Below are 124,748 nucleotides of genomic sequence, written 5' to 3' on the forward strand. Positions count from 1 at the left end.
TGTCAATCTTGTCCTGAAAGAATGTTGCAAAGTCAGTAGCAGTGAGAGAGGCAGATGGGGGAGGAGGAGGAGGGTTCAGAAGTGAAGAAAAGATAGCATGAAGCTTACGTGGGTCAGCAGCAGATTGTTCAAGCTTGGCTTTGTAAAAAGATGTTTTTGCAGCAGTCACGTCGGATGAGAACCTGGACAGCAGATCGTGGTAGGAGTGGAGATCAACAACGAGCTTAGATTTCCTCCACTTTCTCTCAGCTGCCCTTAATTCTCTTCTGTTGCTACGTAATGCATCTGAAAGCCAAGGAGCAGGGTGAGAAGGTTTTCCTCGTTTGAGGGTAAGAGGACAGAGCTGATCGAGGGATGTTGAAAGAGAAGAGAGTAGAGTATTAGGAGTTCAGTGGAAGGGTAGCAAGCATGTCAGGGTTAGGTAGTGAAGTTAGGATGTTGGAGATCAGCAAGGAGGAAGATAGAGAGTGAAGATTAGGGCGTGTTTTAAGGGTGTAAGTGTGGTTGGAAGTAGAAAGAGTTGGGAGATAGAGAGAGAGACATATAACAGTTAGTAAATTGTAATGTACATCATTATAATAAAATTGTTTATTACTGCTACTAAATGGAATTTAACTATTAACTTAAGTAAACATAAAAAGGCTGCTGGCACAGCTGGTAATGTGGGTGCCACACAGCAACAAGTTCCTCAGCACCTAGATTCAAACCTTGCTTTCAGTCACTGATCAGCATGTTCTCCCCAAAACTGCATTTGTTTCCTCTGATGTTCTCCTAACTCCCAAAAACATGCAGAATTGTGCAGGCTGTAGTTGGCTGATTTAAATTACCATTACGAGTGAGAACCAACATAAATGGGTTGGTGTTTAATTCCATTCGATAGATTAGCACCCTGTCCAGGGTGTATTACTGTCTTGCACCTAGTGTTTTTGGTGCTCCTGGACCTGCTGTGACCCTGCCCAGTGTTTCCCAGTGGAACCAGACCTGCCACAACTTTGACCAGGATAAAATAGTTGATGAAAATGAAGTGAAATCAAATGAAAGGAAAAAGAAGACCAGTCTGGGCATCACAGTCTGGTCTGACCACCTGTAATTCAAGCACAATACAATATAATTAAAGACTAATAAGTGTAGTTCAATACCACAGTTTTTTAATATTAGTCGTTATTTTTGCATAAACAGTCTATAGACTGTAAATTCTGTGCAAATTGTAATTAATTTAACAATTTTGACTGTAAAACATGCATTATAACACCTTCTGCAATGTAATAAAATGCAGTAATGGAAAAGTGTGAAGAATTTAATAAGTTAGTTTTGTTGCTGCAAAATATCTTGTGGAGTTTAATATTCAGAGACCTTAGTGCACAGTGTGCATAAAGCTAAATGAATAAAATCAGCTTAAAGCTTGCAACAGATGATAATTTCCCAGATATTAGTTATTAACAACATGCTGGCACTTCCAAGATTAAATATAAAATTCTTTAAATGTCAAAATGCCAGTAACACTATAATTGCTATAATACTATAATACTATGCTATAATACTATAATAGCCAGTGATTTACATTGCTTTCCCGATAGTACGTGTGTGGAATTAAACAAGACATGTTAGAAGGGAGCTGTATGTCATCTAGTTGTAGTTCTTCTCTAATGGTCAAAGCCATAACATTACTAGAAAAGCATTGAGCACCAATATAGGAGACAGGAGATATAGAAGACAGCTTTGCATTCACATGTACAGAAAAAATCTAATAACTGTAAGTAAACAGATTTTATCTAAAAACAATGAAAAACTTTCAGGTCTAAAGTACAACATTAAATTATTATTAGAAAGGTTAATCCCGATCAGGATTACCCCAAACAGGGCAGTCGTTTGTGGCCGGCCAGTAGCACAGCTGTCAGCTGTGGTGGACCAGCATAATAGACCACTGCGCCGTCCAAGCGCCTATTTTTTTTCTATCTTTTTAATTCTTAATAAGGTCTTCATCTCTGTTGTAGGAAAAAAAAAATGTATTTGAATTGTTTGTTCCCCCCATTTATGTAAAAATTTCAAGCAGCAATATTTCTTATTATTAGTCTGGGCAAACAGAATGCCAATCTGTTACCCGTATGTTTGTGTTGACATGATAATCATTTAACCACTATTTACTATTCAACCACTAATCACTGTTTAACCATTATTCACAACACTGGAAAAACATAACACTTTGATTTGAAACATCACACTCATTTCTATCCAAAATCAAGCAAGCTAATATATTCATGTTTAGCAGGCCTGGTATGTTTCAAAGCTATTATACACAAAAAAATAAAAAGAGCATCAGTTGAATATACTAAACTTGTTTGCATGTTGTATAGATAATTTTAATGGTTAACAATCACACTGGCGCCCAGGTGGCGCGGCGGGATATTCCGCTAGCACACCAGCACCGAGTTTCTGAACTCCTCGGTTTGAAACTTGATGTTGCCACCGGTCGGCTGGGCGCCATCTGGCGGGCATAATTAGCAGTGCCTGCAGCAGATACTAATTGGCCACCGTATCTGCAGGGTGGGGGCAGGACTATGTGTGGGTGGGGGCAGGACTATGTGTGGGTGGGTGGGACTTCATTCGTGTAATACTGTGGAAGGACCCTGATTGGCGGAAGAGACGCCCGTGCAGAATGCCGGTGTCGGAAGAGGCGTGTACAGCGACATGCTCTCCTTGGACACAATGTGGTATCTCTCAGCAGCGGAACACAAAATTGAGTGCGCTAAATCGGGAAGAAAATGGGGGGAAAAAAAACCAATTACATTGACTTGGTTACTTTAATGAACCCCAAGATCTTATCAGTGAACACTGAATAAGAATATTTTTTTTACTATACGTACTAAAATTTCTATAATGAAAAAAAATCCACATTCAGTTTTTACGTGGTGCAACAAGAAGTGCTAAATAGAACAAGACAAAAGTGCCCAAAGCTATTTTGGAATTTCTTATGAACAAAACCTCAGTGGATTTGCATGCACGAATAAACACAAGCTGACGTGGAGGGCAAGCCGCTGACATGCAGAGTGATGAGGAGATTAGGAAAATGCTCATTTTAAAATTATGATTGTGTTTTTCTGTCTTGACACTGAATATTTACTTATGTCAAAACAATAGCAAACACTTGGGATACACAATGAAAAAAACATCTACACAGTATTCATGACAGCGCCGATCAAATTCACTTCAAACACTGTCTCCACTTTCTAATCTGGGTTTGTCTGAGATCTTTATATGTGTAAATAATTTCACTTTTACAGATAACTCATGCATGAAAGCATTACATTATTACTTATTATTTTTTAACTAGAATACATAAATAATGAAACAGTAATGCATCAGCGCTTGATACTGTGTATAAAATAATGTGTTAATCTGTAAGACATTTTACAATGAGGAATCAATACACAGCTTTAATCAATACACTGTGCACATATGCAGAACTAAATATAGCCAGCCAGTGTTCAGCAGTGCTTAGTGGTGTTGAGACTCCACAGTGCCTACAGTGTGTCCAATCAGTAAATCTGAACTGATGCCCCACTGTGTTTAACCCAGTCACCTACAGAGCATGCCGGCTGTGAGAAATCGAGCTCTTCATGCTCAGGCTCAGTGTAGAGTTCTGGAAAACATCAGAGAACACCCCAGAGCTCTAGCAAGAAATAAGAAGGAAGCTAGACGCCATGTGGCTTAAAGGCTGTATGAAATAACTTCAATCCGAGCCCACCCTTAGCACCCCAGAGTAAGAATAGGATGTATCATCAATCATAATACTGCTCTAGTGCTGAGTTATTGCCCCTGGAAATAGGGTTAAGAGTAATCTCATCAACTCTGCAATCGGTCATCGCTTGTAAGATGTCAGCCAGTCCTTTTCCTATGCTTTGGCTCCCTGTTGCTAATGGTCTGGGTACAAGTGTGAGATTTATTGTGTTTAGGTTTAAATCTTTAGATTTATGCATGGAATGAAATATTTTAGGAGCAGTTTAGTAATTCTGTAATGCCCCAGTGGGCTAAAAACTGGGTTAAACTCTTATGATATTTAATTTTAACTAATGAATTTTTAGATAATGAATTTCAACTAAAACAAAAATGGCAGTAACTGTACAGTACATTTGGTAACCAAAAGTATGTGGACACCTCGCCTGCATTTTAAATTGAGCTGCTTTAGCCATATTTCTCTTAATAACAGGTGTATAAACAGGTCCATACAGACATGATTTGACAATGTCCAGTGGCTTGCACAGATACCCATATGCACTGGAACTTGAGTGAGTATAGAAAAATAATACATATGAAATAAATACAAAGCAACACATGTACAAACCCATCTCCGGAAAAGTTGTGATTTGTTAGTTATCTTGAACTAACTAACTTTAACAGACAAAAGTAGAAAGAAAAGATTTCCAGTGTTTTCACTGATTAACGTACTACTATTTTTTAAATATTAACACATTTAGAATTTGATACTCCAAAAAAGTTGTGACGGGGGCATGTTTAGCACTGTGTTTCATCTCCTTTTCTATTAATGGGACTTTTTAATTGTTTGAGACCTAAGGTAACTTGCATTATTCTCCTGTCTATCACTGATTAAATATCTGGTACTAAATGTATTATTTGAACAGTACATTACTGTCAAGGACATTCTCAACTTAAAATAATCCAAAGATTGCCAGATTTCTAACAGCTTAGCATCCACATCCAGACTTTGTTTACAGAAGGTTCAAACAGCAACTTAAAGGCACTATGATCTGCGCTATGGTGGTGCAGCGGTAAAACACCAGTGCAGAAAGATCTCCAGCTTCTGCTATCAGCCGGCCGGGCGCTTACACGGACTGTATCTGTGAGGGGCAGGACAATGGCTAAACAGGTTTTCCTCATTAGTGCTGTACTTATGGCCTCTGCTGGCTGATCACTGGTGTCTGCGCAATGAGACAGGGGATAATGGAGATCAGTGCATGACTCTCTGTGCATGAAACAGATCCCCATATGAACCCCACATTGAAATTGGAGGGAAAATGTATAGACAGAAAATACAAAAATTACTGATAACACGCCCCCTCCGACACAAGTGCAGTAGCCAACTGCATTTTTTCACCTGCACGAGGCGAGTTCACATGCAAATTAGCCCTGTGCACGGAGAGACACACCCTGATCAGCATTATTCCTCTACTCTGTGCAGATGCCATCAATCAGCCAGCAGAGGTCATAACTGGATGAACAACAGCCAAATGTTTATATAGCCGCCCAGCCCAGCTGGATGGCAGAGCTGAGATTCAATACAATGTATTCGAAATCCCAGCTAACGTATTTTACTGCTGCACCACCTGAGCGGCCTCTGATAACACTTCTAAGGGCTTGATTATTCAGTACCTGGATAAAGTTCATAGCGTTATTGGAAACCCTGCTTCCATACAGGCTCTCCGTGCGTATGTGTGTATATATGTGTCTCCTAGGCTTACCTACCTCTTACCACATAGGGGCACATATACAGTGGCTGATCAGACTCCTTACCCAGAGAGGGTTAACACCAAGACAAATCTGACAAATCAGTTGACACAGACACATCAATAACTCACGGGGTGAATTTATTTATGCATTAACATTAAGAAATAACAAAATCTAATACATCTCTGAAAGAAGTACTCTCTATTCCTGACTACAGATGTCCTTCCTCCCCATAGCATGATTGGCACAAGAGTACAATTAATCACTTTCTGGATTTAGCAGGACTGGTTCCTGGATATAATTTTGCTTCACCCTGGCAATAAGTCTCCAGCAGCGGCAATCAGCAGTCACACCTCAGCAGCGGTGACTTTAAAAATACAAGTAAGGGTGATCTTAGAATAATTTATGAGTTATATTAATGTATAAAACAATATGTGTTTTATATCTAATAAACAATATGAACTCTTGATAACCATATTATGAAAACTGAAGGTTTACTGATTTAAATATGTTGTGTGGCTGCACATGCATTGTTGCTTTTAGGTTCAGCAGCCCTACCTACCCTGCTTAAAACATCTTTAGTAAGATTCAAACCTGGATCATAGCAATAGTGGGCTAGCATAATAGACCGTTGCACCACCCAATCACCCCCGACCCCAATGTACCCAGTATTCTGTAAAGTGGCCAGTTAAATAAATACATTTTTGCTGTACATATGTAAGCAAAGACTCAAAATCATCAAAAGTCCAACAGTGTTATGTGTTTCTATGTAAGATCTCCTTTTAAGCAGCTTTGTGAAATATTAAAAATCCTTGGCAAATTATAACTGAAGTCCTCATTAGTATAGGAACTGTCATTTATGCAACATTGCAGTGCAGCTGAAGGAGCTTGGAGGAGACAGTAACTGTAATGACACTACTCAGTATACATGAGTTGCGTCACACGGGTTGATGGAGAGAGAAAAAAGTAGCGACATCCTTTCCACCAAAGTTATACTTTCTTAGACGCTCAGGCATTGGCACAGTGGCTCGATGGGAAACACTGTCAGCTCACAGCAAGAAGGTCCTGGGTTCTATTCCCAGGTGGAGCAGTCTGGGTCCTTCTGTGTGCAGTTTGCATGTTCTCCCCTGTCCATGTGGGTTTTTCCCGGGAGCTCCAGTTTCCTCCCACAGTCCCAAGACATGCAGTCAGGTTAACTGGAGATACTAAAATTCCCCCTGGATATGTTTGTGTGTGTCCGCCCTGTGATGGACTGGCGCCCTATCGAGGGTGTTACTGTGTGCCTTACGCCCATTGAAAGCTGGGATAGACTCCAGCACCCCCTTGCAACCCTGACTAGGATAACTGGTTTAGAAAGTGAGAGAGATTCCCAGGCATAAAAGGTTGTTTAAATCAAAATGATCCTTGCTGCCACCTACTGTCTGTTTCAGTTACCTTCAGGTACCCCAAAACTATCTCGTAAGTGGGTTAGCTAAGATAAATTACCCCAGGTGTTAGTGACTACATTGTAAGGCCACAGCATGGACTATGCCCTGTCCAGAGTGCATTTCCGCCTTGCACCTAGTGTTTGTAGAAAATGCTCTGGACTCACCATGATCGTCATCAGAATGAAGCAGTTACTGAAAATGAGTATATGTATCAGTATAAATCTAGTAGATGATAGATTACCCTGTAGGGATTTTGTTTGGAGATTCTGCGGTGTGTTTCTTATACAGCCCCTTGCTGTAGTTTAATGTCTGTAGCCAGAGCAGCCTGGCAGCGGCGTCTATTTTATTCAGAGGTCTGAGTATGGATGGTGTGATTAAATGGCTGTTAGTGCTGAAAAGATTTCAGCTGGAGGTGGGGTGGATGAGGGAGAATGATGATGATAGCTTTGGCAAGGTGTGTTCTTTTACACTCTTTTTCACAGGAACAGCATGCAGGGACTTAAACAGCCCTTTATCTCTCTATGCCATTTAAAGATGGTTAATGGATAAACAAGTGTTTTGGATGGGTATGGGGGCAATTACCATTTTTTTTTAAATAATAAGCTTAGAGTTACTTGAATGGCTGAATAATTCCAACAGCTGTGTTAATGACAGAGTCACACTGATAAATATTACACAGTTACATTTTCTTAACAATAATCAGTGGGTAGCACTGTCGCCTCACAGCAAGAAGGTCCTGGGTTCGATCCCCAGGCGGGGTGGTCCGGGTCCTTTCCGTGTGGAGTTTGCATGTCCCCGTGTCTGCGTGGGTTTCCTTCGGGAGCTCCGGTTTCCTCCCACAGTCCAAAAACATGCAGTCAGATTAATTGGAGACACTTCCCTATAGGTAAATGGGTGTGTGTATGTGTGTGTCTGCCCTGTGATTGGCTGGCGGCCCGTCCAGGGTGTTACTGTGTGCTAATTACTGTGGGATAGGCTCCAGCACCCCCTCGCAACCCTAATTGGATAAGCGGTTAAGACAGTGAGTGAGTAATAATATTGGGTAGAAAGGCGCCCAGGTGGCGCAGCAGGATATTCTGCTAGCACACCAGTGCCGAGATTCTGAACTACTCGGTTCAAAACTCGGCGTTGCCACCGGTCGGCTGGGCGCCATCTAGCGGTCATAATTGGCAGTGCCTGCAGGAGACACGTTTCAGCTATGGTGGGATGCCCGGCCTATGTGGGTGGGGTCCTCAAAACGCTGTGTAAGGACCCTGATTAGCAGATAGAGAGGTGCCTGTGCAGAATGCATGGGTGAAAAAGGGTTCCGCCAAGGGCTGGACACGAGTCGGAGGAGGCGTGAGCAGCAATATACTCACCTCGACTGCAGTCAGGGATCCCCCAGCAGCGGAAGACAAATTGACTATGCTAAATTGGGAGAAAATGGGAGAAAATGCATAAAAACAAATAGAAAATAAATAAATATATAATAATATTGGGTAGGTCTGCACAATGGTGCAATGGATAGTACTGCCAGGGTTCTTTTCTGTGTGGAGTTTGCATGTTCTCCCTGTGTCCGTATGGGTGTCCTCTGAGTGCTCTGGTTTCCTCCCACAAGTTCAAAGACAGGCAGGCCAAAGACATGGAGCCACTAAAATTGCCCATTGCCTGTGTATGATAGACTGCTGACCTGTCCAGAGTGTTCCCTGCCTTTCACCCAGTAAATCGGACCCACTGCAACCCTGACCAATATAAAGCTGTGGTAAAACAATAAATGAGAGAATAAATATTGGGTATTTCTCTCTGTTTGGTTAAGAGCGTAATTTTCTAGAGGTTATTTGCTTCTTGTAAGCCACAAATCTTCTTAGGCATCGTTCCAAATCACACACTAGTGTACTAAGTAATTGAGCGTAAACAGTAAATAGTAACGACGCTATTTACTTGGAAGCACAATATAGTGTGCATAATTAGAACATGGCAGAATGATGGCCGGTGTGAGCAAGCAGTGTTAGAAACAGGAGTAGAAATAAAGGTAACATTTACTAGATAAATGTAATTATTGGATTCCTCAAATTAAACTAGGTTAGCCATTTAAAAACTTCAGGATTAATAAAGTATCTATCTATCTATCTATCTATCTCTCTCTCTATCTATCTATCTATCTATCTATCTATCTATCTATCTATCTATCTATCTATCTATCTATCCATCCATCCATCCATCCATCCATCCATCCATCCATCCATCCATCCATCCATCCATCCATCCATCCATCCATCCATCTATCTATCTATCTACCTACCTATGTCAAATTTACTGCTGCAGACTGCCACTTCTGATCTAGGAGAACTGCAACTGTCTTACACTCCCTTCGACACGTGTGCAGTACTGACTGCTTCTTCTCACCTGCTTGAGGCGAGTTCATATGACAATGATTATCATCTATAGAGAATTACACACTGATCGTCCCGTCTCATTGTGCTGGCGTCATCAATCAGCCAACAGAGGCCGCAATTGCAGCAGTTATGAGGAACCCTTTCCAACAATCTCACCTGCGAATGACCCAATCATTGTCTGTTTGGGGCCCGGTTTGCTGGTAGCAAAGCTGAGATTTAAACTCCCTTGGCAATCATCCGTGCTATATACATATAGCATGTCTAAACTCAAAATTTTGGGTGCCCTAAACTCTAAATCTTTGAAACTCGACACCCTTCATTGAGAAATTTGTACCCTTAAACTCAACGTTTCCCTGTGTGTGTGCTTGGCTTGAGCGATGCGGTAAACGTCATTAAAGTGGAAAAACCGTTAAATTCACTCTGAAAGTGTCCACATGTATCTGTGTTTAGCTGTATATATTCCTCCTGTTTCACTTTTAAACTTGTGTTATAGCTCAGGGTGCTGAGAAATTGTGAGAATCAGCTTTTTCGAGAGAGTCTAAAACGCTTATCGTTAAAAAAAGCTTAATGTGACTTAATGTATTAAAAGAACGACACAGAAACACTAAACCTCTCTTAATTAATACTGCTTAAAAAATTCTCTTCGCTAATGAGATTCATCACTCATTGTTTTAGTACAATAAGTCATGTTAAGCTTTGTGCACTGCCACACTCCATAGGAAATAACGGCACAGCCAACGCAAAAGCTAGTTTGCCGCTTCTCATGTGAGGTAAAGTTTTGTCGGGTTTTTTTTGTTAATTTTTAACTGTTTTTATATTATATTTGTGTTATTTTTAGTGTATAAGTGTCAAAAACTCAATTATTTTACATTAGCCTAAAATATATGCAGTTCCACAGGACCATGAAACACATTAACAGATTTCCCACACATCCTCATGGGAAAAAATACCTTGAAACGCCTTGAAACTCGACGCCACTCTCAGAACCAATTACATTTACATTTTCACTATTTAGCAGACGCCTTTATTCAAAGCGACTTACAGTACTTACAGTATACAGTCTGAGCAATTGAGGGTTCAGGGCCTTGCTCAAGGGCCCAGCAGCAGCAATATACTAGTCCAGTACCTTAACAGCTAGGCTACAACTGCCAATTAACGTCAAGTTTCAAGGTACCACTGTACAAATAGACTATAAAAACATTGGTGTAAATTAAATTTAAAAATAAACAATTTATCATGGTTATGTTTGGTCATATGCAATATTGATACTCTTTTTCTTTTCACATGTCGTTTCTTTCTGATGTCCCTTATTCAGTCTTCAGAGACTATCTAAAGCTTTTTCAGTGGAACATGTGGTCCCTTTTATCACTTGTTTGTGAATGCACTGCCAGCTTACTGTTTCTCAAAAGGATTTTCTAAAATCTGCTTTCCGCAGTCAAGTGCTTTCCAAATAAGCAACGTAATACGGTGGAGCAAACAAACTCTGTTTGAGAGACAAGAGCTTTAGAGACCTTTACAAACAAAACCCTTGTTTTGCATGCTGGAAATAATGCCAAAGCAGGGTTAATGGGCAGGAGCTAAACTAATGTGTTTATACCTAGAAACCATTGGACCCTTGAACCATTAGCACAACCCAAAATAAACCAAAAGCACAGAGCGACTCCACCGAAGGGTCCATTTGATGCAGTCCATTCGGTTCTACTCAGAATCTACAATCTCAACAACATCAATCTCATCAACAACAACCATTAAGAAAATCAAAAGAACGACCACTTAAACAGCCGTGTGCATTCTCTGTGTTTACTTTGGAGCAGTGAAGTATCGTGATAGCGTTAGGGATGGTAAATGGATTATTTTTCACTCTGTTTCCACCCAGGAGCATCACATTTCTCACATGCAAGCAGTATCTATCTCAGCTCCACATGTGCTGGAGACCAGATCAAGCAAAAAGGTCCAGACAGTTTATTATTCAGCGAGTAAGATGCCAAAATAAAGGTGTAAATGAGAATACATGTTTGAATGATTTAAGAGCTTTTAAATATTGCACATCCCGAGCACAGCACACTGTGGGATGGCAACGTTTTCCACTGTGTAGAGCCTGGCCTAGATTTTTTTTTTAATAAAATGCTGATGTTTTTTTCAGCTTACCTGTCTGAGAACCCCTGGCTTTGTTTATGAACTGTCTGTCTGGTAAGTCTCTCTGTAATGTTTTATACAGTTTTCAGTGCTGCTGAGAGGCTCTTCATTGGGCTAGTCATTTCAAAAGCATCACATTTTCAGAGGCTTTTAGAGCAAGATACCAACCAACAAACCACTCGAGGCACAAACAATCCTTGAAAACTGCACCTCTGATGCACACACAGTCATCTTACTGATTGCTTAATCCAATTATTTTATTTATGATACTAAAAATTAAACATATTAGAAGAGGTTTATGAATTGAAAGTCAGTGGTAGCCTAGTGGATAGAGCTTTGGACTATTAATCAAGTCAAGTCAAATTTATCTGTATAGTGCTTTTTACAATAGACGTTGTCTCAAAGCAACTTTACAGAATCCAGGACCAACAGACCAAAAACCCCTGTTGAGCAAGCCAAGGGCAACAGTGGCGAGGAAAAACTCCCTTAAAAGTACAGGAAGAAACCTTGAGAGGAACCAGACTCAGCATGGACCTCCATCCTCCTTGGGTAGCCTGGAAAATTATTTGAATAAATAGGATTTACAAATCACAAAATTGAATTGAATTAAAAGTTATAACTAGCAAAAAATAATAATAATAATGTAAACAATTGGAGTTCATTATTCAGTCCAGTCTGTAATAAAGCCCGTAGTAAGTTCTAGACATTTTTGGTGCAAACATGCCAGGGTCCTGTCATATCTAGCAGGAGCATCATTGTTGACACAGCAGTCTTGACTTGCAGTCTTCAACCTCGGGTGGGTAGACAGGTTTTCATCAGTACCACCTCAGGGTAAACAACAGAAAATGTAGCTAAAATGTGAAATCAGTAGGGATGCATCAATACCATTTTTTCCCAACCGAGTACGAGTACAAGTACATGTATTTTTTTACTCGCCGATACCGATACCGATACCTATTTAGAATGATGCAATCTGGAGCATTATGGAATAGTGTAGTTTTTAGTGTAAAATAGTGCAGTGGAACAGTTGCTTGGGTTGCCATCACTAATTGTAAAAAAAACAAAAAAACACCACACAGACATCATTGAGAAAGCTTCTGACAAGCTAACGTAAACGTTCATTAATAAACGCACGTAATTAACGTTGTGCACATCATACATGCGATGCGATTCTGCTGATTGAAATATTTACTTTAAAAGGATAATACATTCTATCAGCACATACATTTGTGGTTCACCTCGGTAAATCGTAAACGACTCTGAGTCGGCTCCCGCTCTGTGGTAATAACCAGTATAATTAAGCCTGAGCTTTATAATGTAAGCGAGTCACACAGAATGTTCTGTAGTAGTTGGTGTTTATTTACAACCGCATCATTTATTATAACAGTAAACACGGAGAGATGACTGAGAAAAGAAGCTTAAAATGAGTCGACTCCTGAATCACTTGTATCGACACTGTGAACAGAGTATTGAACACACACACGTCCTATAACAGCGGTCGCTGCTTTTGTAACCGGTTATCTTCGCTGTTAGCTCTATTTTGAAGGGTTTTTTTTTTTCAAACGGAACTAAATAACATTAAACGTGCGTGTGAGCGTGGTCAGTGAGAATAATTCAATCTGTCTCCCGTGGGTGAAAAATGAATTGCTTTAGTTTTAGAAGTAAAAAAATCTCGTAATGTCGCGCCCCCCGGTCAGGCACTCGCGCGCCCCACAGGTTAAAAATCCCTGCGTTAACGCAGCAACGTGCACTAGGTACAAGGTATCGGAAGTTTAGTATCGGAGCCTCGTTTGCGAGTACGAGTACGAGTTAATGAGTGCGGTATCGGGCTAATACCCGATACTAATGCATCTCTAGAAATCAGTGTTGGTTTGAATATCAGCTTGTTTTTCCTGTGTCTGTGTGGGTTTCCTTCAGGTGCTCCAGTTTTCTCCCACAGTCCAAATGCATGCAGTCAGACCAACTGGAACGACTAAAAATAAGTGTCTGCCCTGCAATGCAGCGGTCCCCAACCTTTTTTGCACCACGGACCGGTTTCATATAAGATATAATTTCACAGACCAGCAAGGGCAGGGGGATTTAAAATAGAATAACTGTACTACTCACAAATGAGCTTTTGTCACTGCAACGAGACGCTGCTCCCACCTAGGGGTGATTGGAGACAATAACAACCGTAAAAAAGTAGTGTTTTCATTGCTGATGTAGCGATCTCTATTATTTATTCTTTCTGTGCGGCCCGGTAATAGCCCGGTGGTTGGGGACCACTGCTGTAATGGACTGGCAACCTGTCTGGAGTGTTTCCTGCATTTCGCCCAATGAATCAGACCCACCACAAACCTGACCTGGATACAGCGGTGGTAAAACAGACAATGAAGAATAAATTATGTAGGTACCACAGCTATCGAGACCCATACTTAATCAACCAGTTTAACACATTTAAAGGTCTATGACGAGACGCAGCAAATGTGTACATGTTTGGACAATATTATGTGTAGAAAACTTGACCTGCTTTTGTTGAGGAAAAGTTGAAATCCACATTTAAAGCTGTTCTGCAAAAAAGAGTGGGCTAAAATGTCTTTACAGCAATGTGGAACAACTACAATCAAATTATAGAAAGTGTTTAGTTGTAACCATTGCTGCTAAAGGTGGTGCAACTGGTAATTAAGTAAAGGGGGCAATTACTTTTCCCAAGAGCGCTGGATACCTTTGTTCCTTATATGAATAAAATTATGTTTTACAAAATTGCTTGCTTTTTATACTCAAGATCCCTTGATGTAATTTCATGTTTTGTTAAAGAACCTAAAATTACTCAGTGTGATGTATATGCAATAACAGAGGCGATCATAAAAGGCTATTACATATTCACAGCAGCTATAACAGCCTGCACTCATCTGGGAAGACTTTCGACAACAATTTGGAGGGAATCTGTGGCCATTTGGTCAATCTAGCATCTGTGAAGTCAAACACTAATGTTAAACAAGTAGGCTTGGCTGGAAATCGATATTCCAATTGATACCCAGGGTTTTAAATGAGGTTTTTCAACACCAAACATTTTTATGGAACCTACTTTGTTAACAGATGCACAGCCATGCTGGAACAAAATATAGGCATATCCAAAATGATATGGAAACATAGCATTTAAGTAATTAGTAATCAGCTGATGTGGCTAAAACACCTGAACTCAGTCAACATACTGTAGACTCATATTGTTTATATCAATCCTGTAAAGTTTCCTAGGACAACATGATTTATGTCCAAAAACTAAAGAGATAGCATAGCAAGGACCACACCTCTCAGGGCCCCTCAGAGCTGACATGAGACATGCAATTGATCTTGTTATTCTGTTTAGCTGTATTTAGTACAGGGCAGCATGGAAGGAAGGTAGCACTGTTGCCTCACAGCAAGGTCCTGGGTTCGATTCCCAGGTGGCACAGTCTGGGTCCTTTCTGTGTGGAGTTTGCATGTTCTCCGCATGCTTTGGTTTCCTTCCACAGTCCAAAGAAATGCAGTCGTCAAGTTAATTGTAGATACCAAAGTTTCCTAAGTGTGTGTGTGTGTGTGTGTGTGTGTGTGTGTGTGTGTGTGTGTGTGTGTGATGGACTGGCAACCTGTACAGGGTGTTTCCTATTTTTCGCACAGAGAATTGGACCCACCGTGACCGTAAATAGGATAAAGCAGTGGTAAAACAGACAATAAATGAATACATGTATTTAGTACAGTGGCACAGATGTTCATCCTAATGGGTCCTGGATTTTATTCTTGCTTCTTCATGTCTTTCCTCCTGGTGTCCTAGTCTTTCCAACTTCCAATAACATGAATTAAGTGTACTCGCTGCTCTAGGTGTAGGTAACTAAGTAAAAGTGTGAATGTTATTTCCTGCTTCGGATTGACACCCTGGTCCAGGTTTATTTCCAGCCTTCTGCCCATTATTTTTAGCTGTTGCCAGATTTATCACAACCCTGACCAGTATAAAGTGGTTAAGAAGAAATGAATGAATGAATGGAAGAATGAATGAATGAGGTACTCAGTACCTGGAAACTTGTAACTATGTACTGAAAGTACTGCACATTAAAGCCAATATTTTCCTTCAAAATGCAAATCTAAATTCTTGACACAGTTAATGTTCACAATCCAGAGTTATCTGATATCTTCATAAATGTTTTAATCTCATTATCATTAACCTGCCTAAAAGCCTAAAGAATAGCTCCATTGAAAGCAGAGCAAACCACACCCACGGTCCAGCGCTGACCTTCGCATATTAAAATTCCCTGATCCTCCTGTGCATCTGTAAAGATTTGATTAAGTAGTAAACACGGAAAAGCTTTTCAGCATCCACTCTTGATGTAGTACAGTAAATGTACTCAATAATTAATAATGTGTAGATGGAGTATGAATTAAGCATACAGCATACAAAGCATTTTTATTTCTTCAGTTAACTTGATGGTGGAATATCTTAGAACTTTCACACGGCACTTTCCAGGAGAATTATTGACTTAGCCCATGTATACATGAATGTGTGATCGTGTAATTTGCTTCCGTTAAAAGATGAAATACTGGATGAGTCATTTACTTTTCCTCAGCCATCTGTTTTTCCTCTCAGAGGCGCCTACCTGACAGCAAGTGTTAAAGAAAAAAATGACTAAACAAAATGTGTTTCTGAAAACAGATGTTCAGGGTAATTTATACTGGAAATAAACATCACAAGCTTTAGTTTTTGGCTATCTTTGGGCCATGACTTATTTTTATCTTTTACATTTGCTGGTTATTTGAGCAGTTGTTTTATGGCACTTAAATCAAGGTACCAATAAGACCCATTTTGAAAGCACATTTCTTGTAATTGCAGCTTGAACCTTATTTCTAATTACATGTTCTACACCAGGGTGCACATACTTTTGTGGCTTGAGATCTACTATTTCAGTCGTTGACAGGTCATCGCGATCTACTTTTTAAAAAGGTTGGCCTCCGAGTTTCTGAACTCCTTGGTTCGAAACTTGGTGTTGCCACCGGTCGGCTAGGCGCCATCCGGCGGGCATAATTGGCAGTGCCTGCAGCAGATACTAATTGGCCACCGTATCTGCAGGGTGGGGGCCGGACTATGTGTGGGTGGGTGGGTATTCATTCGCTGTGTAAGGACCCTGACTGGCGGAAGAGATGCCAGTGCAGAATGCAGGGGCGAGAAGAGGAGGGCTGTACACGTGTCAGAAGAGGAGTGTACAGTGACGTGCTCTCCTTGGATGCAATCTGGTATCTCTCAGCAGCGGAAGGCAAAAACTGAGTGTGAATAATGTAGCTCTTTAAAATGTGCTTCAGTTGCCTATATTGATATTCAGCATGGCAACAGGGCAAGCATGGGTCCAGTGTCACAAACACTGGGTGCAAGACAAAAATACACCCTGGACAGGGAGCGTCAAACCATTGCAAAGCATCACACACTCATTTATCCATTTACTCACACATACAGGTGCAATTTAGAGCAGCAACTACACCTACTGGCACATTTTTAAACCCGAAGAAAAGCTACGCAGACATGGGGAGTACATGCCCCACCCTCAATTGCTTAGACTGTGTACTGTACGTCGCTTTGGATAAAAGTGTCTGCTATATGCTGAAAATGTAAATGTAATATAGTGCCTGACTCCTACTACACCTGTTTATTCTGTCTTTACATCACTGTTTGCTTGGTGTTTGCTCTCAAGCTTCACTCTTGCTCACATGGTGTTTGCTCTGGTGACCCAACGTGTTTAGAAAATGCTGATGCGCATAGAGTATAAAAGTCGCCAATGCTCTTTTGACCCAATAACTGCAGAGTTCCAAATCTCTACCGGCAAACTTCAGGACAAAAACCAGGCGCTTTATGGTTTGTGTTTTCATGGCCAAGCAGTTGCATGCAGGCCAAGTGTCGGATGGAGTGGTGTAAAGTACGTCACCACTGGACTCTAGAGCAGTGGGAATGTGTTCTATGGAGTGACTAATCACGTTTCACTATTTAGCAGTCTGACGGACGAGTCTGTATTTGGCAAATGCCAGGAGAACCATGGTTCAAATTATGGGGCAGACCCTCCTAATTAATCCTTGGACCCCTTCTCCCCACATAAAAGAGGTAAAACAACAGTCGGAGGGTGTTAATTTGCTAAACTGTAATTTAGACAAAACTTAGAAACTAGCTAATGCTTGCATTTATCAATATGCAGTTGGCACAATCTAATTCAAGACAAGAAATGGTATGGTCCACTTTAGGTTAGGGATGCCCAAAAGCGTACTCCTCCAGGCATTAATATATATCGGCAATATCTCTATTTAGCTATTTGTCTGTCTGTCTGGTCTGAGAATGACTGGTACAATCTTTAAGTACCAGCCCAGTTTTTTCTCTGATGGACTATGGTGCCACCAAGTGATCGAAAATGTACATTGAATACCTTGAAATTAGATCAGCAGCATTTGGATGGTCAGGCCTGTTAGGTCTAGTTTAGCTGGAGTTAATAAAGACATAGTTCATAATTTCGGTCATGTGATAGTAACATGTCTGGCTTAATTTACATGAAATTTGCAGGTCATTAATTTGTAGACTCACTTAAAGTTAGATAGCCATACATGAGTGCTTTATGTCATTCCAGGCAGCATTTAGCTCCAACACTTATTTGCTTACTTACTGAAACATTAGACTGAAAAGCATTATACTATGGGGATTTTTTTCTTGGAGAGAATTATGAACAGCTTCAAATGTTAGTCAATTTTGGCACCTTCACGTCTCTGCTATGACCCACAAAGACCCACAGCATACCTCCACTTCAACAAAAGAATGGGTTTGAACACCAGAAGAGAATCAAAGTTTTGGAATAGCCCAGCCAGAGCCCACCCCAGCCATTATTGGGCATTGTAGGGCAGTTGTAGCCTAGCGATTAAGGTACTGGACTAGTAATTAAAAGGTTGCTGGTTCAAGCCCCACCACTGCCAGGTTGCTACTGTTTGGCCCTTACCCCTCAACTGCTCAGAATGTATAGTCACACTACTGTATGTCGCTTTGGATAAAAGCATCTGCTAAATGCCAAAAATGTAACAGAGGTATATTAAGACTTTTTATATCCACTCTCTTTCTATAGTAATGCAGGTGTTCATAAAGAAACTACATGCACTTTAACATGTTTTAATGTCTTTTTGGTTGATGACATTGCTGGGGATTCGACCCCTAGATCTCAGCAGTAGTGTGGGGTACTGTAAATTCTCTCAGTAGATAATAAAGATGTTTGTTATGCAATGTGCACACATACACCGATGAGGCATAACATAACCACCTCCTTATTTCTACACTCACTGTCCATTTTATTAGCTCCACTTACCATATAGAAGCACTTTGTAGTTCTACAATTACTGACTGTAGTCCATCTATTTCTCTACATAACTTTTTTAGCCTGCTTTCACCCTGTTCTATAAATGGTCAGCCCCCCCCCCCACCATAGTTTAAAAACTTTATTAGCATTGCTGTGTTTTATCCACTCATACCAGAACAACACAGTGTCACTACAATGCTGAGAATGATCCACCACCCAAATAATACCTGCTCTGTGGTGTTCCTGAAAGAGTCCCGACTACTGAAGAACAGCATGAAAGAGGACTAACAAAGCATGCAAAGAAACAGATGGACTACAGTCAGTAATTGTAGAACTACAAAGTGCTTCTATATGTTATGGCTTATCGGTGTGTATTCATATATAAATGAAATGAGCCATCCATGAGGTTCCAATCATCTTTCTTGTTTCTTTTATGTATTGTTTTAGTTTAGAGGCACAAAGTTAAACTTTATTATCTTGGCAACCAACAGAGGCTATACACAAGAACTTGCAATGGATGCCCTTATTCAAGAACAGACACTAGCAAGAAAGTAAGAAAATATGAATTTTATTGTTCCCCAGTAAGTATGACATGAAGTGCACAGAGGAAAATGAGAAAAAAAGCTGACCAACAACATATACATGACATTTAAAGCATAAAAGAATTGCTGTGTATGTAAAAAAGAGAAAGTAAGACAAAGGTTATAGATGGTCTCCCAAATTCTAAAATGCTCCCAAAGCCAATTGAGCCAAACAAAACCCCCAAATACTAGACAGTAATAATGTAGTTGGTTAAGGTTATTGAATTTGTGAAATATTGATAAATATATTTAACTTTTAACCCTTAAACTTGAAAGATTGGGAAATTTCCTGGTGTTTTTCACCACTTAATAGAAACGAAGCCCCTGAGATTGTTAACTCCAATAGTAAATCCTTACCCAAGCTAGAAAATGTGGTAAGTTAGATATGTAACAATTCTATAGAGTAAAAAATAGAAGGAAAAATAAGATTTGAAACTTTACAGGCAGTAAAGTCAGAAGAGTTTGGTGCAGTCTCCAGTGAACTCTGCACTCACTCATTCATTCACACACCACTCGTGACAAGGTGTTCTATTTTCACTCGTCCATTTTTAAGTTCTCTCTCGCTCGCTCTCAGCCATGACTCATTCTTTTCACGTACGCACATCTGGTTGCGTTCACGCGTTTGCACACTCGTTCGCACTCTTTCACTCTCTCTCACTCGCTCGCTGTAATCATACTGGTGCGGCTATGGTCGGACGCGGTGTAGTCTCAGGCCCTCTGGTGGCCGTTCTTCAGTAACGTGGGCTTAGAGAACCACTCAGCCAGGGTTGGAGGTGACCAGAGCCTGCTGAAGACGGTCTCGAGCGGCGGCGTAACGTTGTACGATCTGCTTCACGTGTTCCTTTTCCTCACGCTCCAGGATGCGCAGAAAATTCTGCAGCTCGGGCATAGAGAAGGCATCCCACTGTGGAAAAAGACAATAAGTGTCAATGATAAACATTTCATTATTTGTGTATGTGTGGTAGAATTTTGTGCTCAGGACGTTCCCACGTTTTTTAATGTGACACTTTGTAGAACAATACTTGACAAAACATTGTATCTACAAATCTCAAAAGAAATACAATTAATTAATAAAAATGGTGCCAAATCTGGTCCCACTGTGGTTTACAAGCTATAAGGCCTCAACAAGAGGGTGTTTCTGTACACATTTATTTCTTTTTTTATGTAACTTTTAAAATTAGTTAATATTTTCATAATAAAGTCATGACCCAGGGTGTGAGAAACCCTGGACTACACCGAGTCCTTGTAAAGGACTGGTGTTTTGTCCAAGGTGTGTTACTGCACTGTGTCTAATGATTCAGGGAAAACCAGACCCACCACAACCCTGTCCTGTTTAAACCGGTCTCTCATGCTTACAATTTTAGTGATTTAGTTGATAGCAATCAAAGCCAATGTTAGATAAAATCCAGCAAACAGACCAGTTCCTAGCAACCCTGCTATTCCACTGCAAACAAACCAGCCTGCTGGTTTATAGGATACAATTTATATTTATTAATTTTTTTTAGGATTTTAATGTCATCTTTTAAACACTTTGGTTACATTCATGACAGGACAGGTAATTACTGGTTACACAAGATTCATCAGTTTAAGTCTTTTAATGTCAAACAGTCATGGACAATTTTGTATCTCCAATTCACCTCACTTGTATGTGTTTGGACTGTGGGAGGAAACCAGAGCAGACACAGGGAGAACATGCAAACTCCACACAGAAAGGACCTGGACTGCTCCACCTAGGAATCGAACTCAGGACATTCCTGCCGTGAGGCGACAGGGCTCATATCTGTAAAGATCAGTGGTCTCTAAAAAGTCATTATTTTATATTGTGTAATGAATTCAGGAGTAGTTTATAATTCACAAATCCTGTTTTTAAGTTCAGGGTTCATTTGAATAGTGTAATCACATTTAGGACTCACATTGACTTCCCCCGTCTCATTCTCCTTCAGTACCAGGCTCAGCACCTTCTCGTTGGGACCAGCACAGAGGCGCAGGTACAGTGGACACTCGTCATCAGGCAGTTTTCGCAGGTACACTATGAAAGCGAGATCACAGATGAGATCACAGATTACCAAGTCATCAATCACCTTAACATCCAGAAGTGGTATGGCTCAATAAGTAAACACATGCACAAAATCTACTGTAGCATGCAATTAAGCACAGTTTGGTATTTAGCAAATAATAACCACGTGTATTGAGGTACTTCAGTACTGAGGTCAATTATTTATATTAATGTATAAAACCTTTTTCCAAGATGAAACACAGTTCACATATTGTAGAAAAAGTAATGTGGAGCATCCATTCCTGTTTGTCACCATGACGATACACTGTACCGACCAACATACACCGACCAGTCATAACATTAAAACCACCTCCTTGTTTTTACACTCACTGTAAATTTTACCAGCTCCACTTACCATATAGAAGCACTTTGTAGTTCTACAATTACTGACTGTAGTCCATCAGTTTCTCTGCATGCTTTGTTAGCCCCCTTTTATGTTGTTCTTCAATGGTCAGGACCCCCACAGGACCACTACAGAGTAGGTATTATTTGGGTGGTGGATCATTCTCAGCACTGCAGTGACACTGACATGGTGATGGTGTGTTAGTGTGTGTTGAGCTGGTATGAGTGGATCAGACACAGCAATGCTGCTGGAGTTTTTAAACACCTCACCGTCACTGCTGGACTGAGAAAAGTCCACCAACCAAAAATATATCCAGATAACAGCGCCCCATGGGCAGCGTCCTGTGACCACTGATGAAGGTCTAGAAGATGCCCAACTCAAACAGCAGCAATACATGAGCGATCGTCTCTGACTTTACATCTATAAGGTGGACTAACTAGGTAGGAGTGTCTAATAGAGTGGACAGTGAGTGGACATGGTTTAAAAAAATAAATTAAAAAAATAAAAAACACTCCAACAGCGCTGCTGTGTCTGATCCACTCATACCAGCACAACACACACTAACACACCACCACCATGTCAGTGTCACTGCAGTGCTCAGAATGATCCACCACCCAAATAATACCTACTCTGTAGTGGTCCTGTGGGGGCCCTGACCACTGAAGAACAGGGTGAAAGCAGGTAAAAAGGTATGTAGAGAAACAGATGGACTACAGTCAGTAATTGTAGAACTACAAAGTGCTTCTATATGGTAAGTGGAGCTGATAAAACGGACAATAAGTGTAGAAACAAGGAGGTGGTTTTAATGTTATGGCTGATCGGTGTATAACTACAACCTGAGCCAAAGCAAAACCCTGCAAAAACGAGTTACGCTATTGGTTGGACACATAAAAACATGGACACACCTTGGTCGTGGCGCTCGGTGCGCTCAAACAGTGCAAACTTGGCAGGATTGTCGATGACTGTAAACTTCTTCAGCAAGGCCTGGATCACTTCCTGGGCACGGGTTCGGGAGCTAATATGCAGATGTTTGGCCGTGTCCTTGGGAAGGTAAAAGGACGTGCGCCTTTTCACTGCACCTCCTCTTTTTCCATTGGCTGTTTCCTTGGACACAGTACCCTTGCGTGTAGGTGGGACAGAGACGGGTCGTACCAGCTTCAGGTGAACCTTGATGAAACCAGTGTAGGTGCCATCTTTGTTCTGTGTAGAACATAAATGTATAAGAATTATAAGACCATCCAGCAGCAACAATAAGTAAATAAATATTTATTTTGTGTTTTGTGCTTCTTACCAATGACATGAAGAGGTTGCTGTTTATCTGAGCATTATACTCCTTTATCTTCTGCTGAATCTCTGTGACTGACAGCTCTGGTTTCTTCGCCTCAGTGACTTCATCCTGACAGAAATAAAGGCAATACAATCACCGTTTCTGTTTATAATTTACTGCAGATGGTTGAACAAGTCCATTATTTTTTTATAAACAAGTCAAGGTTCATTGGAAGCGGATTACACGCTCATTTTTACTAGAAATATAATCAGTTACATTCGACTTCCTTCAAGCAAAGGAAGTCCAGATGAGGGTGGCGTGAGAGTCACACGATGAGTCACATGTGTCACAATTGTGTAAATAATAAATATATAATTTTTTGAATACATCGTAATGCACTGTGCATCAACCTTTTTATGCAAGTAAAGCTTGTGTTGTTTTAGTAGCATCAAACCTGTAAATTTATTCTACATTTAAAAAATATATTTAAATACTATATTTCTTTCTTTCGGCTGATCCCATATGTTTAGGGTCACCAGATGCCCCTCTGACGTATACCTCCTTACTTTTATCCAGGCTTGGGACCAGCATTTAGAGTGCACCTCTCAATGGCCAGAGTGTAATAGCACACCTCAGATTTGAACTTCAGATCTCAGCAGTAGTGGGCTAGAACTGAGTTGGGCTTAGTTGCAACAAAACGAGTTCAAAAATACATGAAGCACTAAATATAGAAGTGTATTATGTTCGATTGTATTTACACTGGGTGTGGAAACTAAGAATTTGGTCAAAAATTAAATTAGAGAAGTTCAATTTCATTTACAAAACAGGGATAATTCTCAGACTGTAAGTCATAACTAAAATGCACTAAGTTACTGCTTAGCCATTTATATTCTCAGCAATGTATTTGTAGAGTAGGTTTGTTTAATTCTTAATGCCATGTAGGGTGCTATAGCTATTATCATGGCTAGCTAATATTGTCTTTAAACGTCAAAGTGGTGGGTCGTCTTTTGGGGTATATAGCTCTATCCGTTTTTATGGTAGATAAGATAAGAGATAAGATAAGATAATTCTTCATTAGTCCCACAGTCGGGAAATTCGCAGTGTTGCAGCAGCAAAGTACTCACTCAGTACAAAAAAAATAGACAAAAACAGTACAAATGTATAACAATATAGACCATTATCAATAAGAAAAGTAAAAAAAACTCTGGAAAAAAATGTACAAATAATTGCACACTAACTCTAAAACTGCACATGGTAAAAATGAAGAATGCTGCACATTGTTGTGATTAGTTTAAAGTGTGTGTACGTGATCTGTCTAACAGCAGCAGGAAGGAAGGACCTGCGTTACCGCTTCTTCACACATTTGGGGTGAAGCAGCCTGTCGCTGAAGGAGCTGCCCAGTGCTGCCAGAGTCTCATGCATGAGGTGGGAGTCATTCTCCAGCATGGATGCCAGCTTGGCTAACATCCTCCTGTCTCCCACCACCTGAACTGGGTCTAAGGGGCTTCCCAGGACAGAGCCGGCCCTCTTAATGAGTAGGGTGGATCTTGTAGAGTTTCCCATGCTTTTGTATGCTTTAATAATTGTTCTAAGATCGGATGTCGAGTAGGGGCATTGTTGGAGTGGGGACGTTACGGCTTGCTTTGCTGTCAAGTCTGCTTGTAAGGTAGGTAACATGATAAACCAGCAAAAAGCCAAATGGATTTTGGGAACTACCATCTAATACACTGATGTAATTAGACTTGTGTGGCTGTAAGTGTCAAATTTAACCGTATACACCAGTCCCTGAATCTTTAAGTCTCTTTTTAATACATTTGAAATGCGTAATTATGACTTTTGTACTGCAATTACTGAATATGAACACTTATCTAAACCACAACACACTATTAATACAAAAAGCCCTTTAGTCTCTCCCACATGTTCTCAAACACACCACATATGAACTTGTATTTCTCATGAACTACCCTGTTATAAAAACCATAGGTTTCATTATTGGTCAAGATAAAACTGGAACTCCCCAAACTACCACTAGATACTGACTGTGACCAAACAAAAATCTCATTTCAGACAGCCTTTCTGATACTTGGCTATTACAAGGTAATATTATATGCATTATTTTTAAGCCCCATATTCGTTCTCTTCTTGTAAAGCTTTAGAAAACATGTACTATTCTGTGTTTTACTTGGAATGAAGTAAAACAAGCCCACTTGTTAGCAAAGTTGCATCAGACCCTCAGCACTTCCTCCTGAATTCAAAAGGTCACAATGATATCACTGTCAGCCAATTGCATACCGCATACTCTGGTACATCCTACTTTTACTAAGAACAACAGTATGTGGATTGTTGCAGCTGTCTGTCATGCTCTGGCTTTTGAGTCAGAGCAAAAATAGTCACATCCTCCCCCACCTTCCCCCATGGAAAGAAAGATTCCCCTGTGCGCCTTGTTCACATGTGGGTGTCAGATGGTGTAACACTTCTTTTCGTTGTTCTTGTTGGTGTATTAGTATATTTTCCTTCACTGAAAACATGACACTTCTTTCCAGTTGCTGCTTATTATATGTACATCAAAACATTTAAAACACGCTTAAATATGTTTTCAGTGTAAAATTCTTACTCTGCTGGGATTTACAATGAAAAACAATTAAAACATCTGCTCTCAAAAAAAGAGTGAGAGATTAAACACACTCATGATACTGCTCACCCATTTAAAACCTCAGTTAGAAAAAACAAAAGACCTATTCATCTTAAATAGACAGCATGTATCCCTAAGACCTTAACTAATGACATGGCAAAATGAGGACCAACCCTCCTGACCAACTGTTTACACCCTCCAATGCCCCCCTGTTCATTCATTAACCTCACACTGCTTACAGTTATTAGATCAGTCATAAAGCTTAATTACTTGCTGAGTTTGCAGAAATGGGAAAGAAAGGGGGCTGTTTAACAGTCAGATTAGATCATGATCAAAGAGACTGAGCTATGTGGACCAGGGGTCTTAAGCGAGCGTAGATAAATGCAACAAGCCAAAATTGGCAGCTTTATTTTCTCACCCAGGTTTCTTGGACAGGAAACGGGGAGGGGGGGTTAGTGTGTCATGCATGACAAAGTAACCAGGCTTAACAACCATGCAAGTGAATCAACTCCCTTCTTCCTCCCCCGAAACACGCCTGCAGGCCTTCCTGCTTACTCTGGTGTATCCTGTTCACATTATAAGGATGTTTACTAGTTACATATAGGGCTGTACAATATGATCTGATTGTATTCAAGCCCTCTTCATCATAAATTTTGCAATACATATTGTTTATAGTAAAAATTGCATTGCACTTGACTTAATCATCCAGCATGGATTCCAAAATTTACCATGACTACAGGCTGCACTAGTAAATCAACTACAGAAAAAGACTTCAGCTGTACAGGTGTACTCAACTTGTCTGGCAGCCAAATGGCTCAAATCCAATGTTGCACCAAATCTAAAGAAATTTAAGGTATGTGTATGTATAATTTTCCAGTGATAGTCACACTGCACTTGCAACACAATCTAATGGCTTGAATTGTTTCAGCAGGAAACAGAAGCGTCTATAATCCATGACTGGCGAGGCACATAAGACATATTTGCTAAGGTACACATTGTGCCAGTGAGAAAACTCCATCATTATTATTTTTATTAAGTGAGGCTAATGCTAACCATATTATTCAGCTCATAACACTTTCATTAACTAAACCCCCAAGCACCAATCCTCTAAATACAAAACTTGTGAAGGCCTACTAGTTCAACCTCTGCTTGTTTTAATAATGAATCTGGTTAACAGTAGACAAAAATAGGCAATGCAAGTAAAAATGAAAAATGATGAGATCGTTAGATCATGAAACAGTTCCAAAAAATCAAATGTCAGCACATTAAATTTTTTTGAGAACCACAGGTTTTTCCTTCACTCTTTTCTCTTGAGACAGATCAACACTCCATTGCAAGCCCTTGGGCCCAGTCATAGCCAATCATGTCTATATGTAGACACCGAACTGGCTAATTGCACCGCTGGGGATTCGACCCTGGATCCCAGTGATAGTGAGCTAGTGGAATGTACCACTGCACCACCTGAGTGCAGTATTTCAATTCTTTTTGTTGTAAATATGACATTCATCAGTGCTTGGGGGATTTTTCTTGATATGGCATGTTACATAGGTTTTCTTATAGGGGGGGGGGGGAGAATATAATATCTATGTACATTTGATACAGACACCATGATGTCACTGATCCAGTTTTCCTGGCTGATGTCTCCAGGTCATGGGGGGATAATGCATTTTTTTTGGCAATATAATAATGACACTATATTATAAATAGATAAACCTGACTGTAAGCTGTAAGAGTCCCATAGTACAACAGAAGAATTTATTATGTCCATAATGTTAGAAAGAAAAACATGCATTTAACTGGTAGCCTAGTGGGTAGAGCTTTGGGCTATCAATTGAAAGGTTGAGAGTTCGATTCACAGCTCTGCCATGCAGTAACTGTTGGGCCCTTGAGCAAGGTCCTTAACCCTGTCTACTCCAAGGGAGCTGTACAAAGGCTGGTCCTGCACTCTGACCCCAGCTTCCAAACAAGCTGGGATATACAGAAAATGAGTTATTGTACTGTACACATGAATATGTATATATGACAAATAATGGCATTCTTCTTGTTCTTCTTCTATAATATTCATGTACATTTGTACATGAATTTTCCTGTCTGATGGTTGTAGATCAAAGGGGGATAATGCATTTTTATTAAAGTTCTGGCATTATAATAAAATGACAGTATATTAAGAATAGACAAACGTGATTATAAGAGTGCAACAGTAAAACAGTTTTTCTTCTTATGTTTATAATGTTGGAAAGGAAAAACATGCATCTGACATGCAACAGGCAGCCTAGTGGGTAGAGCTCTGGGCTATCAATCGAAAGGCTGAGAGTTTAAATCCCAGCTCTACCATGCAGCCAGTCTTATTATGCAGGGAGAACTCAAACTAAGAGGTCTATAATATCCATGTACATTTGATACAAACACTATGATGTCACTGAACCAACAGTGGGGTGAACAACACACTGTTGGGCCCTTGAGCAAGGTCCTTAACCCTGTCTCTAGGAGAGCTGTTCAATGGCTGACCCAAACAAGCTGGGATATACAGAAAGAGTGTTATTGTATTGTGCACATGAATATGTATATGACAGATAAAGGCATTCTATTCATTATATTCAAACCCACGAGTGATGCAAACTTTTGGAATTAATTATAATCTATACGTGCAAGCAATAATAATATGGATAAGGAATAATGTATCTAATATTTGAAGCAAATCCTGGACAGAGCAAGAACAACAGATGTGTACTGACATTACTGCACAGATGTTTCTCACCTTCTTTTTGGTGGGTTTGCGAAAGAAGGAGGTTCGGGCGGTGAAGTACTGCTCGAATTCAGGGTCGGACTCTTCCTCACTGCAGTAACCGCTGCTGGTGGAACTGCCCCATGTCTTTTCAAAAGCTGGAGTTTGATCTGTACAGCTCACTGCGCTCATCTTTACACCGTCTGATCTATCAGTCTATCTCCAAACAACTCACTTCTGTACAGGACAGGATTCACTCCTCACACACGCGCTCTCTCAAACTTCAAAAGTCTCACCAACAAGTTCAAACCAGCAAAGTTCTCTACACAAACGAGTCTATAGTGCGACTACAGTACAGTTTATTGAACTTTAATAAGCATTAACCTATAAGCGTCTCTGTGTAAGTGTATAACCGGGTTTAAAAGTGAAGTATAAGACCACGTTTCTCTCTCTCTCTCTCTCTCTCTCTCTTTCTCTCTCTCCTCGGAACGGAAATGCTCCACCCTGCCGTTACGATTAGAAAATATACAACCCGCGCTAAAGCGAGCCGTGATTGGCTGTAAACAGGAAGTTCCAACTCGACGATGACGTTATTTCTACCAACGCGCCATTTTCCACAGGCTGAAACACAATCCGCCTCTGCTGGACACTTAGTGCCCTACATAGGGAGAGTCCGTGGGAGGAAACAAGTACTGTATTTAGTCATTTCACATTTGTTGCTGTTTAATTCACTTTCATTCTGTATATCTGCTTCTATATATGGTTGATTCTTCAATTGGGGGCTTTTTTCACCGTCTTAACTTAATAATAAAAATAACATTAGTTCAAATTTTTTTTTTATTGTGTCAAAATAACATTTACATGCTTTAAAGTAAAGACTTAATAGTGGCTACAACCAGGGCCGGCGCTAGGGGGGGGCTGAGGTGGGCATTGCCCCCCCAAATTGTGTCTTTGCCCCCCCAAGCACAATGCAAGCAACCGGCTATTTTTAAAATTATCTCTGAACCAATCACAAAAATGCATTTTGTTTTACAGTGTGAAGATATTTCCTTGCTTATTCCTGATTGGCTCTTTGAGTCATATAAAAAATCGGCTAATGTTCTGTTAGTGTGAGCGAGAGGCAGGTATACTGGTAAACACTTTTTTTTTACAGAATTAGTATTCTTTTGTTTTCTTTATATTTTAATTTCCCAATAATATAAATATTCTCACTCATTCCTATTTCCACGTTTGAATATTCTCAGTCTGTGTGTAGGTACATTTGTCAGCTTTGACTTAAATTTGTATTAAAGCCTTTCAAGAAATAGAGTTGTTCTATTAGTAATGGCAATTTAATTAAGGGGGCGTATTAAAATGAAATACAATTAGATAATCTTTTTTCTCCATTTACATAATCAACATGTATTTTTTAATCATTGGGTTTTAAGTTTAAGTTCGAAAACATGCATTTTTATTTCTTTACCTCATACATCACTTTAAGCCAGTATCAATAGCTTGGCTGTCATCATTCATGCACAAATCAAGCCTTGAATATATTTCTGGCTTCAAAAACATGACTATCAACATGCCCCCTCATTAGGTTTTACTGCCCCCCCCAGCAAAGCAGTCCAGAACCGGGGCTGGCTACAACTAAGCTTAAATAGAATATTTGCCAAGTGGCATAGCAAAATGTAATTCCCATTACAACTCCAAAAACACAGTTTTTAACATGACAAACAGATAACAAACATTGTTTACCAAAAAAATAACTTTTTTATTTTATTAACATATAACACATGCCATATTTGTTCATGTTTTACCACCAAATCAGTATTTTCTATTTTCATTAATTTATACTTTTGTTTTAATGTGTGAAATATTCATGTAAGATTTTTTTTCTTTGGATATATATATATATATACAGTATATTCGAATTTCCCCCTTGGGGATCAATAAAGAAATCTTATAATGTATTTTGACTAAAAATATGTATTTATAAGAACATGCAATGAAGGGCAAAGTATTGTCACCACTTAAATCCTCTGTATATGTGAACTTATATATATTTGATAATAGATATTAGATAAATGAATGAAATAATATTTAAGTGCAAATTATACCTGTGTTGTTACCATCAATGAATTTCCCATTGGTTTAGATCAGGGGTGCCCATACTTTCGTTAAAAAGTTTTGCCTCATCATTTTTCAAAAAAGCTTTGAAGCTTTTTTCAAATGCGCTTCAATTATCTATATTGATATTCAGCATTACAAGGCAAGCGACTGAGAAATCACTCTAACATTATTCTGAAGATTTGCACTGAATGGTGTCAGGCAGGTTTATGTAGTCTGGACAATAGCTGCTGATGCCAATTCTCAAGCAGGCTTCCAAGTGTTCATCAGTAAGGGTGGACCAACAGAGGCCCTTGACTTCATATGAATGTCACATTGTAGGGTTAAAATTTCTGTATGTAACATGAGATCTGAATATTCTCTGTCAGCTTCTTCCACGTATGAACGAAACAGCCGTCTTTGCAGTTCTGGCTGAATTGAACCGTTTTTGGTTTCTTTGTGATTGTTTGCACACTCATCTTCACAAACAGTGTAGGTTACAAAAGGAAAAATGCAAAAATGGCGCAAACTGGCTGCTGATGAATTAAAATGTATAGATTCGCAGTGCTTTTGGAGGGCTAAGGCAGAGTATATAAATTAAAGAAAAATTCCAACTTATAAACGGTCCAGGTTCTCCATGCCTACTGTAGACTTGAATTTCTGTCGTTGGCTGACAGGAATGAAACCCAATGAGGTATTCTTTCTCTCTCTATTGTAGCCTGTCTGCCTCAAGGCTCCACATGTTATGCAGTTTGAGATGCTTTTCTGCATACTACAGTATTCGAGTTACCATTGCCTGAAGCTCCTAACCCATGTTGTATGAGTGTATGCACTGTGCTGCTGCCACATATCGAAAACAGAAAACAAATCATTAAATTTTTTGATTAATTCCTGATGATTAAAACCTCTGATCTCAGCAATGTTGGTCCAAAAAAGAAAATATGTAAACATGGTAACCCTGAAATCTTGCTCTTACCACATTGGTGTCAGTTTCAATGCTTTCCTGAACTTCACTGGACTGGTCGGAGGTGGAGACGTTGTCCTGACTACAGTTCAGTTTAATGAGAGCTCTGCAGCGGTAATGGCAGGTAAACCTACAGTCTGGTGGAAAAGAGGGGTAAAAAGTGTAAGAAATACAATTAGCATATAGTTCATTGATATTAGAAACATTAGAAGCATATTCTTTTAAATAAAAATGCAATACTGGAATAGCTTCTAACGTAAGATATACTGAAATTTATTATCTATTTATTTTTTAGGATTTTATTGTCATGTTTTACACACTTTGGTTACATTCGTGACAGAAACGGTAGTTAATCGTTAAACAAGATTCATCAGTTCATCTTTGGACTGTGAGAGGAAACTTCGGGAGCTCCCGAAAGAAACCCAGCCAGACACGGAGAGAACATGCAAACTCCACACAGAAATTACCCGGACCACCCCACCTGGGGATTGTACCCAGGACCTTCTTGCTGTGAGGTGACAGTGCTACCCACTGAGCAACCGTGCCACCCCAGATATACTGAGGAGATTACATGACAGTAACTAAAAAACCTATTGATCATACATTCAAAGTGATTCACATGTAAAGAGGAATGGTATGGTGGTGTATCAGGTAACTTTGTAGTTCTACAGTTACTGACTGTAGTCCATCTGTTTCTCTGCATGCTTTGTTAGCCCCCTTTCATGCTGTCCTTCAATGGTCAGGACCCCCACAGGACCACCACAGAGCAGGTATTATTTAGGTGGTGGATCAATCTCAGCACTGCAGTGACACTGACATGGTGGTGGTGTGTTAGTGTGTGTTGTGCTGGTATGAGTGGATAAGACACAGCAGCGCTGCTGGAGTTTTTAAACACCTCACTGTCACTGCTGGACTGAGAATAGTCCACCAACCAAAAATATATCATGCCAACAGCGCCCCGTGGGCAGCATCCTGGGACCACTGATGAAGGTCTAGAAGATGACCAACTCAAACAGCAGCAATAAATGAGCGATCGTCTCTGACTTTACATCTACAAGGTGGACCAACAAGGTAGGAGTGTCTAATAGAGTGGACAGTGAGTGGACACGGTATTTAAAAACTCCAGCAGCGCTGCTGTTACTAATCCACTCATACTAGCACAACACACACTAACACACCACCACCATGTCAGTGTCACTGCAGTGCTGAGATTGATCCACCACCTAAATAATACCTGCTCTGTGGTGGTCCTGTGGGGGTCCTGACCATTAAAGAACAGCATGAAAGTGGGTTAACATAACATGAGAAACAGATGGACTACAGTCAGTAATTGTAGAATTGTAGAGGTGGTTTTATTGTTATGGCTGATCAGTGTATGTGAAAACTCACCCTCATCACCAACAGCAGACTGGCTTGCTAATAAATGGCTAATACATTACATGAGCTGGCATTATTCACAGGTGGACACAAGTTAGATTTCATTCACATTCAAAACAGTCAAAATCTGTGCTGTTTATTTCCATCTCAGTTGATTGTAGTTAAGCTATAAAGTTTAAACCTGGTAAGACTGATTTTCCTATTAGAAACTATATGTATAAATATTAGTAAACACTGCTAAAAAAGACATAGTGTTATTGCTAACGTTGATGAATTACCCACTGAAGTACAATATAACCCAGAGCACGTTCCAAAGCAAAACCCAACAAACTGAAATGTTGCTGTAACCATGTGATTGCAAACATATTTGTGTTGAACAGATCTACAAACAGACATACGATAAATGAGGTAAAACATATAACGTAACATAGTAGCTGTTCTATACAGTGCCCTACAATCTTTCCAATCTAGGGTTTGTGTGTAATATGATATTACAAAAAATAACAATGAGTTTACAAAAGGTCAAATTCTGTTTTGAATTGGGGTTATTTTAACTGTACTGAATAGTAAAAACTCTTAAAAGTGCTTTTTCATTATTTATTCTTATTTATGGGTATAACTAGAGATAGTAAACCATGATTACTGCCTCACACACTATTTATTTAGTTAAATTTAATATATAACTATAGATAAGGGTTCATAAGGAACTATGGACAAAGGCATATGCTTAGTTCCCTTTTTGTAACTGCAATATTACTAAATATGGAACATGCAAAGAAAGGCACAATAACAGGGAGAATATATGAAAATGAAAGTTGAACTAATTGCAGACACAACTGCACAAGTTATGCCAAGTTCACACTACATGACTTAGCGAGTAGCGAGCGATCAAAGTTTGTGCGCTGATGTGCAGCGTAAAATCAAGGAGAAAAAATAGGAACAGCAGGGATTGTTCTATAGTGAGTTGGATGTTAATAAATATTTTTGCAATGCAGTGTTGGTGTTATGTTTTGTAGAGAATGATAAGGTCAGAAATACTGTAAAACTTGTGTATGCTGATGTATTCTGATATAAACTATATTATGCCCCTGTCCCACGTTTTTACAACTCCTCCCCTGTGTTTCCCCTTACACTGTATCTTGCGTTCTCATTGGCTGTTCGACATAGCACTCATTGCCAGTCGGGCAACTCAGATCCAGATATTTGACAAGCTAGATATCTCTCTTCGGATCAAGTTGTTGAGTAGTTCACACATAGCGATTGAGAGCTGAGTTTCGATCGCCAAGCAAACAATAGTCAATGAGTCAACAATAGATGATTGAAGGACACTTTACATTCACAAAAACACGATAAAATGAAAGTGCAATTCTATGACTCATTCTTAACAAAAACTGTAGGCTGTGAGTTTCACTACTGCCTTTATGGTAACTCTGCAATTTGGAAACTTTTAGAATCAAAAGTTAAAAGTGGTGTAAATAGCTCAAGATCTTAATCAATAGGAAAAATGATTCACCATGATAAAAATACTTCCTGTGTATTTCCCTCATGTAGATGAAATTTTGTTTGTACAAAGCCAAAGAATGCTTTTAGATACGCCCAGAAGCAATTTGCAGTCATTATACAGTATTTTGCTGGTTAAACAAGCAGACATAAAAGACAATGCTCGAAAAGAACTGGTCTGTCCCAGTCTACACTGGAGGACATCTTCAGAACTCGCTGCCTAAACAGAGTCAGAGGGATTCTGTAAGATGCCATTCACCCTGGACACAATCTCTCCACCTGGAGGGCAGCACGGTGGCCCAGTGGGTAGCACTGTCGCCTCACAGCAAGAAGGTCCTGGTGGGGGAAGATTCCCAGGTGGGGCGGTCCGGGTCCTTTCTGTGAGGAGTTTGCATGTTCTCCCTGTGTCAGCATGGGTTTCCTCCGGGTGCTCCGGTTTCCTCCCACAGTCCAAAGACATGAAGGTGAGGTGAATTGGAGACTGTGTTCGATATAACCTGTAATGAGTAACTACCGTGTCAGTCATGAATGTAACCAAAGAGTGTAAAACATGACGTTACAATCCTAATAAACAAACAAACAAACAAAAACTCTCCACCTGGAAGGCATTATAGGGTTTTAAGGATAAGCCCCTCTAGACTGAAAACAGTTTTTCCCTAGTGCCATTGCCGAACTGAACAAATACTGCCCTCTTACCCCCCTTACTTCACCATCACTTTAACACAAGTACTAACTACAACTGTACAACATAAGTATAACACTTTCATAAAGTAAAACAGTTTCTGTTAGTAGTATTATTGTTTTTGTTTTTTTAATGCATTTTCTCCCCCTTTAGCGCGTCCAATGGCCCAATTTGCATCACGCATCCTCTCTGCCTCTGCCAATCCCTGCCCTGACCGAGGAGTTCGAAGCTAACCCACATCCCCTCCGACACATGAGCAGCAAGCCGTATGCATCTTGCCACCCACACATTGACGAGTGTTGCGCCACCTAGCGTTGTGTGCGGAGACACACCCTAAGAGCACTCCTTCCTCATCTCTGTGTAGGCGTCTCCAATCAGCCAGCAGAGGTCATAACTGCACCATTCTGACAAAGAGAGACCTACTTCCGACCTTAGTCCTGCCCATCTGAACAACAGGCCAATCGTTGTTCATATAGCCGCTCAGCTTCGGCCGGTAAGATGCAGCTCCGGTTGCAGCGTGTGTTTTTACTGCTGCGCCACCTGAGCGGCTTAGTAGTATTATTGGTAAACGTTTTAGATACAAGTGCAATACGTTTTTACAAATATGCGATACCACTGTTACTTTTTACATGTGCAATAGCACTGTTACTTTTTACATGTGCAATACCACTGTTACTTTTTACATGTGTAATACCACTGTTACTTTTTACATGTGCAATACCACTGTTACTTTTTACATGTGTAATACCACTGTTACTTTTTACATGTGCAATAGCACTGTTACTTTTTACATGTGCAATACCACTGTTACTTTTTACATGTGTAATACCACTGTTACTTTTTACATGTGCAATACCACTGTTACTTTTTACATGTGCAATAGCACTGTTACTTTTTACATGTGCAACAGCACTGTTACTTTTTACATGTGCAATAGCACTGTTACTTTTTACATGTGCAACAGCACTGTTACTTTTTACTTTTTACATGTGCAATAGCACTGTTACTTTTTACTTTTTACATGTGCAATAGCACTGTTATTTTTTACATGTGTAATACCACTGTTACTTTTTACATGTGTAATACCACTGTTACTTTACATGTGCAATACCACTGTTACTTTTTACATGTGCAATAGCACTGTTACTTTTTACATGTGCAATACCACTGTTACTTTTTACATGTGCAATAGCACTGTTACTTTTTACATGTGCAACAGCACTGTTACTTTTTACTTTTTACATGTGCAATAGCACTGTTACTTTTTACTTTTTACATGTGCAATAGCACTGTTATTTTTTACATGTGTAATACCACTGTTACTTTTTACATGTGTAATACCACTGTTACTTTACATGTGCAATACCACTGTTACTTTTTACATGTGCAATACCACTGTTACTTTTTACATGTGCAATACCACTGTTACTTTTTACATGTGTAATACCACTGTTACTTTTTACATGTGCAATACCACTGTTACTTTTTACATGTGCAATACCACTGTTACTTTTTACATGTGCAATACCACTGTTACTTTTTACATGTGCAATACCACTGTTACTTTTTACATGTGCAATACCACTGTTACTTTTTACATGTGCAATAGCACTGTTACTTTTTACATGTGTAATACCACTGTTACTTTTTACATGTGCAATACCACTGTTACTTTTTACATGTGCAATACCACTGTTACTTTTTACATGTGTAATACCACTGTTACTTTTTACATGTGCAATAGCACTGTTACTTTTTACATGTGCAATACCACTGTTACTTTTTACATGTGTAATACCACTGTTACTTTTTACATGTGCAATACCACTGTTACTTTTTACATGTGTAATACCACTGTTACTTTTTACATGTGCAATACCACTGTTACTTTTTACATGTGTAATACCACTGTTACTTTTTACATGTGCAATACCACTGTTACTTTTTACATGTGCAATAGCACTGTTACTTTTTACATGTGCAATACCACTGTTACTTTTTACATGTGTAATACCACTGTTACTTTTTACATGTGCAATACCACTGTTACTTTTTACATGTGTAATACCACTGTTTCTTTTTACATGTGCAATAGCACTGTTACTTTTTACATGTGCAACAGCACTGTTACTTTTTACTTTTTACATGTGCAATAGCACTGTTATTTTTTACATGTGTAATACCACTGTTACTTTTTACATGTGTAATACCACTGTTACTTTACATGTGCAATACCACTGTTACTTTTTACATGTGCAATACCACTGTTACTTTTTACATGTGCAATACCACTGTTACTTTTTACATGTGCAATACCACTGTTACTTTTTACATGTGCAATACCACTTTTTGAATACTTTTTAACATTTAGAGGACTTAACTGTTGAATGTGAACTCACCATCAAACATCTCTTAAATGGAAAAAGCTATGGAGCTATTGCTTAAACATTTCTGAAACCACAAACCGCCAGTGGACGGATGAGCTACACAAGAATTTACATTGTGCTCTCAGGCTATAAATAAAAATGTAGTACAGTAACCAGTAGTCAAATAGTTGTAAAGTGACCTAAACACAACACTGTAACCATTTTTGTTTGTACACTCATGTTATGTACAACTCTCCTAACTTGAATGTGTTTGAAAATTTATTCATTTTAAACTTATGAGCCCATTAAAGGGACCCTCATAGCCTTGTGAAATTAAAACCAGTAAGCCAAGTAAAATAAGTCAACAATGCTAACAATGACTATGAGACAAGAACTAATAATAATACATTTTGTCTGAATAGGTTTCCCTGATTGGTTGATTTGATTTCTTAAACATATCTTAGTTTATGCCTTCAAAACAACAACTTTTATGTTAATATTTATAATATTATACATTTGAAATTGATATACACTACAGTATATTGCCAAACGTATTCACTTGTCTGCCTTCACACGTGTATGAACTTGAGTGACGTCTCATTCTTAATCCATAGAGTTTAATATGATGTCAGCCCACCCTTTGCAGCTATAACAGCTTTAACTCTTGTGGGAAGACTTTCCACAAGGTTTAGAAGTGTGTTTATGGGAATTTTTGACCATTCTTCCAGAAGCGCGTTTGTGAGGTAAGACACTGATGTTGGACGAGAAGGCCTGGCTCACAGTCTCCACTCTAATTACTCCCAAAGGTGTTCTATCGGGTGGAGGTCAGGACTCTGTGCAGGCCAGTCAAGTTCTTCCACACCAAACTCACTCATCCACGTCTTTGTGCACTGGTGCGCAGTCATGTTGGAACAGGAAGGGGCCATCCCCAAACTGTTCCCACAAAGTTTGGAGCATGAACTTGTCCAAAATCTCTTGCTATGCTGAAGCATTAAGAGTTTCTTTCACTGGAACTAAGAGGCCGAGCCCAACTCCTGAAAAACGACCCCACAACATAATCCCTTCTCCACCAAACTTTACACTTGGCAACCGCCAAACCCAGACTCGTCCATTGGATTGCCAGATGGAGAAGCGTGATTCGTCACTCCAGAGAACACGTCTCCACTGCTCTAGAGTCCAGTGTCGGCATGCTTTACACCACTGCATCCGACGCTTTGCATTGCGTAGCTGCTCGGCCATAAAAACCCATTCCATGAAGCTCTCTACACACTGTTCTTCAGCTAATCTGAAGGCCACATGAAGTTTGGAGGTCTGTAGCGATTGACTCTGCAGAAAGTTGGCGACCTCTGCGCACTATGTGCCTCAGCATCCGCTGACCCCGCTCTGTCATTTTACGTGGCTACCACTTCGTGGCTGAGTTGCTGTCATTTCCAATTGCTTCAACTTTGTTATAATACCACTGACAGTTGACTGTGGAATTTTTAGTAGAGAGAAAATTTCATGAATACCACGCTGGAATTCACTGAGCTCCTGAGAGCAACCCATGCCTAGGTGCTTGGTTTTATACACCTGTGGCCATGAAAGTGATTGAAACACCTGAATTCAATGATCTGGATGGGTGAGTGAATACTTTTGGCAATATAGTGTAGGGCTGGGCGATATGGATCAAAAATTATATCTCGATATTTTTTTCTGAATGGCGATATACGATATATGTCTCGATATTTTTTTATCCCATAAGGTAATAACAAAAAGACAAAGACAAAGCTACATGTTCCAATTTTTTTTACAGGCACTTTTATTAATATTCATGCTGGGGAAGCTTCACACAAGAATTATTTTTCCTTAAAAAAAAAAAAAAAGAAGAGGTATTTTAAGAAAAAAAAAAGTTGTTTTCTAAGGCATCTCCTGTCGTCTAATGTGAATTACAAATATATTGTCTGGCCCTTTAAGAATGTTAAGTGTACTATAGGGCGCAGGGAGCGAGTGTGTAGGGAAGATGTCGGAATGACAGTTTCCGGCTGAGCTTGTGTGACATTAAAAGTAAAACCCCATTAAAGTAAACCCCTCATTAACCCCCCACCCTGTATAGAACTCAGTTCTGTAATACAGGTATAACCAGAGCGGTAGAGAGAACAGAGTGGCGACACTCCCATAGGGAACCGTTGGAAAGGGGGCGGGACATTTTTTCTGCGCAGCTTCCGGGTTGTGGAGCTCTGTATAGTTCCAAACATCCCATAGAGCCCCATTCATTTCCACTACTTATCAAACATTTTTAGCTGTTTGTTGCTTTGTTTTAAAAAAATTATGAATTTAATGTCATTAATATACTTAATACTGTTATTGTTTAGCATTTGCTCAGCACTAAATGTTACATGTTTATCTTAATTAATAGGTATAACCCAATTTAGCTTAGTCAGTTAAGCTTAATTAATGACACACGAGTCTTTTCACCTAAAATGAGTTGATTAATCAAGAGTCTTGTTACAGAAATGATCATAAAACATTAGAACCACAATAAATCATTATACTTTTACTTTCATACTTAAGTACATTTGAAGGTAAATTTAGTTTAGTACTTTAGTGGAGGTAAAGAGTATTTTTACTTTTACTACTACTTTTACTGGAGTAATATGTTACCTTGGATATCTCTACTTTAACTCAACTACATGGTTTGTGTACCTTGTCCACCACTTACATTAGACAAAATGAACTAGTGCATATATTCATAATGAATTCATTAATGTATTACATGTAGGAATCAATTATTAATCACTCATGAAATAAGAGATGAATGAATGCTTTTTCATGTACCTGCACTATAATGTTTTTGGTACGGTAATGTGTTTATCAATCTGTTCATTCAGTGCAGGTAAACCTTATGAATCCAGCACATGACTTAGTGTTTAGCCAAAATGATTATTATTATGAATCCTCAGGAAAGTGAAGGGAGATTAGTTTATGCAAAAAACAAAACATAAAAAACTTTAATGTCTATACTGTATATTGTCTCTACTACTTAATGATATCGCATTATGTAATGTATGCTAATATAATGTACTGTGTGTTAACAAGAACGACCTATTAACAAATCATTATAAACATCAATCTTCCACTTTATGGTTGCAGTAAGATGCAGTAAATGTAAACGCAGTTGAAAATACCCAGAAATTGTACAAATGTTTATTATTTGCCGTTTAATATTTCATTTACTGCTGCCTGTCCCATTTGAGAACATGACAGCGCCGAGTTTGTTTGGAACTATTGAGGGTTACATGAACCACGTGACCGCGTAGCGGCGAGATCAAGGAGTGTCGCAACTCTCTCTATCTACGGCTCTGGGTATAACTAATCGTTCATGTTACTGTGTAACTATTACAACATTTAATGCATTTTAATCCGCGTTCTTCTTCATGCACTTTATTATTATTTAACAGCTTTATTTGTTGTTTAATTGCTGTTTGCTCCTTGTTTACTGCAGAGTTAGTTCATGCAGTTTAATAATGTTTGGTTGTTTATTGGCCGACAACAAGAAATACTATAATAGAAGATAAATAAATAAATGACGTGTCGGACGTCGGGCGATCATCCAGTATAAACTAACACGACCACGTACAACATCCAGTACAGAAATCCCCATAATGTTTGTTTTTTACAGATAGAGCAAGCACATGCACATCACATATACAAACACAAGAGTCAGAACAACAGGAGACGCACCGTTACGTTATTATTACTTTCTCAACACTTAATGTGAAGTAAATACGTGCATGTCAGCGTGTGCATGCGCTTGTGTTGGTTTTTAAAACGAATAACGACTCGTTTTCTTGTTTTTTAACTTTGGGATTTGAAGTGAAAAATGAATGAAGGTACACGGAGCTGGAACCTTTTGTCTGGACTTGTTTTCGGCATTCTCTACAGAATACATTATTCCGCTGCTCATCTGACACTTTGAATTCGAACCATCTCCAAATTATTCCAAAAAGAGTCATTATTTTTCTTTTTAGTAAGCAGCTCCTCTTCGATAGCTTCTGTCATGTCTTTATCCGTCTCCATGCTATCGCTGCCTGTAGGAATTACTGGTGAAGCGGTGGGGAGGGGGGAGTTGTGTTCAGTGAGGGAGAGAGGCGGGGCAGGTGAACATGTGCAGAGACAAACTAGGAGAAGAGAAAGACGAACTGTCGGATCTAACTGGAACGTTACATCTACAGTATATCGATATACGCGATATTGTCTTATCTTATATCGCGTATGAAAATATATCGATATTTTATAAAATCTCGATATATCGCCCAGCCCTAATATAGTGTATGCACTTTAATTATAAAAAAGGTTAAATACTTTTCCATGCATAACTTCAGATGCAACACAAACACTGAGATGACATGTATCTAAAAAATCAAGGTATGAACCTCAAATTTAGCCGAAAGCAAAAGTCAGCTAAAAGTTTTTTTAGCTAAACATGAACAATGTCCATGTTTACAGTTTCACCCAGGCAACCATATGCAAAATATTTAAAGCATTTATTTTATATTTAAACTTCCACCCATTTTTCACTTCCAGTTTAAAAATATGTCCAGTTCAGGTAAATGACTCAAGCTGGTGTAGCATTTGCATAAAATGACAGCTGGTTTTAGTTCCTAAAGAGCAGACAGACAGCACAAACGCATATAATAGAAACCACATGTTGAGTCTTTGGAACTAAACAGCAAAAGAGATGAGTGAGCAGGAGTGAATTCCAGGAGTCAAATGTAATCTAAAATGTTTCCAGGGGTAAGAATGTGAGACAATAAAAAGATCAAATATTTGCATTGGTGTACATAAAACATATTAGCAGAAAGTGGGAGTGAGAAAACTGGAGACTCAGCAGAAAATAGTCTTCATATGAAGGTTTTTCTGGTTTACAGCTTTTTTCAGACAAAACAGTAGAACCACCCCACAAAAATCTATATGGAAATGCCTATTTCGTGAAAACTGTTCTGTCACGGTCAGACAACTAGAGTGAAGTGAAATGCCAAAGGCAGCTGTGTTGAGCAGAGGTGGAAAGTATCAAATGACATTTACTCGCGTTACTGTAATTGAGTAGTTTTTTTGTGTACTTGTACTTTTTAAAGTAGATTTTACAACCAGCAATTTTACTTTTACTTAAGTATGTTTTGTATTAAGAATTGTAATTCGCTACATTTTAAATAACATCCGTTACTGAGTAAAAAAAAATGCTAAAAAATCGTGTCTAGGAAACTGCTGCTGTGAATTCTGCGATGGAAAATAAACTGGTGCTAAAATAAAGGAGCTGTAATCTAGGTATAGAGTAGGGAGGGAAGGGCAATTTTTAAAAGTTTAACATGTTTGGAGTTTGATGTTTTGTTATTTGATAACATAGTCTGATGTCAAAGAATGGCAAATTTTTGTCTTACATCTTGAAGGTTTTCTTTGGGTCATTTAGTGAAAGTCACAACACCTGTAACCTTGACTTGTTTTGAGTTTTGAGATTTGCAGTATGACTGTTGTTTGGTATTTGTTAGTGATGAAAAGAAGGCTGGTCTATAGAATCCACAATTAATGCCAACTTCAGTTATACAGTTTGAAAAAGTTTTATGGGATGGTCTGTACTAAAATGACACATTACACATCCCTAAATGTTTTAAATGCTGTATCAACACGTTTTTTCTATTATATTTTAATTAAAAACAACTATTGTGAGATTTATATCCACTGGTCCTTTTTACTTTTTACTTGAGTAGATTTTTAGACTAGTAATTTTACTCATACTTAAGTAAAAATTCATTAAAGTAATAGTACTTTTACTTGAGTACAATATTTTAGTACTCTTTCCACCTCTGGTGTTGAGTACCCACTGACAAGGCAAAGTTTATTTATATAGCACCTTCTACACAACCGTGGCTGACCAAAGTGCTGTACAGGCTCAGTATACTATAAAAACGTCGTACAATACCATGAAAAACATAATAAATTACATTCCTAAAACATAATACATATTAAAACTATTAATTACAGTCACTACACCCCTCAACCAGTGTTAAACGCCAGAGTAAAAAGATGTGACATGTGAAAGATGTGAGATGTAATGGACAAGCCACAAACCTCTGACAGGTTGACAGGTGGCATCAGGTTGAAGGCAATGCCATCTGTTATGGACCAACAGGTTACTGTGGCTCCAGTTTGGAACAATTTTAATACAGTTTTAATTCAAGTGAATGTGTCACAACACATAGCATCAAGCCTTTCTGTATACAGGGCTGCACAGTAACAAATCAGTTACAGAGCCCATGCTAACTCCTGTCTAATATCAAAACCACCTAGAATGGACTTGCAGGCATGGAAACTCAACATCAGAGTACTGGATGAATCTGGACAAGTCCAACTAATAATGTTGTCTCAAATATATGGATAGCCGGTGTGTATTGTTTACCTATGTCAGTGGTGTCCAAACTTTTTTCTAGGAGGGCCAGATTTGATAATGTCAAAGTGCCCGGGGGCCAACAGTCCCTGATGACATTATTTTAAATAATAAAATATGCATATAAATATGCTGTTATTTAGTCATTTTATTTTCACACAGTGAACCACAACCAAATGTAAGCATTCAGATGAACAAATCAGAACAAACAGATCAAGCTATTTGAATTTCTAACTGAACTTTAAAACTTTCAGAAACTCTGTGAAATGAAAGATGGAGTACAATTACAAAAAATGAAGCTTAAAGTGGCTTTATGTACTAAAAGAACGACACAGGAACTCTGCGTTTCTCTAAAATATCACTGGTCTTAAGTTCTCTCCACCACTCAAATTCTTAGCTCGTTTTAGTACAAAATGTCACGTTCAAATTTGTTCCCTTTAATCGCTGTTTCTACAACCTGTGTCGCTTTTATCACGTCATATTAATGCGTACATCTCGTTCCCGTTTGTGCCGCTTCTCATGAATGCGTAATTACACAGTGTTGTTGTCACCAATTGGTAAAAAGGGGAATTACATCTTGAGTTAGTATTATTTATTATTATATTGTGCTGGCAGGACACAAGTAATGCAATTTAAGACAGAAGACGCGGGCCACATAAAATCCGACCTCGGGCCGTGATTGGCCCGCGGGCCGGACTTTAGACATGCCTGACCTATGTAGTATGAATTAAAGAACGATTCACCTCACAATGTACAAAAGTTACAACAAGGCAAGGCAGTGCTGATGTGGCATTGTCAAGTTATGTGGCACTCTAGGAAAGCAATTAGGCATCAGGCTAACTTGACCCTTGAGAGAAACCTCTTTGCCTTAGAAAGATTACTTTGACCTTTTAATTGCTTTATATAAGCAATTTTTCACAGAAACAATGAGTACATACACCACCTAGCAAACAATGCTTAAACCAGAAGTGCTGTTAAAAGCCTTAGGATCTGTAAAATCACAGGGTATGCCTACACCACTTCATTCAAGTGGATTAAGCGTAATTCTCACCTGGAACTTTCTTGCAGATGTAGAATGATTATGGAAGACCAGTTAAAGACAATTAAATATCACTGCTTTCTGTTTACATTTGTATTTTACATACTGTCCCAACTTCTTTGAAGTTTTGAAGGAAATTTGGCATTGTATATGTACTGTGTTTCTTTATTGATACTAAGTCATAACAATGAGTAATTCCCATTACATGTAAAACATAATTATAATTGTTTAAGAAACATTTACCCCAAAACCTACATTGAATCCCTTATTACTCACTCAATTAAGGAAATTAAACTGGTAAGCCACTTTAGCTCATTTTAGCTACCTATGTTTTTACATGAAAACTATGCCAAGATGTAAAGAAATTTGTTCAACTATATCAGCCTGGAAATGGTTGCAAAGTAGTAACACACCCCGGACAGAACCCCAATCCATCGTAGGGCTTTGGCCATCCCCTCAGACATATCCAAATCATGTCTGTATGTACAGTGTATCACAAAAGTGAGTACACCCCTCACATTTCTGCAAATATTTCATTGTATCTTTTCATGGGACAACACTATAGACATGAAACTTGGATATAACTTAGAGTAGTCAGTGTACAGCTTGTATAGCAGTGTAGATTGACTGTCTTCTGAAAATAACTCAACACACAGCCATTAATGTAAATAGCTGGCAACATAAGTGAGTACACCCCACAGTGAACATGTCCAAATTGTGCCCAAATGTGTCGGGTGTCATGTGTCAAGGTCCCAGGTGTAAATGGGGAGCAGGGCTGTTAAATTTGGTGTTTTGGGTACAATTCTCTCATACTGGCCACTGGATATTCAACATGGCACCTCATGGCAAAGAACTCTCTGAGGATGTGAGAAATAGAATTGTTGCTCTCCACAAAGATGGCCTGGGCTATAAGAAGATTGCTAACACCCTGAAACTGAGCTACAGCATGGTGGCCAAGGTCATACAGCGGTTTTCCAGGACAGGTTCCACTCGGAACAGGCTTCGCCAGGGTCGACCAAAGAAGTTGAGTCCACGTGTAGACAAGACAAATAAGACACATGAGTGCTGCCAGCATTGCTGCAGAGGTTGAAGACGTGGAAGGTCAGCCTGTCAGTGCTCAGACCATACGCCGCACACTGCATCAACTCGGTCTGCATGGTCGTCATTCCAGAAGGAAGCTGACGCACAAGAAAGCCCACAAACAGTTTGCTGAAGACAAGCAGTCCAAGAACATGGATTACTGGAATGCCCTGTGGTCTGGCGAGACCAAGATAAACTTGTTTGGCTCAGATGGTGTCCAGCATGTGTGGCGGCGCCCTGGTGAGAAGTACCAAGACAACTGTATCTAGCATGGTGGTGGTAGCATCATGGTCTTGGGCTGCATGAGTGTTGCTGGCACTGGGGAGCTGCAGTTCATTGAGGGAAACATGAATTCCAACATGTACTGTGACATTCTGAAACAGAGCATGATCCCCTCCCTTCGAAAACTCATGGCAGTTCCAACAGGATAACGACCCCAAACACAACCTCCAAGATGACAACTGCCTTGCTGAGGAAGCTGAAGGTAAAGGTGATGGACTAAACCCAATTGAGCACCTGTGGCGCATCCTCAAGTGGAAGGTGGAGGAGTTCAAGGTGTCTAACATCCACCAGCTCCGTGATGTCATCATGGAGGAAGGGAAGAGGATTTCAGTAGCAACCTGTGCAGCTCTGGTGAATTCCATGCCCAGGAGGGTTAAGGCAGTGCTGGATAATAATGGTGGTCACACAAAATATTGACACTTTGGGCACAATTTGGACATGTTCACTGTGGGGTGTACTCACTTATGTTGCCAGCCATTTAGACATTAATGGCTGTGTGTTGAGTTATTTTCAGAAGTAAATCTACACTGCTATACAAGTTGTACACTGACTACTCTAAGTTATATCCAAGTTTTAGTTCTATAGTGTTGTCCCATGAAAAGATATAATAAAATATTTGCAGAAATGTGAGGGGTGTACTCACTTGTGTGATACACTGTAGATGCTCGACCTACTGATAACATCACTAAGGATTCAAACCCTGGATCCCAGCAGTAGTGGGCTAGCATAATTTACCTAATTCATTATTGGTCATCACCCCCAAAACTACCTCTTCACTCTTCTGCCATCAGGCAAACATTTCAAAAGCATAAAGGCCAGAACAACAAGGTCTTGTGAACAAACATGGACTGTCACATACACAACTTACCTCATGAACATTGAACCTCCTCTACAATGCACTATTGCACATTAAAATGACTGCTGCTACTTGCAGATAATGTTGCACAGTTTGCACCCTAAAATAACTGCTGCTATACTCTCAACACTGCATAATTTTTCTGCACCTCATATGACTGCTGCTATGTGCCTTTTTTACTGCTTATTTCTGAGTTTATTTCTATTTTTATTCCTTTGTATATAAAAAGTTTTTTATGGTTTAAATTTATATATTTTTAAAAGTTTTTATTCTGTTAGTTTAATTTTGTTTTATGTATAATACTTATTGACGTTTGGAGGACGAAGGTAAGAATTTCATTGTACAGTGTAACTGCTGGTTCTTCTGTGCACATGACAATAAAACTCTTGAATCTTGAATCTTATTAGAAAATATTATTGACTATGGCTGGTGACCAATCAGCACCTAAAAACATGTCTGCCATAAATTAGATGCCACTGAAATACAAGTGACATTATTCACAATTATGCAAGCTATACATCGCTTCGCTGTTTCTTGTCCATGTAATTAGGATCAGTTAAACTTTATTTGTTTGTTTGTTTATTAGGATTTTAATGTCATTACACAAGATTCATCAGTTCACAAGGTTATATCAAACACAGTCTTGGACAATTTAGTGTCTCCAATTCACCTCACTTGCATGTCTTTGCACTGTGTGAGAAAACCCACGCAGACACGGGGAGAACATGAAAACTCCACACAGAAAGGACCCGGGCCGCCCAACCTGGGGATCAAACCCAGGACCTTCTTGCTGTGAGGCGACAGTGCTACCCACTTAACCACCGTGAGTTAAACTTTAAGGTGTTGATTTAAGTGTATATAAAAGTATGACTTCAACAGTATAAGACTTTGTGCTTTTGAAGTTTTTTTAAACACTCTCTATCCATTTATATACACAACAGATTTTGGTTTTAATGTTGCTGAAGTTGTGTATGTGTAACAGAGGTCATTAAAAGACATAGTTCTGTCTACTTGCCATGATGGGAAATGTGGGGTTTGCTGCACTAAATCGGCAAAAGGTGAAAACAGTCAACAGGTTAAAGTGCTTTTGTGGGCATTTGTGGAATGGAGTAGGATGGTGTGGGTAGTACACAGAACAAACTAATCATAGTGGGTAGGACAGGGGTGCAGATTGAAATCTTGTGAAAGTGAGTGGGCAGGTTAAAGTCCCATACAGACCTCTAGCATAAAGTTCTATCTTTGGACCCCTTGGAATCATTACTCTTTTTAAAGTACTTCTAAATAGCACACAAGTATACTGTCATAGACCGTTTTACTGTAAATGGTAAATGAAGCCTATGTGCACTTATTATTATATTATTATCATTTATATTATTTTAATTGATTAAATGTTAGCAGAAGGAATTTTCCCTATTATTGAGAGTATATTTTCTGTGGGTGCCCATTGGTGTATATACACAGAATAGGACAGAAGTTCAAAATGAATTGCAACTAGCTTGACTAGCTTTAATCTTTCAACACACAAAAATCTTTCTTGCTATATAAGTTAAAGAAACGGTTTAACACACCCCAGACAGAACCTTAGTCCATCGTGGGGCTTTGGTCATCCAATCAGACATAACCAAATCATGTTTGTATATAGATGCTCGACTGACTAATATCATCACTGAGGATTTAAACGCTGGATCCCACTGGTAGTGGTCTAGAATAATTCACCTAATTCATTATTAGAAATTATTATTGACTATGGTTGGCGACTGTAAATGAAAATGAATTGCAACTAGCTTCACTAGCTTTAATCTTTCAAAACACAGTCTTGCTATATAAGTTACTGTGTTGAAAACTGTTAGTAAGACTAACAGCAAGACTTACTAAACAAGGATAAATAGCATGTTTCATTTTGAGGTATTTTAGTATGCTACTTAACAAAATGTGTCCATTTAAAACAAGGATCTAAGCATTAAAATATGTTCAAAAATCTAAAAGAGGAAACTGAACATAGCACTTAAAAGTGCCATGAAAAGTGAAAGAACATAAACCCACAGCCGCAACGCCTAAGCCAGTCTGCCTAACACTAACTCTTAAGAACACTTGTTAGAATTGCTAATGTGTCAACAACTGTCAATCTTACTAGGCTTTTTTGAGATTTAAAAAGGATAGCTGACTGCATTATTGACTGTATTAGATGCCTAAAGCGGCTTAACCAAGTAACAAAAAAAGAAGGATGAATACTTGAGTTGGTAAATTAAATGTGTCTGAAATATTCAGTTCTCTTTCTTTTGCTGTATTATCAAGCAAATGTGGTGTTTGGTTCAACTACTTTAAATTAAAACCCAAGCTATGACATTCATACGACTACTACTACTGCTACTATTATTACTACTACTACTACCACCAAAGACTTACAAATAGTAGACTAACCAAAAACAAGTACACACAAATACACATGATACTCACTGGCACAGCGCAAACTTTGCTTGTATACCCCCCAGATGAAGTCTCCACACAGGTCACACCAGGTAGGTTGGGCATGGCTACAGGGCTGGAAGTTATGACCTTCCCCTGTGTCTTCCACCAGATGTGGGTCCTTTATGCTGTCCCCCAGAAGCCTGATAATACGAACACGATTCCAAAGCTCTGGAACTTTTCCTGGACTTATCCTTAAAGCGTTGACCCTCTCTAGTCGAGGAGTTGGAGGTGGTGAAGGAGAGGTCAGCTCGATACGTTCCTCCAGTTCCTTCAGCTCAATGAACTCACCCATAGACATGATGCTCTCCACTTTTCAGAAAGAAATACAACCTTATACAGGGTTGCAAGAGTCTGGTTTAAAAATAAACCGTTTTCTGTGTTTCAGGTCATTGTGTGGAGTCTGGTTTGGAGTGATTACATCCAGTCCAATTTGAAACAAATGTCTCAGTGGTCTGAATGGATTTCATTGCTTGATGGAGGTGTCTCCAGTTCTGAAAGTTTGAGCTAATCAGTAACATGACTTCCTCATAATGGGAAATATTTATTAAAATTTGTTTTTCGAGAATACTATGTTTAGCTGGAGGAAATGTCATACTTTTCTCAAATGCTAATAAAAAACAATGGTGTAAAATGGAAGTTTTTAAATAGGTCCAGTTCTTTGAATTTTTCTAATGTGACATTTACATTTTCAGCATTTATCAGACGCCTTTATCCAAAGCGACTTACATTCCAGTTACAGTCTGAGCAATTGAGGGTTAAGGGCCTTGCTCAAGGACCCAACAGCAGCAACCTGGCAGTGGTGGGGCTTGAACCAGCAACCTTCTGATTACTAGTCCTGTACCTTAACCACCAGGCTACAGCTTCATACAAAGTAGTTTGGTGAACTAAAGCATCTTAAATCATGTATTAAATTACAGAATTGATTACCAGAGTTCTGAATAAGTTGAACATGAGATGCATTTAGTTGACCTACCCATTCCAGTGCGTCTACACGACAATAAAATAATTGAAAACACGTAATTTTTTTATCCAAAAACTCGTTAACAGTAACAATCCGTTTTTTCTTACAAAGGTTCCAGTTGATTTAATAATCCAGCGTGTAGTTTCACATACGACGACAATACAACATGACAGCTGGAATCATCCTGAGGTGAATAACGGTGCGGTACAGAAACACATCAGTTGTGTAAATGGAAAGTTGAGCTCGAATACACCCAGACTTCTTCAGAACTTCTTTTATCCTTCTTGTGGTTTCCAGTCTCAGAGCAACATAAAATAACACTTCTCAGAAAAATGCAAAATAAGAATAACAGTTTCATAAAAGCGAACACAATGTGCATATCTGCCAAATCTGCAATGTTCCCTTGTTTGCTGCAATGCAGAATGTGCCGTAATAACGGAACATATCAGCGACCACGACCACTTCCTGAGTCTGGCGTCGCTCCTCCTCGGCTCGGCTCGGCTCTGCTCGGGTACTGGTCCGGGACATCCCCGCTCTTTACTTCACATACACGAGTGTTTTAGCATTTTATATTAGTGTTACCTGTGCAGATAAAGAATGAAAGATGCACCATCTATAGTTCATTGTTATTTATTTATTTATCAATTTATTTATACTGTAATCAATGCAATGTTATACAGTAGACCCTTGGCTTACGAATTTAATTGGTTCCAAAGGGCTGTTCTTAAGTCAAAATGTTCGTTAGTTAAACCTATTTTTCCCATAAGAAATAATATAAATAGAATTAATCCGTGCCAGACTTCCCAAACCAAACCAAATAAATACAAGTATATTAGACATTACTGTAATAAACAATAATAAACAACAATACACAGTAGTACTGTACTGTACATAAAAACACACATCACATTTCAGTACAGTACGTGTGCTGTACCATACACCATAATACATTTCAGCCCGGGGGCTGGACTGCTTTGCTTGGGGGGGCAGTGAGAAAATCTGGGGGGGCAGATTTTTCTCTCTCACTCACTGTCCCCTCTGTCTGATACACAGTGACACCTACTGGCAGGAGTAATTATACAACAACGAATAGTAATACAGTACATACAGTAGATTTGTTCATTTTCTCACCACTAAGCGTAAGAAAATTTATATACTCACTGTATATATATATATAGAGAGAGAGATGGTTGGAGTGAACTTGTTCGTGACGTCACGTGTTTCACAAATTTCTGTTTGTAATCCGAAATTTGTTCGTACGTTAAATTGACAAAGATCACTCGTAACCTGAAATGTTCATATGGTAAACCGTCCGTAACTCAAGGGTGTACTGTATTTCTTTTTATAAATGACCTCTTCAGTGATTTGGCAATACTGTAATCAATGCAATGCTTTTAAAACTGAATGAAAAGCAAGAAAGAGAAAGAGAGAGTAAAATTTTCATTCTAAATAAATCTATCTATTACAATAACTGTAGTATGTAATGTGCAGGTGCAATTTGCATAATTAATCATACATTTTATTTATATAGCAGCTTTCTTATTCCCAAGGTCACTTTACATGCATATCAGGACAGAGACAGAGGAGGAGAGAGGAAGTACTGAGAGAAAATGTAGTTTTAAATTAAGAAAATGAAGAGCAGAGGCAGATAATTTGTGGTAAGGCATTCCAAAGTTTTGGGGCCATGACACTGAATGATCTACCACCAACAGTAACTAATCAAAATTTTGGAGTGGACAGGAGACCAGTATCTGAGGACCTAAGTGTTTGTGCAGGAGAAAAGGGGTGGAGAGGTTCTGAAAAATTGTCCCTAGATGCAAGTGTTGAGTTTGCGAAGAGTTGACTCTTTTGACTGAATGAGCACAAATTCCCACAGATATACCTCTTCACATTTTAATTTCGCTATTTTAATAGCTAAAAAATCATATAAAGGTCACTCTATTTTAATACCATTTTATTTTTGGAATGGGATGCCCAACAAGCTCATGGTCGGGTGTCCAAATACTTTGCCTGGTAAGTAAAAGAAGCACTGTTAAACTGAAAGTGTATTTTTTTCTACACTACACTTTCAAGCATTTCCTGTGCCTTAATTATTACTTACACACTACAATCATTGTTTCCAGGTTAGCTTTGGATCAGAACGACTTTGACAGGATAAAGCAGTTACTGTAAATGAATGAACAAAAGTTAAAGGTTTAATTCCAACCTTCAATGTAAGAAAGCAAAGGCTTTCAAATCAGACAGATTGTGGTGATACATGTTCTGTGTTAAATGAAGATAATAGTATTAAAACCTTTACTGCAAAAAATAAACAAGTAAAACACTCTATTTTATTCAAAGTGTTGAGGCAACCCTACCAACCCTATGTGCTCAGCAAAAATCAAAGCTGCAGTTGCAAAAGAATATTATCACCTCTTACATAGTTTGCATAGTTTGAGTCAGGGTTTTTTAGATTGACATAGACTAGGCTAATTACAGCAAATATCAGCTCGTCCTCTTCCACAATTCCCATCATAACCATAGCAACCCATGCTACAAAGTTCACAGGCAGTTCATAAACAGACAGTAGTTCTGTTCTTTTCTCTGACACAGGAAATGTTGTTTCATTTGATTCCCATGAGTAAGCCGTGGCATCCCTCATTTCTTAATGTTCAGCTCCTTCTGAAGTTTCTCAGTGGCCTCTGCTATCATCTGGCATGTGATTTTGTGTTTGGGCCAATGCTTCACCTGACACTCTCTATAAAGAAACAAAGTTATTATTACTCACATGTAGTTTAAAGCCAATGAAAAACCACACAACATTAACATCTGGAAAAGATACAGTGAGGAGGAACAAACTTTCAAACAATTGTATTTGTGTGTACATTGTGTGAATGTACTTCCTGTGTATATACCCTCATCAAAATGTATACACAATGTCTTTTATCTTTGTACTGATAGGAAAAGAGTACTCAGACAACACTAATTACATTGGTAATTTGTTGCAAGCTGTCTACAATTATATTTTTCAATCCATTTCTCTTAGCATTTCTCATTTTTTCAAGATTACAGGGATCTTTCTAATATAACATGACTTCACCTTCTTTTTTGAAACCTTTTACTTTCAAATCTCATCACTACGATATGGTACGATACGGTAGCAAAAGGTTTCATCACATTAACTAGAAATTAAAATTTCAAATTGAGTTTTAATAAATCAATTTGTGCTATTTCTAAACAGATGCGTATTATGTTTACTGACATGGTAAAAAATATTTAGAACCAAAATAAGATTTAGCCTTTTGTTTACAAACATTCTGATTCAGTCTAAGTTATAGCCAGGAAAAATACTGGTTTTAGATTGGCTGGATGGTTTTTTTTTTTAAATCACGGCCAAGAATTAAATCCCCCTTAAATATCAGTACTTCTTATACTGTTAAATCATGTTGTAACTGTATTAATTATCAACAATAACGATTCAGGCTGCCAATATTAACTGCACTTGAACCAACAATTTCGTAGTATGTAACGTTTTTGTTACCAAAATTATAGAGTGAGTAGAGAAATAATACTATAAAATATGGTGTCCTTGTGCTGAAGTGAGTCACCATAAAATATCAATTTGCCACTCACAATTATCAGATTAACCTAAGCAGGAGTTAGAAAGCAGCACAAGATATGTTTTAACATGTTATTCCACATGTTATTCTTATAATAATAGATTTAGTCCAGATATACACCGATCAGCCATAACATTAAAACCACCTCAGCTCCACTTACCATATAGAAGCACTTTGTACTTCTACAATTACTGACTGTAGTCCATCTATTTCTCTACATACCTTTTTAGCCTGCTTTCACCCTGTTCTTCAATGGTCAGGACCCCCACAGGACCACTACAGAGCAGGTATTATTTAGGTGGTGGATCATTCTCAGCACTGCAGTGACACTGACATGGTGGTGGTGTGTTAGTGTGTGTTGTGCTGGTATGAGTGAATCAGACACAGCAGTGCTGCTGGAGTTTTTAAATACTGTGCCCACTCACTGTGCACTCTGTTAGACACTTCTACCTAGTTGGTCCAACTTGTAGATGTAAAGTCAGAGATGATCGCTCATCTATTGCTGTTGGTTTAGTTGGTCATCTTCTAGACCTTCATCAGTGGTCACAGGATGCTGCCCACAGGGCGCTGTTGGCTGGATATTTTTGGTTTTTGGACTATTCTCAGTCCAGCAGTGACAGTGAGGTGTTTAAAAACTTCAGCAGCGCTGCTGTGTCTTATCCACTTATACCAGCACAACACACACTAACACACCACCACCATGTCAGTGTCACTGCAGTGCTGAGAATGATCCACCACCCAAATAATACCTACTCTGTAGTGGTCCTGGGAGAGTCCTGACCATTGAAGAACAGCATGAAAGCAGGCTAAAAAAGTATGTAGAGAAACAGATGGACTACAGTCAGTAATTGTAGAGCTACAAAGTGCTCCTATATGGTAAGTGGAGCTGATAAAATGGACAGTGAGTGTAGAAAAAAGGAGGTGGTTATAATGTTATGCCTAATCAGTGTACTTTAAAACAACTGAATACGCAGTAGTTACATTGTGTGCAACACACATTTGAACATAATGGGATTCTGTTTAAGCCTACACTGCCTTGGCTGTTCTGTTACAGTGTCCAGTTTAGAAAAACAAACATGCTTCCTTTTTGATCGCCATTGTAAATGATGGGCCAACAGCAGTGTGCAAACTGAGGAAAAAACCTAAATGCTAATGCCTATTTCAGTGTGTCTTTACAGAAGCCCTGTCATATGAACGGGAAGCAGCATATTCCACATATTAAACAGTATATCTACAAGCTGCTGGAAGAATCACCATGGGTCATTGCTGAGTTCGCCAAAGCTTATAACTGACGTACAAATATAAAAAAAGAAAACACCTGGGAATTCCTACTAGGAAAGCGTAGATGATTTCTTTATGCCTGATACACATGAAGCAGGGTAATCTAACATTTGCTTGACTGAACAGTGTTACCCAAGTTTCAGCAGCTTCTAATTAATGGCAGAAGTTTTTGGTGGTTCTTTTATTACATCTGAACACCCAGACAAATTTTCTCTCAGCCCAAGGTAACAGTTTGGTTTTTCCTGCAGACATTGGCTTGGCTCGCAGTTCCAGTTGTGAGTAGTGAAACTAAATACTAATAACAAGGAATTAGGAGGTAATGCTGGGAGGTTAAATTATGTACAACACATTAGTAATTAGATAGTGTGTGTATAATTCTGAATAAAAAAAAGATTTAAAAAACAAAACTTTTATAAAAGAATCTAAGAATTTGCCTGCAATGTCCTCTACGTGTCTCTTTAAAGTTTTGACTCTGCTTTTTTAATATCTAAAAAATGCTTTATCATCTCTCATTATTCATAATAACATGGATATTATTCAAAACATGATACATAACACAGGCTTTGAATGGCAATGGATGACTTAAAGAAAGCTACACAAAACAAACCACAAGTTGAGTTGTGAAAGTGTAAAACTGATATGAGGCACCTGTTGCAGTACCACTCTCCTTGACAGCGGGAGCAACGCTTGACTCCCACTGCTCCACATGCACCACATTTTGGCTTATCCAGGATAAGACTCTCCATTACATCAAGATTATAAGTCTCAGCCAACCTGATACACAAACAGATAAGCTCTTATGATCTTACTGAATTTAAGAAAACAAACATTTACTGCCCACTTTATTTAAAAGAGTAAACAAATATTTGCTAATATATATATATATATATATATATATATATATATATATATATATATATATATATATATATATATATATATATATACAGTGAAGCCCGAAATTATTCATACCCCTGGCAAATTTTGACTTAAAGTTACTTTTATTCAACCAGCAATTTTTTTTTTGACCAGAAATGACACAGGTGTCTTCCAGAAGATAATAAGACGATGTACAAGAGGCATCATTATGGAAAAAAATATTTCCCAGCTTTTATTTACATTTGAACAAAAAGTGGCATGTCCAAAATTATTCATACCCTTTGCAAACTGTCACAGTCTATGGGAAAATCCAAAGTTCTATACCATTCCAAATAGTCCAAGCTGTTCTAAAGCATCCTAATTACCCTGATTCATTGGGAACAGCTGTTTTAATCAACTCAACAGGTGAAAAACAGCAACTCTCTGCAGTTGGTTTGTGGACAGTCATGGCTAAGACAAAGGAGCTCACTAAGGACCTGCGGCTGTGCATTGTGGCAGCTCACAAGTCAGGAAAGGGCTATCAGGCCATATCTAAATGTTTTCAAGTTCCAGTGGCTACAGTGCAAAGTATTATTAAAAAATACAAGACATTCCGCACTGTGGAAAATCTCAGAGGACGTGGTCGGAAGCCAAAAGTGACACCTGTGCTGGCCAGGAGGATAGTGAGAGAGGTGAAAAAGAATCCAAGGATCACCACCAAGGCCATCCTGGTGAATCTGGGCTCTGCTGGTGGCAACGTCTCAAGGCAGACAGTCCAACGGACACTGCACACTGCTGGGTTCCACGGACGCAGACCAAGGAGGACGCCACTTCTCCAGAAAAGGCACACAAAAGCTCGCTTGGCCTTTGCAAATGCTCATCTGGACAAAGAAGAAGACTTCTGGTCTTCTGTTTTATGGTCAGATGAAACAAAAATGGAATTGTTTGGCCACAATGATGTATCCTTCATTTGGCGTAAAAAAGGAGAAGCCTTCAACCCTAAGAACACCATCCCCACTGTCAAACATGGTGGTGGGAACCTAATGATTTGGGGGTGTTTTTCAGCCAATGGACCAGGGAACCTAATCACAGTAAACGGCATCATGAAAAAAGATCAATACATCAAGATTCTCAACAACAACATCAGGCAGTCTGCAGAGAAACTTGGCCTTGGGCACCAGTGGACATTTCAGCACGACAACGACCCAAAACACACAGCAAAAGTGGTGAAGAAATGGTTAGCGGACAAAAACATTAACATTTTGCAGTGGCCCAGCCAGAGTCCTGACTTGAATCCAATTGAGAATCTGTGGAGGGAGCTAAAGATCAGGGTGATGGCAAGGAGACCCTCCAACCTGAAAGAGTTGGAGCTCATCGCTAAAGATGAATGGGCAAAAATACCAGTGGAGACATGCAAAAAGCTGGTCAGCAATTATAGGAAGCGTTTGATTGCTGTAATAGCCAATAAAGGCTTTTCTATTAATTATTGAGAAGGGTATGAATAATTTTGGACATGCCACTTTTTGTTCAAATGTAAATAAAAGCTGAGAAATATTTTTTTCCATAATGATGCCTCTTGTACATCGTCTTATTATCTTCTGGGAGACGCCTGTGTCATTTCCGGTCCAAAAAAAAAATTGCTGGTTGAATAAAAGTAACTTTAAGTCTAAATTTGCCAGGGGTATGAATAATTTCGGGCTTCACTGTATATATATACTGTATATACAGTATATATATACAGTATATACACTATATGTATATATCATAGATTTTTGTCTTAGTTGAAATGCATTATATAATTGGTACACATTGGTCAGCTGCACCTAATGCTGCAAATCTTTTATTCAATGACATCTTAAATGTGACTGGAGGCAATTTAAATACACCAAACATATTGTCATGCTGAAAGTACCTATTATAACATAAAAACATGCACATGGTCAGCAACAACACTCAGGTAGAATGTGGCATGAAAACAATGCTAAATTAGTGGGGGGGGGAGTCATAGCAGGTTAGGAAGTCATGCACCAATTTCCAATCCTGAAGTTTTCCAATTTTTAACTGTCCAGTTTTGGTAAACCTGTGCCCACTGTCTCCTCACAATTATGTTCTTGGCTGACAGGAGTGAAACTGTTGCCTACTGTTCTATCTATTCAACTGATTCATGTGTTTGATTAGTGTGCTTTTCAGTAAAAGTCACTTATTTTAAATTTCCCCTAGTTTGATGTTTGGCAGAAACATTAGCTGAAGCCCTTGACCCATGTTTGTATGATTGTATGCATTGCAGTGCTGCCTCATGACTCCCTGATTGGATATCCACATAAATGAGCATCTGTATAGGTGTTTCTAAAAAAAGTGGCAACAGCTATACTTCAAACTCAGGTTTACAAGTCTTACCTGTTTGCTTGTTCTCTCAGCTCACACTCAGATGGGTTGAACACTTTCAGCACTTGGTGTTTGGCTATGGCTTTCCACTTCCCAGAATTCTCAGCGATAATGTCATTCCAAATTTCTGGTAGCTAAAGAATTGTGGTAAATTAAACAGAGAGCAAAATTTAAATAAATCCCATTTTGCAGAGTCTCTTTGATATTATGGAGTCATGAACATTAAACATTAAAGCTTAAAACATCCGCAGCTTCTAAAATGTTTTCTTTAGATTGTGGCAAAGTCTTGCTCTAGAAACCACAAGGTTAATAACTGATTTGATGGTAAGGTTTAAAATGACTTAATATTGAAGATTGATATTTTACAAAGCTGGCTTTAATTTAAGCCAGACCTGCTCACCAAATGACTTTGGTGAACTGTTTCACTGAGTAAGCAGGGGACAATTCAATTTCCTTGTCATGTTTGGTTTCATGTTTTGAAATCACGCAGTCAAATATGCATAAACAGGGTCAATTAGGAAATGGGACAACTGCTATAGATATGATTCATTTACATAAACAGGATGCTAGTCTATGTAAGCCAACAAACAATTTCTTGTAAACAGAAAAATCCATAAATCAAATTGTGGACATTGTTCGGGTTCTACAAGGGTGTCCCAAGGAAACATCACAAGAACCAGTACTCAGGATTAAATCCTGGAGCTATGACGCACTACCTGCTGTGCCATGGCATCAAATATAATAAATAAAAGAAAATATATACATATGGTGTGTATGTTTACCTGCTCAATTATGAGGTATTTTTTTGGAGGTGCGGTGTCTGTAACAGCTAGGTGACTGAGGAAACGCTGCAGATCAGCAAGGTTCGGTAGCTGATCTATAACAACTTCTGTCAAAAACCCACGCAGCTACAGACAAACACACAACCCCACATAGAAACAAGGATTATCATTAGATTTTACATAAGTAACTTTAGACTTTGTAATGTTACCTAAAGATGTGTTACCTAAGGACAGGCAGGAATTATTTAGAAAAATGGAAGAAAAAAGAGTAAAATAAGATGCTAGGATTAAAAGGGGAAAACCTAGACAATGCAAATCAGCAGTAGGCCACATTGTTTTGCTTAAGATTACAAATGGTAGATTAGATAAGACTCCAGAAGACAATGCCTTGGCACGGACCGAGAATGACATACAGAGATCACATCCTGAATGATTGATTATAGTTTAATTTTAAATGTAGGCTGAAGGTTGCAAAGACTGAAACAGTGTATAGTACAAGAATGGTATTGCATAAGGCTGCTTTCAAGTGATAAGTGTTTTGTGCTTTGTTCAACACAAAACCGGGCACATATTGCCACTTACTGCTGCTTTTAAGTGTTTCATGTGATATGCAACAAAATCGTTTTCTGCTGGTTGTTCCACTAAGTGGTAAGCAACTTTCACAAAAAAAGTTCTGGCATTATACATCGTTTGGAGATGTGAAAAAATAAAGACAGTAAAAAAGGATGTGGATTTATGAAACTTTAGCTTGATACAACATTAGTTTGTTTTGCAATCAAAGGACGAATTAAATCTTATAACTAAGCTATGAAGCCATGACAAGTGATTCCAGAATTACAGGACACGAGGAACTGCTATTTACATGCAAGCTTGATATCCCAATTTCACAGTCCCAGTTTTACCATGTTTTATTTTTTTCACTATGTCATGGTGTGCATCATTTTTTTCATGCAATGTCTGTGTGTTGCAAAATTTGTCTCAGTGGTGTGCTGGGAAAGATCAGTGGTAAGAATTCATTTAGACTTCACTTCAAGCACAGATGAAAGCTGTAAAAACAGAGCAGCAAAGCAGTCAATCCAGGTGGTTCACAACGTGCAGTGGCAAAGTAAGCGGGAAAGTGGGAAAACAATGGCCCAGCCAGCCAAAGCAGTTTGGTATGTATTATGTCAAAGCAGCCTAAAGTTTTTATATACATAAGCTATATAGGCTCCAATCTAGAGTGCCATAGCAATACTTTTATGAATAAGAGGTTTTAATTTAAATTTTTAATATATTTTATAATCATGTTTTTACCTAAACATTACAGGTTATTCAGTGTAAACTAATGGGCCAATACTGGCTATTATATCCATTCAAAATCAACTTCACAACACAATAATTTGCACAAAAAGTCAAGGGGTACAAATTCTTACAAAATACACTCTATGTATATAACTGTTAATAAATATATATGTCATACCTTTAAAAGCTGGCTTTTGTTGAAGTTGTTTAAATCATATTTCCGTTGGCATTCTGGTTTAAGCAGCAGATTAAGCAAAGCGATCCACACCTGACCGTCCAGTTTGGTCATCTTAAGTCGATCCTCAGCAGGGACCTCCCTCCATTTTCCCTCCTCGTACTTCTTCAGTTTACCTACAGAGAAAGACAAAATGTAATCCTAATGAAATGTTGATATTCTGTACGTCTATTAATGTGACCCCGATGTGTTTCTTCTTGTGTATGTATATGTCCATCTTGCTTCAAATCACCTATCCATTAAATTTGTAATGACTAAATGACAGCTACTTGCAGCTAACAGCATGGTACTAACCTCCAGTTCTAATGCTCCAGGGACAATGATCTACAAGCTGAACTAGTACACAGGGCAAGTTATGCGTGTTCAGCATCCTTGTCACCACACTCAAATTCAAACTGTGTATCAAAGAAACACAAGAAGCATCATCAGCACTGTGTTATATCGTATAACTGTTGTTCTGTACAATTTATAAGCAGCGTTTTTTCATTGTCATACCTTTCTACATGATCAGTAATGTAGCGCAGCACCGAGAGAGCCTTCAGAGAGATATCAAACTCTAACATGCTGCTATGATTCTGTAGATCCTGTAAAATATAAATGTATTGTTGTGCCAGTGTGTGTAACAGTGTTTATGTAAGACACTTCTCTTACAGTATTTTATTTATTATGCATATAACCAATATTTATTATTACAGGGCAGTCATAGCTTAGAGGCTGAGATACTGGACTAGTAATCAGAAAGTTGCTGTTTCAAAGCCCCACATCTACCAGGTTGCCATTGTTGGGCCCTTGAGCAAAGCCCTTAATCCTTAATTGCTTGGATTGTATATGGTCACAATTGTAAGAAGACACTTTGGATAAAAGCGTGCTAAATGTAAATTATTACACAGAATAACTTAGCTATTATACATACAAAAGGTTTTAATTAGAATCATTAGCAAATAAAGAGCGCAGAATTAAGTGTGTACCATTTGTAGGAACTTGTTCTTGTGTGACCTGAATGAGTTTCCATTTTAAAGACACTACTTTGGTTACCTTACCTGTACAGAGTTTAGTTCTGAGAGTTCTGTTTGTAAGGTTCTGTCTTCAGTAGGGAACTCTCCTCGGGAACAGCGTCCAGCCAGCAGAGTCAATTTACGATGGCAGTAATCCACAAGGTCCACAACAGCATCCTCTGCTGCTTCACACGATTCCTGGAGCATTGCATGAACAGTCATTGATTAAAATGAATCTAACTTTTAGTAAAAAGAACATGAAGATCAGTTGTAATCGCGCATCATGTTATGAACCTGGTTCATTTCTAGACTTATATTTCTCTTAAGTTTATGTAAGTGTGATGTGGCCTAAAATCAAACCTCTACATACACTTATATAAAATGAATAAAAACTAGTCTGTGCAGTGCCTACCTTATGGTACATAATTGTTTCTAGAAGGTTTATTATTGTAGCCTCATGATGAATCTAAAAATACAAAACAAAATATAAATGCAATGAAACAAAAAACACAGTACAGGAGTAGTAGCTACAGTATGCCAATTAGGGGAAGAGTATAATAATATATACATACCACCATGTACAGAGGGAAAGTGCTCTTTGGAGTGAAGTCCTGAAGCTTACATAAAATAGGGAACACTTTCTGTTTCCAAATTTCCACGACTATCATTCCATGAACCAATGTGGGTATCTGGACAAAACACATTATGTAGCCAACAACAGTATGAGTAAACGGAATATACAGTATATTATCACCTTATAGTGCTTATTGTCTTAAAATATCAACACTACAGTGTCAAGTTTTACCTTTGCAAGTGACACAATAAGGTCTTTGATGAACTCCTCTTGATTTGCGTTTGCATGAAGTATTGCTTGCATGTTGAGTTTCTCAGTGTATTCATGTTGACGAAACCATCTATTAAACAGAATGTATTCACAATCATTCTAGCTATTTAGCAGAGGATAGCAAAGCTAAAAATACCTAAATGACTATCTGTTATATTGGTACTGACATATTGTTTTGTACAGTATGTATACAATTATTGTAGCCCGAAGTTTTTAATTAATCATTGTCAGCTTTCAGAACATTTTCATGAATTAGCAAATTTTTTGGGAAGAGGGAATTTCCCCTTATTTTTCTTCCGAATGAAATGTTGCCAGTTCTCTCCGCTCAATTACCCGCTTCCTTTTCGTGTGCAGTCGCTGGCTTCAGTCGCAGGCCAGTTGCGGAGAGAGCCATGCTGTGTATAGAGAGTCACACTATGCACGCCGCAAATACCCCACCACCAGTGCACGCGTCTGAAGCAGACAGCAGAGGTCGAAACTACACAGCGGCAATGATACCCTGTAGATCTCGGGCACAGCATTTTGTGGCTGTTGGATGGCCGGCCAGGTCGATATCACCACCTGAGATTCTCAGTGGTGGTGGGCCATCAAGGTCAACTATAATATTATGGTGAGCACACTAGCTCGCTGGGCTGACGATAGTGGGCGTGGCCATGTTGGTGTTCCTAGGATGCCTAGTGCCACACTTGTGGGAGCCAGTGGTTGCAGTTACCCAGAATGCTTCGCGCCAGTCGCTGTAAATGATGTTTTAAAATGTAAATAATCGTTAAATAATCGTTTTGTGTGCTTAGCCCTGTGTTCAGACTGTTTTACCTGTTTAATAACAGAGCCTCGTCGGTAATTTCGTCGACGCCACAAAATAGCAGTATAATATAATAAAATATAAGTCAGTTTTAATCACTAAAACGTAAATAAGAGAGTTATTTAAGTTAAATGTGACAGAACCTTTCACACAAATTAAATGTGTATGTAAACTTTAGTCATTATATGTAGTTTGACGTACTTGAGGTAAAACATCAAAATTGAACTTACTTGGGACTCCCAACATCACGCAACGCTACTTTTTCTAAACTTTGAATAAAACCTTCAGCCTCTCCATGTATAAGCAGAGAATCCATCAGTACTGCAGCTTACACGTAGCCGAAGAACCAGCAAACACAAAACTCAACCTAAAATGTAAAAAATCTAAAGAGTTTGTTCAGTTCGACCGTAATTACAACTCACAACACACCAGCGTACTCCTGCCAGCGGTACTCTAGTAACCATGGAAACAAGTATACACGCACATGCGCACTGCGGTGGGGTGAATGAGGTTGTTGATATTCTACTAAGTTCAGAAAGGTCATGTGTTATTTTTATCTTGTGATCTCAAGATAACAATAGTTGATTTCTTGACATAACGACTTATTTTTCTTGTGATCTCAAGATAACAAAAGTTTTTCTTTTCTGGTGATCAAATGCATATACTGTCTCTGTTCTGTACAGCACATCATGCATTTGTTTTTGGTGGAGCTTTGGTATAGTGTAAGCAATGACAGGAAACATGTCGTGATCTCAGGGAAACAACTTCTGTTATTTTGAGATCACGAGAAAAATAAGCGATTATCTTGAGATCACGAGATGAAAAAAAAAAAAACATACACATAGCCTTTCTGAACTTCCCTAATATTCAGGGCATCAGGGCCGTATCGTTAAAGAAATATAAATATATAAAAATATAGAAATTTCAAAATTGTAACGTTTACATTTGTCAATTAAATTCAGCTACAGATCTTAGTCAAGCGTAAAGGTGCCGAATTTGAAGCAGGGGCTTTTTCCCTTGTAACAGCCTTAAAACTGATATGACATACAGCATACAACATACATAAAACTGATATGTGCAAGTAAATGCAAACATGTCAACTGTATCATCAGGTTATTTTAGTATTACATAATGTATTTTAATCCTATACGAGGGCTCAGCAGAGAATGTTCTTCCTGAGACAGCTGAGGAAATTCAACCTGCCACAGAGTCTGCTGATCCAGTTCTACACAGCAATAATAGAGTCCATCCTTACATCATCCATCACCATTTGGTTTGGTTCCTCAACATCACATGAACGAGCCAAACTCCAGCATATAATCAAGACAGCGGAGAGGATCATTGGATGTAGTCTGCCAACGCTTCAGGACATTTACAACAGCAGAGTGCTGAAGCGTGCAGGCAAAATTACAGCAGACCGCCCTCATCCTGGACATCACCTTTTTCAAACTCTTCCATCTGGCAGAAGACTCAGGACAATAAAAACAAACACATCCAGACACGCTAACAGCTTTTTCCCCAGAGCTGTAACACTTTCTAACCAAAGTTGTTCTCTTGGGCAAATGTTGGTAAATACTGGTTAACAGTCCGTGTGCTGTCGGGTCTGTTAAATATTTTCCATGTTACGTCATACATGTGTAATTATCTGTACTATTATGTGTATTGTTTGTACTAATATGTGGACTATTCTGTGTATTATTGTGTGCATCACCAAAGCAAATTCCTCGTATGTGTAACATACCTGGCGAAATAAAGTGATTCTGATTCATGTGTAGCTGGTAATTCTTTTGTGTATTCAATGGCAGTAATTGTCATTCATTCATATGGTTACAGGTACATTTCATTACATTTTTTCTCCAGTTTAATATTTCTGTAAAATTTGCAGTATTTTTGTAAATAAGGATTATATTTTAATTTATTTTTCTCTACTGTTCATGATAGAGCTGTTACATCCTTGAGTCTTTCACAGTTGGAACAGAAGAGAAATGTGCTTACATTAACAATTCAAAACACTGCACTGTTGTAACAATAGCAATTATTTGCTAGTTCCAGCTTCTTAATTAACTGACAGGATAAATCAAATGTGTGTTGAAAACAGGGGAATCACTAAAATGCACAAGGCAGGGAACGTCCAGAGGATTGAGAAATACAGCTACATTTCATAATTATTTTTTACAAGGTTATAAAATTACAACCAAACACAATAGTTTATAGACCAAATCAATCATCAAAGGTAACTAAGAAATGTACTAAAATACATCTTATGTGTAGTTTACCACAGCAGAGTTGGTCTGCATACTAGACTTTGCTTAAATGCTCATTCTAACACAACCCTCCTATTTTTATCAAGGCTTGGGACAGGCACTGCCAGTGCACTGACCTCCCAATGGCTTCCAATGGCTAGGCTGTTTCAGCCATCCCAATCATGTCTGCTCAGATGCATAACTTGGTGATAAGATTCAAACCCTGTATCAGTAGTGTACCCTTGGGCGGCACGGTGGCTTAGTGGGTAGCACTGTCGCCTCACAACAAGAAGGTCCTGGGTTCGATCCCACAGTCCAAAAACATGCCACCAGGCTAATTGGAAACACTGAATTGTCCTATAGCTACCTAGCCGCTAGATGCACAAACCAGTGCATTATAGTGCCGATCCCAAGCCCGGATAAAATAGGGAGGGTTGTGTCAGGAAGGGCATCCGGCATAAAAATTTTGCCAAATCGATGCGCGGATCATGATCCGCCGAGAGCCGACCCCGCAACCAAACGGGACAAAGGCCAAGGAAAAGAAGAAGATCAGTAGTGTACCCTTAATGGAATACAGTATGAAAAGTTACCAGCTATTACTTGGATAATAAAACAACACATATGTAACACACTGATACATTTCATAGATAAAAAGCTGTTTATATTTTTAATAGACAGTAAACATTCTTTTTATTACACATACACATCAAGAAAACAATAAAATTCGTTTATTAAACCCCACAAATATAAAATCAAAGACTCTTTATGTACTGACTTTACAGTTGGTCAATTTACTAATGTTCTTTTATGTTTATTACAATTATATTGTTTTTTAATCACCTATTTGGTGATGGTTTGGTTTTTTTTTGCTCACATGCTGGCAGTGTGCAAAAGTGGTTCCTTTTTAATGTTCTATCCAGACTAATCGAATAGCTCTTTGTATCTTTCTCACCCTAAATTAATAAAAAATGTTTCTAAAAACTCTTTATCCTTTACAACACACTTCATAACTTATCCTTTCTCTCAGTATACAGTTGGGCACATAACATTTATCAAGCTGCCTAAAAGTATGTTTCTACTGATAAGTTACATTAGAACAACTCACTTTTAAATGCTTCCTGACAATCTTGACAGAAGTCAGACAACTTCCCCATCAATACAGCTGCAATACAGATGCATTCTAACAGACCAAGACCAAACTAACAAAATGGGACCTGTAACACATCTGCTTATGCATTTCACCTACTGCTCCCACTGGTTACAGCTCAGTTGTGCATCCTAGTTCAGTCACAGGTTGTCCAGCCCAATAGCTTAACCTAAGGGACACATGTTTACTACAAACACCAGTCTATCCCTTCTTCCAATGGCATCACTTCCAGCAGATGATGATGTTGGGGTCATTTTCTAATCGTTCATCCAACTCCTTGTAACTCATTCCTGCAAACAGGAACACAAAGAAGAATTATCAATAACAGGATTTCCAGGACTATGGACCATGCTCACGACAATACAAGCGGATACAAGCACTTGCCAGTCTTGCAGCAGATCTCATCGTAACTATGCCGACCAGTATAAAGTTTTGGAGGCCGAATTCTCTCATCTCGAACAACTTTAACTGGGTACTTCTGCAGCCGCCGAATCAGGCCCTTCATCAAGCCAAACTGTATCAGCTTCCTACAATTAATAAAGCATAGCTAGTTAATAGTGTAGATGTCACATACAGCAAAACATTTAGTGGTATGTACAGGTCTGGACAGCTCTGGGCAAATGTCATGTTTTGTGTAAGAAAAAATTACACTACACAGTTTCTACAATTTCTTCATTTCCCAAAACTGAATAACTGAATTAAATATGATGATGAGAAAAACTTAAATACATTTTATATTTTATTTTCTTCAACTGCTATATAGAGAAAGTACATAAAGATACACTACAATGTTTAGAATGTCATAAATAAATATGCCCAAGGGTATTCAAGTATTTAAACAAAACTTAAAAATTCTATGTATGCATTTTTCTCCCAATCTAATCATATCCAATTACACAGCTGTATCTGTCCTTCACTGCACCAGTAGCCAACCACTTCATTTCACCTGCATGGATCATGAGAGTCATGCACTGATCTCTAATTACTCCACATTTCTGTTCCGGCGCCATCGACCAGCCAACACATGCCGTTGTAGCAGCAGCATTGAGGAATCCCTTTGGCCTTCCTACCCTCAGATATAGCCAATTATGTCTGTTTAGGCACCCAGCCGGCCAATAAAAACAAAGACAAAATAAAGACTCACATTTTATATTTCTGTCTAAATACTTTTGTTAATGTATCTACAGACAGAGAACTAGACTAACATTTCACGTTACATGGTTAAATTATGAATTACTTTGTTAAGCATTCCACTATAACGTTTGGTTGCACCTGGACCCAAACCAACCCTTTCAAACGGTGGCAGACTGTTTTAATTAGCCTGGATCCTACTGCGACTGTTGTTTTCTTACCTGCCTATTTGAAACAATCTTAAAAACAACCCAGACCTTTAAAAAGATATATGTCAAATAGCAAATGGAAAAGCCATAAAGGTCGGTTAGCATTAGCCCATATACCATTTGCGCCCTACATTGTCCACCATTACACACATTGTTACTTCTGTTGTACATACCTTCATAAGCCAAATGCTGGCCATCAGAAAATTAATTTTAATAAATGTATTTAATCCCCCACTGTTTACAAAGTGCATACTGACTTAATAAGCTATAAAAGAAAACATTCATGTTGACCTCTCATCCACCTTCTGTAGCTGCTGAGCATGGCGAGAGCACAGGTCACGCACTGTAGTTCCAGGAGTTAAACCACAATACAGCTGAAATACATCCCTGAGACTCGCTCGCTGTCCTGTAGTGATACAGACATACAAAGATTATTATAACTAGTAGGACAAAAGAGAAAAAGCAAAATCAAATTTTTAGCACGGAATGGTGTCATTTTGCACTTAATAACACAATAACACAGTCAAATGTTTTCAAAAACCTTTTTCATTTACTTAATTTATTTGTATAATTAATAAAACAAAGGCTTTTGTTCACTACTTACCAGGTTTACTGACATAATGAAGGCATTCTTCCTGAATAGCTTTGTCATCTATTAAGCTCTGGACTTTGGGTGTTGTGCAGTAAACGTTGGAGTACTAGAAAAAAAAAACAGCTGTTAAGTTATTTGTACTAGTGAAACAGGTGCTGGTACAGAAAGATATACTCATGGCTGTATAAATCAATGAATCAATCATGCATACCTGAAATATTGATACTAGTGTTACAACTCCATAATACCTGTGAAATATAGTATTTAGTTCCTGCTCAATAATAACACAGTAAGCCTTTGATGTTTTATTTACTTCTTTGAAAAAAAACTCACAGTAAATTCTGAATAGCGATTCGTACAAGGTTGAGCTCGACATCAGCCTCAGCAGATATCTTCTGTATGTGTCGATATCCATCAATGTAAGACAAGATCTACAATAAAATACAGAAAATCATTAAAGATATTTTAAAAGAACATTGTTGCTTTCCTTGCAACTGAAAAGAGCTTTCTACATTTTTAGGTACATCATGTAGGTCAGATGCGCCCTAGTCCTTTACCACTAAAATCCAGGGTTCAAATCCATAGGAGTGCTAACGGGGTGTGAAATTTTAAATTGTACCTTTTTTAATATATTTATACTTTCCATAGTTATTAGTCTTGACAGTAAATCACTAGTAATTGTAAGTACAGTGATTAAGATCAATATTTTAGTTTCAATAATAATATTTTTCTGGATAAATTATTGTATTTTTATTTTATTAGGATTTTATTGTCACGTTTTACACACTTTGGTTACATTCATGACAGTAGTTACTCATTACACAAAGTTCATCACTTCTCAAGGTTATATCAAACACAGTCATGGACAATTTAGTGTCTCTAATTCACCTCACTTGCATGTCTTTGGACTGTGGGAGGAAGCCGGCGCTCCCGGGGAAAACCCACACAGACACAGGGAGAACATGCAAACTCCACACATAAAGGACCCCTACTGCACCACCTTGAAATCAAACCCAGGAGACAGTGCTAGCCACTGTGTCGCCCTCTGAATAAACTGAATTAATTAAAGACGTATACAAAGTATTAACCAAACCTGCTGTGTGGTGAGATCCCACTGAAACTTGATGAAGCGGTCCTTGTTTTGAGTAAAAACTGGAACATCGTATTCCTGGACGATCATGGGATCTTTTCTCTGCTCAATAAGCTTCAGGTGAATCGTGTTCGACTCATCTGTGCTCAGATATGATACAATAACATAATACATAATATAAATGTGTATTTTATATGGCTTGACTATTAAAAAGCATGACAAAGAGACAAAAAAAATTTGAAGTGGAAACGTGCCAATTACAATAATAGAGAAAAACCAATTTGTTACTGGCTTTAAAGCCACAGTATAGTTCTGCTCTACGCCGTGCTCTAACCAACAAGCTTATAGTGTCAAATTACAATTTAAAACACAAAACTGAGTTTTATGTCAACAGGTCTTTAGACTTTAAACAGTGTATAACAGTGTAAAAGGCAGTAATATAGAATGTAGATTTGAAATTGTAGCCAGTAGCAAACAGTTCATTACAAGAAATAATTACACATTCATTGTTTTTACCACCTCTTTATCCTGGTCAGGGTTGCGGTTTAGTAAGGCAAAGGCAGAAAACATCCCAGACAGGTTGCCAGTCTGTCACAAAGCAAACATTCACAGACACCTAGGGAGACTTTAGTATCTCCAATTAACATGACTGAGGTCTTTGGACTGTGGAAAGAAACCAGAGAACCTGAAGGAAACCCACGCAGACACAAGGAAAACATGCAAACTTCACACAAAAAGGACTTGGACCACTCCACCTGGGAATCAAACCTAGGACCATTTTGCTGTGAGACAAATGTGCTACCCACTGAATCACCCCCTTTAGTACAGTAAAGCTCTTTCTGACATTAGTATTGTTACTATAAGATGATAAGTGGAGTTCTACCTTTACACTGGGATATAATGCAAAATATCAACATTATCAAAACAAAAATGGCTATAGCTCTGTTAATGAGCTGTTTGATTAACCAGTAGGCTGTTTAATGGGCATCCACTTTGTAAATTTTAGGGCTATATGTATTATGTAATAAAAATCTCAGTATTTACAAAGCTAACCATTTCTTTAAAGGCACAATGGTAAAAGCATGAACCAGGATTTTTTTTACTAATTCTTGAGGTGAAAAATACATACCAATAGGAAGAGTGCATGCTCCTGTTGCATTAAGCTCCTCAAGTAATGTCGACATGATGGGTAACAGCTTCTGTTTACTCTCCTCATTTGAAATGAAGCCACTCTCAAGCTGCCAAGACAACATAGAAAAATATTCACCAACTGTTCAGAGTTTTCAGTGATTTAAATCTCACTCTGATGATTGGATTTTAAACAGATCATTACCTCTAGTGTTGTGAGGTATCCTGCCAGTTTCTTGACTATGGGTTCTAGAGCACACGTCTTGGTTCTGGCATCACACACAAAACCCAGGTTGAAGAGTAAGGCATTACGACTGTATTTTTTATGCTCAATGCAAACTGGACATCCAATTAGCTTCTTATCCATTGCAGTCCTGGGTAAGTCAGAAAAAGCAAATGTTTTCATGTTAATACAAGATAATTACATTACATTCTAGTTTAATTTATGTAATTAATGTAATGTTAGTTTAATTCACAGCATTTCCAATCTAATCTCTTTTGCACTTGTCACATATTTTCATGGGCAGTACACGATACTTTGTATTTAATGATTAAAAGATAATCATTAATTTAGTCAAACATATGATAAAAGGCAGTTGTTAGACCAGTTAAATGTATATGAGATATATTTTTGTAAAATACTTTTATATGAAATTTTACTTATAAATAAATGTAGTGCTGACTACTAAATCCTCTGGCATAGATGTAAATAGTCATGTATTCTGTTACAATTAATAAAACCTGAACTAGTCTTTATTGTTACTGGCAAGTCCAGAGGTTAAGTAGCAGGTGCCTAGGATAGTTCCACTGTGTCAACAAACTTGATATGATGCCATAATACTAAATTGATTCCTGCAACTAGTAAAGCAGCATTAAGTCAGGTAACCTTAATGTTCACCAAGGTCCTAAAAAGGTTAGGTGTTTTTTTTAACGGTCACTATAAATAATGTATTTTAATTTATTCATTGAGTTTAAAATTTGGAACAGGAACAGTGTTTGAATAAAGACCACTTTGTGTCATGCATGTGAATGCTTTGACGTTTTTAAAAACAAACAGCAGTTTAGAAGAAGGTAAACTAAATTAAATTTATTAACCTGCAATTATTGTACATTCATAATGAACAAATGGTATTTTAAACATTGCTCTTTTAAAATGTATGCGGAATTTAATAGCCAACAATAATTGTGTATTTTAAGTATGTTTTTTTTTTATTTTGTTCTCAAGTGCTCAATATACTGTCCTAAATGTATTCAATGATGTATACTTACTATGTTTACTTACATTTACAACACATTACTTACAATAAATGTAAACAAACATTTTCTAAATACAGTTTTAAATAGTAAAATTGAAACCCATGCAGTACAGCATTTGGGGACTGAAATTTGGATGAGAAATTAGGTATGATTTCTATGATCACTGTCATCATGTGAGCAGGTAAACAGATGAATACATACACTGTAATGAGCTTATTCTGCAGCTCAGGTTTGGTGATGATATAAACCTGAACAGTATCAAACAGCTCCCTAGAAATATATTCCTCAGGAACCTGCAGAGAACCAGAAACCAGAAAAAGAGACTTTAAACTCTAATAAATCCTTGTGCATGACAGAGAACCATGTGTAAGCTTCATTCTGCAGAATCATATCAACTAGTCACCAGCTGTACTGTTTATTACACTGAATTTTAAGTTCTAACGCTTAAATCACCATTTTCTTACCTGATATGTGATCTTAGGTCCCAGAGTTGGATGAAATTCACTAAAAAACACACACTCGATTCTTCTGTTAGAGCCCATGATCAATACTGTGAAGCTGGATGCAATATAGAACAAAAACAAACGCGATTTGTTTCCATATTTCAAAATAATAGTCCTACGCCTGTACGTTACAAACACTAAATAAACAAGTTAACAAAATGATTAAAAACATTAAATTCATTACCTGTAGAATGGCAATGGGCCACTGTAAATAAAAATATTTTTTAAATTTTGATTTTGAGAATATAGTCATATAAATTTCAATTTCGAGATTAAAGTTGAAATTATTTCGAGAATAAAGTCGTATAAATTTCGATTTCGAGATTAAAATCAAAATGATTACGAGATTAAAGTCGAAATAATTTCAAGATTAAAGTTGAAACAGTTACGAGATTAAAGTCGAAATGATTATGAGATTAAAGTTGAAATATTATGGCCATAGCAACCTCCCTGTGTTAAAATAAGGGATGTTCATGATTTGTTATACTTTCAAATCGGTTTCACAAATAAAGAAATCCCCAATCTCCTGTAACATCAGCGCCAGTTTGTTATTAGCATAAGGACACGGAAACAACTTTGCAATAAACCTTGTTTATTTAGAAGAACATGCGCCACCGGTGTGCTTTGCGTCTGCGCCGTCACCAGTACTTCAACTGAGCCTTATGGATTTGTACGATAAACTAAAGCCGTATGGCATCGCTATAAATAATACAAACTTATAACAATACAAACAGCCACCCAAAAATAATCGCGGGTTATTGGATAACCACAATAACACTCATTATAAGCTGCCCTCGGCTCTTGCGTGCCGATTCAGGTACTGAGACCCGTGCTTCTCTGAACAAGCCTACGACGGCTGCAAACTCTTTGGGCATACTATTTAGACTTTTGTCTTATAATCATTTCGACTTTAATCTTGAAATAATTTCGACTTTATTCTCATAATATTTAAACTTTATTCTCATAATATTTTGACTTTAATCTCGAAATCTAAACTTATACGACTTTATTCGCTAAATCAAAACTTCAAAATATTTTTTCCAGTGGCCCTAATACTCTATCGTAGTTTTTAACAGATAGAAAGTTGCAATTTTTATTTATTATTAATATATTATTATTTAACTATATAAATATTAATAAAATAAATAAACATGAATCTTTTTTAATTAATAAGAATATATGTAGATGCTTAAAACTATTATAAATATGTGCTGGTAATGCATTGATTGATTTTTTTTTTAAGGAGTAATTTTGGAATAAATCAAAGCACCTTTAAACATACATTTAAAATTAAAGGGAGTCACAGTAATCACAGTATAATACTGTTTGGCAGGATGGCAGGCAGATCCATAACTTAATTTAATGTCAATATAATGAAGAATGCTGCCCTTATCATCTATTAAGATGATCACACAACGTGATTATATAGTCTTGTTAAACCAGTCTGAGTAAAATAATGAGTGATGGAGTGAAATTGTGTGAAAGTCCTGGTCCTCTCTATGTGGGTTTCCTTCGGGTGCTCTGGTTTCCTCCCACAGTCCAAAGACATGCAATCAGATTAATTGGACACTAAAGTTCCCCTAGGTGTGGTGTGTGTGTGTGTGTGTGTGTGTGTGTGTGTGTGTGTGTGTGTGTGTGTGTGTGTGTGTGTGTGTGTGTGTGTGTGTGTGTGTGTGTGTGTGTGTGTGTGTGTGTGTGTGTGTGTGTGTGTGCGTGTATGTGTTTATGCCCTGTGGTGGACTGGCAACCTATCCGGGGTGTTTCCTGCATTTCACCCCAGTGAATTGTTACTACCGCAACCCTAAGTAGGATAAAGCAATGGTAAAAACAGACAATGAATGAATGAATGAATGAATATGATCAGGATGTGACTGCTAAAGCGCATTCTGATGGAAGCATAATTTAAACCTGTAACTCGAGTGACCTTTATTAAACATACAGGCAAACAACTCATTGTAGCTGGCTTCTTGGCCGAGAAGGTTTAGGATGGCTAGAGGTTGCGTTTCAATCCGCAAACTAGTTTACTAAAAAGTATGCCAAACTTGTACCCTTCCCCCTAAAGCTTAGCTATTTGACAGGCTAATATATAGTGCGTACGCCGCTATTTGGGACGTTGCCGATGTCAATTTTCGAGCACGTTGTAGGCAGCCGGTTGAAACTAATTTTTCTTAGGCATTTGGCAGTGAGTTGGGGTTAGTGACTTTATATTTTTATTCGTTGTTATCATTAAAAACATTCACAAGAAAGACAAAATACTGCATATTTGTTATATGAAGTAAGCTAGCTTGCTACATAGCAGCAAGCCGAACAGTCTAGCTATATGTTAAATGATAAACATTAGATTAGCAAGGTCTTTATGAAGTAACGTTTTGCTTGACAACACAGTTTGGTAATTGTATTATAAATTAGACCACATAAATTTTATTAATATTTTAAACTGTACCACTAAGACAATGCTACTGTACATTTTCCTTATTTTATTTCATGATTCACATTTGCATGTTTGTAATAACCAACTTATGCCACTAGTTGGCACTATAAGAATACAGTACTTTTGCTCCACCATTAATAATGATGTTTTGCTTGTTCTTGGTCCTGCAGACCATCTACATTCTTCATTGGTTCTCAGTTGGTTGATGTCCCAGTAGAAGTTCTAATGGAGGAAAGCAGCAAGACAGAAATACCAGAAGATCCACCCTGTGAAGGAAATGAAACCCTCCAGACCTTCACGGTCACCATAGGTGCTACTGTGCCAACAGGATTTGAGTACACTGCAGCAGAAGAGGTACAGGAAAAAATAGGAACCAAAGCCAGAGTGAGCAAAGACAGAGGCCGAATATATTTTGAAATAACTACGGATAACCTGCTCAAGGTTAGTGCCACACAGATCTCATCTCATATTTTAGATCATTTTTTTGTTACACTTGAATTTAATTCTAGTTATTAATTTGCCCATGACCCAACATTTTTGAATAATGGGGTTTTTTTGTACAGTTGCTTTGTACAGTCTGATGGCTGCAGGAAAAACGGACCTTCAAAAACTCTCTATTATGCATGACGACATGCAGTTACCAACTTGGTGTGCTCCTCTGCGCCCTAATAGGTGCATGAAGTGGGTGGGTGTCATTGTATATAATATTTAAAATCTGGGTAGTACCTTCCACTAGGACCTCTATTAGTAATTCTGAGGTGTGTTGGTGAATACAGGCCATGATCACTTATGTAGATGTAGAGTAACCAAATCAGTATCAACATTCTAAATCATGGCACTCGGGTTGAGCAGCGATCTAATGTTCTAGTCCACCACCTCTGAGAACTCGAACGTCCCTCAGGCAGAAGTGTGTAAGAATCAATACAGTAACACATTACAGGACGCTAGTTCATTGTGGGGCTTAATTTCTATTTAAATGACTGTTATATACACACATGTACAGTGGGGCCAAAAAGTATTTAGTCAGCCACTGATTGTGCAAGTTCTCCTATTTAGAAAGATGAGAGCGGTCTGTAATTTTCATCATAGGTACACTTCAACTATGAGAGACAAAATGAGAAAAAAAAATCCAGGACATCACATTGTAGGATTTTTAAAGAATTTATTTGTAAATTATGGTGGAAAATAAGTATTTGGTCAATAACAAAAGTTCAACTCAATACTTTGTAACATAACCTTTGTTGGCAATGACAGAGGTCAAACGTTTCCTGTAAGTCTTCACCAGGTTTGCACACACTGTAGCTGGTATTTTGGCCCATTCCTCCATGCAGATCTCCTCTAGAGCAGTGATGTTTTGGGGCTGTCGCTGGGCAACACGGACTTTCAACTCCCTGCACAAATTTTCTATGGGGTTGAGGTCTGGAGACTGGCTAGGCCACTCCAGGACCTTGAAATGCTTTTTACGGAGCCACTCCTTCGTTGCCCGAGCGGTGTGTTTGGGATCATTGTCATGCTGGAAGACCCAGCCACGTTCCATCTTCAATGCTCTTACTGATGGAAGGAGGTTTTGGCTTAAAATCTCACGATACATGGTCCCGTTCATTCTTCCCTTATCACGGATCAGTCGTCCTGTCCCCTTTGCAGAAAAACAGCCCCAAAGCATGATGTTTCCACCCCCATGCTTCACAGTAGGTATGATGCAACTCAGCATTCTGCTTCCTCCAAACACGACGAGTTGAGTTTCTACCAACAAGTTCCATTTTGGTTTCATCTGACCACATGATATTCTCCCAATCCTCTTCTGGATCATCCATATGCTCTCTCGCAAACTTCAGACGGGCCTGGACATGTACTGGATTAAGCAGGGGGACACGCCTGGCACTGCAGGATTTGAGTCCCTCTCGGCGTAGTGTGTTACTGATGGTAGCCTTTGGTACTTTGGTCCCAGCTCTCTGCAGGTCATTCATCAGGTCCCTCCGTGTAGTTCTGGGATTTTTGCTCACCGTTCTCATGATCATTTTGACCCCACGGGATGAGATCTTGCATGGGGCCTCAGATCGAGGGAGATTATCAATGGTCTTGTATGTCTTCCATTTTCTTACAATTGCTCCCACAGTTGATTTATTCACACCAACCTGCTTGCCTATTGTGGATTCACTCTTACCAGCCTGGTGCAGGTCTACAATTTTCTTCCTGGTGTCCTTCGACAGCTCTTTGGTCTTGGCCATGGTTGAGTTTGGAGTCTGACTGTTTAAGGCTGTGGACAGGTGTCTTTTATACAGATAACGAGGTCAAACAGGTGCCATTAATACAGGTAACGAGTGGAGGACAGAAGAGCTTCTTAAAGAAGAAGTTACAGGTCTGTGAGAGCCAGAAATCTTGTTGTTTGTTATTGACCAAATACTTATTTTCCACCATAATTTACAAATAAATTCTTTAAAAATCCTACAATGTGATTTCCTGGATTTTTTTTTGAATAGTTGAAGTGTACCTATGATGAATATTACAGACCTCTCTCATCTTTCTAAGTAGGAGAACCTGCACAATCAGTGGCTGACTAAATACTTTTTAGCCCCACTATCATATTTTTTGGCCCTCAATCCACTTGTCATTGCAATAAGTGAGGTTTGATTTGAGATGATTCCAAGAATGTACCATAGGATTTTCCCCCTAAAATTACTATTACTATCGTCTATTTTCTTTTAGTTTTTATAGCAAATAATTTGTGTAACTAAGATCTCCATTTTTAAAAATGAAAAAAGGCATGTAATGCAAAAAATGGTAATTTTCTTATCACTTATCTCTATAACATGGGAACTGTCTTTGTTTTTTCCATCGAAGGTGCATCATTTAAAGTCTGTGGACAATCTGTTTGTCGTGGTTGAACATTATGACAATTATCAGTTTGAAGACACAAAGGTAAGCATTTTATAATTGTAAAGTTGGTCAGCAAGTCATTTCTTTGCACTTGTAAGAGGTAAATAAATGTTCAGTAGAATTAATAAATGACAGATCTTGTTTTACTCTATTCTTAAACATGTCTGAACTTTTTTGGAAATGAGGATTGTACCTTACATATGCTATTATGTGTATGAATCACAAACACCTGTAACTTTACTCTTTTTTTATTTGACATGTTTAAAAATAGGATTGCTTTTGATAATCTATTTCTCTAATAGGAAGATGCATTACTAGATCTACAGCATCTTGCTCCCAAGTTGCCCTGGACCAATGCTTTGGAAGTCTGGAAAATGAACAACTCTTTAAAAAAGAAGAGAAGCCGCAGGAGAGGTGCCGCCACCCCTAAACCAAAGCGTAATGGTGATGCATCTGAATCTGGGAAGCTCCAGCCTGAACCTGATTCTTCACTGCTACAAGACAAGCAGGAAAGCGATCTTCCCGAGCAGGACACCAGCACTCAGGAAGAGCAGGATGTTGAGATTCAGGAATCGGAAGTTAAGCCTTTGAAGTTCCGTGTGACGTGTAACAGAGCTGGAGACAAACACAGCTTCACCTCAAATGATGCTGCGCGGGACTTTGGTGGTGCTGTTCAGGAGTTTTTTCAGTGGAAGGCAGACATGACAAAGTTTGATGTGGAAGTAAGCCTGAACATTTGTTGTGAATTTATGTAGTTTTCTGCTTATCAGACCAAGCAGTTTTTTCAGCTTGTAGTTAATGTGTCATAGATTTAACAATTAATGGCCAAATTATGTGTATAACCCTTCTAATAAGTTGATAGGAAAACCTGTTGTTTAGGAGCTTTATGGATTTGGTTTCTATGGCTGGGGAAATGCACACAATGTTAATACCACCATGGGCAAAGCCAAAGATTGGTTGGAATAGTGTAAAGCAAACAGCCATTGGACTCTGCAGCAATGGAAACCTTATGAATTTACATTTTTGGCATTTAGCAGATGCTTTTATCCAAAGCGACTTACAGTTGTGACAGTATACAATCCAAGGAATTGAGGGTTAAGGGCCTTGCTCAAGGGCCCAACACTGGCAACTTTCAGATTACTGGTCCAGTATTTTAACCACTAGGCTGCAGTTGCCCTTGTATGGCTTTCAGCACCATTCAAAAGAACTGGAACACTGACCATGTAGCATGCCTTCCTGCCTTAAAGTACAGGCTCTCAGGTGGTGCACTGGTCTATTCTTCCCACCATCACTGAGATTCAGGTTTGGTGTTATCAGCAAGCCAGGTGTGTAAACAGACATGATTAGCTATGTTTGAGGGGGGTGGGAGGACTGAAGTCCTGTGATATATTGGCAGCCAGAATAAAGCAGTGATAAAAAATGAAGCATTTAAAGCTGCGACAACGCCAAATATGCTTGTAAGCTACCGGCTTTTTTGTGTAATGAAGACGATCTATCCATAACCTGCTGTTAAAATCTAGAAATAAATGGATTTTTTTCAGAAGTCTCAGGTTGACATTGTATTAGGGGAAAATTTATTTTAAGTGCTGAATTTTGGCAGCTCAAGTCTGGTGTTTGTGTGGCTCAGCAGTCTCTCTATCCCACCAATGTGAAAATTAATATTTAAGCATCAGCGGAGCTACCTGCCTGTCCAGGAACTCTACAGACACAGTCTATGTCAAACAAACTGACAGCTGGATGGACATTCACCTCATTGCAGCTGCAATGAAGGAAGAAGGCTTTAGTCTAGCATTTTGGGCCAGGAATGTTACAGCTCTATATAAGAATCCGTTGCTGGCTGGTTGGGCCGTCAATTGCTTGCATAGCATTGTCATAATTTTAAGTCACTTTGGATGAAAGTGTCTAAATGCTAAATGCCATAATGGAAATGGAAGACAAGTCACTGTTGTGGTGCATGGCAGTACATTGGTGTGTATGGTCCATTGCTGTATTGTTTTCTTAAAAATCAATGTCATTAGCATGTTTTTAATGGATCCCAGGACAGTTTTGGCTAAATGAAGACTTAGCTCTTTACAACCCTCATTAAAACACCAGGTATTCAGTATCCAGTTTCAAAGATTTCATAGAGTACATTTCCAAAGGCTTGCAAAGTCTATAACAAAATAAAGCTTTAATGGTAACTACTGATGTCTTTACATGTTGTTTTTTTAATTTGCTAATTCGTTAGGTCTTTGCTTGGAATTTTTAATAATTTTGTGGTTTCTTTTTTATTTTCCAAAGGTGCTGTTAAATATCCACAACAATGAGTTGGTGGTTGGCATTGCTTTAACTGAGGAGAGTCTGCACAGAAGAAATATTACTCACTTCGGTCCCACCACTCTGCGCTCCACCCTGGCTTATGGGATGCTTAGGTTCGACATTAACAATCACTTAAACTCGGTATAATTTTAATGCTTATTGGTCATCACTACAAAGAATTTCTTCAGTTGTTTTTTTCACATTTATTTAGTTATTACTCTTAACATTTAGAGCATGTGGATATGTGGGCTGATGTATTACAGTATAACACAATTGTTAACTGTCTTTTTTGCTTTTTGTAGACTTTGCAATCCAGAGATATCTGATGTCATTATAGACCCCATGTGTGGCACTGGAGCCATACCGTTAGAGGTCAGTATTAAGCCCTGTTTACACTCAATACCTGTTTTAACACCAGTTCACTTTTACAAGTACAGTAGTGTTCTAACACTACGTCTTTAAAACACACAATCTTGTAATTCAGATACAATCCTCAATTTCCTTAATAATATAAAACTGAAAACATATATGTAATACTAAACAAATAAAACTAGCGTAAAACGCAGATTCCTGCCATGAATGTCAACCATATGACAGCATGGCGTTATAAAAACAAACAAACAAACAAAACACACAGTTTTAAATTGTCAATGGTTCTTCGATACATAAAATGACCAAACTCTGTGTACACCCCTTCTAATAAGTTGATAGGCAAACCTGTTGTTTGGGAGCTTTTATGAATTAGTTTTTTATGTCTGGGGAAATGCACACAATGCTAAGACCACCCTGGGCAAAGCCAAAGATTGGCTGGAATGGTGTAAAGCACCCAGCCATTGGACTTTGCAGCAATGGAAACTTGTCCTCCGGAGGGGTTAATCATGCTGCTTTCAACACCTTTAAAAAGAATTGGAACACTGGCTCTAAGGCTTGCCTTTTTGCCTTAAGGTGACAAATTAAAGGAAAAACATATTCAAATATGTAGAATTAAAAGTGCAGTGTGCCTTTGAGTTTGCATAATTGACCCCACTTCTCTTAGAAGGAAGGATCACTGAAGTCTAATGCACATGTATTCTTACTGATCACCTGTCATGAAACATTTATAAAGGTCAGTACTAAGCCCTGTTTAAACAAAATACCTGTCTAAATACCAGTTCACCTTTAGAAGTAGTGTTCCAGCATTGCGTCTTTAACACACAAAGACTTAAATTGTAATTCAAGAAGACAAGACCTAGTGTACATGATGTGACGGCCTATAACAAGCCCACATTTTGCACATCCCTTGTTTAGCGGGATTAGGATTTTGAGCAATTGTGTATATCAGGTGTGGGATCTCTATATATTGATGACTCATTAACACACTTCACTAATGATTCACATAAATGAGTACACACTATGGTTTTATTGCTAGGCTACTGACAGCATGTTCTATAAGATGCTGTAATTAGTTAACACAAGTTGTTAACATGTGTTTTCATCTAATCCAGTTTCATTATTTATTTTTTTCAACTGCTCCCACATTTTCACCACAGTCACCACATCGAGTCATACTGCGCCACAGAACTGATTTGGCCCAGGTTTTTGCTGAATTGCCTTCCAGACGAATCCCTTCTTATTGTATGTGAGCTTGGGACCAAATCTATAGCTGTTCTACTGGGGTGCTTGAGGTCATTGTCCTTGGCTTTTTCCCCATGACTGTGTGTCACCATTTTCAAATATTTGACTTTATTTCCTCCTCTATTTCTTCACTAAACCTGTTTGTAATCACTCACCTTAGTGGGTGTTTTATTTGCTAATGCATTGCTTTTGTTTAAACATGCCAGTCCATTTATAAATCTTACCCGGAAAAATTGCTGTGTCCATCTGCTTGTCATTTTGAATCATTAGGTGCGTTTACAGACAATGCATACCCAGTAACCCTTCAGTAATTTCTGGGTAAACATGAATGTATGAGAGGCGTGTAGTGTTCGGAACTGTTTCGTGTGAAAATGTGTATTTTTTGGCATGTCCGTCTATTGTGTAATCCCCACTATGCTACTAGTTTAACCTGTTTGGTCTTTTTAGGGAGTCATTGAGTGGCCACATTCATTTTTCATCTCGGGAGACAACAATGACATGGCCATCAGTCGAACTGTTAACAATATCAACCACATTTTGAAGAGAAGGCTAAATGGCGGCAGGTGAGTCTCTAAACTCTATCATATCATGTTTTTAAAAAGATTAAAATACATATTTAAGGGAAGAACAGATTTGGAAGGTAATATGTGGTGTTTCTATACAGCACTACTCCAGGTTTGGCTATAGACACTGCACAGTGGGACCTGTGTCATCTTCCCTTAAGGACTAGCTCTGTGGACATCATCACCACCGACATGCCCTTTGGAAAGAGGTACAGTTCTACTCTGTAACCAAAAAATGTATTAACATTAATAACAATGAATCAAAATTTTTATATTGAGATTCATACAGTGAGCAAGTGAAAAGTCTCCAACAGTTGGTGATGACTGTGTACCTAAGAAAGCCCCCTCAAAGAGCAGGAATTACACATTTGCCAGTTTACTACTCGGAGATACGTTTCAGATTGTTGCTATGTGTTTGTGCAGAAACATATAACAATAACAAACAGTCACACTGAAGAAAAACCTACAGACACAACATGAACACACAGATACAGTGCACAGACAGATATAGTGCACAGACAAACGAACACACACAGACTCGCATTAAACCAAAGTTAGCTGGGCGGCATGATGGCTTGGTGAGTAGCACTGTCGCCTCACAGCAAGAAGGTCCTGGGTTCCATTCCCAGGTGGAGCAGTCTGGGTCCTTACTGAATGGAGTTTGCATGTTCTCCCTGTGTCTGTGTGGGTTTCCTCCGGGAGCTCCAGTTTCCTTCCGCAGTCCAAAAACATGCAAGTGAGGTGAACTGGATATTCAAAATTGTTCATGACTGTGTTTGACCATAAATGATGAATCTTGTGTAACAACTAACCACGTGTCCTGTCATGAATGTAACCAAACTGTGTAAAACATGATGTTAAAATCCTACTAAATAAATAAACACATATGTTTGGCCCTAAAGTGTCAGTGCTTTGTAGCAGATTAGATGAGTTCAGTTACTGATTCGAAACCCAGAACCACTGACAAAGTACTCGGTTCGTACCAGCTGGCCGTAGAGACTTTACTGGCTCCCTAAAGAGCAAAGAATATGCACACACTGCAACACCACCACCATAGAGACTGAGCTGCTATTCTAAACAGAGTGCTTTCTTGGCATACATTTGGCCCCTAATACCAATGAAACATCACTTAAATGCCACAGCCATTCTGGGTAGTGTTTCTGAGCATGTGCATTCCTATTATGGTGTAGTTTTACCAATAGTTACTCATAGAGCTCATCTCAAACTGGTTCCGTAAACATGAAAATGAGTTTGGTGTGCAATGATTTCAGTGACCTTTCCAGCATGCAGCATGAATGAGCAGCTGCGACCAAAACTATTCAACTTCCCTTATCTAAAAAAACATGATGCTGATGTGTATAGAACTAAACTAAATGTACAACAATAAGTTCTAGACAAAAAAAAAAAATTTTTTATATGTATAAAGTTTTGACAACATATATTTATATATTTTTATTTATATACATTCATACATATATACATTCATACATACACACATATTTGTAAACTAGTATACTCATTTTCTACACCTAAATCATTTATGTATTTTCCGTATGTTCTACTTAAAGAATGGGCTCCAAGAAGAAGAACTGGGACCTGTACCCCTCTTGTCTTCGGGAAATGGCTCGGGTTTGCAGGCCAGGAACAGGAAGAGCAGTGCTCCTGACCCAAGACAAAAAATGCTTTACTAAGGTAGGATTATTTTATACAACCCATAGCCAAATAAATTTAGACGCCTGATCATGAGCTTATTGGACATTATATATACACCGATCAGCCATGACATTAAAACCACCTCCTTGTTTTTACATTTTATCAGCTCCACTTACCATCTGGAAGCACTTTGAAGTTCTACAATTACTGACTGTAGTCCATCTATTTCTCTACATACCCTTTTCACCTGCTTTCACCCTGTTTTTCAATGGTCAGGACCCCCACAGGACCACTACAAAGTACGTATTGTTTAGGCGGTGGATGATTCTCAGCACTGCAGTGACACTGACATGGTGGTGGTGTGTTAGTGTGTGTTGTGCTGGTATGAGTGGATCAGACACAGCAGCGCTACTGACACTCCTACCTGGTTGGTCCACCTTGTAGATGTTAGACGATCGCTCATCTATTGCTGCTGTTTGAGTTGGTCATCTTCTAGACCTATATGGTAAGTGGAGCTGATAATATGGACAGTGAGTGTAAAAACAAGGAGGTGCTTTCAATGTTATGGCTGATTTCTGTTTAACATGTTCCAGTTCATCCCCAATAGTGTAAAGGTAACATTTCTGTGCAGGCCACATTTGGATCTTCTTTTATACACACGGACATGATCATGCTGAAACTTTTATACCCCTGTTAGCAATAGGTTTGCTGAAATACTTGAACTCACTCATTAAGATAGGAGTCCATATACCACTGGCAGTGTTCTGAAATGGTAAAGTTTTTAAGGTTTGAAGGCTTTAAACTATGGCAACCCCAAACCAGAGCGGCCGAAAGTAAAAAAAAAAAAAAAGAAAAGAAAAAGGAGCTCATTTTGTTACTGGGAACATCAGCAACATACACCCTAGGGATCTGGCTCTTGGTATGATTCAGTAATTGAGTCATCATATCTTGGAATTTCAGGAAAATGTTACGAAATGATTGAATATGAGCTTCAGATTTAAAACCTGTATCTGTAACTGTATCTTATGAGCAAGAATTCTATTGTGTGTTTGTGGTCTGACTGTGTGTTTTTCTGTACAGGCTCTGTTAAGACTGGGGGGGCTGTGGAGAAAATCCCACACTGTTTGGGTAAATGTAGGAGGGCTGCATGCTGGCGTTTTCGTGCTGCGTCGCACACCAGCAGTTTTTGGCACCATTCCAGAAGATGTCCGAGAGCCTCAAAAAGAATGTGAGTCACAAGAGGATGAAAAGAAGGAGAAGGTTTAATCGGCAAAATCTGATCGCGATACCAGATGTATAACTGTACCTAACCCTGTAAACAATGTTGTTTTCCATCAGTTTGTTCCTATTCTTTGTTAAGCTCAGTTGTAATGTTCTTGTCATGTGTCATGTAGACAAGGAATAAGCTGAAGTTCATATTTTAGAATGGACAGCTTGATGTGTGATTTGAACAACCAGCTTACTAACTGTTTACTAGGAAGTTTTGTACAAACCCTGTTTCCGGAAATGTCGGGACATTTTGTAAATGCAGTAAAAAGAAGAACTGGTGATTAGTTAATTCTCTTGAATCTGTATTTAACTGATAAAAAGAGAAAGAAAATGTTTCCAGTGTTTTAACTTATTAACTTCATTGCATATTGTAAAAAATAAACACAATTAGAATTTGATGCCTGCAACACATTTGGGACAGAGCATGTTTAGCTCTATGTTCCATCATCTTTTCTATTAATGAGACTTTTAGTTTTGGAACTGAGGACACTAATTGTGAAAGTGGAATTTTTATCTATTCTTGCTTGATATGAGACTTCAGCTGCTGAACAGTCTGTGCTCGCCGTTGTTTATTCTTTTACTTCATAATGCACCATACGTTTTCAATAGGAGACAGATCTGGACTGAGACCAGGCCAGTCGAGCACACTGACTCTTGTGTCTGTGAAGCCATGCTGTTGTAGCACATGCAGAATGAAGCCTGGCATTATCTTGTTGAAATAACCACAGACTTCCTGGAAAAAGAGGTTGCCTTGATAGCAGCTCGTCTCTGTAAAATCATAATACACAACAGCATGAACATATACTCCTGAGCCCATGTGGCTATATATATAACAGTAGCATGACATGCACATTTAGTAGTGGTTTCCGTTTTTGTCATAAATGGACTGAGATTTGTCCAGATTCCCTGAATGTTTTCATAATATTATGTAGGGTAGATGGTGAAAAACATAAATTACTTGCAGTCTTGTATTGAGGATTATTTTTTTTTTATACTGATAGATGATTCTCTTATGAAGTTCATCATTGCTTGTACACACTGAGCCTTGTTTTAAACACTGTACCTTCAACTTTTCATTCATATTTTGGCCTTTTCTAACTTTTTGGAAGATGTTGCAGGTGTCTAATTTTAAATAAATTTATATTTACAAACTACAAAGTTGATCAGTGAAAACACTGGAAAGCTTTTCTTTGTACTTTTGTCAGTTAAAGGTTTAAATAATTAGCATATCATATATTCTTTGTTTAATGCATTTTACAATTTAGGGATTGTATCATTTATTATTATTATTATTATTTTTGTTATTATTATTATTAAATATTATTGTAACCAACCATCATTGTCTTGCATATTTCTTACTGATTTGTAAAGGCATCCCACAGATTTTTTAATGAATTTCTAATGAAACAAAAAATTTATTTTATATTGCACCAAAACTATTATTTTTGACAATAATTTAAACATGTTAATATTCTCTATCATAACAGCTAGTTATTTTAGTAATTCAAATATGAAAAAACAGATAACATATCATTTATATATAATATATAATATTGATTAAGTTTTAATGTTTACTAACAAGACATTCTGCAATTTCCTTCAGGATCAATAAAGTCTTATAAAGATTTTCACATGCCACACATGTAAATGTAACTTCCAAACAGCAGTGTGATTGAGTGATTTTAGATTTAGTGGAATTTCTTCTCCATTTCAATAATAGTGAACCAACTAACCTGAATTCACACTACATATGTAAAAGTGATTGAAAATAAGCCTCATAATCCTACATGTGTATTTAGAAATAAAACATGAGCCTCCCTTCTAATTATTAAATTCATGTTTTTTAGCCACAACTATGGCTAACAGGTCTAATAAATCAATTATATAAAGACAATTATATGCTTTCAACGTTGCAGCAACAATTCCTGTTCCAGCATCACTGGAATTTTGGGATTGGGATTTTAACCTTAAAATAATTACCACCACTTGACCTTTGTGTCACAATAAGAAAAATGCTGATGAGCTGCTTAATTTATTTAAATTGATTTACATGAACTGCTTAATTAATTCAATTACTTTGAATCAATATATTTTCTGTTTAATGTAAAGCATATTTAAACAATTTTAATCAATTAAATTATTATAAAATAATTATATAACATTATTCAACGACTTTTGCATATCAGTACTGCAACTGCACCTTGGTTTTAGTAGTGATGGTTTATTTAATAAAATAAGGAACATGTTGATCCTATTTCAATGTCAGTTTATTTACTTGTAGAATGAATACCAAGAAGCAAGTGTGGAAACAAGGAGGTGGTTTTAATGTTATGACTGATCAGTGTATGTAACATTTCAGATTTGACAACAGGGGCCAGAACTTAAAAAAAGCTTTAAGAAATGTGTTCCTTGTGGGTCATTTGGTGTGTTTAACATCCCTCAGAATTTTCCTATGTGGTGAACTGGGTGGGACACACTTCTTTAACGTTATGAATCACAGAGCCAGCCCATCGTTCTGTATAACCCAGCCGACTTCACTGTAGCTCACACAGTGTAACTCCAACTGACTGACTGAGGTTCTACTGCTTATACCTACTTTTCAATCTGTTCATTTCTAATTCAGCCAGAGATCCGCGATGATCTGGACAATCCTTCTTCTCTTTAACGGCATTCTGTTCTTTTTCTTGTTGTCTAACCGGACACGGTAAGTACAGACACACAGACACGCGTCTTTATTACTGTCCTGTCATTTACTGATCAGTGGAACTGAAGTGCTTCTATTGTACTGCGTTAAACATTTAACTTTTTCTCATTTCTGAGAAACATTAAACACTTGTTTTTTTGTTTATTTAATCTTTTTAAATTCTGACTAAATGTATACTGTATAAAAGTCATTACGCCCGTTTACAGTTTGTCTTTGCTTCAGTTTTTGATATTTGTCTTGTTAGCTTAATATGCATCGCTGTCATTTTCTCTAACCGTTTAAATCTGGTAAGAGTCGCAGTGCTTCATTCACTAAACTCAGAGGTAGGAATACACCCCTGACAGGGTCCTAAACTTCGCCAGGTAGCAAACAGTCACACCTATGGGGGTAATTTAAAGACGCCACTTTACCGTACAGTAGACCCTTGACTTACCCTTGACCTATTTTTCCCATAAGAAATAATGTAAATAGAATTACCAGACCTCCCAAACCCCCCCTTACATAACCTTTCTAATGTAGTAAATGGTCTTTTTTGTTATTAATACAAGTATATTTTCCCTTAATCTTAAATAATAGAATAGACATTCCTGTAATAAACAATAATAAACAACAATATGCAGTAGTACTGTACATAAAAGCGCACATCACTACAGTACGTGTGCTGTACCATACACCATAATACATTTCCTTCTTTTTTTATAAAATGTATCTACCAGAAAAAACAATAACTCTCATATTTCTCTATTATCTCCTTCTTTATTTTAATAGCATTGTATTTTGTAGGTGTAATTGCACGAAAGAAAGAATACTGTACTCAACGGACTTCCTTCTTCTCTCTCACTCACTGTCCCCTCTGTCTGATACACAGTGACAGCTACTGGCAGGAGTAATTATACAACACCAACATTTTCTCTACAGCTTCTTTTTGGCCATTTTAATATAGAATTTTACGAAATATAAAGAAAACACTGAAAAAACACTGTCCACTGTCCGAATGTTCGCTCACTGTATATATACATAGAGAGAGAGAGAGAGAGAGAGAGAGAGAGAGAGACGGTCGGAGTGAACGTGTTCATGATGTCACGTGTTTCGCGAATTTCTGTTCGTAATCAGGGATGCAACTACATACTTTCTGAGGTGTATGCAAACATATTATCGGCGCCCCCCCCCCCCCCCCCCCTTAATAAAATACAAGACATATATTGTACACTTTTATTGTGTTCTTTCGTTACATATTACAGCAGGTGATCTTCTGAAACATCACAAACAAAAAACAGTCTAAGTAAAAATATGTAACGGCAAATCTGAACAACAGCCTGGACTCTATGTAAGATTTTTAAAAAGAGTTGTAACTAAATTGTTACATGTCGTGCTTTTGCACTTGCCCATTTGTCAAGAATACTATCAAATGAAATAGACCGCGCCACATTGTTTTCAATTGAGATCACTGCTAACTGGGTCAAGCGATCATTGCTCATACTCGAACGAAGGTATGTTTTGATGAGCTTCAGCTTGCTAAATGATCTCTCGGCAGATGCAACGGTCAGAGGCATGGTCAGGAATACTCTAAGGGCTACTGTCAAATTTGGAAACACCAAATCAAGATTCTCCTTTATGAGGAAATTTAACTTCTCTAGAGCATTGAAACTGACATAATAAACTGACCGACCTGCTGTCTTTTAACCACTTTGAGAAGCTTTTCTTCATCCCCACAAACTCCTTTTCCCTCTCCCTCTTCCGTTTTCTGTTTTGAGCCCCGGAGAGCTTTTTTTTCTGCCCCTCCATCTCTTACACACTGCAGGTGCACCACGACGGGAAAAAAAAACACACACGCCTGGGCGAGTTCTCTACGGGGCGCGTTCTCAAGCGCCTGTGTTTGGGAGGAAGTGACTGGAGGGTAGAGGGGAAGGAGTGGATGGGCGCCTGATTAGTGCTGTGCTTCTGTTTTTTTATATGTATTATCATACACGAACAAACAGCTCTTACAGAAAATGCTGACAAGGCATCGATTTGGCGCCCCCTCTGGTGCAGCGCCCCTATGCTTTGCATACGCTGCATACCCCCTTTTTGCGCCACTGTTCGTAATCCAAAATTTGTTCGTACGTTAAGTTGAAAAAGATCGTTCATAACCCAAAATGTTCGTATGGTAAACCGTTCGTAACTCAAGGGTCTACTGTATTTGTGTCTTTGGGACGTGTGAAACATTAATGTGGAAAGACTGAGTAATGGGGGTCACTTTTTGCGAGCTCTGCTTTTGTTCCAGCATCACAACTGACAATTTTGACGTTTATCTTTACTGCATATAATGTAAATCCTGACCGACCTTTTAAGTCTTATAATGCAAGTTGAATTTTGCTAGTGTGATAAACGTATAACATAAATCCAAAACTACAATTACACTTTATTAAAGGACTTTTAAAGTGTAATAATAATATTTTACGAGTCTTACTAAAGCTTTTTCTATGGGGCGGCATGGTGGCTAAGTGGGTAGCACTGTTGCCTCACAGCAAGAAGGTCCTGGGTTCGATCCAAGCTCCGGTTTCCTCCCACAGTCCAAAGACATGCAAGTGAGGTAAATTGGAGATACAAAATTGTCCAGGACTGTGTTTGATATAACCTTGTGAACTGATGAACCTTGTGTAATAAGTAACTACCGTTCTGGTCATGAATGTAACCAAAGTGTAAAACATGACGTTAAAATCCCAATAAACAAACAAACAAACAAACCTGTTTTCTGTAGTATTAAAAGTATATAAAAGTTGCTTTCAGGACGCTCAGGTGGCGTAGCGGTAAAAAAGTACGCTAGCGCACCAGAGTTGGGGTTTCGAATACATCATATCGAATCTCAGCTCTGCCTTCCGACTGGGCTGGGCGGCATGAACAACGATTGGCTGTTGTTCATAGGGGTAAAGAAAGTCGGATCATAGGTCCTCATAACTGGTGCAATTGCGGCCCCGGAGGGGGCGTGTGTCAGTTGAGAGGTGTCCTCAGTCAGCGGTGAAGGGTCGAATCAGTATAGAGGACGCAAACAGGGTAATTGGACACGACTAGATTAGGGGGGGAGAAAAATTGGGGGAAAAAGTGGGAGAACTTAATAAAAAAAAATAATAATATGATCTTCGTCCACGAATTTCATGTGAAGACAGTAAATGGTTGACTTTTTTTTTACATTATGATGTTAAACTCAAGAAGCTCTCATATGGCTGCAAAAATGTTTAAAGCTGTCATTTTTATCAAAGATTGTGCAAAGTATTAGGAACGGCTGCCCTGAATACTGTCCATGTATACATGTACATGTATGAAACAAATGTTAGATAAAAACTAAATGCTGTAGATGCAGTAAGTTAAAACACTGGAATACACCGTTTTGGTACAATAAGTAATATTTCATAAATGTAATTTTTTACAAACCGTATGGTCAGATTACAAGTTAAACTGTTATGAATAATATTTTTCTGATGTTACTATGGAAGCAGAATTTGGCATGGGAATGGAATATGACTTTAATTCTCAAGACAAACCTGAACTGCTAACTTGATATGATTTGTCCTCAGGGCAAAACGAGAGCCGCCTTTAGAAAAAGGGATTATTCCATGGTTGGGACATGCACTTCATTTTGGAAAGGATGCTGCCAAGTTTCTTACTAGAATGAAACAGAAGCATGGAGACATTTTTACGGTAAGTAATTTACGGTCAATGAAAAATCAAAATAAACAATTTGTAAAAACAAATTAGGTAAATGTTTTTAAAGCAAATACCTGCGTAATAATAGATATTTTATATTCACAAACAAAATAGCAAAAATCGTAAAATAATAATGAAAGTTTATGAAATGTTAAAGTAAAAAAACTATAAAGAAAACACACCTGTTTATGAATAATAATACATTAATATAATGCATTGATGCGGGCAGCACAGTGGCTCGGTGGGTAGCACTGTCGCCTCACAGCAAGAAGGTCCTGGGTTCGATCCCCAGGCGGGGTGTTCCGGGTTCTTTCTGTGCAGAGTTTGCATGTTCTCCCTGTGCCTGTGGGGGTTTCCTCCGGGAGCTTCGTTTTTTTCCCACAGCCCAAAAACATGCAGTCAGGTTAATTGGAGACACTGAATTGCCCTAAAGGTAAATGTATGTATATGTATCTGCCATCATTTTGTTCAGCTGTTCCTTATCAACAATATAAACAACATTGAAAATAAGAAAAAATAAACCTGTATGTCTGTATGTTTTGTATACATAACCAAACAATCTAGTATATTTTTATGTATAGCATGCCCGCACTGAATGGTTTATATGGCTAAATTAGGCACAAATGATTCAACATGATATTTTAACTTAAACTAAACTGAAAAGGATGGCTAATCAGAATACTGAAGGGTTGAAATTACCAGTAAGTCAGTAAAATTACCAGTAAGCCAATATACATTTTAAAAGACAATAATATTGAACAACATATAACAATATAAAGAACATACAGTTTTACCTGGATGATGATTAATGCATGGCAGTACACATGCCATACATTTTTGACCTTTAAAATGCCTGGGTAAATATACTGTAGCAGCAAATGTAGCAAAGGACTTACCACTTACCAGATCTCACATTTATCCTATTTAAGTTTATATTATCACAGCCATTAACAGCTTAAACAATACGTTTTTTCTAGGTTCGTGTGGCTGGACACTACATTACCATCTTACTGGACCCCCATTCATACGACTCTGTACTTCAAGATACTGCATCATTGGACTTTTCACGCTATGCTCAGGTGTTGATGGACAGGATTTTTAATTTAAGGCTTCCAAATTACAAACCTGACACAGAGAAGGCCATAATGAAAAGGTAGGTTATGAACACCCTTTAATTTATTTATTTTATATTAAAGTCACTGCTGTGTAGTTTCATGTGAAATAAAGTTGAGTGGGGACTAAAGTACAACATAAGAAGATGGTTATTAACGTCTCTAAACCTCAGGAAGCATTTATTAAACACCCGAAGACAAAAAACATTCAGTAACATCACAAGATGCTTTTCTGAAATCATGCTGGGGTAACATGGATCATCAGATATTGTACAAACTTGAATTCCATGCCAGCTCAGGTATATGCTGTCATTACAGCAAACGAGACCAAAGAAGTTCTATAATGTTTTGCTAATTATTAGGATAATTGCAAAATAATTGGTCATAAAACCTACTTTCTGTCACCTTCTTTGAGTGTGATGTTCACTTCTTGTTTTCTTATATGGTTCTTTAAGGCACCTTTTTTCCACATTCCAAAACATGCCTAATTCACTAAATAAATCTATCAATATATTTAGTAAATCTACCTGTTTATTTAGTAAATCTATCTATTTTAACCTTCACATTTATGTGGAAATATGCAGGAAAAAAATAGGGTGGATAGCATGCTGGTTCTCTATCTAATAGAGCCTCAAAATTGCTCCTTGTAGTCTCTGACTGCAGTTTATGATGTAAACAGGACCAGAGCTTATCCCTGTGTAAGGGTTTTAACAGTAATACCGGTTGAACGTTTTCCCAATATTCTTTAAAATGATTTCTAAGAATGCAGTTTTAACAGCTTAATATTCTTGCTGAATTAACAAAAATAAACCCCACCTCTCCTCCCTCGAAGGGAATAGAGCTTTTCCCATGTCTTCCTTGTGTTTTGAAAGCTCTAATGTTTTATTCTTGTGCAGTTTGGATGTATTGTGTAAACCAGGTCTGTGAGTGTCAGTTTAATGAAACACACCCAAGAAACCACTCTGAATAAGTTGCGAAATGTACCGTTCTAACCGTCACCATGTCTCAACAGTAAATATTCGCTTATTAACACTGTGATACTGAAGCTGTTATAATTACTACACCAGAAAACTACAACTTATCTACTGGACATGTGTAGACACGTGGAGAAACATAATAAGTGTAAATGCATCCAATCAGGTGTACTGCGTGATACAATTAAGCTGTTAGCATTGTACCATGCTCTGTGGTTTGTATAACCTTAACTTAACCTATAACTTAACCTAAAAACAGAGGTTGTTATTGGGCACTTGTGGCGGAAGCTTTAGTCACAAAGACTCAACTGGCTGGTGTAACGTGTGTATTTGCATGTGTGGATTACACCAAGAGAAGAGTGAATGCCATCTGCTGATTAATAAAACCTAGTATATGACTATAGACCATTTCTGTCATTACAGGTCTTGGCTTTTCCAGATCCCAAATTATGTAATCACATGTGGGAGAGTCTGGACTGACCTGTTATACAGCACTTGTAATCACCATCATTAAAGTAGTAATTGTGGGAATGGATTTTAAAAGAATGTTGTTCCTTCAGTCCAGAACAGACGAAGTCTAAAGCATGTTGGATCTGTTTTTGTGGCTTGTGGTAGACCGACACCTTGTTAAGACACGTCATTGTTATTGTATTATTTTTTACTCTTTTTGCTTATCGGATGATAAGAACATAAACTATCAACAATAAAAACATCTGCAGCCTTAAGTAAGAATAGCCACACATTTAGAAGCCAAATATATGGATACATGGCAGATAAAGCTGTCAGTGACATGAGTCTGTGGAGGTCTATGGACATGTAAAAGGTAGATAAAACATTATAATAGAAATAATAATAATAAAATAATAATAATAAAATAAAATATAATTAAATTCTTAAATAGACGATGTACAGAGGTTCTCTAAACCATTTCCAACCCTGTATGAGACTGATGTAATTGAATTAAAAATAATTTTGCCAAAATATTTAACCCCCTTCACCAAAGTTATTATGGTGTACATAAAGTACATAAAGTGTACAGATTTAAATGAACATATACAACAAGAAGTCTCAGTAAAAAAAGAACGAATATTTATTGATACATAACAGAAGTAAAGATGCCACCATTTTTGTGGAATCTTTGCCCACTCTTTTCATGCAAAAACTTCTAGTTGATTTAGGTTTGATGGTTTTCATGCTGCCGCTGCCTTGTTATTTCTGTGAATCCATGATGGCAGGTACATGGTCATGTCTGCTGGTTCTTCCAGCATCACTAACCCACCTCCAAGCTTGACTTTAGGGATAGTATTCTTTTGGCCATAAGCCTTACCTTTCTAGACAAATTGCTGATCCACATGGCCAAACAGTTCCAGTTTTGATTTGTCGCACCATGGGACTGTGTCTTAAAACTCTGCTGGCCTATTCAAATTCCTTTCTGAATTCCAGTAAACCCCTCCTGTGTTTATTGGTCAAGAGTGGCTAGCATTGTGGAGTCTGGCAATCGATATTCTTATGGTTGCCTCTTCTGCTGCAACACATGGATTTTTTCATTGTCCTGATGAGAAGGCCTCTAAATTAAAATTTGGCTTTTCTTTTGGCTTTCCTTATTTTCTTTGGGTGTTAAACCACCTGCCTGGCCACATCTGGTGTCTAGGCAATAAGGCCATTGGTCAGGAAAGTAAGAAAGAACCCAACCCTAACTCTGAAAGAGGTTAAAATGGGAGAACCTAATGAAAGGACAATTGTCTCTGCAGCATTCCATTAATCAGACCTTTATAAATAAGTGGTTCCAGCTGAAGGCATTGCTAATTGAGACAAAAAATGAACTCTTTGGGCAGAACAGCAATCCACATGTCTGGTGAAAAATAGGCACTCACATTGATAATATTATCTATGTGGTGAAACATGGTGGCAGCATCATGGTATCCCCATGTTTATGGTCATGGTATGGTCAGCTGTTCATATCACAGGTGAATAAAAAGTAGATTGATTAAATTATTTCTACTTTGTGGACAATTGCTGCATGTACAGTAAAAAAAATCACCCTGCTTCATAAGAACATTCAGTTCGTATTTTGATGTTCTAAATATGGAAACATGAGCTTGGGTGTCACCAGTGCTTTGAAATTAGACCTGTTTACACCTATGTACTGTCACATGTTGCTCACTGCTATTTAAAAGTGTATCTGATAATTGATTTAGGTTTAAATGATAAAATTGTAGTGATTTCATGTTAGGCTACTACTGTTGTCAAAAAGGTATGCTTGTACTGTAAATTACAGATCAGTGATAAGTGGGTAATGATATGATACTATTTAAGTAATTCAAGTAATTAATTCAGTTATTGTAGTTGTAACAAGTTGATTATGAAAATAAATAAATATTTTAATGAATAATGAGTTAGCAACTGTAGCTGAAACAAGTTGATAATAAAATGGTCAAATAATGTTAAGTATTGCTTACCTAAAAAAAACATGCTAATTCAGTTCTTATAATAATATAACCCTAATCCTAGGTGAGGGCCGCACAGTGGCTAAGTGGGTAGCACTGTCGCCTCACAGCAAGAAGATCCTGGGTTTGATCCCCAGGTGGGGCGGTCCGGGTCTTTCTGTGTGGAGTTTGCATGTTCTCCCCGTGTCCGCGTGGGTTCACTCCGGGTGCTCTGGTTTCCCACAGTCCAAAAGAGTTAGACACCTAGGATTACTCACTCACTCACTTACTTTCTTTACCGCTTATCCAATCAGGGTCGCGGAGGGTTGCTGGAACCTTTCCCAGCTTTTCAATGAGCGCAAGGCACACAGTAACCTGTAGACGGGGTGCCAGTCCATCACATATCTTATACCAAATAAAAATATTATAGGGTTTTATAATATTTGGTTTTTGGTTACTCCAAAACAGTGAAGTAGTTATGCTGAAATAATGTAGTATAAGTGGTATAAAATACTAATTCATTTGTTTTAACTTTCTTATGTCATACTTGCCAATATACTTCAAATATAGTTCAAATCACATTTCCAGACAAATTGGGACTTTTTGTAAAATGCAGTTCAAAGAAGAATCCATGATTTGGCAGCATGTGGCTTGCTAAGATCCCAAAATACACCTCTGTGTCAATGGTATCTTCACACATATACAAGTCATCTACTTCTAATCCATAAACAGCATGAAAATGTGTATAATTTTTGGTATTTTTTTATAATTTTACTATCAACCTGTTACCACTACAATTGCTGAATTATTTTTAAGTGACAGGGAAATTGGCATTTAATGTTTGCATAAATACGACTTTTTTTCCTAATATTACCACATCATTACCCACTTATTATCAGTAAATTAAAGTGCAACCGAGATTACTTTAGCTCTTTGCTTCTAAATATAGGCCTACTGTTTGAACTGCTTAAAATCAAAGGGAATCCCCAATACTTCATAATTACTTTGTTGTGGCTCCTCTACGCACTTTCTCTAGGCGTGGCACATAATGATATTCATCTGTCAAAGGGCTCAGGAAGAGCACAAACCAGAACAAACATCTCAGAACGTCACAGCTATAAAAGCTAACCACAAAATCTTAGATTCCATTAAATTCACAATCAGAACTTATTGACATGCACTTTACATTGTTAGACAGTCGGATTCCTTTCAACTACAACTTTCCCAATCCTTTTTCTCTGGTCCTGTTCAAACAAATCTATCAAATTTAAAAACGTGATTGTGTGACCTCAAACCCTTTAATGTCTTTCTTTAGACTAACTTTTAACCCTTTGCTGTTGACAGGCACTTCCAGGGCGAGAGTCTGTCATGCTTGAACAACGTAATGAGGAACCATCTGCAAATTCTGCTGACATTGGAGACGGAGTCTAAAAACCAGCCAGACTGGAAACATGACGGGCTTTTTCACTTCTGCTACAGCCTGCTATTTCGGTAAAGTGATTAACACTAAAGTTCCCAAAGCGAAATACGTAAAGCCACTTCAATAAACAGTTTACACACACAGATATTTCTACATAGCAATGTTTGTAAATATGAGGCATGAGGAATGTCAGACAAGTTGAAAAAGTCTTAACGTTGATGAAAGGCACTTAGAATGATTTTCCTTACTCCCACTGATGAAGCCCATTAGCTTTTTGACTAATATATTAAGTGCTGTTTTGAATGTCGCCTTTTAATGCATCATTTGTACTATTTTTGTAAACAGGTGAACAGAAGAACAAACAGTTTTTAAACATTTTAAACACTTCAGTAGTGGTGCATGCCCACGATGTAGCCATTCTGTCTCTTCATCACTAGAGACTGGCTGTAACATCACATCTGGAGGAAACTGATCCTTAACAAATCCTGTCAGTTAATGTAGGTTTGTCATGACCGAGATTATAATCCATAACAAAAGAGAAAAGAAAAAAAAGTACACTATTGGGCTGTTTCCTGTGAGAGTTGGTATAAATAGTGCCTATATTTTATTTTGTTTTTTAATAGTAAGTTAATAGTAAGTCACATTGTTTATTAATAGTAAGTCACATTTGAGAGGTACCTAAACTGAACCATGCACATTTAAGTACTAACGTTTAATTCTGATCAACATCTTGGTGTGTCCAAAGCCTAACCTGGAAACATTGCGCCTGAGACAGGATTACACTTAAGAAGCATGGCTGTTAGTTATAAAACACACTCTAGCACACCGGAGCTGGGATCTGGAATACATCATATCAAATCATATCGAGCGGCCACATGAACAACGAACATGGACTGTTGGGGGTAGCAGTAAGCCGGATAGTATCCTCTTGTAACTGATGCAACTACGACCACTGCTGGCTGATAGATGACGCCTGCACAGGGCTAGGAGTGCGTTGATCGTGGTGTGTCTCTCCGTACACAGGGCATACGGCTGCTGCCCACTTGTCGTAGGGGGTGTGGGTTAGCTTTGTTCTCCTCAAATCAGAGCAGGGATTGGCATTAGTGGAGAGAAAGCATGATGCAATCGCATGGCTGTTTATTGCAGAACCACACACACACACACACACATAACCATTAACTCACTTGCTTACATCTAGAGTAGCTTGTCTATTTGCTGGTGTTTTTTTGTTTGAGGTTAGAGTGCCAATAGGTCACATATAAATTTAACAGGGAGAACATACAGTATATGACCATAGACAAGCATGAGATCCAGGTCCCTTGGAAAAGGATGTTGTTAAGGCTTCTGAACAAAAAATTAAATGAAGCATAAAAACTGCTGAAATCTGGCAACCCTATTAGTCAGCTTATTGAGTACATAGCATGTTTTTGGTTGAACTATGTTTTCTGCAGTACTGTATCATTTTCTTCATATTTGGCGTGCCTAGAATGTAGAATGTTGTTTTTTTGCCAGAAACTGTCCAGGTATACTGTAACACAAATAAAAGTAAAGTTTAATAGCTAAAAATGTAATATGCTATTAATATAATTGGATATAAAAGAGCACTTTTTATTTATTAAATTCTTTTGTAATTAGATTACATCAGTAAATGCTTAGGGGTACATATAAATTTACATTTTAATTCCAGACTTGCTAAATACGTATCTACAGATTTATAAAGCTGCAGCAGGTAGTGTTGATGCAGCACAATTCCAGGACCCTCGGGACCTTGTTTTTATGTTTTATCTGCGTTCCACTGGGTTTCTGATTGGTTTGTTGGTTTCCTCTCTCAGGAGTAAGTGAATGAAGGAGTGTGATACCATGTGATGGAATAGAAGCCTATATGTGTATTAATAAATATTTAAATGAAAGATATGATTTTTATTTATTCTTTTGTGTTTACATGTTTAGGGCTGGCTATCTCACACTTTTTGGAGGAGAAAAAAATAGCTGCACTGATGCTGCCAAGGTCTTTATGGAGTATGAGAAATTTGATGGTCTCCTGATTAAGATGGCTCGCACCACTTTGAAATCAGGTAAATTAAAGTGCGTTTTCTGCTGTAAATAAATTTGCTATGCGTATCCATTTACAAATATACACTCACTGTCCATTTTATCTGCTCCACTTACCATATAGAAGCACTTTGTAGTTCTACAATTACTGACTGTAGTCCATCTGTTTCTCTGCATGATTTGTTAGCCTCCTTTCATGCTGTTCTTCAATAGTCAGGACTCTCCCAGGACCACTACAGAGCAGGTATTATTTAGGTGGTGGATCATTCTCAGCACTGCAGTGACACTGACATGGTGGTGGTGTGTTAGTGTGTGTTGTGCTGGTATGAGTGGATCAGACACAGCAATGCTGATGGAGTTTTAAACACCTCACTGTCACTGCTGGACTGAGAATAGTCCACCAACCAAATATATCCAGCCAACAGCGCCTTGTGGGCAGCGTCCTGTGACCACTTATGAAGGTATAGAAGATGCCCAACTCAAACAGCAGCAATAGATGAGTGATCATCTCTGATTTTACATCTACAAGGTGAACCAACTAGGTTGGAGTGTCTAATAGAGTGGACAGTGAGAGGACACGGTATTTAAAAACTCCAGCAGCGCTGCTGTGTCTGATCTACTCATACCAGCACAACACACACTAACACACCATCACCATGTCAGTGTCACTGCAGTGCTGAGAATGCTCCACCACCTAAATAATACCTGTTCTGTGTTGGTCCTGTGGGGGTCCTGACCATTGAAGAACAGGGTGAAAGGAGGCTAAAAAGGTATGTAGAGAAACAGATAGACTACAGTCAGTAATTGTAGAACTACAAAGTGCTTCTATATGGTAAGTGGAGCTGATAAAATGGACAGTGAGTGTAGAAACAAGGAGGTGGTCATAATGTTATGCCTGATCGGTGTATAAAAACATAATAATATAACAAATATTATATATACAGTGGTACCTTGTAACTCAACGTCCCCTAAACTCAAAATCTTTGAAATCCTTTGTTGAGAAATTTGTACCCTTAAACTCAACGTGTTCACCTTAAAAAAAAATTTATTAATTTAATTTCAAATTAACAATGAACAGCCGCATTGTTCAGCGCTTCAGTGCAATAAAACTTCATCAAAGTGCGCATATGAGATTAATCTGCATTTGTGTGAAATAACCAATGAAATAATCCACTCTGAAAGATCCACATGTATCTGTGTTTAGCTGGATTTTTCCTCCTGTTTCACTTTTAAATTTGTGTTACTGCTCGGGGTTCTGAGAAATCGGCTTATTCAGCTTATTCGTCTAAAATGCATATTGTTTTAAAAAAAAAGCTTAACAGGACTTTAGTACAATAAGTCATGTTAAGCTTTGTGCAACAGTTACTGATTTTTAACTGTTTTTAATTGTATTTCAGTGTTTTTATATTATATTTGTGTTATTTTCAGTTTCAAAAACAACCCCATTATTTTACATTTGCCTAAAATATATGCAGTTCCACGGGACCACGGAACACAGGTTTCCCATACATCCTTATGGGAAAAAATACCTTGAAACTCAACGCCTTTTAAACTCAACACCACTCCCAGAATCAGTGGACGTTGAGTTTCAAGGTACCACTGTATAATAAATATAATAAATATATATGTTTTAAATGTTTCATTACTTTGCTAGGTTTTTTGGAATGTATGTTTATAATGTGATTATTATGGTTATTAGTTTAAAAAGCACAAACCAGTCTTTCATTCCCTGTGCTTGCATAATAACTGTTTGAGCTATTTATCTTAAATGACCTAATTTTCTAAACACTGTCACGAGGTGCATTACGTTTTAGGAGTGTCGTCATGTACGTGAAACTGCCTGTAATGATGCCACAAATGTAACTTTGCTTGTGTTTTGTTGAGGCTGGTTTCCATAGCGTCTAACCGATCTCAATATACGTCCTTGGCTCATTAGCCCAGCAAACGCCCAATAAATCAAGCCATGATGAAATCAATTCACCAATTCATGCATGTATACACACTGACTCATTTGCATTCGTCCTGTCAGTTCATGTTTCACCTGTTTCATCTGTGCTATCTGTTTTCAATCACACCTGCGTCATGTCATACCTGATCATAATCTTCATTGAAAGCCTCACTGTGACCACCCACGGAGTACTGAACTCTCCTTACCTTTAACATTTCCTCCCACTCGACGCTCGTGTTAAGCTCCTTCTTATTGAAGAAGAACATATTTGATGTTATGAACGATTTAAATGCAGTTTTTAATGTTGGTGAAATTCTTTTGAATCAGTGTACATGCTGATCTTGCTATGCCTGTATTTAAAGCTGTTTGTTCATACACATTATAATTAGGGTCACAGTGGGTTCGGTTTCCCAAAATCACTGGATGCAATGCAGCAAAACAACCCAGACAGGGAAATGCTGCTGGAGTTTTTAAACACCTCACTGTCACTGCTGGACTGAGAATAGTCCACCAACCAAAAATATCCATCTAGCATTGCCCTGTGGGCCGTGTCCTGTGACCACTGATGAAGGTCTAGAAGATGACCAACTCAAACAGCAGCAATAGATGAGCAATCGTCTCTGACTTTACATCTACAAGGTGGAGCAACTAGGTTGGTGTGTCTAATAGAGTGGACAGTGAGTGGTCACGGTATTTAAAAACTCCAGCAGCGCTGCTGTGTCTGATCCACTCATACCAGCACAACACACACTAACACACCACCACCATGTCAGTGTCATTGCAGTGCTGAGAATGATCCACCACCTAAATAATACCTGCTCTGTAGTGGTCCTGTGGGGGTCCTGATAATTGAAGAACAGGGTGAAAGCAGGCTAAAAAGGTATGTAGAGAAACAGATGGACTACAGTCGGTAAATGTAGAACTACAAAGTGGAGCTGATAAAATAGACAGTGAGTGTAGAAACAAGGAGGTGGTTTTAATGTTATGGCTGATCAGTGTATGTATATGTATATTTATGCTTAGAAGGCAGTCGGGTGATGTAATGGTTCTGCTTCCTGTATAAAAGCTCTGTATTGCATTGCTCACATCGGTTTGTGGTCATTTATAAGGTCATTGTTGATATGACTCAATTTAATACATTCTGCGAATATCTTTAATCATCTAATTACTCTTATCAGTGTTTTATTTACTGTGTTCCATGACACAGCGCTTTCATCACTGGTTAATGACATGCACTCAGATTGGAGATTCTGCCACTTAATGACTGAATCAGCTGTTTATGCTTCATTTCCACTTCCACTTACTTTGCTTATTCAGACATGATGTTTCACTCGGGTCCCCACTTAAGTCTTACGTGAGACTTACTTTCTGTCTGCAGGAGAGAAGCAGACTGCAGGCTCAGTGAAGCAGAAGTTGTGGGAGTTGTTGGCACAGGCTGGATTGAGACAGGAATCCAGTATGTGGCTGCAGAACTACAGACGGCACCTGCAGGAGGAGGGTGCTGATGAGGAGACCCAGAGGAAAGCCATGCTTCTACAGCTCTGGGCCACACAGGTGGGTTTATACGCGTCATGACTTTTTGTTTATTTATTTATTTATTAGGATTTTAACGTCATGTTTTACACTTTGGTTACATTCATGACAGGACAGGTAGTTACTGGTTACACAAGATTCATCAGTTCACAAGTTTAATGTCAAATACAGTCATGGACAATTTAGTGTCTCCAGTTCACCTCACTTGCATTTCTTTGGACCGTGGGAGAAAACCAGAGTTCCTGGAGGAAACCCACACAAACACGGGGAGAACATGCACACTCCACACAGAAAGGACCTGGACCCAGGACCTTCTTGCTGTGAGGGGACAGTGCTACCCACTAAGCCACTGTGCCACCCTTTAAGGCTTTTTAAGGGGCGGGTGCTGACAGTAACAACATAAAACAGGGGATACAGGAAGGGCAAACTTCGAAAAGAAACCTGGTTTCACAACTCAATGTCAAAACTTAAATAACATAATGAGGTATTAATGGTACAGCTCATATCCTTAGGAAATGTAAAGATTTATGATAAATAATTATGATTAACATAATAATTAATACGAGGGAAAGTTTTCACTTTTTTTTCGCTTTTATTTATGCGTTTTCTCCCATTTTCTTTCAATTTACCATAGTCAATTTGTTTTCCGCTGCTGGGGGATCCCTGATTGCAGTCGAGGTGGGCATATTGCTTCTCACGCCTCCTCCGACTTGCGTGCAACCCTTAGCGGAACCCTTTTTCACCCATGCATTGTGCCCAGTCATCTCTATATCTGCCAATCAGGGTCCTTACACAGCCTTTGAAGACCCCACCCACATTGTCCGGTCATCCCGCCCTAGCAGAAACGTGTCTGCTGCAGCCACTGCCAATTATGCCCGTAAGATGGCGAACAGCCGACCGGTTTGAACTAAGGAGTTCAGAATCGCAGTGCTGGTGTGCTAATGGAATATCCCGCTGCTCCACCTGGGCACCTACACTTTTATATTTTGGTTGGAAACGGGGAGGGCAGGAGGAGTAGTAATTGGTCATGTCTGAGAGAGAGCTTATAGTCTGGATTTAGCGCCATCTGATTTCCATCTTTTTGGACACTCAAAGAAGCTTTATGGTGAAGAAGATTTCCATGTGATGATGATGATGATGTAAAAGCAGCGGTGCATCAGTGGCTACGTGCTCAACCAATAACATATTTGCTGATGGCATTAAAAAGTTGGTACGATGCTGGAAAAAATGCATCGGAAGGTGACTATAGAAAAGTGATGTCATTTGTTTTTAAAATTCTTAATAAATAGAGTTTAAAAAAGTGTTGAAACTTTTTGAAGAATCCTCGTATAATAGTTGTAAGCAATTATAATGAATAATATAGCTGACTAAAGGGTGTCTAAACTGCACCTGACTCTATAACTGCTTCTACTTACACTGAATAACCTTTAACATGGGCAAGGCTGGTTTATTGTAAGCTTTTATTGTAATTCTAAATCAAATAGTTTGATGTTTGTTGTTTAAAAGGACACATTTATCAGATAGCAGCAGCAGAATGTGCTACTGTCTAAGGTCAGGTCATTAAACTTGAGCCAAATCAGTTTTGTTCGTTTGAATTACTTCAAAGCTTCAGAATCCACTTTGATTTTGGGGCTTTTTGGGGCCCAACCCATCCCCAGTAATTACAATTCTAAAATGTGCATAGTGAACAGGTGCTCAGTCACCTTAAGCTTAACACTAAAGCTAGCCTGATTGTTATCCAGTTTCTCAGTTGTAAACCACACATATTGATGTGCAAGCGTGACCTGAACGGGACTCATGTAACCCTTACGTGACCTAGCCCTATTATAATCTCATTATCTGGGAGATTATAGGTAAGTGGTATACTCCCACATGTCTTTCATGCTGCACCCACTAACATTACTTCCATAGAAGACTTATTACACAATGTGAGTTTAACAAATCATACACACAATTGATTCATGTTTTTACTTAATACCACTTTCTCTTAATAATGCTTTACAGGACTCTCATTTATTTACAAAAGATTATACAATAGGTTGTATCTGGGTGGGGTGCGCCTTTGCGAGACTGCAAGGTTAGAATATATGAACAAGTGAAAGTGCGAGGTGAAGCCCTGCACCTGCAAGGATAAAAAAAAGAATCTAAGTGCTGAGTGTTTAACCAACAGGTACATTGTACACTGGCTTTAGTAAACATCGAAAAAGTCAGATGGCAATACACTTACCTCACAGGGGCATCAGCAATGACCCCACAGAAAAGTGGGAAAAGATAGATACAAAGAAATCGAGCAGAAGCTACTCAGTCCACCAGCATGTAATAACCCACAAGGAATTCAAAAATAGGCCAGGACCAGCTTCAAAAACCATCTGTGGGGCTTTGCTTAAAAACTGCCAGGCATTTACACCATGACAGCCACAAGGCACCAGCTGAGATATATGAAAAGATCAGAGAAGTACCAGCCCCACAAAATGTGCATTATTTACATGCTTAAGAAAGCATCTTCCAAATCTCTGGCTCTCCCAGCTGCAGTGAATTGACACTGCTGAGGCACAGAGACTGCCTATTTAGAGGAAACGCCACTGTCAGACATGTGTGCTTTTATGCCCCATGCTGGTCATAATGGCATGGCAGGTGGGCATGATACTGTAACTCAAACTTTCTGCTGATCTACAGTAGGTTGGCCAGTTTCAAAGGTAGTTTTATTAATACAGTTGGATGTATCTGATAACAGCAAGTGTACTAACAAGTGTACTTTTTAAATGATTCATTATGTTGTCCCATTTTTCTTAGACTGCCTCTGCACCCCATGCTTAATACAGACACAGCGTTATTAGTCTGGTATTCAGCTTCTTCACTTTAAACTTAAAATGTACAAAATGTTGTTTTTATTTTATTTGATCTTAATTCAGTTCATTTCAATGTAAGATGTAATTCAGAATGTATAGTGAGGTAACATTATCCATTAGTCCAGGTAACTAGCATAGTTTGTTCCAGCCTGAGCAATAATTATACTGCGTGGGTTAGTGAATCTGACACAGGTGAGGCTAGAGCTATTTTAAGCACTTTAACAGGGTGTCCTCATCTGCCTGAGCCTATTGTTCTCTAGCACAGCAGAACATTCCTGCCATTTTAATCTCATTCTTTTGGAAGAAGAGTAATATAATCCAACCAAGTGCTACCAAAGCTGTCAGAGATTACATGCCAAAGTAAAAGTTGAAAGAATGAAGCAAACAGAGCAAAAGTAATAAGGTGCACTAGATATAAAATATAAGGGCTATTTCCCACAAACAGGTAGACGAGCTGGAATAAGAAACTGATTTTACAAGTGGTAAACATGTATAGTTTACATTAACGGTCAGGGCGGCACGGTGACTCTGTGAGTAGCACTGTCGCCTCACAGCAAGGGTTCGATTCCCAGGTGGAGCGGTCCAAGTTCTTTATGTGTGTAATTTGCATGTTCTCCTCGTGTCTGTGTGGGTTTCCGCCGGGAGCTTTGGTTTCCTCCCACAGTCCAAAGACATGCAAGTGAGGTGAACTGGAGATACAAAGTTGTCCATGACTTATGTAACCAGTAATGTCCTGTCCTGTCATGAATGTAACCAAAGTGTGTAAAACACGACGTTAAAATCCTAATAAGTAATAATAATAATACATTAACGGTCCTCTGGCATTTTTATATACATTGTCCTCACACATTCCACAAATATGCCATTATGTGTATAAAGTGGTTACTGAAGAATTAAAGACTAAATAAATAAAAGGATAAATGTTGAATAGAACAAGAACAGAATAAGTCTGTGTATTTGATACTTAGCACATCATGTACAGAGAGGCAGGATTACAGTATTCCTTCACTGTTAGGTTTATATTTTATAGTACAAACACTGACCAGAAGAGGGCGCTGTTGTACAACACCTCTGTGTTTTCTTGATTTCAAGATCAGACCCTAGAAATGAACACGATCCTTGAGGATCAGGGTTTCTTGTGTTTTCCCTTTTTCCTGGGTCACTACCAGGTTTACCAGTTTTATCCCACCTCCTAAAACATACAATAGGTGTATTTAATGATTCCAATTGCCCCTGGGTGTAAGTGAGTGAGTGAGTGAGTGTGTAAATGTGATGCCTTGCATTGGACTAGCACCCTGTCCAGGATATATTCCTACCATCCACCAAGTGTTTACAGATAGCACCAGACCCACCATGACCCTGACCCTGGTTTGTAAATATTACAAATGTATAAACAAAAGACTAGTGAGAGTCAGTGACAAGAATTCTAATTCTTCTAATTCTTATGAAATGTTGAATATAATGAACATCTTGTATGTGTTATAATTATTGTACTCCTATTGTATTATTTTTAATACAAATTAATTAAATATACATATTAATTATTAGTTATAACAGGCATAGAATTTTTACTAACCAGGAAATGTTAAGAGGCATTTAAAAACACACATTTAAAATTTATTGAAAACTTCTACGACCCCATTTCTGGAAAAGTTGGGACATTTTGTAAAATACAATAAAAAACAAGTTTCTGTGATTTGTAAATGGTCTTAAACCTTTATTTAATTGAAAAAGTACAAAAAACATCCTGTTATAATTTTACATGTCATATTTTTAAAAACTGACATTAGTAGTCGGCTATACCACCAGATATGTTTGGACTTTGTAATTCAAAAATGTACCGGATGCCTAGGGGTAGGGATAATGGCTAAAACAGGGTTTCTCGTTGCTGGTGCAAGTGCGGCCTCTGCTGACCAGTTAAGGGACATGTAGGGGGTGGCTGAACACAGATAGCAGTGCGTGGCTCTTGCAGGTGAAAAAGAAGCGGTCGGCGGGTGCGTGTGTGTTGGAGGAGACACGTGACAGTCTTGGACCTCTTTGACTGGGGGTGGGGGTGGCTGCAGTGATGAGAGATAGATACGCTCCAATAGGGCATGACTGGACTGGTGAAAAAATCAGTAAATAATGTTAAGGAATATATATATATATATCTTGATGCTGTATACATTAACATCATAACATAGAGCTCTGTTTGACCATTGTAATACATATATCCATGTTGTTTAGTCTATACCATCTGTAATAACTAATCATTCTGTTTACCTTTCCATGTACAGCGGTTACAGTTATGTGACGGACAGGAAATGAGTCGTCCTGTATGTAACTGGACTTATAGCTGGACATTGTGTATTTACAGTGAATTCTGCTTTAATTAATCCTAGGTTAAAAATATGTCATAGTTTTAAAATTGTGTCCTCTGTTTGCTCTAACTGGACATCCTTTTAGAGTAAGCACTTTGACATTCAGTGCTGTGAGGACAACCAGAGTTACACACTACTGTAAATTATCTTAACAGGAAGAGGGTTCGTGGAGGACACATTCGTTGCTTGACTTCACTTCTTGCTGTAGCTAAGATGTAATGCTGCGGTTTTGTCCTAACACCAACCCCAAACTGTTAATACACAGAATGATTAAAGCTGTCTCCAGCCTTACATAATCCACCAATGTTTTGTAAGATGAAAGCAAAGTGGAATAATAAAAGATGAAAATAATTAACTTAATTTCATGTGTATATAATTTAAGGTAATTATATTTTGATAATAAAAGATGAGCTCTAATGTTGCTTATTGTGTGGTTTAATAGGGTAACACCGGTCCTGCAGCATTCTGGCTCCTGGCTTTCCTGCTGACAAACTCAGAGGTCATGAGAGAAGTAAGAAAAGAGTTTAACAATGTCACAGTGCCTGGGACTAACACGCTCGACCTGAATAAACCCACACCAGTGTTTGGTAAGTTTCCTATACGTGCAGTTACATTGCTAACGAAAAGTAAAACACCAGTCAAAACATAATAAATTGTGATTAATTAAAAATTATTCAATTAAGTCGCTCAGGTGGCGCAGCGGTAAAAACACACGCTAGCGCACCAGAGCTGGGACCTCAAATACTCACTACGACCTCTGCTGGTTGATTGATGGCGCTTGCACAGAGACAGGGAAACAGTGCGGATCAGGGTGTGTCTCTCTGTACACAAGGCTAATTCTCATATATGCACTCGCCTAGTGTGGGTGACAAAATGCATACGGCTGCTGCCCATGTGTCGGAGGGGGCGTGGGTTAGCTTTGTTCTCCTTAAATCAAAGCGGGGGTTGGCATTAGTGGAGAGGAATTGGATGCACTAAAAGTTGTGAGAAAAAGGGGAGAAAATGCATAAACTATATATATACTGTATATATATATATACAGTAGACACTTGAGTTACGAATGGTTTACCATTCAAAATTTTTGGGTTACGAACAACCTTTTTCAACTTATCGTACGAACACATTTCGGATTACGAACCGAAATTTGTGAAACACGTGACGTCACGAACAAGTTGACTTCAAGCGTCTCTCTCTCTATATATATATATATATACTGTATATATATATATATATATATATACTGTATATATATATATATAGGATTATTCAATTAAGTAATATGTGGAAAGATCTGATTACATTGCAAGATCATTGTTCTAGAAATAAGAAATGCTCAAAATTAATGCTAGAAATAAGTACACATTTGTGCAAATGCAGTAAGATCCTACTTAAAATGACTAATGATTATTTGTTAGTGTAGAGAGACAAACACAATGTCATATATAGTGCACAGGGTACATTCAGCTGTTCTGCGAGAGGTTTTAGGTAACAAAACCTCTTCATTTATAAACTCTCTCTTTGTGCTTGGTTCAGTATATCCAGTGCGTATAATTAAAAAATAATGCTGGAACTCATATATCACATGATCTACAGATGTATTGTAGGATACAGATAATAATAATAATAATAATAATAATAATAATAATAATAATAATAGCAGTAGTTGTAATTATAATAATTTCCCTTACATTCTAGTTGTTGCTAATTTTCATGTACAGAGTTTCCTTCTAGTTTGTGAGAGTAAGAGCAAACATGTGGTTCATTAAAACAACTTTAATCTACTGAAATAGGGCAATGACTGCCCCTGTTTGTATAAATAAGCACTAAGACATCTGAGATGTTGGCTATGCCAAAGAAATGACACCCCTCCCACCAAGGACAGGGCTGGTTAGACTCGGAAATAATTATGATGTAAGCTATATGGCAATATGGTCATTGTTTTTTAATGTGCCTCTAGAATGCCCAATAAATTATTAAAAAACAAAATTATATTACCAATGATCAAACTCTATAGCCCACTATTCCCAAACTGCGGGGTGCCTGGGTGGTATAGCAGTAAAGATCCGGGGTTTGAATCTAGCAGTGTCATCAGCCAGTAAGGCTTATGCAAAAACAGCCTAGCTATTGGGAGCTATTACGACCTCTGCTGGCTGATTGATGGCACCTGCGCAGAGTTGGGGAATAATGCTGATCAGGGTGTGGCTCTCCATGGACAAGGCTGATCTGCATATGAACTCGCCTCGTGCCGGTGAAAAGAGGCAGTCGGTACTGCACACATGTCGGAGGGGGCATGTGTCAGTTGCGAAGCTCCTCAGTCAGCAGTGAAGGGTTGCATCGGTAGAGGTAAAGTGTAACGCAATCAGGGTTATTGGATAGGACTAGATTAGGGGAGAAAATTGAGGAAAAGTGAGAAAAAAACTGAATGCAGTTATAAAACTGTCTTTCACAGATGTTTATTTGTAAAACAGTACAAAAAATAAGATGTTTTATGTTTTAAATGTAATGGAATTAAAAAACAGTTTATTGAAGTTAGTTTATTGAAAATTTCAGTGTCTTTAATCTTTACTTGTATTGTTTGAAATTAAATACAGCTCTAAATGATTTGCAAATCGTTGCTATATGTGTTTATTCACATACTTCCTTTTGTCCAAACTTTTGTGAAATTGTATTTGTAATAAGAAAAAAATTATCTTACACATACAAGTCATTTTTAGCTAAAGTTTTTAAACAACCCTGCATGTTTGCTTGTTTCTCAGAGATGCTCAGAGTGATTCATCTAAATGCACACCGTCAATATTATAAATGACAAATTGAGAAAAGTATAGTGGTACTTTCAGTGATGACAGCACATCTGTGTCACGCTAAAGTGTTTGAAGTATTTAACTGAAGCACGGCATCATTGGGTTGAAAATAGCATGCTGCAAATGAGTCATCAAGGTCTGATTCATATAAGAGTAAAGATAGATTCAGGTCAAGGATCTAGAACAGTCCCCTCAACAAGTGCTTCCTTTGATTCTGATATTATGTGTGCATATGTTTCTGTGTCTGTATGTAAACCATGAAATAGTAGTGCCATAATTTGTTCATTTAAAGTGCGACAGAGATGCATATACAGTGTATCACAAAAGTGAGTACACCCCTCACATTTCTGCAGATATTTAAGTATATCTTTTCATGGGACAACACTGACAAAATGACACTTTGCACAATGAAAAGTAGTCTGTGTGCAGCTTATATAACAGTGTAAATTTATTCTTCCCTCAAAATAACTCAATATACAGCCATTAATGTCTAAACCACAAAAGTGAGTACACCCCTAAGAGACTACACCCCTAAATGTCCAAATTGAGCACTGCTTGTCATTTTCCCTCCAAAATGTCATGTGACTCGTTAGTGTTACTAGGTCTCAGGTGTGCATAGGGAGCAGGTGTGTTCAATTTAGTAGTACAGCTCTCACACTCTCTCATACTGGTCACTGAACGTTCCAACATGGCACCTCATGGCAAAGAACTCTCTGAGGATCTTAAAAGACGAATTGTTGCGCTACATGAAGATGGCCAAGGCTACAAGAAGATTGCCAACACCCTGAAACTGAGCTGCAGCACAGTGGCCAAGATCATCCAGCGTTTTAAAAGAGCAGGGTCCACTCAGAACAGACCTCGCGTTGGTCGTCCAAAGAAGCTGAGTGCACGTGCTCAGCGTCACATCCAACTGCTGTCTTTGAAAGATAGGCGCAGGAGTGCTGTCAGCATTGCTGCAGAGATTGAAAAGGTGGGGGGTCAGCCTGTCAGTGCTCAGACCATACGCCGCACACTACATCAAATTGGTCTGCATGGCTGTCACCCCAGAAGGAAGCCTCTTCTGAGTCTCTACACAAGAAAGCCCGCAAACAGTTTGCTGAAGACATGTCAACAAAGGACATGGATTACTGGAACCATGTCCTATGGTCTGATGAGACCAAGATTAATTTGTTTGGTTCAGATGGTCTCAAGCATGTGTGGCGGCAATCAGGTGAGGAGTACAAAGATAAGTGTGTCATGCCTACAGTCAAGCATGGTGGTGGGAATGCCATGGTCTGGGGCTGCATGAGTGCAGCAGGTGTTGGGGAGTTACATTTCATTGAGGGACACATGAACTCCAATATGTACTGTGAAATACTGAAGCAGAGCATGATCCCCTCCCTCCGGAAACTGGGTCGCAGGGCAGTGTTCCAGCATGATAATGACCCCAAACACACCTCTAAGACGACCACTGCTTTATTGAAGAGGCTGAGGGTAAAGGTGATGGACTGGCCAAGCATGTCTCCAGACCTAAACCCAATAGAACATCTTTGGGGCATCCTCAAGCGGAAGGTGGAGGAGCGCAAAGTCTCGAATATCCGCCAGCTTTGTGATGTCGTCATGGAGGAGTGGAAAAGCATTCCAGTGGCAACCTGTGAAGCTCTGGTAAACTCCATGCCCAGGAGAGTTAAGGCAGTTCTGGGAAATAATGGTGGCCACACAAAATATTGACACTTCAGGAACTTTCACTAAGGGGTGTACTCACTTTTGTTGCTGGTGGTTTAAACATTAATGGCTGTATATTGAGTTATTTTGAGGGAAGAATAAATTTACACTGTTATATAAGCTGCACACAGACTACTTTTAATTGTGTCAAAGTGTCATTTTGTCAGTGTTGTCCCATGAAAAGATATACTTAAATATCTGCAGAAATGTGAGGGGTGTACTCACTTTTGTGATACACTGTATAAGCTTTACAAATGTATAACGCATTATATCTCTTATGTATTTTGTTTTTTAAATACAGTTTTGTTAATGTGATCTTTCAGATAGTGCTCTGGAGGAGACTCTCCGACTAACTGCTGCCCCCTTCATCACTCGGGAGGTAATGCAGAACAAGACATTGCACATGGCAGATGGACAAGAGTATAATCTGAGGAAGGGTGACCGCGTCTGCCTGTTTCCTTTTGTAAGCCCCCAGATGGACCCGGAAATACACCACGAGCCTGAGGTACATGAAAGGTTGCATGCACTACATTGCACTTATGGGGCGGCACGGTGGCTCAGTGGGTAGCACTGTCACCTCACAGCAAGAAGGTCCTGGGTTCGATCCCCAGGTGCTGCGGTCCGGGTCCTTTCTGTGTGGAGTTTGCATGTTCTCCCCATGTGTGCATGGGTTTCCTCCGGGAGCTCCGGTTTCCTCCCACAGTCCAAAGACATACAAGTGAGGTGAATTGGAGATACAAAATTGTCCAGGACTGTGTTTGATATAACCTTGTGAACTGAAGAATCTTGTGTAATGAGTAACTACCGTTTCTGTCATGAATGTAACCAAAGTGTAAAACATGACGTTAAAATCCCAATAAACAAACAAACAAACATTGCACTTATGCTGTCCTATAAAAACATAACAGAGAAATCAAAATTGCATTTATTCAACATATTACAGTGTTATTTCACAGACACACCTCGTTTCATACTGCATGGTGCTGAATAGATGTTCATCTCTATCATTTCTTATTACACATGGCTAAAACCAAAACACTCTATCAATAAGAGTCAGGCTAAGGTTTTGAAAAGATCTGGATTGGACTGTAGAGAACTAAAGTAAGGCCATTTTTTAGCTTAGCCCAACACCTGGTTGTCTAATGGTTACATGAATTAAGCCTGCAAGACACAGTGATATTTGGTGGAGGATCCATGATGATTCAGCATGCATAAAGATGCATAAATAAAGCCATGTATTATCCCAGAGGAAAGCTGGTTATTCCACCGAAATATTGTTTCAGAACTTTTCAGAACTCTTCAGTTACAAACATTAATATTGTGTTCTTCATGAATGCACTGGTCAGCCATAACATTAAAACCACATCCTTGTTTCTACACTCACTGTCCATTTTATCAGCTCCACTTACCATATAGAAGCACTTTGTAGTTATACAATTACTGTAGTCCATCTGTTACTTTACATAATTTTAAGCCTGCTTTCACCCTGTTCTTTAATGGTCAGGATCCCCACAGGACCACCACAGAGCAGGTATTATTTAGATGGTGAATCATTCTCAGCACTGCAGTGACACTGATATAGTGGTGGTGTGTTAGTGTGTGTTGTGCTGGTATGAGTGGATCAGACACAGCAGCGCTGCTGGAGTTTTTAAATACCATGTCCACTCACTGTCCACTCTATTAGACACTCCTACCTAGTTGGTCCACCTTGTAGATGTAAAGTTAGAGATGATCGCTCATGTATTGCTGCTGCTTGAGTTGGTCATCTTCTAGACCTTCAATAGTGGTCACAGGACGCTGCCCACGGGGCACTGTTGGCTGGATATTTGTGGTTGGTGGACTATTTTCAGTCTAGCAGTGACAGTGAGGTGTTTAAAAACTCCATCAGAGCTGCTGTGTCTTATCCACTCATACCAGCACAACACACACTAACACACCACCACCATGTCAGTGTCACTGCAGTGCTGAGAATCATCCACCACCTAAATAATTCCTATTCTGTAGTGGTCCTGTGGCATTCTCATCACTGGCTTCCTGTAGCTGCACGCATTTGGTTTAAAACACTGATTCTCGCCTACAAAGCCAAAAATGGACCAGCCCCAAACTACCTGTCCCCCACAGGACCCCCTCCTGACCATTGAAGAACAGCAAGAGAGGGGGCTAACAAGCATGCAAAGAAACAGATGGAATACAGTCAGTAGTTGTAGAACTACAAAGTGCTTCTATATGGTAAGTGGAGCTGATAAAATGGACAATGTGTGTAGAAACAAGGAGGCGGTTTTAATGTTATGGCGTGTATATATATATTAATATATATATATATATATATATATATATATATATATATATATATATATATATCAAAAACAACAGCAATAATTATGGTACAAGGCAACAAAAATATTTTTTTAACAACTCCAGATTTGCCCCTTAAAAGCTTAAATGTGTCTACTGCTGTGTGTACTATCATATCATAGTGTATTAGTGTATCATCACAGTGGACTATCATATTATAGTGTATTAGTGTATCATCATAGTGTTCAGCGGGATTGTCACATTACATAAGGAAAATACTTTATCCTGTTCCACACAGACTTACAGTTCAGACTTACCACACTTGCCATGGATTAACCCTTAAAAGAGTTTAACCCAGGACATGAGGCAGCTAGAGGATTAACTTGCAATGCCAGTAGAAAGAAGCTAATTGGCGGAAAAGCCAAGTTACATGTCTGCGTCATGGCTACTATTACCCCAACAAAGCTATCACTGAGGAAAATCGGATAACTTGACGTCACTGTGCAACGACAACTCCATGGTTACCTAATTGCTAATCTGATTGTCTAGCTGTGGAACACCGTGTCTAACGCCGTGTTCTCACTGATTAATGAGAATGATGTTAAATCCTTTTGTCATTTAAATGTGACTCCTCTGTGATTTTCTCCACAGAAATTCAAGTACGACCGGTTTCTGAACACAGATGGAACAGTAAAAAGAGAATTCTTTAAAAATGGGAAAAGGCTGAAGTATTACACCATGCCCTGGGGAGCAGGAACCAACGCATGTGTTGGAAGGCCATTTGCCATCCAGTCTATCAGACAGTAAGTGTGTTTAAAGATTAAGTCGTTTCCAAAAGAAAGGCCAACTCCCTACAGATCATCTACTATCACTACAGAGATTAGTGTTGGTGTATATACACACACTGATCATTAATTACCTCTTTGTAAAAATGCCAATTCTAGAGTTAAGAAACACCCCCTCAGTGGGCAAACATGTCCTTTAATAAATAAAGGACGACATAGCCATAAAAGAAAGAATATATTTATCTTTGTCAGCTCATTTACATTTATGTAACTTCAGCAGTATTTATATCATAATTTATTCTTTTTGTACAACAGTAAAAATAGTTCTAATTTTCTACTTTGTAGTGTCAGTTTTTAAACATTAAACCACTGAGATTTGTCAAAATGATTTGCATTTATTGCATTCATTACTGTCTTTAAATCACTCACTCTCACTTTTTAAACCGATTTTCCAGCAGGGTCACGGGGGGTGGGGGGTTTGGGCGTTGGAGCCTATCCCAGCTTTTCAATGGGTGCAAGGCACACAGTAACACCCTGGATGGGGCGCCAGTCCACCGCAGGGCAGACACACATACACACACACACACACATACACACACCCATTCACCTACAGGGCAATTCAGTGTTTCCAATTGACCTGACTGCATGTTTTTGGACTGTGGGAGGAAACCAGAGCTCCCGGAGGAAACCCACACAGACACAGGGAGAACATGCAAACTCCACACAGAAAGGACCTGGACTGCCCCGCCTGGGGATCCAACCCAGGACCTTCTTGCTGTGAGGCAACAGTGCTACCCACCGTGCCGCCCCGTCTTTAAATCAGTTTTTTACATTGGATTGAATAATATTTACACCCCTTGACCCCTTTGCACACTTAACTGTGTTGTGAATTTGATTTAAAATAGACACAGTTTTTACCCATAAATGTACACTTTACCCAAATTACAAAGTCTTTTTGTTTTTTTCAAAACTGGAGTCACTATTTAGATCCATGTACTGTGGCACTTCAAATTGTAATACGGTTCATCCGGTTTGCTTTAGTTATCTTTGATATGTAGCCAAAAACATATAGCCAAAACAACACACTGAATGAAAAAATCCAGTAGTCACTTTAAAAGAGCTACACAAGTCCAGTGCAGAGATGGGAGAACCTGTTTGGAACTATTATAAGATAGAAATTGTTGAGTAAAGTTAGAGTTTGGGAATAGGATTATATAGACAACCTAAAGCAAACATTCTCTGGTCTGCTGAGATGCACTATGTCTAGTGAAAAACAGGCATTGCACATCACCTGGTGAAATGTGTTATGGAAGTGCCAAATGTGGACACTTGATCATAAGTTTGTTAAACATCACATTACAAAACCATGTGCATATTTATGGAGCTGTCCACTTTTACAGGAAGAGTGTGTTTTGAGAATTTGTGGTCATTTAGTCAAAAAACATTTTTGAGATTAGGCACTGAAGCTGGATGAGAAGAACTCAATAATTAGGAGGATGAACAATATAGGAAATACAACTACTGTATTATCTTTAATTATATTAGGTGCCATCAAGTTCATTCCGACCACATAAACAGTATTTCTTCACAACATCCTGTCTTCTGTTTGGGTCTCAGGGCTTTTAATGGCTTGTTCATTACTAGAATATTATCATTTATGGGTTGTACATTTGCTGTAAAGGTCTGCATATTCTAAACAGAGTTGGTTTAAATTGCTAAAGGCTCCATTAAATACAAATATTTAAAAGTAAGGTTGCAGTCGAGCTATATTGTTGAGTTTTGTTTTGGAATTTGTCCAGCAGATGCTGCTAATGTGTGGTGTTTTGAGCAGTTCAACACACACTCAATTAAAGGTTTCATAATTGATTTATTGTCGTTTGTCACTATTTTAACCTGTGGACACCCTGATGGGTGTAGCGTTTGTCTGCAGTTCTTGACTTCTATATAAGTCATAGACCCAAATATCTACAGGAGGGAACATGCTTATTGTAATACAGTCTATATTTTTATAACCCCCAGTTTAATCACTAAAGTTTGTTTCTGTTTGCCAACCAGGTTTTTGTTTCTGGTTCTGACTTACCTGGACGTTGAGCTGTGTGACCCTGAAGCTAAGGTACCTGACGTGGATGCCAGCCGCTATGGTTTTGGAATGCTGCAACCAAACAAAGATCTTTCAGTCCGATACAGAGAAAGGCTTATTGCCTGTACTGAAATCAAGAGATGACTACCTGCATCATTTAAACATCACTTTGTATTAATTAATTGTAATATACATATACATTTTATAATACAGATGTGTTATTTTATTTGCAGTGGTATATTTATTTATATTCAATAACCACTACTTCCTGGTCAGTTCATCTTTTTGTGACTAAATGATTAAATCTTCTCAATCGGAGCCGGCATTAGTGGAGGGGAAGCATGATGCAATCGGGCAATTGGACGCGCTAAAAGTCGGAAGAAAAAGGGGAGAAAATGCATAAAAACAATATTATGTTTTTACATAACTATTTTTATCATTATATATATATATATATATATATATATATATATATATATATATATATATATATACAGTGTATCACAAAAGTGAGTACACCCCTCACATTTCTGCATATATTTAAGTATATCTTTTCATGGGACAACACTGACAAAATGACACTTTGACACAATGAAAAGTAGTCTGTGTGCAGCTTATATAACAGTGTAAATTTATTCTTCCCTCAAAATAACTCAATATACAGCCATTAATGTCTAAACCACCGGCAACAAAAGTGAGTACACCCCTAAGAGACTACACCCCTAAATGTCCAAATTGAGCACTGCTTGTCATTTTCCCTCCAAAACGTCATGTGATTTGTTAGTGTTACTAGGTCTCAGGTGTGCATAGGGGGCAGGTGTGTTCAATTTAGTAGTACAGCTCTCACACTCTCTCATACTGGTCACTGAAAGTTCCAACATGGCACCTCATGGCAAAGAACTCTCTGAGGATCTTAAAAGACGAATTGTTGCGCTACATGAAGATGGCCAAGGATACAAGAAGATTGCCAACACCCTGAAACTGAGCTGCAGCACAGTGGCCAAGATCATCCAGCGTTTTAAAAGAGCAGGGTCCACTCAGAACAGACCTCGCGTTGGTCGTCCAAAGAAGCTGAGTGCACGTGCTCAGCGTCACATCCAACTGCTGTCTTTGAAAGATAGGCGCAGGAGTGCTGTCAGCATTGCTGCAGAGATTGAAAAGGTGGGGGGTCAGCCTTTCAGTGCTCAGACCATACGCCGCACACTACATCAAATTGGTCTGCATGGCTGTCACCCCAGAAGGAAGCCTCTTCTGAAGTCTCTACACAAGAAAGCCCGCAAACAGTTTGCTGAAGACATGTCAACAAAGGACATGGATTACTGGAACCATGTCCTATGGTCTGATGAGACCAAGATTAATTTGTTTGGTACAGATGGTCTCAAGCATGTGTGGCGGCAATCAGGTGAGGAGTACAAAGATAAGTGTGTCATGCCTACAGTCAAGCATGGTGGTGGGAATGCCATGGTCTGGGGCTGCATGAGTGCAGCAGGTGTTGGGGAGTTACATTTCATTGAGGGACACATGAACTCCAATATGTACTGTGAAATACTGAAGCAGAGCATGATCCCCTCCCTCCGAAAACTGGGTCGCAGGGCAGTGTTCCAGCATGATAATGACCCCAAACACACCTCTAAGACGACCACTGCTTTATTGAAGAGGCTGAGGGTAAAGGTGATGGACTGGCCAAGCATGTCTCCAGACCTAAACCCAATAGAACATCTTTGGGGCATCCTCAAGCGGAAGGTGGAGGAGCGCAAAGTCTCGAATATCCGCCAGCTCCGTGATGTCGTCATGGAGGAGTGGAAAAGCATTCCAGTGGCAACCTGTGAAGCTCTGGTAAACTCCATGCCCAGGAGAGTTAAGGCAGTTCTGGGAAATAATGGTGGCCACACAAAATATTGACACTTCAGGAACTTTCACTAAGGGGTGTACTCACTTTTGTTGCCGGTGGTTTAGACATTAATGGCTGTATATTGAGTTATTTTGAGGGAAGAATAAATTTACACTGTTATATAAGCTGCACACAGACTACTTTTCATTGTGTCAAAGTGTCATTTTGTCAGTGTTGTCCCATGAAAAGATATACTTAAATATCTGCAGAAATGTGAGGGGTGTACTCACTTTTGTGATACACTGTATATATATATATAAAGATAAAAATAGTGTTAATGGAAAACACCACATAAAAAAACTGCTCTAGTTGCAAGTATGTAAAACACAACATGTATTTTTGGTTCTCTAAAACAATCGTGTTAACAGATGAGGCAATGATTCAACTTATTTATGTTTGGAGGTAAAAGGTACTGCACATACCTCAATGGAGAAGGAAGCATCTTGGTTTGGGGCTGGTTTAATATTCTGGGCCTAATAAAATAGAGTATATTTACATTAATAAAAAAATAAAGGATATTTACATGCTCATGGTGTGTTAACTGAAGCTTATAGACATTGAATGTGGCAACAAGGTACTGAACCATACACACCCAAGTAAACCAATAGAATAGAAGAACCAACAGAGACAAGAGTTCAAGTTCAAGACAAATTGCCCTGTCTGTAAACTATTTTCTGAGTGTTCTTAATGTTAATTTTAATGTTGTAAATGCTCTCCTTAATGTTCTAAGTGTTATGTTTAATGTGATTAAAATTGTTTTAGATTTATTTCTGTGTTTCTTGTCTGATACTGCTTTGGCAATACCTTAAGTGAATAAGGTCATGCTAATAAAGCTTGTTGAATTTAGCTGAATTGAATCGGAGTGAATGAGAAGAAAATGATAGTGAGCAAAAGAGAAAGGAGAATGCTAGAAAGTAAAAGAGTGAGAGAAAGAGATAGAGTGAACAGTGTGTAAATTAGTGAGTGAGAGAGGAGAATTACAAAGAAAAACAGTGAAAGAGGATAGTAAGCAAAAGAGAGAGAATGCTAAAAAGTAAGAGTGAGAGAAAGACAGAGTGAACAGTGTGTGAATTAGTGAGTGAGAGGAAAATTACAAAGAAAAACAGTGAGAGAGGAGAATGATAGTGAGCAAAAGAGAGGAGAATGCTAAAAGTAAAAGAGTGAGTGAGAGAGATCGAGTGAACAGTGTGTGAATTAGTGAGTGAGAGTGAATTACAAAGAAAAACAGTGAGAGAGGAAAATGATAGTGAGCAAAAGAGAGGAGAATGCTAAAAAGTAAGAGTGAGTGAGAGATTGAGTGAACAGTGTGTGAATTAGTGAGTGAGAGAGGATAATTACAAAGAAAAACAGTGAGAGAGGAGAATGATAGTGAGCAAAAGAGAGAGGAGAATGATAGTAAGCAAAAGAGAAAGGAGAATGATAGTAAGCAAAAGAGAGAGGAGAATGACTGAGCAAAAGAGAGAGGAGAATGATAATAAGCAAAAGAGAGGAGAATGCTAGAAAGTAAGGGTGAGTGAAAGAGATAGAGTGAACAGTGTGTGAATTAGTGAGTGAGAGAGGATAATTACAAAGAAAAACAGTGAGAGAGGAGAATGATAGTAAGCAAAAGAGAGAGGAGAATCTTCTTCTTTTCCTCGGCCTTTGTCCCGTTCGGTTGCAGGGTCGGCTCTCGGCGGATCATGATCCGCATTGATTTGGCACAATTTTTACGCCGGATGCCCTTCCTGACACAACCCTCCCTATTTTATCCGGGCTTGGGACCGGCACTACAATGCACTGGTTTGTGCATCTAGCGGCTAGGTATCTATAGGACAATTCAGTGTTTCCAATTAACCTGGTGGCATGTTTTTGGACTGTGGGAGGAAACCGGAGCACCCGGAGGAAACGGGGACACGGGGAGAACATGCAAACTCCGCACAGAAAGGACCCGGACCGCCCCACCTGGGGATCGAACCCAGGACTTTCTTGTTGTGAGGCGACAGTGCTACCCACAAGCCACCGTGCCGCCCAAAAGAGAGAGAAGAATGCTAGAAAGTAAAAGAGTGAGAGAGATAGAGTAAACAGTGTGAATTAGTGTGTGAGGATAATTACAAAGAAAAGCAGTGAGAGAGGAGAATGCTAAAAAGTAAAAGAGTGAAAGAAAGAGAAAGAGTAAACAGTGTGAATTAGTGAGTGAGAGAGGAGAATTACTGAGGAAAACAGTGAGAGAGACAGTAAGTGAGAGAGGAGAATGAAAAATAGTAAAAGACGTTACTTGAGGGAGTAAGTGAGAAGAGATAGCGTGTGTGTGTGTGTATGTAGGTGTGTGGGTGTGTGTCCGTGTGTGTGTGTGTGTGTGTGTGTGCTGCTGAGCCCTCCGCCCCTCTGCAGATGTAACGGAGCGGAAGCTGCCTCCGTCAAACACACACACTCGCACGCGCGCGCGCGCACACAACCCGAGCGTTAGCAGGTGGGTCGCGCGGATTTGTGGTGTCTCTCAGCCTACTTGTTGATGTTAGTTGATGTTAAGTGTTTATAACATTCATTAGAGAAATGGAACAAAGAATGGACGGCTGTGCTTTATGCTCTGGAACATGTTTTGGAAGAACCGACGCCGTGGAAACAACCAAAGGGAAAGGAGAGGAGTAGCTCAGCACTGCCTGGATATCTACTGTATTACCCACGGACCGAAGATTTTCCTCTCCTGTCCCAAAATAAACACCGGTGAGCTGGTACAGTATTTACACAGGCTTATTTTTCTTGTTTAACTAGGTGTGTGAAATAATTGGGAATATGCATTGGGTGTGTGTTGTGTTTATAGTCTTTTTAATATATTAAGGCTGTTTTAATGAATTGTACTGATATCATTCGACATCTTATATAGACAACTTAAAGCAAATATTTTCTGGTCTGCTGAGATGCACTATGTCCAGTGAAAAACATGCATTGCACATCACCTGGTGAAATGTGTTATGGAAGTGCCAAATGTGGATGGACACTTGATCATAAGTTCACATTACAAATAACAATCACATTACAAAACCATGTGCATATGTACAAAGCTGTCCCTCATTTGCAGCTATACCAGCCTCCACTCTTATAGGAAAGGTGTGTTTTGAGAATTTGTGGTCATTTAGTCAAAAAACATTTTTGAGACCAGGCACTTAAACTGGAAGAAAAGAACTCAATAATTAGGAGGATGAATAATGTGGTAAATACAATTATTATTTTTTATCAATATTAGGTGCCATGAAGTTGATTCTGGCCGTATAAAAAGTGTTTCTCCACAACATCCTGTGTGTGAAATAATTGGGTGGAATCTAGTCTATTTATAGTTTTGTTTATAGTATATTTAATATATTAAGGCTGTTTTAATGAATTGTACTGATATTATGCAACATTTATAGTTACGGTATTTTGTTTAGCACTCGTCCGTTAACCGTCGACATTGAAACGTTCAATATAACTTAATAAAACAAATAGACGCCTCATCCAGCTGTAACTCTTTTTGCTTGTTATCCACTACACAAATGAGTTCATGTAAGACTCATATAATGTTAATAAATACTAATAAAGTGTCTAAAAGCTTTAAGCAACAGCAGCATTTAAGGAATTTCATGATATAATATTTAAGTAGGGCAAAATTCTAGCAGTGTTTTACAGTGTATCACAAAAGTGAGTACACCCCTCACATTTCTGCAAATATTTTATTATATCTTTTCATGGGAAAACACTTTAGAAATAAAACTTGGATATAACTTAGAGTAGTCAGTGTACAACTTGTATAGCAGTGTAGATTTACTGTCTTCTGAAAATAACTCAACACACAGCCATTAATGTCTAAATGGCTGGCAACATAAGTGAGTACACCCCACAGTGAACATGTCCAAATTGTGCCCAAAGTGTCAATATTTTGTGTGACCACCATTATTATCAGGCACTGCCTTAACCCTCCTGGGCATGGAATTCACCAGAGCTGCACAGGTTGCTACTGGAATCCTCTTCCACTCCTCCATGATGACATCACGGAGCTGGTGGATGTTAGACACCTTGAACTCCTCCACCTTCCACTTGAGGATGCGCCACAGGTGCTCAATTGGGTTTAGTCCATCACCTTTACCTTCAGCTTCCTCAGCAAGGCAGTTGTCATCTTGGAGGTTGTGTTTGGGGTCGTTATCCTGTTGGAAAACTGCCATGAGGCCCAGTTTTCGAAGGGAGGGGATCATGCTCTGTTTCAGAATGTCACAGTACATGTTGGAATTCATGTTTCCCTCAATGAACTGCAGCTCCCCAGTGCCAGCAACACTCATGCAGCCCAAGACCATGATGCTACCACCACCATGCTTGACTGTAGGCAAGATACAGTTGTCTTGGTACTTCTCACCAGGGCGCCGCCACACATGCTGGACACCATCTGAGCCAAACAAGTTTATCTTGGTCTCGTCAGACCACAGGGCATTCCAGTAATCCATGTTCTTGGACTGCTTGTCTTTAGCAAACTGTTTGCTGGCTTTCTTGTGCGTCAGCTTCCTTCTGGGATGACGACCATGCAGACCGAGTTGATGCAGTGTGCGGCGTATGGTCTGAGCACTGACAGGCTGACCTCCCACGTCTTCAACCTCTGCAGCAATGCTGGCAGCACTCATGTGTCTATTTTTTAAAGCCA

The 124,748-nt window shown here is 38.6% G+C and overlaps 5 protein-coding genes across 6 annotated transcripts; 2 read left to right on the forward strand and 3 right to left on the reverse strand.

Moving 5' to 3' along the window:
- Window positions 1–19,281: 19,281 nt before the first annotated feature.
- LOC134316564 (ras association domain-containing protein 1-like) lies at window positions 19,282–49,755 on the reverse strand. 2 transcript variants are annotated; one of them, XM_062996960.1, is made up of 6 exons: window positions 49,446–49,755; window positions 31,398–31,522; window positions 23,001–23,105; window positions 22,615–22,909; window positions 21,224–21,339; window positions 19,282–20,214 (listed from the first exon to the last, which is right to left on the reverse strand). In XM_062996960.1, the coding sequence occupies exons 1-6, from the start codon at window positions 49,753–49,755 to the stop codon at window positions 20,068–20,070; spliced, it is 1,098 nt and encodes a 365-aa protein (XP_062853030.1). In that variant the 3' UTR covers window positions 19,282–20,067. The 2 variants fall into 2 exon arrangements, with proteins under 2 accessions (XP_062853030.1, XP_062853031.1); XM_062996961.1 differs by lacking the exons at window positions 31,398–31,522; window positions 49,446–49,755 and adding an exon at window positions 28,367–28,814.
- A 2,600-nt stretch (window positions 49,756–52,355) lies between these two features.
- On the reverse strand, window positions 52,356–63,922 carry zmynd10 (zinc finger, MYND-type containing 10). The gene is made up of 12 exons (XM_062996962.1): window positions 63,711–63,922; window positions 62,640–62,748; window positions 62,407–62,523; window positions 62,247–62,300; window positions 61,880–62,032; window positions 61,335–61,423; window positions 61,134–61,234; window positions 60,783–60,955; window positions 59,324–59,449; window positions 58,554–58,675; window positions 55,947–56,072; window positions 52,356–53,155 (listed from the first exon to the last, which is right to left on the reverse strand). Exons 1-12 carry the CDS (start codon window positions 63,794–63,796, stop codon window positions 53,056–53,058), a joined length of 1,356 nt encoding a protein of 451 aa, XP_062853032.1. The 5' UTR covers window positions 63,797–63,922; the 3' UTR covers window positions 52,356–53,055.
- Window positions 63,923–66,407: 2,485 nt separating this feature from the next.
- On the reverse strand, window positions 66,408–72,819 carry nprl2 (NPR2 like, GATOR1 complex subunit). Its single transcript, XM_062997850.1, has 11 exons — window positions 72,742–72,819; window positions 72,479–72,570; window positions 71,226–71,394; window positions 71,022–71,130; window positions 69,896–70,032; window positions 69,136–69,233; window positions 69,014–69,050; window positions 68,815–68,908; window positions 68,502–68,616; window positions 67,255–67,397; window positions 66,408–67,160 (listed from the first exon to the last, which is right to left on the reverse strand). The coding sequence occupies exons 1-11, from the start codon at window positions 72,817–72,819 to the stop codon at window positions 67,093–67,095; spliced, it is 1,140 nt and encodes a 379-aa protein (XP_062853920.1). The 3' UTR covers window positions 66,408–67,092.
- Window positions 72,820–77,989: 5,170 nt separating this feature from the next.
- On the forward strand, window positions 77,990–85,818 carry thumpd3 (THUMP domain containing 3). The gene is made up of 8 exons (XM_062998128.1): window positions 77,990–78,130; window positions 78,391–78,810; window positions 80,369–80,499; window positions 80,689–80,758; window positions 82,448–82,563; window positions 82,665–82,772; window positions 84,132–84,255; window positions 85,297–85,818. The coding sequence occupies exons 1-8, from the start codon at window positions 77,990–77,992 to the stop codon at window positions 85,480–85,482; spliced, it is 1,296 nt and encodes a 431-aa protein (XP_062854198.1). The 3' UTR covers window positions 85,483–85,818.
- Window positions 85,819–88,121: 2,303 nt separating this feature from the next.
- Window positions 88,122–118,359, forward strand: LOC134316566 (prostacyclin synthase-like). Its single transcript, XM_062996963.1, has 10 exons — window positions 88,122–88,189; window positions 91,744–91,867; window positions 92,851–93,026; window positions 97,730–97,876; window positions 99,756–99,880; window positions 103,184–103,359; window positions 108,990–109,134; window positions 113,376–113,557; window positions 115,999–116,150; window positions 118,188–118,359. Exons 1-10 carry the CDS (start codon window positions 88,122–88,124, stop codon window positions 118,354–118,356), a joined length of 1,464 nt encoding a protein of 487 aa, XP_062853033.1. The 3' UTR covers window positions 118,357–118,359.
- Window positions 118,360–124,748: the final 6,389 nt, after the last annotated feature.

This window comes from Trichomycterus rosablanca, chromosome 6 (assembly GCF_030014385.1).
Source record: "Trichomycterus rosablanca isolate fTriRos1 chromosome 6, fTriRos1.hap1, whole genome shotgun sequence".
NCBI classification, from domain to species: domain Eukaryota; kingdom Metazoa; phylum Chordata; class Actinopteri; order Siluriformes; family Trichomycteridae; genus Trichomycterus; species Trichomycterus rosablanca.

Coding starts and splice junctions, on each gene's coding strand:
- LOC134316564 (XM_062996960.1), bottom strand. CDS start 49,755: ATGTCTATGGGTGAGTTCATTGAGCTGAAGGAACTGGAGGAACGTATC. Junction 31,523..49,445: donor GCAAAGTTTGCGCTGTGCCA/GTGAGTATCATG, acceptor CTTTTCCACCAG/ACTGTAGGTTTACCTGCCAT. Junction 20,215..21,223: donor ATGAGACGGGGGAAGTCAAT/GTGAGTCCTAAA, acceptor CTTTTTCCACAG/TGGGATGCCTTCTCTATGCC.
- zmynd10 (XM_062996962.1), bottom strand. CDS start 63,796: ATGGATTCTCTGCTTATACATGGAGAGGCTGAAGGTTTTATTCAAAGT. Junction 62,749..63,710: donor CGTGATGTTGGGAGTCCCAA/GTAAGTTCAATT, acceptor TCTGTTTAATAG/ATGGTTTCGTCAACATGAAT. Junction 56,073..58,553: donor CTGAGAGAACAAGCAAACAG/GTAAGACTTGTA, acceptor TTTGTGTATCAG/GTTGGCTGAGACTTATAATC.
- nprl2 (XM_062997850.1), bottom strand. CDS start 72,819: ATGGGCTCTAACAGAAGAATCGAGTGTGTGTTTTTTAGTGAATTTCAT. Junction 69,234..69,895: donor GGGATCTCACCACACAGCAG/GTTTGGTTAATA, acceptor ATTTTATTGTAG/ATCTTGTCTTACATTGATGG. Junction 67,161..67,254: donor TGAGATCTGCTGCAAGACTG/GCAAGTGCTTGT, acceptor TCCTGTTTGCAG/GAATGAGTTACAAGGAGTTG.
- thumpd3 (XM_062998128.1), top strand. CDS start 77,990: ATGGTAATTTTCTTATCACTTATCTCTATAACATGGGAACTGTCTTTG. Junction 80,500..80,688: donor CTGGCTTATGGGATGCTTAG/GTTCGACATTAA, acceptor TGCTTTTTGTAG/ACTTTGCAATCCAGAGATAT. Junction 82,564..82,664: donor AGAAGGCTAAATGGCGGCAG/GTGAGTCTCTAA, acceptor GTTTCTATACAG/CACTACTCCAGGTTTGGCTA.
- LOC134316566 (XM_062996963.1), top strand. CDS start 88,122: ATGATCTGGACAATCCTTCTTCTCTTTAACGGCATTCTGTTCTTTTTC. Junction 97,877..99,755: donor TGCTACAGCCTGCTATTTCG/GTAAAGTGATTA, acceptor TTACATGTTTAG/GGCTGGCTATCTCACACTTT. Junction 113,558..115,998: donor AAATACACCACGAGCCTGAG/GTACATGAAAGG, acceptor TTTTCTCCACAG/AAATTCAAGTACGACCGGTT.